The sequence below is a fragment of the Plecotus auritus genome (genome assembly GCF_963455305.1).
Source record: "Plecotus auritus genome assembly, chromosome: 7".
Lineage (NCBI taxonomy): Eukaryota > Metazoa > Chordata > Mammalia > Chiroptera > Vespertilionidae > Plecotus > Plecotus auritus.
Window position 1 is genome coordinate 55,313,655 of NC_137774.1, and position 140,845 is coordinate 55,454,499.

At 52.7% G+C, this 140,845-nt stretch overlaps 3 protein-coding genes and 1 pseudogene across 20 annotated transcripts; 3 read left to right on the forward strand and 1 right to left on the reverse strand.

Moving 5' to 3' along the window:
- Nucleotides 1-23,110: 23,110 nt before the first annotated feature.
- Nucleotides 23,111-83,832, forward strand: PEMT (phosphatidylethanolamine N-methyltransferase). 16 transcript variants are annotated; one of them, XM_080678482.1, is made up of 9 exons: nt 23,111-23,356; nt 23,940-23,996; nt 33,543-33,608; nt 35,421-35,528; nt 73,598-73,713; nt 80,142-80,287; nt 81,815-81,926; nt 82,947-83,021; nt 83,383-83,832. In XM_080678482.1, the coding sequence occupies exons 4-9, from the start codon at nt 35,436-35,438 to the stop codon at nt 83,438-83,440; spliced, it is 600 nt and encodes a 199-aa protein (XP_080534608.1). In that variant the 5' UTR covers nt 23,111-23,356; nt 23,940-23,996; nt 33,543-33,608; nt 35,421-35,435; the 3' UTR covers nt 83,441-83,832. The 16 variants fall into 16 exon arrangements, with proteins under 16 accessions (XP_080534608.1, XP_080534619.1, XP_080534613.1 ...); XM_080678487.1 differs by having other exon boundaries at nt 23,131-23,280; XM_080678493.1 differs by lacking the exon at nt 33,543-33,608 and having other exon boundaries at nt 23,113-23,356.
- A 4,599-nt stretch (nt 83,833-88,431) lies between these two features.
- Nucleotides 88,432-90,630, forward strand: RASD1 (ras related dexamethasone induced 1). 2 transcript variants are annotated; one of them, XM_080678478.1, is made up of 3 exons: nt 88,432-88,514; nt 88,944-89,241; nt 89,499-90,630. In XM_080678478.1, exons 2-3 carry the CDS (start codon nt 88,956-88,958, stop codon nt 90,029-90,031), a joined length of 819 nt encoding a protein of 272 aa, XP_080534604.1. In that variant the 5' UTR covers nt 88,432-88,514; nt 88,944-88,955; the 3' UTR covers nt 90,032-90,630. The 2 variants fall into 2 exon arrangements, with proteins under 2 accessions (XP_080534604.1, XP_080534605.1); XM_080678479.1 differs by lacking the exon at nt 88,432-88,514 and having other exon boundaries at nt 88,815-89,241; nt 89,573-90,624.
- Nucleotides 90,631-91,943: 1,313 nt separating this feature from the next.
- Nucleotides 91,944-113,258, reverse strand: MED9 (mediator complex subunit 9). The gene is made up of 2 exons (XM_080678496.1): nt 112,983-113,258; nt 91,944-93,701 (listed from the first exon to the last, which is right to left on the reverse strand). The coding sequence occupies exons 1-2, from the start codon at nt 113,183-113,185 to the stop codon at nt 93,485-93,487; spliced, it is 420 nt and encodes a 139-aa protein (XP_080534622.1). The 5' UTR covers nt 113,186-113,258; the 3' UTR covers nt 91,944-93,484.
- Nucleotides 113,259-121,132: 7,874 nt separating this feature from the next.
- LOC308254145 (nocturnin-like) lies at nt 121,133-122,427 on the forward strand (annotated as a pseudogene). The gene has a single exon. The product of its transcript is annotated as a nocturnin-like (transcript).
- Nucleotides 122,428-140,845: the final 18,418 nt, after the last annotated feature.

Genomic DNA, 140,845 nt, shown 5'->3' on the forward strand with positions numbered 1-140,845 from the left:
AAACCCCTTTTTTTGACCAAAAGAAATGAGGGTGAGATAGTGATTGAGAGTAATTACTTTTAAATAGGGCCCTATGAGGTAGAGGACTTCCCAATTTACTGTGAAATAACCACATCAGCTTGCTACCTCAAACATTTCAACTCTGTCAGCTGGATGAGCTACAGATTCTTAAAGATTGACCAGCAGTGGGGTGTCCTGGTCCCCTGTAGGCAGTTCCCACACCCTTTGCTCTTCCTGCCAACAGAGGGGAGCAGAAACAGTAGGATTCTGTCCTCTTGAGTGGCACTGGTCCCAGAACTTCCCCCACCCTCCTGGCTCCCTGATGCCAACCCAGGTCCAAACCTCAGACTCACCACAAAGACCCTGTGTAGTTGGTTCCGGAGAAGACTCCCCAGAGGCTGCCTGGAACAACTGGCCCATTTTACAGATGGGGAGACCAAGGCCCAGATGGGCAACCAGGGTGTGAGGGTCAATGCCATGGTCTCATTTGGCCCTTTATACCCAAACTAGAGGCCCAGTGCACGAATTCTTGCATGGGTGGAGTCCCTCGGGGTGGCCTGCAGAGATCGGGCTCCAGCTCACGCCCCCAGTCTTGCAGCCCCGCAGCCCCGCCTGGCACCCCGCCTTGGCCTGGTGCCACCCCCTCACCTGCTCCACCAGGGTGATCAAACGGGGCTGGGCTCCCTGCCCAGCTCCCTCAGCTCCCCCACCCCCCACTGCCACTGCTAATTGCTGTCTGCGGGGCTTTCGGCAGGGCAATTGGGCCCCCGCTCACACCCACCTTGACCTGGTGCTGCCCGCTCACCTGCTTCACCATCCCACCACGGTCCCACTCTCCTCAGGGCCTATCGGGTAGGCAGCACCTCCACTGCCGCCCCCTGGTGGTCAGCTCACATCATAGTGAGCCATCGACCTCCCAGTCCAACGACCACCTGAGGGGACAATTTTCATATTAGGCTTTTATTGTATAGGATAGCTACAGATATCCCAGCTCCAGGGTCCCCGGGTCCCCAGTCCCACATCACAGCCCACCCCCCAGGAGTGCAGTGTGTTGGCTAGGTCCCGCGTGCCCTCCCCACGCTCAGAGGAGAGTGCAGACTCCAGGCGCTGCCATGCCTGGCAGCAGTGGGCGTGCTCGCTGGTCCAGGGAAGATGCCGGACTCCAGGAGGCGTTCAGGCCCAGGTCAAGGCCACCTGTGGGCCGGTCGGTGGGCAGCCTTCCAATCATGGCAGTGGGCGCTTGGTGAAAGGGGGTGGTGGTGGTGTGAGGACACAGGGGACTCCCCTTGGCACCCCTGGGAGCCTGTGCTCCCATCCTTCTGTCCGAGGTCACTCCTCCTTCCACCTCCTGCCACCCACAGACCCCTGAAGCCTCACTCGGGCCAGAGGCACCCACAGGAGCTGGAGAGAGCAGCGGGCGGGCAGGTGTGTCGCCTCCATCTCCACGGCTGCCCCTGACAGCTGGGCTCCTCTGGTGATGGAAATACGCTGTTCGTTCTTCTCTCCATTTCTCTGTATTTGAGGTCTTTTTCTTAAAAGGAAGAACAAAAGGAGTTGGCAAGACTTGCTGGCTTAGGATGGGTGCTGAGAGGAGCGCTGGGAGCCGGCAAGGTCGGTGTGTGTGTGTGTGTGTGTGTGTGTGTGTGTGTGTGTGAGAGAGAGAGAGAGAGAGAGAGAGAGAGAGTGGATGCAGTGCTTCCCTCCTCTCCCCAGGATGGGAGCAGGGTCCTGAGAGGCTGTCACAGCCCAGCCCAGCCAGGCAGGCCTCACCAACACCCCTTCCCTGCCAGCAGCCTCACCAGATCAGTCCCTTAGTCTCACTCTGCAGGCTCAGAGAGGTGACATGATTGGCCTAAGCTCCCACAGCCAGCCACAGCACAGCTGGGATTTGAACCCAAGTCTGGGACTCTCCTGACTGCACTGTGACGCTGCTGGAGGGCAGGTTGTGTTTGCACGGATTCCAGGAGGAGCTGTGCCCACCTCAGATCCCTGACCTGCAGGACACAGCCTGCCTGGCCCGGCATGGCAGCCCAGAGGCTCTCTCCAACTCCAGGGAGGGTGCCAGGCATGTCCAAGTCTGTGTGGATGTGCCTGCTGGGTGCCCCAGTGCCCAACTGTGCCCTGTGTATGCCAGCTGGGTGCCCAGTGCCCAACTGTGCCCTGTGTATGCCAGCTGGGTCCCCCAGTGCCCAACGGTGCCCTGTGTGTGCCAGCTGGGTCCTCCAGTGACCAACTGTGCCCTGTGTGCACCAGCTGGGTGCCCAGTGCCCAACTATGCCCTGTGTGTGCCAGCTGGGTCCTCCAGTGACCAACTCTGCCCTGTGTGCACCAGCTGGGTGCCCAGTGCCCAACTGTGCCCTGTGTGTGCCGGCTGGGTGCCCCAGTGCCCAACTGTGCCCTGTGTGTGCCAGCTGGGTGCCCAGTGCCCAACTGTGCCCTGTGTGTGCCAGCTGGGTGCCCCAGTGCCCAACTGTGCCCTGTGTGCACCAGCTGGGTGCCCAGTGCCCAACTGTGCCCTGTGTGCACCAGCTGGGTGCCCAGTGCCCAACTGTGCCCTGTGTGCACCAGCTGGGTGCCCAGCGCCCAACTGTGCCCTGTGTGTGCCGGCTGGGTGCCCCAGTGCCCAACTGTGCCCTGTGTGTGCCAGTTGGGTCCTCCAGTGACCAACTGTGCCCTGTGTGTGCCAGCTGGGTGCCCAGTGCCCAACTCTGCCCTGTGTGCACCAGCTGGGTGCCCCAGTGCCCAACTGTGCCCTGTGTGCGCCTGCTGGGTGCCCCAGTGCCCAACTGTGCCCTGTGTGTGCCGGCTGGGTGCCCCAGTGCCCAACTGTGCCCTGTGTGCACCAGCTGGGTGCCCAGTGCCCAACTGTGCCCTGTGTGTGCCGGCTGGGTGCCCCAGTGCCCAACTGTGCTTTGTGTGACACATGATCCTTGGGCATTGGGGCCAGAAATAGAGAAGTCAGCCTAGATTTGGCAATTAACATTATGGGGATGGTTTGGAGGGTCAAAAGGAAGAGGAAGGCCACTGTGAGAGGGTGACAGCCTAAGCCAAGGCACAGAAGTGAGTGGGAGCCAGCAAGTCAGGGCTCATACAGCAGCGACTTACACAGCCTATCTCATCACAACCACTTACCACGTGAGGAAACCCAGGCTTAGAGTGATTGATCGGGTGATTGCTCCAGTCACATGGCTCACACGTGTTAGCGGCATAACTCAAACCCAGTTCTGGGTGATACTAAAGGTGATCCTCATAAAATAGTAATTGTAACTGGCAATTAGTGAGAGATTTGACTGTAGTTCTTAAACAAATCAGGGATTTATTTTCACATGAAGGATGGCGAGCGGTAGGGACTAAGGCTGGCAGCTCCACAGAATCATCCTCAGCGCATGGCTTCCATCCTCGCGCCACCTCCTGGGCAGATGGCACTGGAACTGCACTCTCTTATCTGTTTTACAGGCAAAAGGAAGAAGAAAGAAGTAGCAAACGACTTGACTCCCAGTTGAGCTGCCCCTTTAAAGAAGGTCTTTGTTAGTTCGACTCAAAGACTTCCAACTTCCAGATCATGGGCCACCCTGAGCAGGAGACCGAGAAACGTGATCCCTTTTAGTTGTGCATGGTGCTCCACGGGGGAGGACAAGGAGGACGTGTTACAGGGCCACCGGTGGGAATGACCTGAGGCCTTGAAAGTCACTTGGCCATTCTCTTCTGGATTGCTTTGTGGGACCACAGGCTCAGAGAGCCATGTTGTGGGACATGTGCCACACAATGAGTCCTTATGGTCCCGCCACCCCTTGTTGGCTCTGCCTGTGGTCTCCTAAGAGACTCTGCTGGGTTGCCTGGTGTGTTTTTTTTTTTTTTTTTAATATATTTTATTGATTTTCTACAGAGGAAGGGAGAGGGATAGAGAGTTAGAAACATCGATGAGAGAGAAACATCGATCAGCTGCCTCCTGCACACGCCCTACTGGGGACGTGCCCGCAACCAAGGTACATGCCCTTGACCGGAATCGAACCTGGGACCTTTCAGTCCGCAGGCCGACGCTCTATCCACTGAGCCAAACCGGTTTCGGCGCCTGGTGTGTTTATAACCTGTTCTCCTGTCTGTTATGCCAGTGGCTCATGCTCATTGGCACCAGGCTGACTGATGAGTGGCTTAAACTATGGGGCTGGGGTTGGAGACACCTGGCTTTGAGCCCTGGCTCCCCCTTTCACTGGCTGCATGACCATGGGCAAATGCAAAATTATTTGTAAATTCCTGTCCCCTCATCAATAAAATGGGCATCATAATACTTGCTCACATACATTAAGGGCTGATCTTGTGCCAGTCCTGCTCTGAGTACTTTATACATATTACTAGATGGAGTTTTCCCAATGCATCTTAGAGATAGGTACTACCATTATTCCTGTTTTATAGGTGAAGAAACTGAGGCACAAGGAGTTTAAGTACAGCTGGGGGATGACCATGCTGGGGAACAAGCCTGATCTGACCACAGAGCACATTCTGCACACTACTCTAGGTATTACCTTTGTGAGCCTCAGTTTTACTACCTGTAGGATGGGCGTACTTACAGTACTTCCTCAGGCTGACTTGAGGATCCAGGAAGACACGATGCCTGTGATGGGCTTGGCATGTGTTGGTGATTATTGCCCTGTTCCCAGTCCCTGAGCTTCTCCTGTTGTTTGCCACGTTTGGCTAAATGTTGTCTGCCTGGGAGTACATCCTCCTTCTTCTGGCTAATTTCAGTCCCAGTTCCTTAGAATTCTGGGCTCTATACGTGAGCCTGAGTGGTTGTTTGCTGTTCACCTGAGATGACCCGGGCTCTGGGGAGATGTGATAGCTTCTTAGGTGGAGGCCCTGTGAATGCTGTGCTTATTCTTCAGAACCCACTGAGCCAGACCTTAGCCGGGAGAGTGACGCTGCTTCCACCTCCTGGGGACAGAGCTCAGCGTTGCCAAGTGACCGAGGAAGACCAGGCCTGATGGGCCTCTTGGTCCTAGGAGGAGGGATTTCCTGGCAACAGCCCCAGAAATGAGGACTGAAAGTTGAGACAGACACCATAGCCCTATTTCCTAATACCTATTTGCTTTGTGCTAACAAAAACATAGGTTAGTTTTCGAATCAATGTTCTAAGCCTAGAATCTAAGGCAAGCATGTCAGACTCAAAGGCTAACACAGGCCAAATAAACAAGGTTTAAGTTTATGTGGCTGCAAAAAAACAAAAGCTTCAGTTTTCATAGAAACGTATATTTCGATAGAGACATGCTGAGTACAAAGGGCTGAAATAAATGAGTAATCCTATCTAATAAAAGAGTAATATGCAAATTAAACGCCACTCCCCTACACCCACAAAGCCACGCCCACCAGCCAATCAGGAGCGAGTATGCAAATTAACCCCAGCCAAAATGGCTGCGGCCACAGAGCGAGCAGGAGGGAGGCTTGGGTTTCCCTGGCAATGGAGGAAGTCAAGCTTTCTGCACACCCTGGTGGGCCCAGGCCTCCACTCAAGGCTACAAAGTTTCAATTGTAGAAGATAAATAAACCCCAGATACCAGGGCCTCTGCTTGGGTCGCTGGGGGCATGGCCAGCCTGCAAACCACCACAGACCCCTCGCCCAGGCCGCCCCACGCCCCAAGGGAACCCCCACCCTGATCCGGGACACCCTTCAGGGCAAACCAGCTGGCTCTCACCCGTGCACCAGGCCTCTATCCTATTAATAAAAGAGTAATATGCAGGTTGACCATCACTCCAACACACAAGATGGCTGCCCCCATGTGGTCAAAGATCCTGCCCCCATGTGGACACAAGATGGCCACCACAAGATGGCCAGCAGGGGAGGGCAGTTGGGAGGGACCAGGCCTGCAAGGGAGGGCAGTTGTGGGTGATCAAGCCTGCAGTGGAGGGCAGTTAGGGGTGACCAGGCCAGCAGAGGAAGGAAGTTGGCGGTGACCAGGCCTGCAGGGAAGGGCAGTTGGGGGGGGGATTCAGGTCTGCAGGGGAGAGCAGTTGTGGGGGAACCAGGTCTGCAGGGGAGGGCAGTTAGGGGTGACCAGGCCTTCAGGGGAGGGCAGTTAGGAGTGACCAGGCCTGCAGGGGAGGGCAGTTAGGGGCAAACAGGCTGGCAGGGGAGCAGTTAGGCATCAATCAGGCTGGCAGGCAGAAGCGGTTAGGGGCAATCAGGAAGGCAAGCAGGCGAGCAGTTGGGAACCAGCAGTCCTGGATTGTGAGAGGGATGTCCGACTGCCCATTTAGGCCCGATCCCACCGGGCAGTCAGACATCCCTCAAGGGGTCCCAGTCATTAAGGGGCCTCTAGTCATTAAGATAAAATAATAGAACATTTTAATTACAATTAATATTTTTCTTGAACATGAACTTACCGAACTTATCAGACACTGATAACTGCACAAATTAATAAGTGTAACGCAAAAAAACCCTATTTTTCTTGTTCTCTGAAAGTAAAATATTTCCTGTTGCGCACATCAAACAAGTCAGTCCAAGACTAATGATGTGGCCATCAGCTGCTAAAATACTCGCTGCTAGTATTAATGGAGAGAAATGGTGCGCCTGCATTTAAGGCGCATAAGGGAAATGAATGCAACACAATTATAGTCATCAGTCATTAGCGAACGTTGTAGTTCATTATTAATAACTAGAGGCCCGGTGCACAAAATTCGTACGGGGGGGGAGGGAGAGGGGTGTCCTGCAGCCCAGCCTGCACCTTCTCCAATCTGGGACCCCGCAGGGATCGGACCTAAACCGGCAGTCAGACATCCCTCTCATAATCCGGGACTGCTGGCTCCTAACCACTCACCTGCCTGCCTGCCTGATTGCCCCCTAACCGTTCCCCTGCTGGCCTGATTGATGCCTAACTGCTCCCCTGCCGACCTGATGGCCCCCCGCTGCCCTCCCCTGCCAGCCCGATGGCCCCCAACTCCCTCCTCTGCTGGCCTGATGGCCCCCAACTGCCCTCCCCTGCCGTGACATGCCTCCTCCGCCAGGACCCGCCTCCTCTGCGCCGCGCAGAGCCGTGAGACCCCCAGGCCTCACGATGCAGAGCGGCTGCCAGGCGCTGCCTCTGCTGTGTGCGTGGCCATCTTTGTGGTGGCCATCTTGTGGCAATGTCACACACGAGGGCGTGAGGACCACCTAGGCTTTTATTAGTATAGATTATGTATAACAGGATACTGTAAAAATTAAGTTATGAAATTTTTATTAAAATGTTTCTTACATACTGTTATATTGGCTGGGCCGCAAAAATACTCGTTGTGGGCCAACTGTGGCCTGTGGGCCGTGAGTTTGAAGTGCTTGTTCTAAGGCAGTCATGACCATTTTGTTACCAAATTTTGCAGCTTCTGATGCCTGTCATGTGACCCAGTTCTGGCCAATCAGTGCTAAAGTGGAAGTCTACTGGGGGCATTTCTGGGAAAGCTTTTGCTCTCCTGATGAAAAGAGACCTGCCTGGCCCGTGTGGCTCAGCGGTTGAGCCTTGACCTATGAACCAGGAGGTCATGGTTCAATTCCTGGTCAGGGCACATGCCTGGGTTTTGGGCTTGATTCCCACTAGGAGACATATAGGAGGCAGCTGATCAGTGATTCTCTTTCCCATCTCTCTCTCCCTCTTTCTTCCTCTCTGAAATCAATACAAAATATCTATAATAATAAAAGCATATAATAAAAAAAGACCGGACAGCCGAACGACTTTCCAGATGTACTTCTGGATGACCTTCTGGATGAAAATGGGGCTGCAAGGGCTGAGGCAAGCTGCCAAGGCAAGCCGCCAGGTCTTCAAGGGCCAAGCGCCTTGCACAAATTTCGTGCACTAGGCCTCTCAGGTCTCCTTTTATTTATATACTAGAGGCCCGGTGGACAAAATTCGTGCACGGGGTGTGTGTCCCTCAGTCCAGCCTGCACCCTCTCCAATCTGGGACTCCTAGAGGGATGTCCAACTGCCCTCTCACAATCCAGGACTGCTGGCTCCCAACTGCTCGCCTGCCTGCCTTCCTGATTGCCCCTAACCGCTTCTGCCTGCCAGCCTGATCACCCCCTAACCACTCCCTGCCAGCCTGATTGATGCCTAACTGCTCCCCTGCCAGCCTGTTTGCCCCTAACTGCCCTCTCCTGTAGGCCTGGTCACCCCTAACTGCCCTCCCCTGCAGCCTGGTCCCCCAAAACTGCTCTCCCCTACAGGCCTGGATCCCCCCCCAACTGCCCTCCCCTGCAGGCCTGGTCACCCCTAATTGCCCTCCCTTGCAGGCCTGGTCCCTCCCAAATGCCCTCCCCTGCTGGCCTGATCGCCCACAACTGCCCTCCCTTGCTGGCCATCTTATGGTGGCCATCTTGTGTCCACCTGGGGGCAGCCATCTTTGACCACATAGGGGCAGCCATCTTGTGTGTTGGAGTGATGGGAAATTTGCATATTACTCTTTTATTAGATAGGATAGAGGCCTGGTGCACGGGTGAGGGCCAGCTGGTTTGCCCTGAAGTGTGTCCCGGATCAGGGTGGGGGTTCCCTTGGGGCATGGGGCGGCCTGGGCAAAGGGCCTGTGGTGGTTTGCAGGCTGGCCACACCCCCTGGCGACTCAAGCGGAGGCCCTGGTATCTGGGATTTATTTATCTTCTATAATTGAAACTTTGTAGCCTTGAGCAGAGCCAAGCCTCCTGCTTGTTCCGTGGCCACAGCCATTTCTGTTGGGATTTATTTATCTTCTGTAATTGAAACTTTGTAGCCTTGAATGGAGGCCTAGGCCGGCCAGGGAGTGGAGAAAGCTTGGCATCCTCCATTACCGGGGAAACCCAAGCCTTCTGCTCTCTCCGTGGCCGTAGCCATCTTGGTTGGGTTAATTTGCATACTCACTCCTGATTGGCTGGTGGGCGTGACTTGTGGGTGTAGTGGAGTGGTGGTTAATTTGCAAATTACTCTTTTATTAGATAGGATATACATAAATAAAAGGAGACCTGAGACATGTGATGCTAGTGTGGCCCTTGACCTTTCCCTCACCTTTAGCCTTTCTTGAACCCAAGTGTGATGACTAGAGCTGCAGCAGCCACCTTGAGACCATGAAGCCACAGCGTGAGGCTAAAGGTCAATTGTTTCAGAGGTGGTGGCCTTGGGGTCTCTGTGTGAGCAGCTGCCTGCCCCGAGTTGTGTTGTGTGAAAGCGGAGCCTCCTGTCTACCTGCCTAATACCTGTGGGTTGGATTTTCTCTCTCACAGGAGACGTGAGGTAGAGGGTGGCTGGGCCATCCGGGAGTGATGCTGCGCCCTCAGAGACATCCACGCACGTCCCTCAGGACGCTGTGTGCCAGGGCCTCTGCTGGACCTCAGCGACACCCGGCAAGTCAGGCCCAGGCCCGCCCCTTAGGGGGTCACAGTCCATCAGGAAAGACGACACGGATTGTGTAACTGGTAAGAACTGTAGCACAACTCTCAGGGTACAAAAAACATCCACTGCTTTTAAAAATTGGAACCCTAATTGAGGGCCCATTTGCCAAGGTTGGCAAGACCTACAGAAGAGTGTAATGGGCAGGGGTGGGATTGCTCAGGGTCAGCCGGGGCCTCAGGGCTCAGTCAGCTCTGAGAAATGGAAGGGGCCTTGTCTCCCACCTTTGATATTTCTGCTGACCCTGTCTGGTTTTAGTTAAATACAATTAACTGCTATAACGAGTAAACCCCAAAATCCCAGGGTGCAACACAATGAAAATTCTTTCTTTTTAAATTGTAGTAGCTATTATATATATATATGTGTATATATATATATTATTGATTTCAGAGAGAAAGGGAGAGGGAGAGAGAGATAGAAACATCAATGATGAGAAAGAATCATTGATCAGCTGCCTCCTGTAGGCCCCACCACACTGGGGATCAAGCCCATAACCTGGGCATGTGCAATAACTGGGAATTGAACAGTGACTTCCTGGTTCATAGGTCAACACTCAACCACTGAGCCCAGCCAGTTCAACAAAAATTCATATCTTGTTCATGTCACAGTCTGATGTGGGTTATGGTGGCCAGTACTGGGGTCTGCTTTGTGCAGTCATTCAGGACCTAGGCCCCTTCCATCTTGTGGCTCTGCCTTACTTCAGGTCTTCAGGGTCCTCTTATTCAGTGGAGAGATGGGGAAGAGGAGGGAGGGTCTTGTGGGCCAGCCTTGAATGTGGTGACATCACTTCCTCACACATGGCCACACCTCACTTCAAGGGGTCTCGCTGTGTACCCAGAGAGAAAAAAGAGCATAGGTTTTGTGGACACCAGTTGGCCCTCAGAGGTGTTGACAGCATGCTCCCTTCCTTTTCTCTTCAAGACCCTATGTACAGCTGCCCCTCCTCATAGACCAGCTAGCCAATGGCCTCACAGCATAGAAACCTGGACTTGGGTCACATCCATGAAGCCCACATCCCTCAGGCAGTGCCCTTCTGCCTGAAATACAACCCGCCCCCCAACTCCGGTATTTCCACCCGGGGTTAGACAAGCTCTTTCAGCCTCAGCACTGTTGCATGTGGGGCTGGGTAATTCCTGGTTGTGGAGCATCCTGCACATTGCAGGGTGTTGAGCAGCATCCCTGGCCTCTGCCTCCAGCTGTGACAACCAAACATGCTAACAGACATGGCCCAAGGTTCCCGGAGGGCCTGCCTGTGGCAAAATCCCCTCTGGATTAACAGATGCCAGGACTTTATGTAGGAAAGACTGACTTCTGGGTTGGGGAGGCGGGGAGGCACTCATGGTGTCTTGGTGTGTCTATCACAGAAGAAAGGAAAACAAGATGGCAATTCATTTCTCAGAAAATCACAGTTAAAGTAACAGCTGGATGAGTTCAACATTGTAATGAGGTTTCTGTGGGCTTGCGAGTATCTCAAAGGCAGGAACAAGGGGTCAGCTCTACAAGGGAGGGGTGCTTCGCACAGAGGAGACACTGCAACCGGGTCGTGAGGCTGGAGAGTAGGCCTGAAGGGGAGGAGGGAGGGTCTTCAGCAGGTTTGCCGAGACATTTGATGTGGCTGCAGTGTGTGTGGGTAACGTGTAGCCTCTTCCAGGAGCCCCCCTCAGGCTGGGTTTGGTCCCTTCCTCTCTGTCCCCCTATTGGACCATTGGACCACTGGGCACCTGTATGGCTTGCTTCCCCTCAAATCCCTGCTTTTTGTCCTACTGTATCCCAGTCCCTGGCACATAGAAGCACTCAGAAAACTGAATGAATGAATCTGTACATGAAGGGACTGATTCATGGCTGGTCTCTCATGCCAGCTTGAGCAGATTGGATTTCGGTCTGGGCAATAGGGAGCCATGCAGTGTTGAGCAAGGGTGTCACCTGCTGTTGGACAGAGGATGCTTTGGGAAAGGGTGGGGGCTGGAAGACCAGCTCTGCAGATGGCCCAAGTGGGGTTCCACCATTAAGCTGACCCATCTGCCACAAGAGGGAATGTCTTTGCTGAGGCCCAACCCAACCCTTAACTCTAATCACAATTGCCTCCCGCCCGACCTGCGCATGACCCGCTGGGCACTTTCCCATCGTTTTCCACACCACGTGCTTATCCTCTAGGCACCTGTGGCTGTCGGGGCAGGCCAGCGTGTTATTGCACCTTTGCGCTGTCAGCCCCTGCAGCTCTCAGGCGCTCTTAACGCTCCATCCATTCCCGCCCCCCCACCCCACCCCCGCCCGCACTGAACAGTTAAGTGGTAAATGCCATCTTCTCCTAGCGTCTGCCCCTCCCCCCACTGTTGCTTGACTAGGATTGATCATCTGACCCACTGCGGCAGGCCTACACCCAGCCCTCAGCTACCCTTCTTGGTTTATGGTGGAACCAGCTGGGCCTTAGCTCTGGGGTGTGAACAGAACTGTATTGTCAGGCTGTTTCCTCGCTTCACCCCAGTATGAACAAACGATGGGGCCTCAAGCTCTTGAAAACTGCTGAGACTTGCTTCACGCCTCAGCACCCGATCCGAGCAAGTCGATACGACCTTGGAAAGAGCTGGGTCCTGCAGTTGGGAAGACAGTGCTGTGAAGATCCAGGGCTAGAGCTGGCTCATGTGTTGCTCAGATCTGTAGCCTGAGGGGGCTTCCTGACTTCCTCTCAGTTACCATATGGATATTTTAACTCCCACAAGGCATCTGTATTGTCACAGAATCTAACATTCATTTAGCCAGGCATCCTCAAACTACGGCCCACGGGCCACATGCGGCCCGCTGAGGACATTTATCCAGCCCGCAGGGTGCCTCTGCCTGTCCTGCTTAGCAGCCGACTCGTCCCAGGCCCGCAGTGCGCATAGGAATTTGTTCATAGTTTTTTTTTTAAACTATAGTCCGGCCCTCCAACGGTCTGAGGGACAGTGAACTGGCCCCCTGTTTAAAAAGTTTGAGGACCCCTGATTTAGACTCACCCGTTTCCTTGCCCTTCGTCCTCCCTGTGGCCTGGGCTTTGACTGGGGTTCTCCTAGCCTTCGTCTGGAAATATCTTTACTTTGTCTCCATTTCTGAGGGATAACTCCACTGGACTAAGCCCAGTTGGCCTGCATTGGTCCACGTATTCCTTTGGAAGATATTCTGGGAGTGCCTGCCGGTGCTGAGGGCACCAGTGCAGGAGAGACAGCGGTGGCCAGAGCAGGAGAGGTCCTTGCTCCCCGAGGGGAGAGAAGAGGGGCCTGGACACGGGAAAGGAGCTGCAGGCCCTGTGGCTGGGAGCCCCGAGAAGAGACTGCATGGCAGGGGCCCAGAAAGCAGGCAGGAGAGGCAGCCGCAGCGGGCCACTTGCTATGGTGAGGACCAGGCTGCCCAGGGATGAAGCTTGAACTGGATTCTGAAGGTGAATGTGATGGAGAAGCAGAGAAGGCCGCGGAGAAGGCAGGTTTTGAGAACTGGTTTCTGAGTGAGTGCTGGGCCTGCACTGGGGCCATGTCCTCAGACCTCGGAGGCAGGGCTGGGTGGTGGGGAAAGGTGGCTCGACTGGGGGCTGGCAGCCGTGTGACTCCAAGGGGGCGCTCCCTGCCACTGAGTTGGCTCCCGTCTGAGAAGTCAGACTAGCAGGCCTTCCCTCACAGGCTGTAGGAGACCTGAGGGAACTGCTGAGTGCTGAGGCTGCAGGTTTGTAAGAGCTCGCACATCCTGGCTTTCGTTTCTATGGTTAGGGTTTCCTCTTCTAATGAGAGTCAGAGAAGGTAAGTCACTTGTCTTAGGCCACACAGCCAAGAAGTGGGGGGAGACTTTAAGTCTCACTGGTTGGCTTGATTTCCTATCCACAGATCCAATCATCCTCTCCATTTCATAGACAGGATCACTGAGGCCCAGAGAAGTGTTTTGCCCATGGAACCCCCAAATTTGGGAATGATGGAGCTATTCATTCATTCATTCATTCATTCATTCATTCATTAATTCTTGAGCACCTGCTTTGTACCAGGCAGCCAGGCACAATCCAGGTGCCAGGGAGAGAGTTGCGTGTAAACAGATAAAATCCCTGCCCTCATGAAGCTTCATTCTACAGGAGACAGACACTGCTCGTAAGTGAGCTAAATTAATCTGTTAGCTGGCAACAAAGGCTGTAGGGAGAAGTCAAGTGGGGCAGTGGATGGAGTATAGGGGGATCCGGCATCTCAGCACAATGGAAAGGTGATTCTTTTTAAAAATATAGATTTTTATTGATTTCAGAGAGAGGAAGGGAGAGAGAGAGAGATGGAAGCATCAATGATGAGAGAGAGTCATCGATCAGCTGCCTCCTGCATTCCCCCTGACCAGGAATCAAACTGTGACCTCCTGGTTCATAGGTTGACCCTCAATCACTGAGCCACACCAGTCAGGCTTTGCTTCTAATTCTTTTTGTCCAATATATTTTTATTGATTTCAGAGAAGAAGGGAGAGGGAGAGAGAGAAACATCAATGAGAGAGAACCACTGATTACTGACCCTCCTGATGATGTGGCTTCTGATGACTCAGGGAGGCTGTCTGGAGATCAGCTCTGACTCCCCATCCTGGCTCCTCACCCCATGTCCTTCTGGAACTTGGCAGGACCCCTGAGCTGCTGCTCCCTGCCTTTCTCTGTTACCAAGATTAACATCTCAACTCCTACAAAGACATTTGTGTTGTCACAGATGTGTTGGGGAGGGCCCTCACCCACACCTGTGGGGGGAGTGGATTTCTTGTGTTAATATAAAAAACCATTGAAACCTGGTAAAGAATTTTTGTGAGTTTATTTGAGCCAAACTGTCGACATATGCCAGGAGGCAGAACCTCAATGAATTGAGATAATGCTCTGGAGAATGGCAGGTTACATCTGTATTTATACATTGCAATCAAAGGAAGGGACGTAGGTGTATTACATGAAATCCATGGGTGATAGACTAGAGGTAGGAGAAAGCAAAGCGGGGGGGCGGGGAGGGACCCCTAGGAATGGACAAAAAGCAAAATGATGGACACATACTTAGGTGGGTGCAGGAACAATTAACATAACAATGAAGGAATTTGTGGTATCTGGCCTGGCGCCCAGCACATTAGGTTGTGCCCCAAGGGGTCCAGAAAAAGGGAGGTTACAAGTTATCCAGACCCTTCAAGGGTATGTTATCTTAGATGCAAAAAGACAAATAGGCTCAGTTAAGGTAAAGGTTGACCTTGTCAGGGAAGTTACCAGCCTAGGACGTAACTGCCCACCATCACTGCTTTTAAAGTTTCATTCCAGACCATCCTTTGTGTGACTTTAGGTCTCTGAGTCTGCAAGACCGCCATGCAGGCCTCCCCTGAGCTGTCAGGTCAGCATGTGGCCCCTTCTGTCCACACTTGCAACATCCTGATAAGAGGAATTTTCTGACTCCCACAGGAGGATGAGGTCCTGTAGGAAGCGTTGTTTCTGTGGAATGAAACCCGTTTCCAAGGTCTCATTTCCCTCAGCCCCGCCAAGGAAGCAGTGTAGCTGGGCCTTCAGCAGAGCTGGAGCCAGAGCCAGTGCCCAGAGTTTCCGTTCCACATGGGAGCTGAGTCCAGTCCAGCTAACTTGGCCTACGTGTTCCCAGTTGTAGTCCACTAGTCCACTGTGTGTGGGTCCACATGGCCATGGGCTACACAGGCAAATGCAAGAGAGCCAAGAGCAGCAAGAGCAACAAGAGCAGCTAGAGCAACAAGAGAGGGAACTCTTGTTCAGGGGATTACGTATTCCCACATTTTGTGGGCTTGCCATGGCTACGCCTGTTCTAGCCAAAGACCTCTGTTCCCAGGTGTGACTGACAGGCACCTTCCCTAGTCACACCAACTTCACTGCCCATGTGCCCATCTCCCCTTTGGTGGGTTCCTTCCCCCAGCAATCTGCAGGGAATGGGCCCGTGGTTCCCTGAGGAGTGTTGTTATGCCCAGATTTTGTGATCCCCAAAGACCACCAGGGAGCCGAGTCCGATGCAAAAGCAAAGAGCCTTTAATCGAGCTAGCTCGAGCTCAGTCACACACACACACACACACACACACACACACACACACACACACACAGACACCGGTACAGCGGTGAGGTGGAGAGAGAGAGAGCCCCAGACCCCAAACGCGCTGATTTATAGGGGGCCTGGAAGAGGTAGGAGGTGTGAGGTAGTGTGGCCTCTGCTGATTGGTCGGGGTCAGGTTGCACATGGGGGCAGGGCGCGGCTTACTTTCCTCTTGCATTTCTACTGGCTAATTCAAAAGTGTGGGTTGGGCTCTTGGAGAGGTTCTAGGGCGGGAACCTGACTCCACGAGGTGGAGGACATGGAACAAAAGGAACATGGAGTCAGTCTCTCCCCGCCCTTTCATTCCCCCCTTGTCTTGAAACTTACAGGCCCAATCATGGGTCGGTTTGTATTTCTACTGAACAACATTCCTGGGTCACGAGGGTACACCATCCCAAATTCCCTGCACTGATAAAATCGGAGTCCCCAAGTCTTCCCAGATCACAGATGGGTTCACTGACTAGACGTGAGTGTGATGGACCCAGGTCGCGACGCTGTCTACCTTGAGAGCAATGGGGATCGTCAGCACCACGACGTAGGGACCCTTCTAACGTGGCTCAAGGGTCTCCCGGCGGTGTCTCTTGACGTAGACCCAGTCCCCGGGCTTATGCTGATGAGGAGTCGGGGCTGGGCCGGTCCATAGATAGCGTGGAGGCGGGGCCAAATGTCCTCGTGCGCCCTCTGGAGCCCTCTCAAGGAAAGAAACAGTTCTTGACTTTCAAATTCTGTAAGAAATTCAGCTTTAAGGTTAGGGATAATAGGGGGTGGCCGGCCGAACATGATCTCATAAGGAGTAAAACCCAGGGTGTAGGGGGAGTTCCTAACCCGGTAAAGGGCATATGGAAGGAGAGCCACCCAGTCCCTGCCAGTCTCCATGGTCAATTTGGTAAGGGTCTCTTTTAGAGTTCTAGTCATCCTCTCTACTTGCCCTGAGCTTTGGGGCCTATAAGCGCAATGCAATTTCCAATTTGCCCCAAAGCCTTGGCCACTGCCTGCGTTACCTGCGAGACAAAAGCTGGTCCATTGTCTGACCCTATCTCAGCGGGAAAACCGTACCTGGGCAAGATGTCTTCCAGCATATACCATCACCCCTTCTCCTCCTTTGCTTGGGGAAGCTTCCTAATGCTCTGTAACTCCTCCAGGGAATATCCTGGCTGAACTGGCGGAACTGGGTCTCCTGGGTCTGGGAGCTATAGGGCCATGGTGAGGATAGGAGAAAGGGCTACTGCCTTGGCCGCCTGGTCAGCCCTGCGGTTTCCTCTTGCCACTGGGTCGTCAGCCTTCTGGTGTCCTTGGCAGTGTATGATGGCCGATTTGGCAGGGAGCCATAAGGCTGAGAGTAAGTCGGGTATCTCCTGTTTATTCTTTATAGTCCGCCCCTCTGCTATTAGTAGCCCTCTCTCTTGGTAGATTGCCCCATGAACATGAGCGGTGGCGAACGCATACCGGCTGTCTGTGTAGATGTTGAGCCGCTTTCCAGCTCCCAGTGTCAGGGCCTTGGTGAGGGCCACAAGCTCTGCTCTCTGGGCTGACGTCTCGGAGGCAGGGGCAGAGCCTCTGCCCATACAGTGTTCGTTTCAGTGTCTATGGCTGCACCCGCATAACTGCTCCAGTCCCGTACGAAGCTGCTTCCATCCGTGAACCAGGTGACGTCTGCATCTGGAAGGGGCTGGTCGGTCAGGTTCTTCCGGAGCCCATTCACTTGCTCTAGCATTCCCAGGTCCTCGTGCAGGGCCTCGTCGAAGATGGTGGGCGAGTTCTTGAACCCGAGGCAACCGAGTCCACGTCAGTTGTCCACTGTAGCCCTCTATTGGAGAGGCTTTTTGGTGAAGCTGGTACTCATCCTCCAGCCTTATGGTCAGGACCTGAATGGGGTGGCCCTTGCCTTCAGTAACCTGAGGCCCCCCTTGTCTGAAAGTTATCTGAGCTCCGATCTTAGTGAGCAAGTCTCGTCCTAACAGTGGGTAGGGGCATTCCGGAATTACCATAAAAGAGTGGGATACCCAGCCCATCCCTAAATCCACCGTTCTTCGGGTAGTCCATGAATACTGTCTCATACCAGTTGCCCCTTGTACCCAAGACCTCTTATTTGCTAATTTTCCTTGAGGCGTACAGAGGACCGAGTGCTGCGCTTCGGTGTCAACAAGGAAGTCAATGGGGGTCCCCTCCACTCTAAGAGTTACCCTGGGCTCGGGGAGGGGGTCCAAACCCCGACTCCCCTAATCACTCAGTTCATCTAGCTCCAGGACCTTCACTCTATCCGCTTCGCCTCCCTTTTTGCTGGCCCTTTCCGGACACTCTTGTTCCAGTGCCCTATCTCCCTACAGTAAGGACACTGATCTTTCTGCAGCTTCCGCCTCCCGCCCCGGGCGGTCCCCTTACCGTCCTCCTGGTTGCCGGCGAGTTGGCGGAGACGGCGGTTCCGTTCCTCGGAAGAGTCCATGGTGGTGGCGAGCAGGATCTTAGCTAGGTCTCAGGTTTGTTTGCTGCTCGCAGCCGCCGCAGCGTGAGCCTGCCTTTCTTCCGGGGGCTCCCTGTTATTATACACCTTCTCGGCTACCTCCAGTAGATCCTTTAAACTCTTCTCCCCCAACCTATCTACTTTTTGCAGTTTCTTTTTAATATCCCCAGCCGATTGGTTTACAAAGCTTATGATCACAGCTGCCTTGTTTTCAGGAGCTTCTGGATTCATGGGGGTGTAGGTGCGGTATGCCTCCATGATCCGTTCTAAAAAGACAGCTGGAGACTCAGCCCTTTCCTGCTGAACATTCCCTACCTTGGCCAAATTAGTTGGCTTTCTAGCAGCCATTCGGAGACCCCCCATTAGAGTCTGGCGGTAGACCCGGAGCCTCTCCCTACCTTTTGCCGTGTTGAAATCCCATTCAGGCCTAGTTAAGGGAAAAGAGACATCTATCTGGACCGGGTTGGTGGTTGGGTTCCCGTCCACGCCTGGAACCACTTTCCGGGCCTCATTGAGGATTCTTTCCCTCTCCTCATTTGTGAACAGGACCTGTAAAAGCTGTTGGCAGTCGTCCCACGTGGGCTGGTGGGTGAAAAGGACAAAATCTAACAGATCAATAAGCCCTGCTGGCTTCTCAGAGAACTTAGGATTCTGAGACTTCCAGTTGTAAAGGTCACTAGTGGCGAAAGGCCAGTAGTGATGGGGTTGATTGCCATCTGCATCTGGGAGTCCACCGGAACCGTAGCCACTCCCGGAACTCTGCCCCCAGCCGCTCCCGGAACTCTGCTCCCCGTGGCGTCGGCTTCCCCTTGCGTGGGAGGATCGCCCCCCCTGTGGACTCCTAGGGGCTGATATGAGGGAGGAAAGATTAGTTCCTCTTCAGTTCCCCCCTGAAAGACAGGGTAGAGGGGAGCTGATGGCCGGGTGAGGTCCTTCTCCTTCACCTTCTCTGTTTCCTGCAAAGCAAGTATGGGTTTCGGCTCCAGGGGGCGCTGGGACAGAAAGGGCTTAAGCCAGGAGGGTGGCTCTTCCACGAGGTCCTGCCAAGTAATAATGTAAGGGAGTTGATCAGGATGTCCCTTCTTGGCCTGAGAGACGATGTCCCTCACCCGGCGGATGGTGGGGAGGTCGAAGGTCCCCTCCGGCGGCACTAAAAGTCGGCCACTCCCTAGAACAAAAAGTTTACCACCGGCCCTTCCGGACCTCTACACTGAGGTTGCTAGCTCTTCCCTTAACCTCTTTGTAATGATCAACCATAATGCTTAAAGGAGTGGTTTGAGTCTGTCCCATTATGTCCGTCAAGAGAGTCCACAAAACAAAACAGAAAAACACAGACACAGACAAACAAAGGGCCCTTGAGACAAGCTTTCCACCGCGAGTCCGTTGGAACAAAACTGACAAAACTGAAAGTGCGGACGACGGCCTCACGCCAATCGGTGGGAGCGACCCACCTCGTCCCAGAGGTTCGAGGGGAATACACGTCCCTCGTGAGGGGAATACGCATCCCTCCTGAAGGAGGTTCGGGACGTCTCCCGATTCCTCCCGCCCGTGGTCCTCCAGTGCGTCAACCTAGACCGCTTCGAGCACTGCCAGAGATCCAGAAATGAGCTCACATAAAAGAGACAAGGAACAGACAGACACCTACCGTGGCCAGTCAGATTCTCCGGATCGGGGGTCCCTTGAGGTTCTTGGGGATCCCGGGCGAGCCCCCAAATGTTATGCCCAGATTTCGTGATCCCCAAAGACCACCAGGGAGCCGAGTCCGATGCAAAAGCAAAGAGCCTTTAATCGAGCTGGCTTGAGCTCAGTCACACACACACACACACACACACACACACACACACACATACACACACACCCCGGCACAGCAGCGAGGTGGAGAGAGAGCGAGCCCCAGACCCCAAACGCGCTGATTTATAGGGGGCCTGGGAGAGGTAGGAGGTGTGAGGTAGTGTGGCCTCTGCTGATTGGTCGGGGTCAGGTTGCACATGGGGGCAGGGCGCGCTTACTTTCCTCTTGCATTTCTATTGGCTAATTCAAAAGTGTGGGTTGGGCTCTTGGAGAGGTTCTAGGGCGGGAACCTGACTCCACGAGGTGGAGGACATGGAACAAAAGGAACATGGAGTCAGTCTCTCCCCGCCCTTTCAGTGTGAAGTGGCAGCTTTCTGGGGAAGCTGCCCAGACTGAAAAGGAAAATTATGGGAATGGGGGGAGTGTGCAACCTAGTTCAGTATCTGGTTAAAACTGTAGTCTTACTGCCGAAACCGGTTTGGCTCAGTGGATAGAGCATCTGCCTGCGGACTGAAGGGTCCCAGGTTCGATTCCGGTCAAGGGCATGTACCTTGGTTGCAGGCACATCCCCAGTAGGGGGTGTGCAGGAGGCGGCTGATTGATGTTTCTCTCTCATCGATGTTTCTAACTCTCTATCCCTCTCCTTTCCTCTCTGTAAAAAATCAATAAAATATATTTAAAAACAAACAAAAAAAAACTGTAGTCTTACTTTCCCACTCTGACTGACTTGGGTGGAGCTGCAGATCATGCCCCCAAGGCCCCGCCAAGACTGACAGGGACCCTCAGGGGCCGCCACAGGAGGAGATATATAGGTCAGAGCCGCCCCACGAGTTCAGTTCAGGCTTTGGATCTCTCATTTGAAATTTTATATGGCAGGAACAGCTGTGCACCCTCACAAGCCTGGGGACCAGGTATGGGTTAAAGATTGGAAAAAAGAACCCCATAAGCCAACCTGGAAGGGACCTTATCCAGTCATACTAACCACCCCCTCAGCTCTCAAAGTTGCAGGACTGAACACCTGGATCCACCACTCCCATGTAAAAGTAGCTCACCAGCTGGACAATCAGCATCCAGAGTGGAAGGTGACCTCTGACCTGAACTACCCCCCCTCCCCTCCCCCCCCGTGGATCAACTTCAAGAAGACGCAGGTCCAGCTGAGTGACCTGACTCTCCTTATCCCCTCCTATCTAGACAATTATTGTTTTGTTTTTTTTTCTAACAATTTTATTCTGTCTTCATACAAGTGTCACCAGAACCCCAGACTGGTACTGGGAGAAGAACTTCTCTGCCTTTGCTACTCCGACGACCCCCTTGGGGAAGATGGGGAAGACTCAGGATACTGAACCCCCTTTTTTGTCGTCCCCCTTCAGCAGGAAGTAGCTAGAGTGGTCATCGACCTTATCCTTAATTCCTGAGTTTTTTGTAATCCCCAAGGCTTAAGAATAACTTGTGGAACAAGAGTGGGAATGAAAAGGAAAATGGGGCGGGGGCGCTTGCAACCTAGCTCAGTATCTGGTTAAAACGGTAGTCTTACTTCCCCACTCTGACTGACTTGGGTGGAGCTGCAGAGTCTAACTGCAGGGTCCTGCCACAGCTGACTTGGGCGGAGCTTCGGGGACCCTCAGGGGCCGCCACAGGAGGAGATATGTAGGTCACAGTCTCCCCATGAGTTTAGTTCAGGCTATGGATCTAGAATCCCCTTGACTAGCAGATCTGTGAAATAAAGGTTAAACTTTCCTCCCTCAGAGCGCTGGCTGATTGTTCTCCTATGCATTCTGCCACAAGATGCCTGTCTCCTTCCCCCTTTGCTCCTTTCCTGTTATTAATAAGTAGCTAATTACAACAGTGTCACTGTCACCCAGCTCTCCTGGGCCCCATGCTGGGCTGATCCTACACCCCAGTGTGTCCAGGAGTGTCATGCATGCAAACGCAGTTACACAGAAGGAAGACACATGGAGAACTCACTGTGTACTCCAAGTGCACATAAGTGCATGTTATTGCCTCTACTCCTCACCACGGCTGTGCTCAAGATATTATTATACCTATTTTATGAACAGAAAATAGATTCAGAGTCGGGAAAGGTTTAGGTTTTACTCAAAGCCACCCAATGAGCTAATGTTAATTTTAGTAATAAAAGCCCATTTTAGTGATTGCTGGGAGCCATGCAGCCAGATCCAGTGCCAAGGAGGGGAGGAGGAAAGCAATGAAGAAATGGCTGTTAGCTTGGATCCCCTCATAGCAAGGGTCAAACTCTGGGCCAGAGAGCCATCTGCAGATGTCTGCGTTGGATCGACTGTGAGTTATAACGGCCTTCCATATCTGAAGATTTATCAAGGGGCAAAGAGAGATAACTTTGAGGGTGTTAATGTAAAAAAAAAAAATTCAAACCTGTAAAGAATTTTTGTGTTTATTTGAGTCAAACTGTGGACAGTTTCCGGGAAGCAGAATGTCAACGTATTGAGATAGTGCCCTGGAGAATGGTGGTTTCTCACCTCCTCTTATACAGGACAAGCCAAGGAGATGTAGGTGGGTCACATGAAATCCATTGATGACAGATTAGGGAGGCCGGAGAAAACAAAGGGGAGGGGGGAGGAGGAGAACCTCTAGGTTGGATAAAAAGTAAAATGATAGACACATACTTTTTTTTTTAACAATGAAGGAATTTGTGATATCTGTCCTGGCACCCAAGGCATTTGGTTGTGCCCTGAGGGGTCTGGAAAAAAGGGAAGTTACAAGTTACCCTGACATTTCAATGATATGTTATCATAGATGCAAAAAGACAACAAGCTCAGTTAAGCTAAAGGTTGACCTTGTCAGGGGAGATACAGGCCTAGGACATGACTACCCACTATAGCTGCTTTTAGTTAAAGTTTAATTTCAGACATCCTTTGCAAGACTGCCATGCAGGCCTTCCCTGAGCTGGTCAGGTCAGCATGTGGCCCTTTCGTTCACAGGGTAGGAAGCCTCTGTTTGTTAAGTCTTCAGGGTCTGTGCCATGAATAAACAGTGGAGCAGGCCGCCTTAGAGGGGGTGAGCCTTCCACCACTTCAGGTGTGAGCACAAGTGACTTCCCTATTTGCCAGGGATGCCCCGAACAAAACAGTCTAGTGAGAGGCTGGCCTGGTTGGTTTCCCCACAAGCTCTCAGACCAGGGGACTTGCAGGCCAGGCAAAGGCTTCTGCCCGGAACTCTCTTCAGCAGGAGGCTTTTGATCTAACAACCCGTCACACTTGAAGCTGTAGTCTGGCTTCCACATGTCTGGGTGTTTCCTTTTCACAGACAGAGCGGCAGGGGACAGGCTGAGGTGGAGTGGGTTCCTCTAGTTGCATCAGCTTTGGTCTGACCTCTGATGTTTACTTTCTTTGTTCTCAGATAAACAAAACACACAAAAACTCATTTCCTGGCTTAAAAAAACAACAGGGGTGGCCAGGTAGGCCAGGGGAAACTGGGGCTTCTGTGAAGTAGACATGGAGATGGGGGGAGAGGGGCAAGCTCCATAAGAGCCCTCCCCCTTGGTGGGCTCCTCAGAATTGGCTCTGGTTCCAGCAGGCCACCCTAGGGGCATCTCCTGACCCTTGTAACAAAGGTCAGTAGGCAAACCAGCCCTGGAGCACCTATTGTGGACCCAGCCCTGTTAAGGCCAGTGGTTACATAGCTGTGTGGTGAGTTTAGACCTTGTGTTGAATTTTGCCATCTGTATTGTCCTTTTACTTTAGAAAAAACTGAAAGTCACAGAGCTAGTTAGTGCACGCTCTCAAGCCTGCCCAGCCTTGGTGTGGTGAAGGTGGGCCTATCTGCAAAGCAGTCAGCACAGGGGGAGTGACTTGTTCAGGACTGGTAGGTGCCTAGGGTCAGCAGGGAGAGCGGGGAGCAGCCTCCATCAGGAAGTAGCTTGTGTTCCTTAAGTCCCAATCCCCCAGGGACTGGGTGACTGGGCAAAATATGGGAGTCTCTTAAGTCTCTTTCCTCATATACATATGTAATGCCTGGCTACAAAAGAGGCTCTCCTGGGACCCAGTCATCTAAAATCCACTTTTCTCAACTCTTCCCTCTCACTGTCCCTCTTCTGCAGCCACCAGCTGTTTCTGGATTCCTGAAGTCCCCCCAATTCACTCTTGCTAGTCTGCCCTACACCACACTTCGCATGCCTGGCATCTATTCCTTGGTACTCTTAGCCCTGTTTTTTCATTAGTACTTATCCAAGTCATAATCCTTTGTTCATGTTTTGTCTCATATTTCCGTTAGGAGTCAGCGTGGGCCTGAACCTTGCGTTGTTGGCTACTGTATTGCAGCAAATACCTGGTGAGTGGATAAGAGAATGAGTGAAGGAACGAAGGAGTGGAGGAGGTCTCTGGCGGGGACAAAGATCGTGGAGGCCTCGGGGGCGGAGGCCCGTGGGCCGGAGCAGTAGCCTTGACCGCAGGCTACAGGGGGTGCGCCGCCTGCACCGCCTCTGGGCAAACGCAGATCTCAGAAGCGGGCGGGGGCCTGAGCCTGGGCCAGGGCGAGGGCCAAGGCCGCGGGGGCTGCGCGGGAAGCTACTTATACCTGCTACCCGCAGCCGCTGGCCTCTGGCCTCGCCGCCGCCAGCAAGGACAGGACCCCAGGTAGGCTGGCGGACCGGGAGCGGGAGCCGAGGACCAAAGGGGCGAGGCGGGAGACCGAACTCCAGAGGACACTGCCGCGATTCCGCCTCGGAACCGGCGGTCCCTGCAGCGTACAATCCTGGGACTTGTAGTTCTCGGTTCCCGAGAGGCCGGCTCTCGAGCTCCAGGAAAGTGGTGCGTCGCGGGGACGAGAAACTACATTTCCCAGGAACCCCGGAGAGGTTAGGGTCACCGGGAAAGCGCCCCGGCAGGCGGCGCTTCCCGGGCGCAATGGGGCCGGTCCTGGGGCAGGTGGTTGCGAGGCCCCCGCGTGGTCCCTCCAGAGGCGGTCCCCAGGGGAGAGGATCGGGGGCCGGGAGCAGAGCCTATGAGCAAGTCGGTGGCGGGGCCCGACTGCTGCGGAGGCCTGGGCAACATCGACTTCAGGCAGGTACTGTCCGGGTAGGCCAGCGGGGAACAGGGAGAGGGACCGAGACGGCCCGCGGAGCCTGCGGCCCGCGGGCGCCACCTCCAACGCCTGGTGGGCGGGCCCACCGTCACCAGGCAACGGGGGCGTGGCGTGGCGAGGCGAGTGGCTGGGCTAGGGCGTGTGTGCGTGTGTGGGAGGAGGGGCTCCTGAGGTTGAGCGTGCCTGCTCGTGAGCCTCAGGGCTGCGTGGCGAGGTTTGTAATTTGGGATGTGGTTGGGAGCCTCTGAGGTTGAGTCTCAGCGTGAGCGTGAAGGAGGCCTGTGCGTGGGGCCGCTAATGCGGGCACCCGGGCGGCGCGGGGCTGCAGACGGTGGTCCTCCATTGGCGGGCGGGGCCGCGCTTGCCCCCTGGGGCGGCGGCCGGTGTCTGCTCGCTGGACGGCGTCTTTTGCAACCATGGCGTCTCCCTAGGCTCCCAGTTCCAATGGCTTTTCCTCTCTCCTGCGTCCTCCCTTCTATCAAAGCTGCCTCTGAGATTTGTCACTTACTCTTTTCATCTCAATCAACCACTCTCCATGGAGCCACCAGCTATATCTCTGCCTGCAGCAGCTTTTAATCTAGTTCATTCATTCCCTTCACTCACCCATGGAGACACCTGATCTTGATTGAGAGCCTGGTGTTGGGGGACAGTTAAACGCCTGCTCTCACTGAGCTTTCGTTCTATTGAGGGAGACAGTAAACCTGGAAACAAAATTTTCTGAAGGAGATAAAACGGGTCAATGCCTTAGGGGAGGAGTGTTGAAACCCCAGGTAGCTGGTGTCCTGCCTGTGAGGAGCTGGCCCGATCTGCTGTAAGCCCTGGGCAGGTGCTGTTGGTGGAGGGAGCTGGCCCAGGCACAGAGACAGGGCTAGCTTGTGGGGGTCGGGGCTCTGCAGTGGGTGGTGGGAGTAAACTCTTCCTTAAGAATGACATGCAGCTTGAGGAGGTCACAGTTCGATTCCTGGTCAGGGCACATGCCTGGGTTGTGGGCTCGATTCTCAGTGTTGGGCCTGCAGGAGGCAGCCAATGATTCTCATTGATGTTTCTATCTCTGTCTCCCTCTCCCTTCCTTTCAGAAATCAATAAAATATATTTTTTAAAGAAAGGAGTAACATGCAGTTGGATGGACGATAGAGCATGTGGGTACAGCTCAGGCACTGTCCCAGAGTGAACATCCCCGTGGAAGGAGCACCAGATCAAGGGTATCAGCCCAGGGAGCCACCTGTGGAGGATGAGCCCACATATGGAATTCTTAGAATCTTACTTTGTCAATGGCCTTTGAGCGTCTCCGGACACACATGGTCAGTGGTGGGCCTGGGATTCATGTTTCCTACCACAACACATCGCAAATGGAAGGGTGCTTGGAATGCCAGAGAGGGACCTCTACAGTGCCTGGCCCAGGATGGGTGGCCCGTGTGCAAGAGTGGCTCACCACCAACTGCAGGCGGGGAAGCCTTCGAGCCATAGGGCAGAATGCAGGGGGTGGGCCCAGGGAGGCCTGCAGGAGGGCCAGGGTCCTGCCCTCAGGTGTCTGAGCAAGGCTTATAGTCTAGACTTAGAAGCAGGAGGTGGTCCTGGCCAGTGGCTCAGTGGGTAGAGCACCGCCCTGCACGTCGAAGGGTCATGAGTTCAATTCCCAGTCAAGGGTGTATACCTGGGGTGCAGATTGGATCCCTGGCCTGGTTGGGGGCCTGGTTGGGGTACATGTGGGAGGTAACTAATTGATGTGTCTCTCCTCCACTCCTGCCTCCTTTCCACCTCCGTCTCTCCCACTCTCTAAAAATCAATGGAAAAATATCTTTCGGTGAGGATTAAGAAAATACATACATACACACATACATTTTAAAAAAGAGCAGGAAGTGAGGATTAGCCCTGGGCGGGCCTTTTCCCCAGAACCTGGTGGCTCTGTGCAGCTGGCCAGAACTGGGACCAGCCACAGTGACCCTAGTTGACTAATGTTCAATTTTTTTCACTCCTACCCTTGTTGGTACAGTTAAGCTTCCTGTTGCCAAGAGATTTTCCTTCAAAAAAATAAACCAACAACACATAACATGTATTTTATGTGGTAGCTCTCCTCCCTCCTCAATCAAAATCTCTGGTTTTAAAAGTTGCCGGTCCCTGGCCCGAGGGAGCTTCAAGGCTCCTCCTCACCCAGGGCCGCTGGCTGCAGGGTTCGGAGCACTGGGGGAGCTGTCTAGAAGGAATACATGCCATATTTCCAATTTAAACTTCTCTAGTAGTCGCATTTTAACAAGTAAAAAGAAAGTGATGAGATTCCTTTTTAAAAAATACACGAATATCACAGCAACTTTATTCATAATAGCCCCAAACTGGGAACAACCAAAATGTCCTTCCATGGATTATTAAATAAAAATATGGTACATCCACCTGGCCAGTGTGGCTCAGTGGTTGAGCATCAACCTTGAACCAGGAGGTCACAGTTCGATTCCCAGTCAGGTCACATGCCTGGGTTGTGGGCCCAATCCCCAATGAGGGGCGTGCAGGAGGCAGCCAATCAATGATTCTCTCGATGAGATTACATTTTATTTGACCCGGGATGTCAAAAATATGACAATCATGTAGCACTGTAAGTGCTCAGTAACCACATGTGGCCTGTGGCTGAACAGCACGGCTGTTGGGTACAGTACCCTTAACCAGCTCTCTTCTGGGCTTATTCCAGTGGGTACACAGTCTTGGCACCTGCTGGGGTGTGGTGTGTACCTGCTGTAGCTTCATGGACCAAGGCTCCCTTTCCCTCCCCACCCTGGGATTGCAGAGCCTTGCTCCTCCGCTTGGCAGCAAGCTGACTGGTGGGTGGATGGGAGCAGGGACTGCCAACCTGCTGTCCTTAGGGTAGAGCACCCCCAGGACTCAGAAGATGGCTCCAGTGGGGTCTAGGGCTGCTGGCTTCTTGGAGGGCCCAGGCGGGGGAACCCTTTATGCACACGAATCAGGTCCCTTTTCCCTGGGAGTTCCCTTGCCCCTGAAAGCAGATGGGTGGTGCCACTCAGTGTAGGTGTCCCAGGTGCCCTTCAGTTTCTTGATCTGTAAAATGCGGATAGTAATGGGGCTCTGGCGAGGACCAAAGTGGGATCAGGATGCAGAGGAGCTTTATACAGTATGCCCCCCCCCACCCCCCACAGGCAATCTTCAGAAGGCAGAGCCCCTGGATTCAGGGAGCATTGAGGCTGCTTGTGATTGGGAGGCCGAGGAAAGTGCTGTGGCGGATTTGGAATATGTTGATTGTCTTTCGGTGCCAGATGCTTGCCTGCGATACAAAAGTGGTTTTTTTGTTTGTTTTGTTTTTTAATACATTTTATTGATTTTAGAGAGGAAGGGAGAGGGAGAGAGAGATAGAAACATCAATGATGAGAGAGAATCATGGATCGGCTGCCTCCTGCACGCCCCTTACTGGGGATCGAGCCCGCAACCCAGGCATGTGCCCTTGGCCGGAATCAAACCCGGGACCCTTCAGTCTGCAGGCCGACACTCTATCCATTGAGCCAAACCAACTAGGGCAATACAAAAGTGTTTTTAAAAATCTTTTGGTGTCATCACTTTACTAGTAGAATAAATGCCAGGCCTTTTATTGGAAGACTTAATTTGCGAGGTTCTCAGGACATCGTTTGTGTCGTAAGTATTCTTTGGATCAGAGTCAAAGCAGCCGGCCAGAGGCTCCTCGGCCTGATCTTTGGGAGTCACTTACACTTAGGGGGCCTGTTTCTTCTGCTTCTATGGAGTCGACCCAGCTTTTCCTTGTTCTTCTGCTGAGATGGTGAATTACATCGATGTTTCGATGGTCAGACCAGCTCTGCATTCCTGGGGTGACTCCCACGTGGTCCTGACACGCTGTCCTGTGTGTGTGCTGCTGGCTTTGATTTACCGTCATGGTGTCGAGGACTTTGGTGGGTATGTTCATGAGGAATATGGTTTGTAGTTTTCTTGTAGTGTCTTTGTCTGGCTTCCGTATTAAGGTAATGCTGGCCTCTTCATGTAAGTGGGCAGTGGCTCCATTCTGTATTCCGGGAGAGAGTCTGTGGATGTGTTGTTATTCCTTCCTTAAGTGTTAGGTAGGGTTCATCCAATGAAACCTTCAGGATCTGGAAGGTTTCAAACTGAGTTCAGTTCCTTTAATAGATGTGGGACTATGTCTTCTGCAATGGATGTCGGTGGCTGTGTCTTCCAGGATTGGCCGTTTCACCCGAGTTGTTGGATTGTGGTGTGAGCGTGTTCTCGGTGTCCCTGTTACCCTGTGATGTTCGAGGTCTGTGGGAGGCTCCATTTCCATTCCTGGTGTTGGTCATTTGGGCCTTTTTTCCCTTGGTCAGTATGGCTAGAGGTTTATTGATTTTATTTTTTCCCAAAGAACAAGTTTTGGGTTTGATTTTCCCCACCTCTATTTTCCTGTTTTCAATTTGATTGATTTTGGGTCTTTTACTTTTTTCTTTCTGCTTCCTTTGAGTTTAATTTACTCCTCTACCTCTAACTTTTTAAGGATAAAGCTTATGTTACTGACTTGAGACTTTTTTATTAATATCCTATATAATAAAAGGCTAATATGCAAATTGACTGAATGGCAGAATGACCAGTTGCTATGACATGCACTGACCACCAGGGGGCAGATGCTCAACGCAGGAGCTGCCCCCTGGTGGTCAGTGAGCTCCCACAGGGGGAGCACTACTCAGCCAGAAGCCCTGAGCTGGGCTCACAGCTGGTGAGCGTAGCCGTGGTGGTAGGAGCCTTTCCCGCCTCCACGGCAGCGCTAAGGATGTCCAACTGCCAGCTTAGGCCTGCTCCCGCCTAAGGTGTCAGTCGGACATCTCCCGAGGGCTCCCAGACTGTGAGAGGGTGCAGGCTGGGCTAAGGGACCGCCCCCCGAGTGCACAAATTTCGTGCACTGGGCCTCTAGTAAGTTATAAATTTCTGTCTTAGCCCTGTATCCCACAATTTTTGATATGTTGTATTTTGGTTCAGTTCAAAACACTTTAAATTTCCCCTTAACCCATGGATTATTATACTTTAACTAGTATCTTTCTGTTATTGATTTCTAGTGTAATTCTGTTACAGTTTAATAACATACTTTTATGCTTTCTTATTCTTTTAAGTTTAATATCTGTTGTATGGCCCAGAATGCGTGCTCGGTACGTGTTTCATGTGCCCCTGAGGGAATGTGCTGCTCCTGTCACGTGGGGGTTCTGTGGGCACCAGTGGTCCAGGTGCTGGTGGTAGTCTCATGGCAACCCCGCTCTGTGCCTCTTCACTCTGTCACTGAGAGGAGAGGTGAGGTCTCCAACTGTGATTGTGGATTTGTCTGTTTCACCTTTCAGTTCTGTCAGTTTGCGCTTCATGTGTTAGCCTCAGTTTTTTTTAAAAAATATATTTTTATTGATTTCAGAGAGGAAGGGAGAGGGAGAAAGATAGAAACACCAAAGATAGAGAATATCACTGATTTGGCTGCCTCCTACATGCCCTCTACTGGGGATCGAGCCTGCAACCTGGGCATGTGCCCTTGACTGGAATCGAACCTGGGACTCTTCAGTCCGCAGGCTGATGCTCTATCCACTGAGCTAAACCAGCTAGGGCTAACCTCAGTTTTTTAATCTGAAAAATGGGCGTGCCTCCCAGGGTTGTTGCATGGACTGAATGGCGTCGTCATAACAGCTAACGCCTGCCAAGCTTCGCTAGTGCCAGATGCTGCTGAGCCTTTCCTCGCACCACCTCCTGACAGCCCATGAAGGAGGAGCCGCGTGGGCCAGGGTCTACGGAGGGCATGAGGCATGCCTAAGCTTACAAAGAGTGTCCAGCTTGGCCAGTCTGGGGCACACCTTGTTTCAGGTCCATTCTCTGCCCTGCCTCATTAAAGCCTTTTGGCAGGGCTTGGCACCCAGTCACTGGCCAGAAGGTCAGCTGGCTTGTTATTATTATTGCCTTTAACACATAGTGTGTATCTGAATATGTGTACGCAGCAGCGCTGACCTAGTGGGCTTTGCTGGGGCCCTTGGTGCCTGTCAAGGCAAGGAGTCAGCAGTTCAGTCACGTGGAGGAGAAGGGAGAGGGAGCCCAGGGAAGGAGATGGGAATTGTGGGAAACACAGGCCCCTCCATAGACTCCACTCCCAGGAAGGGCTCCCTTTGGCCCAACTGACGGGGAGCATGGGAGCCATCAGAGCCTTGTGCCCAGAGCCCTAGACACAGCTGTTGAATGCAGAAGGAGGAGGAGACCTCCTTCCCTGTCCTGAGGGAGTTACGGATTCAGGGGACGGGCAGCTGCTGGCTGCCTCCTTTTATCATGGGATTTAGGGACACTTGAAAGCAGTGTTTTTTCCAGAAACTGTCCGCATCTGACCACTGTCACAGTGACATTTCAACGGGCCACCGCCTTCAGAGGGTCTCCAGGGCTTGCCTGACCTCCAGCTGGCGGGGCCCCTTCCTCGGCCAGGCTCCCGGCCTCTTTCCCTGGGGTTGCAGGTGTGTCCGGGGTGGGGGTTGGGGGCCCTCCGGAAAGACAGGCGAGGGGTCTGTGTTAGCATCAAGCAGAGAGGGAGGGGCAGAGCGTCTGGGCCCTAGAAGCGCCCTCGATCCTGTACTTCCACACCTCTTCCCCCTCTGTGCAGACTGTGACCTTGGGGGACAGTCTCATCACCCATTTCACCAAAGGGAACCCCAGGCTGAGACTGGTCTCGGAGCCCTGCTTTTTATTTGTGTGTATGTGTGGCGGAGGCGGATGGGGGGGGTGGTGGGAGCACCCTGATTCTAGCCTGTATTGTGGGCTGACCAGAGACCATCCGAGCCGGGTAGAGAGCAGGAAGTGAGGCCGCGATGCTACCTTGGTATAAAACCTCTACAAGGTGCAAGGGTGTAAAACATCTGTTCTTAGTCTGCGCCAGGCACAGGGCTTCTAACCAAAAGTTGGCCAGTACCTGTTGCCCGAATCCACTGAGAATGCCAGGGGCATGTGGGTTCCCCTGGGAGGGGCAGGAGGGGCTGTGGCTCCAAGGATACATTCTGCAGGGATGGAGGGCCCTGCTGGGGGCCCGTCCCCTGCCCCCGCCTACCCGTGCCGCCCGCCCTTGCTGTGTCGGCCGTGGATCTCACTGTGATCGTGTGACTTCGACTCTCTAGGCCCCGCTGTTTGTTTGGATGTCACAATGTGACCCTGCTGTGGCCTGTGGCGGGCCGTTCCCTGCAGTGTTCTCAACCCCTTGGCAGAGCCACCAGCCGGCTGGGGGCCCTTCCTTGCCAGACGCGGGGGGGTTGCAGGAGCCGAGCCCTCTCGCTGGCCCAGGGGAGCATTCTGGCTGCGGTAGGTAGTGCTCCTACATGAGTCACCGCATCCTCGTGAACTCTGCAGCCTGTGACTGCAGGGCGTCCCTTCTTAGAAGGCCAGGGCTTCTGTGGCTGTGATAAGGTTGGGGTGGGAGGGGTGAGGGGGGCACTTCCCTTAATCAAGGCAGCTCATGGGGGTGCAGGGGTAGCTGACAGACTTCTACTCTGCTCACTTCTGACCCTGTTTTGGTTATTTTCTGTCTGTCCAGTCAGAGGAGGGAGATCTGTCCTCTCAGGTGGGTTATTCTGGAGTGGGGACCCCGCAGGGTGCCCCTCTGCGGCTGGGAAGGCCACTGGGAGCCGCTGTTAATTCCTTCCCGCTGATCAGGCCCTTCTCCAGGCAACACAAATCCCCTGTCCTGCTCCAAGGTGCTGGGACCTGACACGTTCCTCCCGCCGAGACAGGCTGACCCAGGGCACTGGGACGCAGAGGGGGTCGAGTGTCCACTTTGAGCAATCCTTCCCTGCCCGGGAGGCCTGGCTGCCAGCTGCTCCGCTTCAGCCAGCGCCGGGTGAGCCTCAGTGCCGCAGCTGCCCTCCCTCCACTCCACAGACGATGAAAGCAGCTACTTCTTCCTTCTAGACCTGGCCGCCTGGCCGTTGTCCCTGCCCCCTGCAACGCCCCCTGACGGAGTTTGTCTATCAGGGATCTGGGGGCTGGCTGGCGAAGGCAGGCTCTCCTCTGGCGGCGCCTGGGGGCTTCTCCCGGCTTCTGGCTTCCTTGCCTGAAGAGTGGGTGGCACAATGGTGCCTCTCTGGGTGAGAGGGCTGCGGGCGCCGAGGGACGTGGCCGTGGGACTTGAGCTGTGAGCTCATGGACCTGGGGCCTGGCCTTTGAGGTTCCCAAGGCCTCGGCCTCAGCCTCGGGCTGTTTGTCTCAGTACCTCCCTCCCTCCCAGCAGGCCTTCTTAGCGTCTGGTGAGCAACATGGACTGAATTCTTAGAACTTTCTCAAGCATTTTAGAGGACATTTTACCCCAATGGCCCCGGTGGCAAAATAGGGACACATTCCCAGTTCCCAGTGCTGTGTTCTTTTCCCAAGTGGTATGTTCACATCCGGTGAGGCGGCATGTGACGCTCCCACCACCAGCTCCATCACCCAGGTGTCCCCTATGCCCTCGGAATAGGCGCCCCCTTAGACCCCTGCACTGTTGGCCCAGCTCCCTCCTTCCGCTTCTGACCCCAGGGCTGGGCTCCCGGCTGGCCTGGAGTCTCTTTCCTTGGCCAGGCTCACAGAGCTGAGCATACCAGGCTGGCCGGGAGGTGGTGCTTCGGATCCCAGAGCAAGTGTACATCCCTCAGCACGGCTCCCCTCAGGCCTGCACACAGCTGGTCGCAGGTTCAATTCCTGTCAGGCATCTACCTAGGTTATAGGTTCGACCCCCGCTTGGGGCGTGTAGGGGAAGGCAACCGATGGATGCTTCACTCTCACACCCAGGTCTCTCTGTCTCCCTTCCCCTCTCTCTAGAAGCAATAAGCAGTCCTGGGCTGAGGACTAAGAAAACAAAATCGGGGCGGAGTCTGCTGCCTTCAGGTGGGCGCTGTGGGGCATCCTCTCCTCCCCAGACACGGGAGACAAATACTTAAAAGAATGTTCTATATCCTCAAGCAACAAAACAAAACAAAACCACCATGAAAATAGACATTATGGGAAAGATCAGAACTCTGATGGACTTCTACTTCTTTTACAGTTTAGACGTATTTTTTATTTCAAATTGCATGTGGTGAGTCACCATAATGTGCAGTGCTCTGGGCCTCTAGCGCCCCTTCTAAAAAGAAAAAGAAGGCACAGATAGTGACGCAGGGACTCGGTGAACACTCACCACTCAGAACGTTGGTGGTGTCTCATCTTTTTTTAAAAAATATATATTTTTATTGATTTCAGAGAGGAAGGGAGAGAGAGATAGAAACATCAGTGATGAGAGAGAATCATCGATCAGCTGCCTCCTGCACACCCCCTACTGGGGATGTGCCCGCAGCCAAGGTACATGCCCTTGACCAGAATCGAACCTGGGACCCATCAGTCCTCAGGCCAACGCTCTATCCACTGAGCAAAACCGGCTAGGGCAGTGTCTCATCTTTTTTAGAAAGAAATCAATGTTGCCTGACAGGTGTGGCTCAGAGGTTGAGCTTCGACCCATGAAACAGGAGATCACAATTCGATCCTGGTCAGGGCACATACCCAGGTTGTGGACTCGATCCCCAGTAGGTGCAATGCAGGAGGCAGCTGATCAGTGATTCTCTCTCATCGTTGGTGTTTCTAAGGCTTCCTCTCCCTCTTCCTTCCTCTCTTAGATCAGTAAAAAATATATTTTTTAAAAAACCATGTTGAAAGTGTCCAGCTTGTGCCTAGAGACGGGATCTCAGCTGTGCACAGTTCTGTCCCTGGGCGACATTTGGGCATATCTGGAGGCATTTTTGGTTGTCACACTGGGGAGAGCTACCCGCATTTAGGGGTGGGAGCCAGGAGTGCTGCTGACACCCACTGTCAGGGATGGCCCTCCTCGAGTGACCGAGCAGCAAGGCGTATGGAGGCCGAGCTGCCTGCTGCAGGTGCCGCCGCCACTGGGCTCCGCGGCCGCTGGGCTCCGTGGCATGCCAGGCTGCAGGTAGCACACAGGCGCTCAGCAGGCTGGTCCTGTGTTCTGAAGGCGGTGAGTTTGCTCTGGAATCTGCAGCTCGCGGTGGCCAGTGGACATGCTTTTCAGAATATCACATGTTGACACACATGTCTATCTAGTTTATGCTAAATTCTGTAGCTGAGCTGTGTTAGGAATGGGCCACATTTTACTTACCCATTCTTCGGTAGATGGACACATTTTCATTGCAAGTGTGCGACCAGAAGATCTTGGCTCACACACTGGGCTCGCGCGTGCGAGTGTCTCTATGGCCACGTGGGAGCCCACCTTTGCAGCTCAGCCTCATCGACACGCAGGACTGTCTGTCACTCAGTCTGTTGAGAAGAGGCACATTGGGTTGTGGAGTGTGCGTTTACCTGACTGCCGGCGAGGCTCTGCATCTATCTCTTCACACAGCGGCCCCTCGGTCCCTCGGGTGCTCTGGGCTTCTGGGCCTCTGCAGGCCCAGCCCCAGCGGGGTCACTCCCCTCCCGGCCCAGCACCCTGCACACGCTCCCCTGTGGCTCTCCGGAGCCCGAAGTCCGGCACAGCTGATTGGGTTTCAGCTCTTTATCTCCAGTTTTATGAGATCACCCTGTAGCAACCTGTGGGACATGGTGTGCCGAGCCTCCCAGTATGTTCCCAGAGGGTGGCTTCTGTGTGGGGGCGGGCGGGGCTGGCGGGCGGCGGGCAGTGGGCCTCAGCTGATGCCGGCTCTGTCCCCGCAGGCAGACCTCTGCGTGATGACCCGACTGCTGGGCTACGTGGACCCCTGGGAGCCCTGCTTTGTGGCCGCCGTCCTTGCCATCGTTTTCAACCCACTCTTCTGGAATGTGGTAAGCGCTGCTCTGCCTGCCCTGGGTCTGGGCCCATGGGAATCAGTCTTCCTGCTTCCAATTAGGTGGCATCCAGTTAGGGGACGTGGACCAGGGAAGCCCCTCACCTTGGGCATCCCACCATGCCTTGGCATTGCCAGATGGCCCTGGGTGGCTGCTGGGAAAGGCTGGGCAGCAGGCTGCCCATGGCGCTGCCCACTCTGCCTGGTGGCGTCATGAGGTCCTCCAGTGGGTGGAGTGGACCGACTCGGTTTAGGGTTTCTTCCCTCTCTGCATCTCACACGTGCTCCGCACACATGGTTAGCTTTCCTAAATGAGGCTCCTGCAAAGTGGTTCGCACACTAATGGCTGGAGGTAGCCGGGTAGCAAGAATGAGCCTCTGAGGAGTGAGGAGGGAGACGGCACCACTCGTCTGAGGGGCAGGGAAATGGGGAGGGTGGGAGAGGTCTGGGCAGTGGTGTGGGAGGTGGCCCCAGCCTTGGAGGGAAGCCCTCCTGCCATAGCCTTTCCCTGGACCAAGGTGTGGGGGCAGCGCTTGGAACTTGGGGTCAGGCTCTCCCAGGGCACCATTCCCGGAGAAATGAAAAAGGGCAGCGTTTGGGGCTGGGAGCTGCGCTGGGGTCCCAGGGCTTCAGGGTCCCTAGGCTATGGGGTTCCTGGGCTGTGGGGTCCCAGGGCTGCGGGATCTCTGGGCTGCAGGGTCCCGGGGCTACAGGGTCGCTGGGCTGCGGGGTCCCGGGGCTGTGGGGTCCCTGGGCTGTGGGGTCCCGGGGCTGGGTCTGGGTTTGCTGACACAGAGCCCAAGCAGCTGTGTCTCCCTCGAGTTTAGCTCATTGTTAGCAACACCCTGTTCTCAATTGTTTTCATTTCAGGTGACCACCTGGTCCCAGGGGCAGAGCAGGACATGTTTCTCATCTGGTTTATGAGTTAGTCCTTTATCCATCGGGGACACCGGGGTGGGCGAGGCTGCTCACCTTGAAGAGGCTGCTTTGGGAATGCCCTGTTCCTCTGTCCTGAACATGCTGGGCCTGCCTGAGGGGCTGGGCCTGGCCTGCCTGAGGGTCGCTGCCCCAGCGGGAGAGCAGTTGAGGGGAGGGAGCTCTGTGGGCCAGAGCTTGCTGTAGACCTCCCAGGAGGCACCTCCCCCACCTGCCTGCCCTGGCCCTGACCTGCTGGGCTCCCTCATAGGAGCTGTCGCCAGTGGGCAGTGCCTGCGGCGCCCTAGGCCCCCTCCCTCTGCTCCCTGCGCTCCCTCGCCTCTCCACCTCACTCTTCAGCTCTGTGGCAGCAGATAGGGAGGGTAGGCGGGTGTGCGCGCTGATCAAGGCCCCCAGCTGTCCAGCCTCACCTTGGGAACCTATGACAGTTCTGTGTGCAGAAAGGTGGGGTGGCTCTGTGGGTGTGACTGAGTAAAGGTTCTTGAGATGGCAGAGTTCTAGACTTTGGGGTGGTCCTACCTGCAGTGAGGTGTACCCGGTGAGCGGAGACAGGGGCAATGCAGTGCTGGCCTTGAAGAGCAGGGGTGTGGCCAGCGCCCTCAGCGCTGGGGGAGGTAAGGGGTGGGCTCTCCCTGGGCGGGCCACCAACTGCAGATCCTTGAGAGAGTTCCTGTGCCGTGAGCCACCCACCTGTGGGGTTTGCTAGCAGCACAGGAAGCTAGCCGGGTGCTAAACGGCTGTGGCTCCTGGACGGGAACATCGTGGTCTTTCTGCCACCGGCCTTTCCCACAAGCCTGGCTTTGACCAGTAGTCATGCTGGTTCTCCCAGCACTCAGGGCTTGACCTGACCAGTCCCCAGCGCCCTGAGGACACGGCGTCATGCACAGGCCCCTCCAGGTCTTTCCTGCGGGCCCTTCCCACAGCGCGTGCTGGGAGGTCATTCTGAAGCCATGCGGTGCCGTGTGTCACGGTGCAAGAGGTCTGGGTGGGCGGGCAGGAGGCACTGGTCTGGGTAGGCGGACCAGCTCTGGGGGTGGGGCACGAGAATCCCAACCCTGAGCACGGAGAGGGCACTGTGAACCACTAGGTGGTCAGGGACTCGGTCCTCTGGCTAACCCAGCACCTGGCGGGACGGTGTGCCTGTGCTGAGTGCGTGTCATGTAGTATTTCAGGTGTCACAGTAAAGGCCTCGGAGACCTCCATCATCTCGTTCAGGCATTGTCCTGAAATCAGGAGCGCATGGCCTGGGCCTGAGGCCTGGGTTCATAGCAGCGAAGCGGGGAGATGGGAGGACTGGCAGGGGTGACCTTGGAGCAGGAACCTGCCCTCTGAGGGAGGGAGCCCTCGGGTATCTGGGGAAGAGGAATCAGCAAGTGGGAGAGTCCTGAACAGCCACGTTATCCCAGCAGGGGGACAACGGGGGGACAATGGTAGCAGACCAGGGGTGGCGTAGGTCTGATCAGCAGCCGCGGGATGAGCAGCTGGCCTGACTCAGGTCTTCAAGGCTTATGTGGGAGCTTCTGGGAGAGCAGATGAGGGGCAGGTGGAGCAGGGAGGCTGTTGCAGCAACTGAGGTGCAAACCAGAGTGGCACCAGCGGGATTGGGAGAAGCAGTTAGATTCTGGGCACAATTTGAGGAGTCACTTGGATTTACCATGGTTTGGAGACCTGAGTGACTTATTAGTAAGAAGTATACATGGGGTCTCCTAAGTGTGGAGTTCAATCAAACCCAAAAGGACTGCCTTTGGAGAGCATCTGGGTAGGTAAGCATGGGGGGGGGGCGCACCCAGAGATCACGGGGGAGGGGGCACACCCAGAGAGCGCAGAGGGGGGAGGGGGCACACCCAAAGAGCGCAGGAGGGGGGAGGGGCACACCCAGAGAGCGCAAGGCGGGGAGGGGGCGCCCTAGAGAGTGCTGAAGCTCTGGCCCTTCCCTGGGCCTGGGCCTGTGTGTGTCTCCCATCTGGCTGTGATTCATGCTCTGTAATATCCTTTGTGATAAACTAACAACCTAGTGAATAATCTGGTCTCCTGAGTTCTGTGAGCTGGGTAGGTGGTGTCAGGATTGAGTTGAACTGTAGAATACCAGCTGGTGACACAGAACTGCTCGAGGGTGAGGGGTAAGAGTGGGTGCAGCCCCGGCCGGGTGGCTCAGTTGATTGGAGCGCCGTCCTGTGCACCAAAAGGTTGCAGTTTTGATTCATGGTCAGGGTACATTCCTAGATTACAGGAAGCAACCGATCAATGTTTTTCTTTCACCTCTCTCTCTCTCTCTCTCTCTCTCTCTCTCTCTCTCTCTCTCTCAAATCAATAAACATATTCTCAGGCGAGGGTAAAAAAATCACACAAAAAACTGGGTGTGGAGGGCGTGGTATTTGCTGCGCGGGGCAGTGAGAGGCGAGGGTTGTGAAGGAGTAACGCTGTCTGGAGACTCCAGTGGAGAGGGAGCCTGGGATTCAGGGATTGTGCGGGCTGGAAGTGATGTCAAAGCCTGCCCAGTGCTGAATCTGACCTTGGACCCTGACCTCTGCTGCTCAGGGCCACAGTCTGCTTCCCTGAGCTCTTGGAGATGTTCCCAGGATGGTAGCTGGGCTGTCTGCCCACATGTTGCCACCCTGCCTGCCAGCACCCAGCCCATCTCTCTCCTCATCCCACCCCCATGCCCAGCAGCCAGTCTGTTAGCATCTCCATGTTAGCACCCTGTTTCCAAGGCCTCACCCCTGTGTGGCTCAGCCACGGAGGCTTTCTCCCTTCTCCTTTCGTTCTCAGGGGAAACGTTAGCATTGCTGCCCTGCCCTCCCTGCACCCCCTGCTTTCCTGCTCCCTGGCTGCTGCCATTCAGCCTCCAGCAGAGGTGTGGGGGCCCGCATGGAGCTCCAGGCTCAGTTCGCTCCTTGTCCGCCCCCCACATCGGCCCTCACAGGTCCGTCTGCTCCACCTGGGCCACCACCATCACCCTCTCGCCCAGCCACACATCGTGAACACGGGCAGTATCGGTCCCCGCCCGGTGCCGCTCAGAGGCCACCTTGTTTAGGGGAAGTGTATGCTCTGGCCTGCCTGAGAGGCCCCTCTGCGGAACCCCTGGGTGACCCACTCTCTCCCTCAGGGCTCCCTGAACTCCTGCGCTGCTTCTTCCAGGCTGCCATCCTGCTCCCACCCCTCCAGCCCTATCTCTGGTCAGGGCTGCCACGCTGGCGTTGACATGTTGGGCTCCAGACATTACCAGGTCCTGAGGGGCGCAGTCGCCCTGGTGGTGTGAGTGAGGCAGCCGTGTGCCCTCCATTCTTGGCCCTCCGTCCCCAGCCATGTGCGCAGCTCTGTGCATGGAGAGCCAGGCCCTGCTTCCCGTGGACTCGCACCCAGCACCTGGCGGGCCTGTGGGCAGTGTTTATGAGGCTCCCCTGTAGCGGTCGCTCTCACACCTGATGCAGAGGGAGGGGGCCATGGGCTGAAGCACCTGGCGCCCCTCACGCCTTCAGCAGAGATGAGTGGCGGCCCGTGCCCTGGGGTGCCCTCCCTACCTCCCCACCCGTGCCCTGGTGGTGCCCTGAAGCTCCCTCTGTCACATGCGAGCCAGCCCCAATGTGGACCATAGCCTGAGCTCTCCCATTGTTCACAAAAGAAACTGTGTTTGGTGTCTTAACTATCATCCCAGGCAAATTGCTTGTCATGGCATCCAGGCTGGTTGCAGCGTTCAGCATGTTTGGAGCCGGCTACACTTGAGGTTTATGACAGTGTTCCTATCATTACTCTTCCACATGGGACCCGGGGAGAGTGCAGGGGTTCTAGCAACCCCTCAGGACAGTGTAAGTGGGGGGACAGGCCTGGCAGCGGGTTCCTTGGCGCTGAGGGTGCTTCTGAGGCTGTTCTCTGGGCCCAGCCTGGCCGACTCTGTCCTTGCCCCCAGCGCGCCTGCTTGCCCATGCCTCTGCTCGCTCTTCTCCCTGAGACCCAGGGGCAGTGTGCAGCCCCATGACCCCCCTGCAGCCACCCTCAGGCCCCTCTCTGAGGGGGGTCCACAGCCGGGCTCAGGCAGCCCTCAATGTGCTCACCGAGGGCATGTGATTAATGAGTTGGTCTCCCCAACCAACCTCGGCAGTGCCCTCGCGGGCCCTGCAGCAGCCCGGAGGCCCTCAGGCTTGGCTTGTTTCCCTGGGGCCGTAGGCAAACTGTGGCTCGGGAGTCACATGCGGCTCTTTGGCCCCTTGAGTGTGGCTCTTCCACAAAATACCACGGCCTGGGCGAGTCTATTTTGAAGAAGTGGCGAAGAAGTTTAAGTTTAAAAAATTTGGCTCTCAAAAGAAATTTCAATCGTTGTACTGTTGATATTTGGCTCTGTTGACTAATGAGTTTGCCGACCACTGCCCTGGGGGATAACCAGGGGAATGAGGCCCCCCCGAGGGTGAGATTGGGAGGAGGTGGCTCTTTCTCTCCAGGAAGTGCCTGGCTGGGGGCAGGGGGCCCGAGGCAGAGTGAGCATTATCCTGCAGACACTTGTGGCCCAGGCTGTGGTCTGAGTTCCTGGCTGCAGGCTTTGCAAGGAGCCTGGCAGCAGGACAGTAGGTGGCGCTGTGGGTGAGGCGAGGCCTTCCCCTCCACTCCCAGGGCCCAGCCTGCCCTGCCAACACCTGCACTGGCCGCGCTGCCTCAGTTTCCGTTTTCAGGTGCCCAGCCAGCAATCCATGGGCCCGTTTAGGGGAGTACTGGGGGATCCCCACAGGTGCGGGGAAACTGGCCCTGCAGATGCTTCAAGCTGAAGCGAGGGAACCAGCCAGGTACCGGGAGGGAGGTCCACCCAAACCCTGAGTGCGTGTGCCCTCTGGCCCGGGTTTCTCCATCCACGAGTGAGGGCGTCAGTTGAGGTCCCGCCACGCCCTGAAGCGCTAGGACCCCCTCCCTCTCCAGGTCCCACTCGGGCCAGCAGGTGAGAGCTATGGGAAGTGCAGGCTGTGAGTTGGGACTTGATGAATAATAAGGCTCTCAATTAGAGGACATGTGCAGAGCACAGGCATTGAGGGGCACGAGCTTGGGGCTGCACGGTGTCCTAAGGGGACCGCTGGACTCTCCAGAGGGGTGGGAGGTTGGGGGCAGGAGTCCAGAAGACCACAGGAGGGGGACAGCAGGCCCAGGTCCCCTGAGGGAGGATCCCAAATGCTGGCCTGCAACCCTGACTCTGCTAGAGTTTGCCAGTGCGTGTGGGTGCCAGTGCGTGTGTGAGTGTGTGGGCGTGCACGGTGAGCGTGCATGTGTGTCCCATGCAGACAGGCAGGGAACTGGATGGGGGTGTGGACCAGGCGGTCTGAGGCCCTTGCTCCCATCTGGCTCTGAAGCCAGGCTCCCAGGGCCTGGCCACACACCACTGGGCCCTGGGCCGCAGTTTCTGGGTCAGGAAGGAGCTGCTCTGTCGGCGAGGCTTCTTTGGCAGGATGCTGTGCGGGCCTGCTGGTATAACCTGGAAGCAGGGCAGTGACGGAGGCCTTGGCCCTGATAGCACAGGCCCCTTCCCACCGGTTGGCACTTGTCCCTTCCCTGCTATCACCCAGGACACTGGCCTCCTGGAGTCTCCCGGCCCCAGCTCTGCTCGGGCTGGGTTCCTACAGAACTAGTGGTGTGTCTGGCCTTGGCTTCCTGGCTGGGATAGTCTGCTGCTTGTCATTAGGGACCATGGCCTTGAGGTTGGCTCTGTACGTGTGTTCTTTCTGAGCCAGGGTGCAGATGAATGTTTGAGCTGGAAGCAGCCTGGCTGCCCCGTCGGTCTGTCTGCCTCTGAGTGGAGAGCCACCGATAGCAGCTTGGCGTTGTGGGGCTGCTGGCAGTGCCTGGCAGGGAGCCTCGTGCCATTGGCCAGGACTAACCTCGGAGTCTTGGTGTCCGAGCGCGTGGTGCTCAGTGCCCGTGGCACCTCCATCCGGGTCAGCTTGGGGTGACACAGTTGTGGACAAAAGGGAGGGAAGCGGAAGAAGGCTCTCCCATCCACGCCCTGCCCAGGTGGCCCTGCCTCAGCCGCTCCTCCCTCCCCTGCTATCACCCAGCTGGGAGCAAGGGCCCGGTTTATGCTCTAGAGCTGGGATGTGAGCTTCCTTGGAAGGCCGCGCTGTGTGGTGGGGCCCGAGCACAGCTTCCCACAGGGGCTGAGCCCTGGTCCTGCCGCAGCGCCGAGGCCCAGCTGCCCTGGTGTGGGGTCCACGTTAAGTGCAGTGGGACGGCTCTTGGGGGCATGGTGTACTGTGGGTGGTCTCAGGATCCTTCCCCCATGGAGGGGCAGGGCAGATTCCCATTCCCTCACCTGTTCTCGGGGTCCCAGGAGTTAAGGGGCTCTGGAAGCTGGCAGCTTATGTCTTGGGTCCAGGAGAGAGTCTGTGGACCATTTCCAAGGCTTGGGTTTTGGTTTCAAACTTGCTCCGTGACCTGACAAAGCCCCTCCCCTGGGCCTCTATTGCCCCATCTCAGGTCTGCTGCCCAGAAGCCAGGCCATGGGGGCGGGGGGTGGGTAGAGAAGGGGGGCTGTGCGAAAGGGCTTGGAGCATGGAGTGCCCAGTGTCCTATCTGGCTCGAAGGAGCAGCACCGGACAGGGCTTGTGTCAGTGGAAACTTCTGCCCTAGTGACTGCCCCAGCTTTGGGCCCAGTGCTTTCACTTCTCCCAGAATCTCACAAAGAGGATGTCTTTGGCCATAGCAACGCATCTTGAAGAGTATTTCTGTAGCTGCGACCCCTTCCTTGGCCAGGAGTAGGGATTCGTTAGGGCGAAACCACGAGTCTCAGGGGATGGCTGCTGTGTGCACTGCTGGCCAGCGCTGGGCCGTACCTGGCTGGGAGCCCAGCCTGCGTGCTGGGGAGTCAGGCCTCGGAGTTCCAGTCTGCCGGTCGCCCAAGAGGCAGCCCATCCTTCCACCTCTATCACCAGTCCTAGTGTGGGGCAGGCCTGAAACTACCATTCTAGGAGTGTATATAGAAGAGGGGGTGCCGGTGGGGCCGGGAGCTCAGCTGGGATGCTGAGGTGTGTGCTGCGTAGGAGCAGAGGCCACGAAGGTTGCCTGGACCCAGAGCTGAGCAGCCCAGCCAAGATGATCCAGCACAGAGCGATGGGGAACCTGAAGGACAGTGGGTTAGGTGAGGACGACAGGCCGAGCCTGCAAGATTCTCAACCATAGTTAACTAACCAGGCGCCTCGAGGCTGGACCCTGCACCCAGACAAGGCTGTGTGCCCTTGCACAGTGTCCCCTGCCATTCACTTGCCTGTGCACTTTCTTGCTTTGTCCCTGCTACCCACCCCCCCCCACCCCCGCCGAAAAATTCTGAGGTGGGCCCACTTGTGCAGCAGGGAGGCAGCCCCCTTGGGGTGCGGGGGAGGGAGGAGGGCAGCATGACACTGGGACGGACCCTGGCTAGCTGCGAGGGGCACAAACAGCAGGTGTGGGTGGGGTGGCCCGCAAGGACGCGAGACCTCTAGTACTGCTGCCCAGGACTGGACGGGTTGTCCTTCCTCAGGGCTTCCCTCGGCTGAGAAAAGGAGCGCAGAGTGGAAGTGGGCGGCATCCTCCGGGCACAGGGCGGCATCAGCTCCTTGCCCATCCATCAGCCAGCACGGCAGGTGGAGCTGCCCAGGCAGCAGATGAACAATGGGCATGAAGGGGCTTGTGAGCAATAGAGCTCATTGCGAGTGTCCCAAAGCCCTACCGCCTGTGGTTTATAATGAAGGTGCATTTGGTCTTCCTCCTGGCTCCTGGCGCAGAGCTCCAAAGACCCTTCAAGTTCTGAAGTGCTGAGAGGTCGCAGTGTCTTCGGTAAGTCAGCCAGGCGACTGAATGCCTTGGAAAGCCTGTCACCCAGGGGTGGGGCTGTATGTAGTGGAGTCAACTGTGTGGTGCATGGGCTGGACTTGCGTCCCATCTGGGGCTCCCATCACGGGGTGGAGTGCTGGCGCTGAGTGCAGCACTGGAAAGTGAGTTAGTCACCTGCTGTGAGGAAGCCGTGCTGAAGTCTAGGAGGTGGAGTGGGGAGAGCCCCTGGGCTGGTGCCTGGGCTGGAAGGTGGTGCGTGGAGGCCACGCCTGAGTCCCACCCCCACGCATGGGGGTGCACACTCCCCCTCCTGCCCTGCGTGTCACCTCCAGGGGCTGCTCCTGAGTCACACCCTCCATCATAACCTGAGAGCTCGTTAGCGCCGAGTTCCTTCGGCTGCTGTGAGGCGCTCCAACAAATTAATTGAGCCTGCGGAGGGTTGGGGGACCTCCAGTGCATGCCTGTGGCTTAGAGCAAGGTGACTGCCTGGACTGACTGGCACCTGAGGTGGGAGTGGGGGGAGCAGTTTTGAGGGACTGAGCGTTAACCTGGGGGACCCAGTGCAGTTGCTAGGTAGATGGTGTCAGGATTACCTTAATTGCATGGTGGTGTTGGAAAATCACACACTCGGAGATACTATGACTCTTAATTTTATTTGCTCATGAACTTTTTTTTTTTTTAATATATTTTATTGATATTTCACAGAGAGGAAGGGAGAGGGATAGAGAGCCAGAAACATCGATGAGAGAGAAACATCGATCAGCTGCCTCCTGCACACCTCCCACTGGGGATGTGCCCGCAACCAAGGTACATGCCCTTGACCAGAATCGAACCCGGGACCTTTCAGTCCGCAGGCCGACGCTCTATCCACTGAGCCAAACCGGTTTCGGCTGCTCATGAACTTTGGATGGCCTTTTGGGCCAGGCCTCTGTTTGGGCCTAAACTTTCCCTTTTCCTGAGGGGTGCCCTGTGCCTTGCCCTCCAAAACTTTTTCTCATCCAGTTCTGGTGGTGCCCGCCTGACTATACCAGCAGCAATGCCCACGGTGCTACGGGGTCTGCCCCAAGCCTCCTGCTGTCCAGAGAGTCCCTGCTCACCCCTGCACCCCCCGCCCTCAGAGACGGGCCACCCATCTGCACACTGGCTCCGAGGCCCCAGCAGAATCCTGGGTGGTTGCCCGAGGCTGGAGGTGTTGTCCGACCTCGGTGGTGTCTCAGGGCGGATTTGTGAGGGCTGCTCCTCGGGCCCAGGGGCGTGCTGCCAGGGAAGGCACCTGCAGAGGTCTGGGCCTGAATTCTCCCCCAGTTGCACCCCCATGCTCCTCTGAAACATGCCCACCTGCAGGGAGAAGGGTGAGCTCCCTGTGGGGCACCGGCCGGAGGGGCTGAGTCAGCCTTGCTGCTGACTGTGGCCTGTCCTCCATGCCCCGCCCACTCACTTGGCTCTGAGACAGACCGCTATCCTCTCACCGGGTGTCACAGCACCCGCCCTGTGGCAGCCTCCGTCCCTCTGCGCTGGGCTCGGAGAGGCTGCTCTGAACGTTGCCCTCTGCAGACTCCCCTGTTCTGTCTGTAGACTCTGTCCCTGGTCCAGCAGGTCTCAGGCGGGGGCGGGGGGGGGGGGCGGGCATTGCCCTGTTCTCAGCCTGCCTCCCCACCAGCCTTTGAGGAAGGGCCAGGAGAGCCCTGGCAGGAGCAGAGCCTGCCGTGGAGTGAGCGTGATGTCACCACCACTGGATGGACTCAACCTGGAGGCCCTGCGGGGTCAACCCCAGATTTTTCAGAAGTAGCAGCTGGGGACCAGAGAGGCTGCTCGACCCAGTTCACAGCTCGGAGCTCACAGGTGGGCCTGGCACTGGGGCTCCCACTTGTGCATTACCCCCCCGCCCCATCGCCCCCTGGAGGGCTGGCCTGGTGCAAATACAGCCCTTACTGGCAGCATGGCCCGGCCAGGATGCAGGGCCTACTGGCAGGAGAGGCCCTTGGAGCACCTGTTGGGAATCTGGCCTTGTGGCCCTGCCCCCTGGCGCCTGGGGTGCGCGTGTGTGCCCGGCACTGACTTCTGACAGCCTGGCTTCCTGGCTGTGTTTGCCCTCCTGTGTCAATATTATGACTGCACTTGGACTTTCTGTGGGCAGGGCCTCATGTGGGGCTGCCACGAGGGCTGCCACCAGCAGGGATGCCTCTTCTGGGACAGAGCAGGTGCAGGTGTCCTCAGGTCTGTCCTTGGCCTCTTCAGCCCCAGGAGCCCAGCGTAGTTGGGCTGCCCTGCCCACCGTCCCCCCAATCCTCCCTGTCCAACTCGCTCAGCCAGGGGATGGGCACGGGCCCTGAGCCTGCGAGCGGTCCTGCCAGGATGCCTCCCAGCTGAGGTCCCTGGGGGAGCTCAGTGACTTTTCTGAGCCACTTTTCTCAGCTGCAACCTCAGTGCAGCAGTCGGGCCTGTGGTGCACAGGTTGGATGGGGCCAGAGTGGAGCCACCGGAGCCAGCTGGTCAGTGGGCACGCTCCCTCCACCTCCCCCTAGCGCACTGTCAGCTTCTGCCTGGCAGCTCCCTGAGGCCTGGCTGCCTTGGGGCTTTTGCTGGGAGCTGTCCTGTGGCTATAGTCCTTCCTGTGGGTATGGGCAGGGCCTGGCCTCCCAGCTTGGGGCTGACTGCCTGGGCCCACGTTGTGGGTAGCTACCGACCAAGCTCCACCTCAGCTCCATGCCTCATTCCCTCATCTGTGAGATACTGTGGGGTCCATCCCAGGGGGTGGCGAGGGTGATGAGGAAATGCGCATGCGCATGCGCACGGCTGAGCCTGCTCAGAGAGCCTTTTCTCCCTGGTCCTGCCTGGTTAGGGCCCAGGCTGCCTGCTGGCCCTGCTGATCATATGATTTGACCTTGTGGTTGGAGGAAGGGACAGGGAAGGTTGTAGAGAAAGGGAAGAGATGGGGGAGGGTGCCCCCATGTTCTGGCCTTCACATTGGCCTCTGGTTCCCTGGCATGTGCCCACTGGACCCAGGAGTCCTGACCCAGGAGTGGCCAGTTAGTTCGGGTGGTTCCCAAAGGTGGGGGCAGTGGGAGACTGCTCTGTGGGTCTTCTGAGGAGTTTGCACCTGCTGCTGGGCTGGCAGGGCCTCTGAGGGCACTGGGTCCTCGTGAGAATTCAGCAGCTTGGTCCCCAGACGGGATTGGTGCAGTGCCCGTCAGTGCGTGTGCACATGCTGCCGTGGCCACGCCTGAGTCCCACCCCCACGCATGGGGGTGCACACGCCAAACATTTGAATAAATGAGTGAGTAGATATTATGCCCCTTCTTTCACTTCTGTGCTGTGAGCTCGTCTTTAAAAATCGGCTGAAATGGTCCTGATGGTGCTGATGAGCGGCTGCCCTGGAAGGACCGTTTGCTGAGGCCCAGCGCCCTCACCTGTGCAGAGGTCGCACCAGCCGGTGTGCACCTGCACGGCAACCAGCTCCAGGGCCAGCCCATCCTGATACAGATTGGGATGCTTGCACCTTCCAGCCTCTTTACTGGCTGCAAGCACGTGGCCAGTCACTGGGGGCAGAGGCCCCGGTGACCTTGGCTGCTGGTGGAGGCGGAGGGTGCAGGTCTCCTGTGCTGTCTGCATGAGCTGTGTTTGCAAGAAGAGTGACAGGAGGAGGTGGGGCAGGTGCCTGCAGCTGCTCTGGGCCTCAGCCTGCCTCTCAGCCCCACAGGAGACCCCAACTCCCAGGCTGGAGCAGCCGACCCCTGGCAGGGCCTGTAGGGCCTCTGGAGAGAGGAAGAATCAACTCTCCCCAATGCAGCCCATCTCCTGCTGTGACTGGAATATGGCACCTCTCAAGACAGGCAAAGAAAATAAAGGGAGTCATACGAGAATTTGCTAGACTCCCGAGTAGAGTTGCAGAGTTGGAAGGCGCTGCGAGCCTGGCTGTGCTGGTTGCTGATTGGGAAGGGCGCTGGGGGGGCCGAGGCGGCACTTCCAGGAGGCCCCGTGAGGGTGAGAAGGCAGGAGGCTTTTCCTGGGCTCCCAGGACACAGGGTCAGGCGCTCCAGAGGGTGAGGAAGCCAGGAGCAGAGCTCCAGCGGGCCTGAAGCAGAGCCTGGCGGCAGGCAGGAGAGCCGCTCCAGCGTGTGGGGCACATGGCCCTCCCCTCCCTCTGGGTCTCCCAGCAGCCTCCCTGGAAACAAGGACAGTTAGTTAGAGGAGACATCGGAAGGTCAGAGCTAAGCCCTGGGCAGCACTCTGGCTCCCACAGCAAGGGGGGTCCCCCACCAACTCCTAGGGCTGAGCAGAGGGAGTTCCAGGGCGCGCTTCTTGGGGGGCTGTTGGCAGCCTGACCCCTTGTTGGCCCCGGTGTGACCTATGGCTTTCATGGAGGTAGCTACTGGGACCCTGAGAGCTCGATCCCCAGAACACAGCCTTTCTAACCCTCAGTCCCCAAATGTCCTTACACCTGAACGGAGCCTGGGCACTGGTTTCTATGAGAACAGGCTCAGACTGTGGTTTCTGGAAGTGGTGAGGGGGGCTGGGCCCGGCCTCCAGGTGAGAGCCTTGGTGCCCCAGCCCCACGGGCAGGACAGGTGCTCCAGTGGCTGGAGCAGCGTGTTCAGAAGCCCTTGTTCCCTGGACATGGACTTGACACCTTCCACGGTCGGGGCTGAGACATCCTCCCTGGGAGTTTGGAAAGTCAGGTGTGAGATCCAGTGGCCTAATTTTATTTTTAAAGATATCTCTTATTTATTTATTTATTTATTTATTTATTTATTTATTTATTTATTTATTTTTATTCTTTATTTTCATAGATTTAGGTACCAAGCACGGATTGCAGGTTTTCCTTTTTCCAGAAATTTTTTCAATTACAGTTGACATTCAATATCATTTTGTATTGGTTTCAGGTGTACTGCATAGTGTTAGACAATCATGTACTTTACATAGTGTCCCCCAACACTCCCAGTGCCACCTGCCCTAATTGCAGAGCTCGGGTGTCCATGTCCAGCAGCAGCAGGGTGATTAGGAAGAGGGGAGGAGCGGCGGCAGCCTGGCCTCGACCCTGCTGAGCTGTGAGCGAGAACACTTCCCCGTTCTAATTGACCCGTCAGTAGTGCCAGTGGCTGGGGAGGTCTTTTGCTTCTGCAGGCAGAGGTCCCGTTCGTTCCTTCAGCCGCTGCGTCCTATCTGTGGCATGACCGGCCTGTCACTAACCCACCGTCTTCCCACGGATGCATGTCTAGTTTATTTCAGACTTATACTCCGTGAATAGCGCTACAGTAAACATCCTTGGGTCTGCCCAGGACCTGGGCTTGCCCGGTCAGAGAACCGGTGGGTGTGACTGATGGAAATTGGCAGGGAGGCCCAAGACCCCATGTCCTGAATGGAACTGCCCATGTGGCTTGTGCATGAGACTCGGTCCCCGAGTGCCACAGGGAACCTTAACCCTGTCCCAGACTGCAAAGCCAGCAGGGGCTCCTTTCAGACCCGGCGAGAGACAGGGAGACTGTGCAGGCTCCTCCCAGGAGCCCCGCGGCAGGCAGGGGCTGTGCTGTTCTGCTTTGCCTGTTCCTGGGGGACAGAGGACCGCAAGTGTCCCTGTCCTCGGAGGCCATGAGGGTGTTCTGGCAGACGGGGATTAGCACAGAGCACAGTATTTGAACCCAGGCTGTACCCAGGGAGGAGAGTCCCCGTGCCAGGCACTGTCTCCTCTATCGGAGCCTTAGGACAGTCGCACTGGTCTGTGAAGGGCTGGGTTTCAGCCAGGACACCACCTTGTCTCTTCCTGCTGCTGGGCAGGTCCCTGCCTCCCCACACTGGCTCTGCCCTGCTGCCCTCTGCACAGGCACCATGTGGCCGCATGGGGCACCGTGTGGCACCGTGTGGCTGTGCGGGCACATGCCTCCCTCCATCAGCTGGGCTGGAGCTGACGAGTCCTCAGACCAGCAGAAAAGCACTGCTTTTGCCCAAGGAATGGACGAACATTCACCTGCTTTTGCAGCAAATGGACTGCAGGTCCTGGGGGCGTCACCCTCAGGGGAGGTGGCCGGAGGCACATGAGGACTCCTGTGTTGTCTTTACATCTTTCCTGGAGCCCTAAAAGCATGCCATAATCAAGATTTATTTTTAAACGGCCACGGCTGCTTGTCACTCAGAGGCGTGTCCCAGGGCCTGGGCAGTGAGTCTGTCCAGAAATGCCACCGAGTTAGGCATGTGTATGGCCCGTGCCACCCCTGAACCCCTGTCTGACAGGCCTCCCTCCCACCTTCACAGCCTGTGTCCAAGGAGGCCTCCTGGACTCTGGGGCAGATTTGACCACCGACTGTAGATCCTTTGGGTCCCTTGAGGGCTCGGCGAGATAATCCCCAGTCCTGCTCAGTGCTCGACATCACCTCCCTTCCTCACCACTCCGGCCTGTGGGCGCCCCTCCGCCCTGCTCCTGCCTTCCTGCCTGCACCCCCAGGCGTGCGCAGCCCTTGTGGAAGGTCTGGTGTGCAGCGCAGTGTCATGAGCTGCTGCCTGGGGCCTTCAGGTCCTGAGCTGCCTCAGGGGTCTCGTGAGGATGGGGGTGGCTCCCTCCCCTAGGGAGGTCGGTGCCCGGGCTCGGGGCTCATGACGGTGGTGCCTGCTCCCACTGGGCTTCTTTGGTTAGGCCCGGGTTAGTGTTTCTGATCTGATAGCTGGGAGTTTCAGATTTCCTTAGTGCTCTTAGCTCTTTGGTTCTGCTTCTCCATCCCCATCTCCCATTTCCCTTGTCATGGAGTTTGGGATTATTCCCCTCAGAGCTCACTGCCACCTGCCGTGTGGTTTAGGTTCTCTGTGTCCCTGGTGCCTCTGGCTTCCATCCTGGGAAAGCACCCTACCCTGCTAACAACCGAGTCTGGGATGAAAAATAACCTTCAGGCCTGCTCAGTCCCCTTCCTTTCCAAACCCCTGGCATTGGGGTCCTGGGGACCCAGGCCCTCGTGCTGCCTAGGATCTGATGAGAGGTAGAGCCTCGCCCCGCACAGGCACACCAGCAGGTGGGGACCATGTGGGCAGCGGGCCGGGCTGCCAGGAGACTGACTTTGGCAGGACCTGGTGTTCCGCCAGAGGACCCTTCTTTCTGTGCTTGCTGTGGTGTCCCCTTTTCTTCCCTCAGGCCTTAGAGAAGCCTCCCTGACACCCCACCCCAAGTTATTCTTTCTCCAAGCTCTGGTTCTTTCCATCACATCTCTGGCATGTCTACCCCATCCAGGCGGCCTCCTGAGGCAGAGGCTGTGTCTTGCCTGTTCTCAACGTCCAGTGCCTGGCATTCGGCAGATGCCCCATAGCTGCTCAGAGACAGACCTGCAGCCTCGGAAGCTAGGATGGCCTTTGTTTGCATTGAGTTTGAGCATGTTTGTAAATATTCACTCATTCACTCGGCCTCTGCAACTGTGACACAGCTCCTTCTCCCCTCCTCCTGCTCTTGCTCCTCCTCCTGCTCCTCCTCCTGATCCTGCTTCTCCACCTCCTCCTCCTCCTCCTCCTCCTCCTCCCGATCCTGCTTTTCCTGCTCCTCCTCCTTCCACTCCTTCTCCTCCTGATCCTCCTCCTGGGGCTGGAGCATCTCTGTGTTGCCCTTGGGAAGGAGAGGCCTGGCGGGGTGGCGGGGGGCGGTGCATGAGGCCTCCTCATGCTGCTCACAGCCCTGCAGACACCTCTCCTCGTCTTTCTGTGCTCTTAGCAGATTTAGCAAATGTCACAAATGCTCCCAGTTGTTTACACCCCATCATGCCCCCCCCCCACACACCTGGCCCCCAGCCTGCTCCTGCCCGTGTCCCAGACACGACGCCTAGCTGCTTCCTGGGGGGAGCCCAGGCTGTGCCTCGTGGTCTCAGGATTGCTGAGCCAGCCCTGGACCAGGCAGAGTGTGGGTTGGCTAGGCAGGGCGGCCGTGGGCCCAGCAGGCTCTGGCCTACACGGTGGCACATGCTGTTCTCCCTGATGCTGTATTTCCTTTCTTCCCCGTGGCTTTGCCTGGGCCACTGCGAATGCAGAAGTGACACTGGGCATGCTCACTTAGCATGTTGATGGTTGAGCCAGTGTGCCTGAGTGCAGGGCCCCTGGGAGGTGCAGAGGCTGCATGAGGAGGACGGTGGGTACCGAGCTTGTCTTGCTGTGAGCACGGCATGGGCAAGGTGGCCCGGGCTTAGAGAGGGGACGGAGCAGAGGAGGCTTAAGGCACGCATCCCCGGAGGAGACAGGCTTTAGCAGGAGACTGGCCCGAGAGGAATGGGTTTCTCAGGCAGAGGAACTTGTTTTAATTGACAAATTTCAAGCATACAGAAAAGCAGAAAATGAACCCCCACACTGTCAAATAGGTTCTGGAACATCTTGCCATATTTGCTGGAGTCACAAATGCCATTACATGTACCCCTTCAACCCTTTACCGTAGCAGTTCTAGCACTAAGGACACTTCCTGTCTCGGCACAACTTCATTATTACAAGAGGAACATTTTGAGCAAAAGTTGGGAAGCAGCCCTAACCAGTTTGGCTCAGTGGATGGAGTGTCGGCCTGCAGACTGAAGGGTCCCAGGTTTGATTCTGGTCAAGGGCATGTACCTTGGTTGTGGGCACATCCCCAGCGTGGGGCATCCACCGTCGCCTGGATTGGCCTCTGCTTCCCCCAGGAGGCAGCTGATCAATGTTTCTAACTCTCTATCCCTCTACCTTCCTCTCTATAAAAAATCAATAAAATGTATTTTTAAAAAAAGTTGGGAAGCAGGCAGAGCAGGACTTGTTCTGAGATGGAGTGAATGAGTCATCGGAGGTGTGCAGCCCTGGGAGGGGCAACAGGCAGATGGTCCGTGTACTGTTGAGAGGAGTGTGGTTGGAGAGGTGAGGCCAAGACCTAGGATGCAGGATGAATGAGGCTGCTGCTTCAGCCCGTGGACATGGCTCGGGGCCGGGCCCTGGGGGTGGGCGCCCACGAGGAGGGTCCGCAGGCGGCCTGCCGGCACAGTGTGATGCAGGCAGACAGAAGGCAGGGGCAGCTTCTCCAGGTGGCAGGCATGGTATAAAGAGTCGAGGAACAAATGTGCTGGGGGTGGGAGGGGCCGTGCCTCTCGGGGTGATGCCTGGGCAGACCGGGGTGAGGTGAGGCTTGGTGGTGGTGGCCTGCATGTGCTGGACCTCTCGGGGTCACTGCTGTAGGTGAGCCACTCAGAGTGCCCCAGAAAGATGGCAGCTCTGTGGCCTGCACTGCGACATCACAGGATGGCTCTCGGAGGGTTCCGCCAACCCACCCCCTCCCCCAGAGAGGTTGGGCTTTAAAGGGGTGTGTCCTGGCGAGGAACGGGGTCTCGCAGGCTGATGGTCCCACTGTGGCTCTCTGTGGGGGTTGAGGATGCCGGGTGGCCTGGGAATGGGATGTGCCCTGTGACGTTGGTGAGGGCCTCGCCAAGGCAGTGCGCTCAAGAGGAAGCGTGGGGCATCCACCGTCGCCTGGATCGGCCTCTGCTTCCCCCCAAAGCTCAGGTCTAGATCCCTGGTGGGAGCCTGGGGCTACAGTGGTGGCACACTGCCTGTGCTTCTGCCCGGGGTCACCTGGGAAAGTCCGAGTCTGGTGAGAAAGGGCCCTAGGCCCAGGTCTGGCCCGGGCGTGGGGACAGGCACCATTTACTGTTGTCCTGGCACTGCAGGATGCTGGAGGGGGGATGTTTGAGAGCATTCCCTCTGCGCCCTGTGTCTGTCCCAGCCAATCAGCCAGTGGGAGGGTGGGCCCCAGTGCTGAGTGGTTAGAAACAGGCTGACTTTCCTACTTCTCAGCTGTGTGGCTTTGGGCAAGCCACTCAACCTCTCTGTGCCCTCATGTGTGAAACGAAGTATCTCTCTCCTGGGTGGGAGTGAGGACTCGACAGTCCCCGCCGGTCCAGGTCTCCCCACCTGCCACACTGGCCTCTGGCCGGGCCGGGCGGGGCCTTCTCCTGGTGGCTGGCACTGAGATGCCCCGGGGCAGGGCTCCAGCTCCCAGCTCTCTCCTCCTGGTGACAAAGCTTCATGTTATGAGTAACGGACAGTCAAGGGTCACGTCTATCAAATCACTGCATGGTCACGCCTTTTAGGAGAAGGCACGGCTGGGTCTGCCTCCTGCAGCTTGTTCTGAGCAGGGCCCGGGCGACTGAGCGGGGGCTGCCCTCCATGACTGTTTCAAGGGCGGCAGAGTCTGCAGAGCCACGGCCTGGCGGGGCCACGGGCCACAGGTGGTCCTGGCCCTGACCCATGTGACTTGATCCCGACCCCGGCACGCCCCAGGAAAGCTAGGAAGGGAGAGTGATGGTGGGGGATGCGGGACACATGGGAAAGCCGCCCGGTGCCGCTTGGGGAGAGCTTCCTGCAGGGGTTGCGTTGGTGACTGACCAGGGTGAGGGTTGGACAGCTCCTGGGAGCTGCCTTTTTAGGTCTGCGCAGGCTGAGCCTGCCCTTCCCACACCAGGGAGTTTGGGCCACTCTGGGGAGAAGAGCAGAATTGTGCCCCAAGCCCCTCTGGCAGCCGGATGTCCAGACAGGGCACGTCTCTGAGGGTGGAAGCGTGGCCCCTGTTGTCCTACAGAGGGCTCCAGTGGCCGTGGGCCCTGCGCCTTGTGCCCCATCGACTCCACGCAGGCCTGGCCCTGGCTCAGCTCTGGCCCTGCCACCCCTGGCCACCTCACAGGGCGGACAGAGGCTGGCACAGATGTGGATGTGAAAGAGCCTCAGAAACGCAAGGGATGATGTGAATGCTGAAAGGGGTGCTGCCCTGGCTCAGAAGGTCAGAAGGCTCTCTCCTTTAGGAGCACAGCCCTCTGAGCTGGACCCTGCCGCCCACTGGCTCTGCAGGCCAGCCAGGGCTGGGGGAGGGGCGCTGGGGGAGGCTGAGGCCCTGAGGGCCCAGGTGAGGTGAGTGCTCATCTGGGGAAACCTGAGCAGGTCTCTGTCCCCAGCTAGGATCCCACTGGCTGGTTCACACCCGTCCACAGAGACCATCCTCCTTTCCTGGATTAGCTGAGGGAGCTCAGGTCCACAGCACAACCCGCGCCTTAAAGAACAAGCCTGGCCCGGCCGGCATGGCTCAATGGTTAAACGTCGACTTATGAACCAGGAGGTCAGGGTCTGATTCCCGATCAGGACACCTGCCTGGGTTGTGGCCTCGATCCCCAGTGTGGGGAGTGTAGGAGGCAGTCGATCAATGATTCTCTCTCATCATGGATGTTTCTCTCTCTCTCTCCCTCTCCCTCGGGGCTCACTGGCCCTGGAACTCCTGCTGGGGCAGGCCAGCGTGGAGGGCTGAGTGCTGTGCCCAGCCGGCAGCCATTCTTTCTGGGGCAGGGCTCAGAGGAAACGTGTCCGCAGTTGAAGATGGAGCTGGAGGCCCTGGCACAGTCCCAGCCCTGCATGGTGTGCTCTGGGGCAGGTCAAGTTCCCTCTCTGAGCCTGAGCCTGGGAACCCAGCATGGAAGTATTTGCTTCTGGACCCTTCAGAAACGGGGCTCGCTTCTGCTTCTGAAGGCTCCCGACTGCTTCCTGGCAGATGCCACAGCCGCGACCAGGCCCCTCACTGCCCGGTGGAGGGAGCATGGTCCCACGCCCCGAGAGCTCTGTGCTGTCCCTGCTTCCAGGCAGCGGGCAGCCTGGCCAGGGTGGGGCGTGGCACTGGGGGTGGAAAGGCATCTTGGGGGGCGCTAAGGCCCACCTCTGTCCTCCCCACCCCTGTGAGCCCCTTCCCCGGGGCCCTCCCCACCTCCCCCAGGCCCCTCAGCATCCTCACTGCCCTCCGCTGCCCTGGCCCCTGCACTGGACGCCTCTGTGCTTTCCAGCCTCAGCTCAGATTCCCTTTCCCAGGAAGGGGTGTATCTGCCTTCACCCCAGCTCCCTGTCCTCCTTGGCTGGTGGCTCAGCACAAGGCGTGCCCTCCTTGCCCCGGGCCCGTGGCCCCGGCCCCGGCTGCCTGGTCAGCCTCTCTTCCCCGCTCCCCTCCCACCCCCCCCCCACCCCGTCTGGGACTCACACGGTGGGGCAGGGGCAGGGAGCTCTGGTCGGAAGTGTCACCAGAGGATCCTTGGGAGCCAGTAGGCCAGTGTGTAGGCCTGAGGCCTCTGAGACAGTGGCATAGACTGTGGGCAGCTGTCCACAGTGGCCACACTCACAATACAGTCTTGGGACAGCCAGTGGCCCTCGGCTGGGAGAGGATAGACCACGGTCATCCACCCACACCTCAGACTCTTCCCTCAGCCATGGGAAGGGGCAACCCGCATTGCTGGTGCCCACAGCCTGGAGAGGTTGCACAGGCCCCGGGCAAGGGAGGCTGCAGACCACACTTCCACCCCAGGCATGCTGGGAGAGCTCGCAGGCAGGACATGGGTCAGGGGCGGCGGGGCGGGTCGGGACGGGGCCTGGCTGCCAAGGGCATGGTGCTTTTCAGGGAAATGGAGATGTCTTCCGTCTGGATAAATCTGATCCAGAAGGTATTGTAAGTCTCCCCTTCTAAAACAAACCTTTCTCAGAGAAACGGGAAAGAGCTGTCTGGCCACAGTGCTGATGCTGCGACGTGCTGATGCTGGCGCTGCACCTGGCACCTGGCCGCGCTGATGCACAGTTGCTTACGAGCCCTGTGTATCCAGACAGCCACCCCACCGAGAGGCCCTTGTAGGTTTGTAAACCTCGGCCAGAGCAGGAACCTGGGTTTGCACTGTCTTTGGTTAGGAGTCGCAGAGCCATGCACTCTGCTGCTCCCCCAGCGGCTTGGCCAGGTGGGCCCTCTTCATTAAAGAAGCTCTGGGAAAGCTGTGCTAGGCCAAACAGCCAAAGTGCAGCAGGAGCTGCGCACTGTGCTCCGTGAGGCTCAGCGCTTCCCCGTGCCCGTCGGTGTATTAAGTAAAATTTAAAAGTAGATGCACCACATCTTCTGCATCCACCCGTCTACTGGTGGGCACCTGGGCTGCTTCCAAATTGTGGCTGTTGTAAATAGTCCTTCATTGAACATAGGTGTGCATAAATCTTCTTGCATTAGTGTTTTGCGTTTCCTTGGATAAACATCCAGAAGTGGAATCTCTGGGTCATAAGGTAGTTCTATTTTTTTTTTTAATCTTTATTGATTAAGGTATTACAATAAGAGTCCTTATTCCCCATTGCCCCCCCACTCCTACCCCCACTCACCCCCCCCCCCGAGTTGTCTGTGTCCATTGATTAGGCTTATATGCATGCATAGAAGTCTTTTGATTGATCTCTCCCCCTTACCCCCACCCTCCCTTACCTTCCCTCTGAGGTTTGACGGTCTGATTGATGCTTCTCTCTCTCTGGATCTGTTTTTGTTCATCAGTTTATGTTGTTCATTATATTCCATAAATGAGTGAGATCATGTGATATTTATCTTTCTCTTACTGGCTTATTTCACTTAGCATAATGCTCTCCAGTTCCATCCATGCTGTTGCAAATGGTAAGAATTCCTTCTTTTTTATAGCAGTGTAATATTCCATTGTGTAGATGTACCACAGTTTTATAATCCACTCATATGCTGATGGGCACTTAGGCTGTTTCCAAATCTTAGCTATGGTGAGTTGTGCTGCTATGAACATAGGGGTGCATATATCCTTTCTGATAGGTGTTTCGGGTTTCTTGGGATATAGTCCTAGAAGTGGGATTATTGGGTCAAATGGGAGTTCCATTTTTAGTTTTTTGAGGAAACTCCATACTGTTCTCCACAGTGGCTGCACCAGTCTGCATTCCCACCAGCAGTGCACGAGGGTTCCTTTTTCTCCACATCCTCAACAGCACTTGTCGTTTGTTGATTTGTTGATGATAGCCATTCTGACAGGTGTGAGATAGTACCACCCTGTTGTTTTGATTTGCATCACTCGGAAGGGTAGTTCTATTTTTAGTTTTTTGAGGAAGCTCCATACTGTTTTCCACAGTGGCTGCACCAGTCTGCATTCCCACCAGCAGTTCACCAGGGTTCCCTGTCTCCCCACCCCCAAGTGGTACATATATACAATGGAATATTGCTCGGCCATAAAAATGAAATCTTACCATTAGCTAAGTGAAGTAAGACAGAGAAAGGCAGATACCACAGGATTTCACTTATATCTGGAATCTAAAGAACAAAATAAACAAACAGAAACACTCATAGGCACAGCGAACAAACTGGTTCATGGGCCAACGCTCAACTACTGAGCCACACCAGCCGGGCTAGTTTTAACTTTTGTTTCCATAGTGGCTGCACCGCTTTACCGACCCACCAACAGGGCACAGCTCCCGTTTCTTTACATCCTCCAGCACTTGTTTCTTCCTGGAGTTTTTAACAATTACCATCCTAATGGGTGTGAGGCAGAATCCTGTTGTGTTTCCCTAATGATTAGTGACGCTGACACCTTTCAGGTCCACGCTGCTGTTCTGTATCCGCTCTGGTCTGTATCTGTATCTGCTCTGGTTCTGATCTGTATCTGCTCTGTATCTGCTCTGGTCTGTAGCTGTATCTCCTCTGCTTTGTTCTGTATCTGTATCTGCTCTGGTTCTGATCTGTATCTGCTCTGATCCTGTATCTGTATTTGCTCTGGTTCTGATCTGTATCTGCTGTGGTCCTGTATCTGCCCTGGTCCTGTATCTGTATCTGCTCTGGTCCTGTATCTGTATCTGCTCTGGTCTGTTCTGTATCTGGCTGGTCACCGACTCAAATGGGCAAGGACCTAGAGCCACTCCTTGCCCATTTGAGTCGGTTGCTGGTTTTGTTACTGTTCCTTCCTTCTTCCCCGGGCAGAGTTGGCCCAGCACGCAGACATGGCCGTCTTCGTACAGAATACGCGAGCAAGGTTTGAATCTCAGGTGGATATAGAGAAAGGAGTCAAAGGTGTGGGCGTTGTCCAGCCTGAACCTCTTCCAGTCCACTGTGGTCTGCCTTGGCCTGCGGGCCCCTGGCTCTGGCTATGGGCAGATTCCCCACGGGTTGGGGTGTGGGCCTGTGCCTCCTGCGCAGGCCCAGATGGACCATCAGCACCCAGGGTCAGAACAGCTTGGAAGAGCTGCTCCTGCCTGATGGGCCCCGTCTCCCACTTGGCAGACCCCTTTGTGCTGCCCTGCCTGGGGAATGGGGTGGCGGCAGCCTACCAGACGCCCGTGTGAGGGGCCCTTGTCCGGGCAGGGCTGCTCCAGGCCAGGCCCTGCCTAAGCCCCCAGGAGCCACGCTGCGGTAGACTCGCCTTCCCAGCCTGTTCCCCGCCTCCCCACCCACCACTTCCCACCTTGAGCAGGAGCGCCAGCAGAGTGCAAGCTCCAGGCTCCTGCCCCCGGAGGGGACGGTCCGGGGTCTGCCTGGTGGCTTTGGCACTGAAGACACGGATCCTCTCCAGCCACCCCCAGGCGGGTGGAGGAGGCCTTTGGACTTGGCTTAGGTCAGTGGTCGGCAAACTGCGGCTCGCAAGCCACATGCGACTCTTTGGCCCCTTGAGTGTGGCTCTTCCACAAAATACCACAGCCTGGGCGAGTCTATTTTGAAGAAGTGGCATTAGAAGAAGTTTAAGTTTAAAAAATTTGGCTCTCAAAAGAAATTTCAATCGTTGTACTGTTGATATTTGGCTCTGTTGACTAATGAGTTTGCCGACCACTGGCTTAGGAGGTTGGGTGGAGCCAAGGACAGGGTCTGGGTAGGGGAGAGGGTGTGGGAAGGTGAGTCGGGTTTGCCATCCTCGCTCAGCCTCCCAGCTCCTGAGATGGACCCCCACTGGCCAGTGAAGCCATGGCAAGGTGTGGCTGATATGGGCTGCCCACCGCCAGGCCCCTTGTTGGGGAGTCTGTGGGTGCAGAGAGGTCGGGAAGGCACTCCTGGGTCAGGTGAGGGGGTCGGTGTAGCGCCTCCACGGGGGAGACGCATGCTTACTCACTGTGTCCCCTGTAAGTCATCTGTGTAGCGGGCACACACTGCTCTCCCCAGAGGGTGCTGACTCAATGGCAGGGACGGAAACAGGAGCAGTGGTGGCTGCTCCCCACAAAAGCCCTCCCTCCGGGTGTGGTGCCTGTGTCCAGAGGCTGCAGGCATCTGCGGGAGGGAATTGCAGGGCCCACAGCCACTCCAGCGATCCAGCAAGGACCCATGGGGGGGCGTGACCAACCAGGACCCATGGGAGGGTGGGGCAGCATGAGCCTCACATGAGCAACCCAACTCTCAGGGTGCAACTTTTCAGTTGTTTCCTGGTGTGAATCGTGCTTTTTGTGCTACATCTACGAAATCATTGTATAACTTAAGGTCATAAAGGTTTTCTAGTATGTTCCCCTCTAAGAGTTTTATAGCTTTAGGTTTTAAATTTATAACCCATTTGAGTTCATTTTCTGAGTTATGGATTGAAATTCACTTTTTTTGCATATGATATCCAGTGACATTTGTTTAAAAACTCTCTTTTCTCCACTGATTGCCTTTGTAGTTTGTCACAAATCAGTTGACTTATGACCCGGGTGTGCTTCTGGGCTGGCTCTGTTCCAATGACCCGTCTATCGGTCCCACACCAGCTCTGCACTGCCTGGACTACTGCCGCCTTAGAGCACAGTGGAGTCTGGTTGTATTAGCCCCAATTTTCATTCTCAGAGAGGTTTTATTCTAAGTTCTTTGCGTTTCCACATGGATTTTGGAATCAGGTTGTCATTTGCAACCAAAAGCCCGTTGGGATTTCATTGGATTGTATTAGATCTGTAGGCGACCAGGGAGACTTGACATCTTCGTAAAACAGATGCTCCTTGACCTATGATTGGGTTACATTTCAGTGACCCCACCACAGGCTGAAAGCACCCTAAGTTGGAGATGAATGTGTTACTGCACTGCAGGGTTTGCGTGTTGACGGAGCTGCGGCCCAGCGCCACGTGGCATCAAGGTATCGAAGCACAGCGCCAGCCCAGAATCAGACCAAAATGCAAAATTCCAAGCACAGTTTCGACTGAATGCAGCCACCTTCTCGCCACCGTGAAGTTGGAAACTCAGAAGCTGCACCATTGCTAGTTGAGGACTGTCTGCATGTAGCCTTCAGAACCGTGGCACACATCCGGGCCTCCATTGTCTCAGCAATGCCGAGCTCCTGTGGACCAGCCTCACGTGTGCCTATAGATGGCATCAGGTTTTCTACATGGGAGAACATGAGTCTGTGCTCAGAGACATTTTACTTCTTCTGCTGTGACCTCTCCACCTCTGTTCCTCACTTAATGAGCTCGCTGGGGCCTCAGTGGCAGGAGCAGGGGAGGTGTGGCGTGGAGGGAGCTGGGCTTCCACAGGCACCTCGGGGAGGGTTTCCCCGTGGTGGGGAGGGTTTCCCGTCGGGGAAGGGTCCCTTGTGTTCCTGATGTGCTGTGTTTTTGTCAGGAATGTATGTTGGATTTTGTCAATTGTTCTTCTGTGTCTATTCAGGTGATAGCAATGTTTTTCTTCAGTTTATTTATATGGTGAATTACCTTGATTGGTTTTTAAAAGTTAAACCATCTTTTCACTCCTGGGATAAAACACACTTGGTCGTGATATACTGTGTCACCTTTTTAAAATACTAGAGGCCCGGTGCACGGATTCATGCACGGGTGGGATCCAGCTGGCCCACCCCGGGGGGAGGGGACATAGGTGGTTGGCCAGCAGGCCCCGCTCCCTGGTCAAACTCCTGGTTGAACTGCCTGTCAAGGGGACAATTTGCATATTAGCCTTTTATTATATAGGGTTGTTGGATTCCATTATCTATTTTGCTAATGTTTTGTCTAGAATTTTGGCGTTTATGTTCAGAAGGAATATTTGTCTCTAGTTTTCATGTGAGGCCTTTGGTTTTGGTATCAGTTAATCTGGCTTCATTGGATGTGTTGGTAGTATTCCCTCAGCTCAGCTTTTGGGCGAAGTGGTCCCCAATTGGTATTGTTTCTCCCTGATGTGCTGGGTGAGGGCCAGCGAGCTCCGGCCAGACCGCATGCCGGGCTCACACATGTGCCCTGGTTACGCTTAGGCCTCCAGACCTTGTAGTGGCGTCTGTCATTCTTGTACTGAGAATTTGTGCTTTTTTCTTGATCAGTATTTTTAGAGATTTTATTCATCTTCTCAGAGAAATAGTTCTTGGTTTCATTGATTTTTGCCCTATTGTTTTTATATTTTCTGTTTCATTGATTCCACTCCCAACTTTATTGTACTTACATGGGTTTCATTTCTCTTCTTTAGTCTAAGGTGGGGACTGAGGCAGATCTGAGACCTTCCTTACTTTCCTAACACAGTGAGTGTGCAGTGATGGCCGTGCCACCTCAGCACTGGTTAGCGACTGATGTGTCCTGTTATCATTTGTTCCATCTCCTCGGGGATGACGTGGGGTCACAGGTTGTGCAGTGCCAGGGCCTCCCGATGGTCGGGATGGGCAGCTGGTGCAGGGCTCCAGGAGGCTTGGGGCCCTGGCTTCCATCTGGGGACCCACTCCCAGGCAGTCAAGTCCAGCTGTGAGTTCACTGCAGGGGCGGCCTGGGGCGTACCTCTAAACTGATCATCTGCTTGCCCAGCAGTGGGAGGTGTCAAGGAGTGGCCCGACAGGATGCTGTGGCCATGGCAAGGGCTCAGCTGTGGGGCTGCTGGTGCTGCCTGGCGCAGTGGGGTCTGTGCTCTTGGAAGGATGCCAAGCGCATCATAGGCCCTGAGGACTGAGCAGGCTCTCTAGCCAGAGTGGGGCAGCCCCAGAAAGGATGCAGAGGCAGGGGCTGTGTGCGGGGAAAGGCAGCAGTGTGTTGGCCTGCCTGTCTCCCTGGCCTGGTCGGGCAGCCCTGGCCCTGCCTCACACCATGCCTTTCCTAGAGGCCTGCCGGCCCCTCCCCACTTCCTGGAGTTCCCACCTCTGCTGGTCCCTCTGAGCCTTTGCACATTTTTTTTTAATCCTCACCCGTGGCTATTTTGCCATTGACTTTTAGAGAGTGGAAGGGAGGGGGAGAGGCACAGAGAAACATCCACGTGAGAGAGACCCATCAATTGGTTGCCTCCCCCAATTGGGGCCAGGGATCAAGCCTGCCACTGGGGTATATGCCCTTGACCAGAATCAAACCTGAGACCCTTCAGGCCTTGGGCCAATGCTCTATCCACTGAGCCACACTGGCCAGGGCCCTTGCACACCTTTAAATGTAACCACCTTCCAGGGGTGGACGCAGCAGAGGCCAGAGCTCCTCGGCAGCCCTTTTCCTGGCCCCATTCATGCACCCAGCCGGGTGAGCAACAGGCGTCCTCTGTCTGGTGGGCGTGGCGACCATGTCACCTGAGTGGGAAGGGCTGCATCTGTGGCTCTCACCTTTGCTCCCAAGGCTCCAGTGAGAGTGCATGGACAGTCTAGCTCCTCTTTAGCGAAGTTACAACACAAAGCACTTTGCCCTTTGCTTCAGTTCTGGGGTGTTTGCTGAGCCCCGAGACTAGATGTGGAAGGACGATTGGCTGATGAATTCAGAGATGCAGCTGGGCTGAATGGGGTGAACATGGGAGTGAGAGGGCTGCCAGGGCGAGGCTGGCAGTGCAGCCAGTGGGTACTGCATAACCCAGGTGTCTGTCCTCTCCTGGGACGCTGGTCCACACCAGACCTTCTCTCCCTGCACTGCAGCGGCCTCTTGGGCCAGCAGCCAGGGCTGCTTTATGCCTCTCAACTCCCACCCGCTTGTCTACACCAGAGAGGAAGCACACAGCGCCCAGCACCCGAGTGCCGCTCCGGACGGGCTCTGAGCCCTTTCCCTGCGTTAACTCACCAATCCTCCCAGCAACACGGGGAGGGGCATCGTTAGCTCCAGTTTACAGGTCAGGAAACTGAGGCACAGAGAGAGGAAGTGATCCACTCAGGGTCACAGAACTGGTAGGTAGAGGAGCTGGTGCTGAGCCGAGGACCTGCGGTGCCAGGGCAGATGCCCGACAATTAGTCATGCAATAAAATGAGAGGAAGCAGCCGCTGTCCACCTCCACGTGGGATATTAAAAAGCCTGCCCTGCCAAAGCCGGTTTGGCTCAGTGGATAGAGCGTCAGCCTGCGGACTGGGGGGTCCCAGGTTCGATTCCGGTCAAGGGCATGTGACTTGGTTGCGGGCACATCCGCAGTGGGAGGTGTGCAGGAGGCAGCTGATCGATGTTTCTCTCTCATCGATATTTCTGACTGTCTATCCCTCTTCCTTCCTCTCTGTGGAAAATCAATAAAATATATTTAAAAAAAAAAAAAAAAAAAGCCTGCCCTTGCAGCCCTCACTTCCAGTATATATTGGAGATTTGAGTGGCAAAGAGGAAGATGTTTCCAGAATAGAGCCTCACAGCTTGGAGAGGTGCTTCCAGGCTGTTGTCCTGTGGATACCCAGAGGGAGGAGGGCGTCCTGGGCTTTAACTAGCACCAGGAAACTGCATGTTTTACATAAAAACAAGCACCACTGTCATGAATGACTTTCCATGGCTTCTGTCCTCCTCCATTTTCTTTTCAAAATATTCTACTGTCTAGCACAATATCTGGCCTGTGTAGATCCCTCAGTAAATGTTGGGTGAATGAGTGGTTGGTTGGGTGGGTGTGAGGATGGATGGATGGATGGATGGATGGATGGATGGATGGATGGATGGGTGGGTGTGAGGATGGATGGATAGATGGGTGTGTGTGTGTGTGTGTGTGTGTGTGTGTGTGTGTGTGTGTGAGGATGGATGGGTGGGTGGGTGTGAGGATGATGGATGGATGGATGGATGGATAGGTGTGAGGATGGCTTGCTGGCTGGGTGGGTGTAAGGATGGGTGGGTGGATGGGGGTAAGCATGGGTAGATGGGTGGGTGGATGGATGGATGGATGGGTGGGTGGGTATGAAGATGGATGGATGGATGGGTGTGAGGATGGCTTGCTGGCTGGGTGGGTGTAAGGATGGGTGGGTGGATGGGGGTAAGCATGGGTAGATGGGTGGGTGGATGGATGGATGGATGGGTGGGTGGGTATGAAGATGGATGGATGGATGGGTGTGAGGATGGATGGATGGATGGATGTGAGGATGGATGGGTGGGTGGGTGTAAGGATGGATGGGTGGATGGGTGTAAGCATGGGTGGATGGGTGGGTGGATGGATGGATGGATGGATGGGTGGGTGGGTGTGGGGATGGATGGTTGGATGGGTGGGTGAGTGTGAGGATGATGGATGGATGGATGGATGGGTGTGAGGATGGCTGGCTGGCTGGGTGGGTGTAAGGATGGGTGGGTGGGTGTGAGGATGGATGGATGGATGGATGGATGGATGGATGTGAGGATGGGTGGATGGATGGGTGTAAGGATGGATGAATGGGTGGGTGTGAGGATGGATGGATGGATGGATACATGGGTGTGTGTGTGTGTGTGTGTGTGAGGATGGATGGGTGGGTGGGTGTGAGGATGGCTGACTGGCTGGGTGGGTATAAGGATGGGTGGGTGGGTGTGAGGGTGGATGGATGGATGGATGGATGGATGGATGTGAGGATGGATGGATAGATAGGTGCGTATGAGGATGGGTGGATGGATGGATGGGTGGGTGTGTGGATGGATGGATATGTAGGTGGGTGTAAGGATGAATGGGTGGGTGTGAGGATGGATGGATGGATGGATGGATGGATGGATGGATGTGAGGATGGATGGATGGATGGGTGTAAGGATGGATGAATGGGTGGGTGTGAGGATGAATGGATGGATGGATAGATGGGTGTGTGTGTGTGTGAGGATGGATGGGTAGGTGGGTGTGAGGATGATGGATGGATGGATGGATGGGTGTGAGGATGGCTGGCTGGCTGGGTGGGTATAAGGATGAATGGGTGGATGGGGTAAGCATGGGTGGGTGGATGGGTGGATGGATGGATGGGTGGGTGGGTGTGAGGATGGATGGATGGATGGATGGATGGGTGGGTGGGTGTGAGGATGGATGGATGGATGGGTGGGTGGGTGTGGGGATGGATGGGTGGATGGGTAGGTGGGTGTGAGGATGATGGATGGATGGATGGATGGGTGTGAGGATGGATACCATGTTTCCCCGAAAATAAAACATCCTCCAAAAATAAGACCTACTTACAGGTTTTCTTCTGAGTGAAATATAAGGCATCCCTCGAAAATAAGGCCCCCAGGCTCTGTCTCAGAATGAAAATTAATTTACCATAAACTGGTCGCTAGGGCCGCCCCGACTGGCGTCTAGCAACCAGTGACGTTATGCAGAGTCCTGACGTCACTGCTGTGTGGAGGCGGAGCGGAGGTCAGAGTGAGCGGTGAGCACGGGGCAGGAGAGAGGAGGAGACTTTCGCAGATGCGTGTAGAAGAACAGGAGGATTATAGCGGATGGGATGCGGCGAAGGTGGTGAGTGCTGGTCTGTCTCTAGTGACACTACCTGATGCTCGTGGCCGCCTTCATGATGACTGAAGGTTCTCAGTCAGTGGCAGACCCTGCTCCAGCCCAGATCCAGGCCCCAGCAAGCCCAGTGACAGTCCCCAGGCAGGCCCCAGGGGGTAAATGTCTGATAAAGGGGTAGGAGGGATGTCTGGTGAAGGTGTTCAATGGCACAGGGGTTGGGGGAGGGGGAATCACTTAAAATGACACAGGAGGGTCAGAGGGGCAATCAAAATGACACAGGAGGATCAGAGGGGGCAATCAAAATGACACAGGAGGATCAAAAGGGGTTACTAAAATGGTAATCCCCCCTCTGATTCTCCTGTGCCATTTTGATTCCCCCCTCTGATCCCCCCTGTGTCATTTTGAGTGATCCCCCTCCCCCCACCTTGATACCCCAATTCCTTTTTTTTACCCCTAGAAATGAGCGCAAAAAGAAAAAGCTACTCCGTGGAGTACAAGAAAGGAATCGTGGAAGACTCTTGGGGCCAAAACCTTACTGCTTTCTGCAAAGAGAAGATGTTGAGTATCCGATTGGTCCGAAAATGGCGAGCAGAGTATGGTAACCTCATTGAACAAGTGGACAAGGGAAATGCTAAAAAGCGCAAGTGTGGATCAGGTCGGCAACCATTATTTTCCGAGCTGGAAGGCCTGATCTGTGAATGGGTTGTTGACAGGAGAGCAAAGGCTTTGGTTGTGAATAGGGCTCAGATTCAAGAATTTGCCCTTGCAATGGCACCACAGTTTGACATAGCCCCCAAAGACTTCAAAGCATCACAACACTGGCTGGATAATTTCCTTCAGCGAAGTGAACTGTCTTTAAGAAGATCTACAACATTGTTTAGGTTGGAACATACTCAAGTTATTAAGCGAGCACTTGCATTCAAGTCCTTTATTGATGATGCTGACTTCTCTAAATACAATCTTTCCAACATGATTGCTATGGATGAAACTGCAGTGTTTATGGGCCAATCATCTCAAACAACGATTGAACAGCGGGGTGCCTCCTTAGCGTACATTCCCTCCACTGCTTACGAAAGTGCACGTGTTTCCTGTATTTTGGCAATTCGTCTGGATGGCACTAAAATCCCACCTTTAATCATTTCTAAGGGCAAGAAGGAAAAGATTGAACGTGTTTGGGGCGTTTTTATTCTTGAAACTGAAAAAGCCTGGGCCACACAAGCAGTTATAAGGAAGTGGGTCGATTTAATGCTGCCGCTTGTTATGCGAGGGAGCCAAAGAGGTCTGCTAGTCTGGGATGCAGCCAGCACTCACCACGCTAAAGACATGAAGACATTTCTTCACGAAAGAAAAATAGATCAGATAATGATTCCCGCAGGAATGACGGCCTATCTCCAGACTCTTGATATTGCAATAAACAAGCCATTCAAAGACAATTTGCGCATGGAAATTAATGACTACATTGAAAATAGAATGGAGAGAAATCAGCGTGGAAACTTTGTGAAACCTAAACTGCAAGAAGTTGTGACTTGGGTGAAGAATTCATGGGAGAAAATCACTGACAGTTGCATTGCAAATGCACTGCAAGCAGGCTACCTTGACAAGAAGTACTCATTTAAAGACAGTGCTATTGCTAAACATGAGAGATTTGGTCCACTGATTCTGAAAGAAATGGAGTCACAAGAAATTCACCAGGAAATTCAGGAATTGGATTGTTATGATGATGTTCCAGAAGATGATGACATGATTGTCATTGAATAAATGAGTAAATTCTTGATACTGTAGGATTCACAGTTTGTCTGGTTTGTGTTGACAACTACCGTACTACCGTACCGTATACAGATAATAAATTTCCTTTATTTTCATTTAACAATAAATGTGTACCGTATTCTTCTTCATGGAAAAATAAGATATCCCCTGAAAATAAGACCTAGCATGTCTTTGGGGGCAAAAATTAATATAAGACACTGTCTTATTTTCGGGGAAACACGGTAGATAGATAGGTGCGTATGAGGATGGATGGATGGATGGGTGGGTGTGAGGATGGATGGATGGATGGATGGATGGATGGATGGATGGGTGTAAGGATGGATGAGTGGGTGGGTGTGAGGATGGATGGATGGATGGATAGATGGGTGTGTGTTTGTGAGGATGGATGGGTGGGTGGGTGTGAGGATGATGGATGGATGGATGGATGGGTGTGAGGATGGCTGGCTGGCTGGGTGGGTGTAAGGATGGGTGGGTGGGTGTGAGGATGGATGGATAGATAGGTGGGTATGAGGATGGATGGATGGATGGATGGATGGGTGTAAGGATGGATGAGTGGGTGGGTGTGAGGATGGATGGATGGATAGATGGGTGTGTGTTTGTGAGGATGGATGGGTGGGTGGGTGTGTGGATGATGGATGGATGGATGGGTGTGAGGATGGCTGGCTGGCTGGGTGGGTGGGTGTGAGGATGGATGGATAGATGGATGGATGGGTGTGAGGATGGATGGATAGATAGGTGGGTATGAGGATGGATGGATGGATGGGTGGGTGTGAGGGTGGATGGATGGATGGATTGATGTGAAGATGGATGGATAGATGTTAGGATGGATGGATGGATGGGTGTAAGGATGGATGAATCGGTGGGTGTGAGGGTGGATGGATGGATGGATGGATGGATGGATGGATGGATGTGAGGATGGATGGATGGATGGATGGATGGATGGATGGATGGGTGGGTGTGAGGATGGATGGATAGATAGGTGGGTGTAAGGATGGATGGGTGGGTGTGAGGATGGATGGATGGATGGATGGATGGATGGATGTGAGGATGGATGGATGGATGGATGGATGGGTGTAAGGATGGATGAATGGGTGGGTGTGAGGATGGATGGATGGATGGATGGATGGATGGATGGATGGGTGTGAGGATGGCTTGCTGGCTGGGTGGGTGTAAGGATGGGTGGGTGGGTGTGAGGATGGATGGATGGATGGATGTGAGGATGGATGGATAGATAGGTGTGTATGAGGATGGATGGATGGATGGGTGGGTATAAGGATGGATGGGTGGGTGTGAGGATGGATGGATGGGTATAAGGATGGATGAATGGGTGGGTGTGAGGATGGATGAATGGGTGGGTGTGAGGATGGATGGATGGATGGATGGATGGATGGATGGATGGATGGATGTGAGGATGGATGGATAGATAGGTGCATATGAGGATGGATGGGTGGGTGTGAGGATGGATGGATGGATGGATGGATGGATGGATGGATGGATAGATGTTAGGATGGATGGATGGATGGGTGTAAGGATGGATGAATCGGTGGGTGTGAGGGTGGATGGATGGATGGATGGATGGATGTGAGGATGGATGGATGGATGGATGGATGGATGGATGGATGGATGGGTGGGTGTGAGGATGGATGGATAGATAGGTGGGTGTAAGGATGGATGGGTGGGTGTGAGGATGGATGGATGGATGGATGGATGGATGGATGTGAGGATGGATGGATGGATGGGTGTAAGGATGGATGAATGGGTGGGTGTGAGGATGGATGGATGGATGGATGGATGGATGGATGGATGGATGGGTGTGAGGATGGATGGATGGCTGAGGGATAAGGGCTGGATGGGTGAATGTGCCTCGACCAGGAATAGAGCTGGGGATCCCCTGGTGCACAGGCCTGCACTCGCCTGCTGAGCCACACTTGCTGGGCCCTATGTAACTAAGCATATCAAATAGGTCTAATTCGTTTAAAATTTCTTAGGGAACAAATCCTCTGACGTATTCCAGGGGCCCATTGGAACAACCCAAAGCCATTCCCAGGTTTTAAAAAAGTCTTTTTTTTTTTAAAGTTGTCAAACATACTTGTTCCAAAAGATTATATATCATTATGAAACAATATTAAATTTATTTTTGCTGTGACCTTTGTTATTTCCTTTCTTCTACTAACTTTGGACTTTATTTGTTCTTCTTTTTCTAGTTCCTTGAGGTAAAAGTTAGGTTGTTTATTTCAGATTTTTCTTCTTTCTTAAGGTAGGTCTATATTGCTATGAACTTCCCTCTTTTTTATTTTCTTTTTATTAATCCTCACCTGAGGATATTTTTTCCATTGATTTTTAGAGAACGTGAAAGGGAAGGAGAGGGAGAGAGAGAGAAACATCTGTGTGAGAGAGACATATATGCATTGGTTGCCTCCAGCACACACCCCAACCAGGGCGGGAAATGAACCTGCAACCCAAGCACGTGCCTTGACTGGGAATAAAACCTGAGACCCTTCGGTGTGCGGGCCTGAGCCACACTGGCCAGGGCTGAACTTCCCTCTTATAACTGCTTTTGCTGCATCCCATAAATTTTGGTATGTGTTATTCCCATTGTCCTTTGTCTCAAAGTATTATTTTATTTCTTCTTTGACCCATTGGTGTACTTGCTTGTCTTTTCTGATGCACAGTCGCTCTGAAAGGGCTTCCACTTCTTGGGCCAGCACCCTGGAGGGTGGCTGTCTTCCAGGGACCTTCAGAGGAACCTGCAGAGGCCGCACAAACTGTCTTGCATTTGACCACCCCAGATACCTCCTGATCTAATGCAAATCCACTTGTGTGTCACAGGGACAGGCACACAAGTGGAAACTCCGCTCCATGTGTTATCCTGGTGGACTCTGGGTCCCTGAAGGCAGACCTGGCAGTGTACTCATTGTGAAGCCTAGGTAGACTAGAGGTGGGAGGGGTGGAGAATGGTGGCAGTGGCATGGAGTTTCTATGCAGGCTGATGGGAATGTTCTTAGCCACAGTGCCTAGCACACACCAGCAGGCCTGGAGGAAGACGGGCTGAGTTGGGTGGAACAAACTGGCCCATCAAAATAAAAAGAAAAGGCAAAGACTCCCACAGAATGGGAGGGAATATTTGTGAGCGATACGTGGATCTGATAAAGATCTACTATCTGTTTCAGTAACTTGTACAGCTCAAGAACAAAAAGACAATCAACCCAATTTTAAAAACAGGCAAAGGACCTGAATAGACTTTTCTTCAAAGATTTATAAATGGCCAATAGGTGTATGAAAAGATGTTCAATGTCATCTTAGCAGGGAAATGCAAAGCAAAGCCACCGTGATTGCCACTTTATACCCACTAGAATGGTTCCAATTAAAAATGGAAATAACAAGTGTTGGCAAGGACATGGGGAAATTGGAATGCTTACACACTGCTGATGAGAGTGTAAAATGGTGCGTCCGATGTAGGAATCGGCTTGGCAGTTCTGCAATAAGTTAGAAATAGATTTACCATGTCACCAGCAATCCACTCTGAGATGTGCACCCAAGAGAAATTAAAACACATCCGCACAAAACGTTGCACCTGGGTGTTGATGGCAGCACTACTGTTTCAGCCGGAAGGAGGACACACCCAATGCCAAGCCGGGTGGGTCACGACCAGAAGGCAGTATTTAACACGATGGAGTAGGACTCCATCATCAAAAGGAATGGTGTGCTGACACATGCTGCAGTGTGGATGAACCTAAACCAAAATGGCTCGTAAAAGAAACCAGAGTTGAAAGTTACATCTTGTGTGATTCTGTTTAAATGAAACTTCCAGAATAGGCAGAAGGAGAAGAGAGGCGGGAGGTGCAGGGTGACTGCTAACGGCCTGAGTGTCTATGTGGGCTGATGGAACTGTCTGAAACTAGACCGTAGTGATGCTTGCACAACTAAACACCACTTTGAAATGTTATTTCAAAAAAATTTTAAAAGCCGTAATATGAAGTCTGTGGTCCGGGACCCCGTGGTCCACGTGCAGGGCCGGGGCTGGGGCGGAGCAGAGGCTGGTCCGCAGGGGAACTGGGCAGCAGTGTCAACAGCAGAGGCATGCTGAGGGGAAGCCAGGAGCCCCTCACCCACTTCTTCCTGGAAACTGCAGCCTGCAGGCCCCTTTGCACTTGCTACTCCTCAGGAAGTCTGAGAACAGGCCTGGGAGCCGCCTCTGGGGCCAAATCACTGTGGGCCTGGAGCTGCCAGTCACTCTCCCCACTGATTAGTTGCCCAGAAGGGTAGGTCCATATGGGCAGCCCAGCCCGGAGCAGGCAGCAGGCAGAATCGTTGCTGAGGCCACAGTGGAGAGCGAGCCCGGGGTCTGGTCCTCCTGCAGCATCCAAGGAACCAGGAGCCCTGGCGGCCTTCAAGACTCTCCGTGTGTGACCATGTTCACAGAAGCTCCAGGCGATTGTCCCCCCTGCCCCCCAACCCATAATCAGAGTGCGGCCTTGTCTCCCTGTCCTCTCTCAGCCAGTCCTCCTGCAGTTCCCGCTGGCATTGCCTGCCACTCCCTGCTCGAGCCCAGTGTGCTTCTGGGCGTGGCGGTGCTGGATGCGGGTGCAGGGGCCTGGCAACTATGGAGGCAGCATGGCGTCTGTAGAGCTGCCCGCTCCCTCTGTTTCCCTGCTTGCTGTTGAAGGTTGACCCTGATGTGATTGGTTTAAAAAATAAAATGGTGGCTCAGTGGTTAGAGTGCCAGTCACGCACCAAAGGGTCTTGGGTTCAATTCCTTGTCAAGGGCATGTACTTGGGTTGCAGGTTCGATCCCCAGCTACATTCGGGCAAGTTTGGGAGGTAACAATGGATGTGTCTCTCTCACATCGATGTTTCTCTTTCTCCTCCTTCTCCCATTCCTTCCACTCTCTCTAAAACAAAATCAATGGGAAAAATATCCTTGGTTGAGGATTAACCAAAAAAAAATGAAAGCTTGAAAGTCTGTGCTTGGAGGTGCTGGGGAAGCAGGGGTGAGGGTTTGGGTCGCCCCTTCTCAGCCCTGCGGGGGCTGGGCCTGCTTCCTTTGGGGGACCCTCATCTGTTCTCAGCAGCTCCCGCCTCACCGACGCAGCGTCGGGAGCTGGGCCTGGAGGAGGCCTGCTCGGCCGCTGGGCTGCCAGGTCCCTCTGCTTCTTGAGGAGCCTGGCGTGTTGGTGGCAGAGGCTGCTTCCAGCAGACTGTGTGGTCCCCCAGACAGGACTAAGGACGTGCGGGCATCCCTGGCCCGGAGCAGAAGCTGCTGCCTCCTCCCGCACCCGGGTCCCTCCCAGCACCTCTCACGCTTCTCTTTCCCCATTCAGGTTGCGAGATGGGAACAGAGAACCCGGAAGCTGAGCGGAGCCCTGGGCTCTCCCTATGTGGCCTGCTATGTGCTGGGCGGGGTCATCCTGGTCCTGAACGCCCTGCGCTCGATCTGGTAAGCCCCACAGGGCCTGTGGGTGCAGGGGCCACCGCTGCGGGCGGGGGGGGGGGGGGTTGGGGGGGGATGTGTCTGAGTGCATAGGGACGCTGCTCTCACACACCCAGCAGCCACCCCCAATCTGGGCCATTGGACTCCTGTCAGCTGGGGGGTCCTTGTGACCTTCCCAGGACTCAGGCTCGCACCCCTGGCCTCTGTGCACACAGAGCCGCTGTAGGAACTGGATGTGTTACCTCCGGCGTGAAGAGGCCAGGGCGGGTGAACTTGTTCTACGTGATGAGGCGCCGCCCGGGATGTGGGAGTGGACACTGCTGCCAGATGCACGGCGGGCGCCTGGGGGGGCAGGCCGTGGAGGGCCAGCGTGGGAGCAAGGGATCAGCTGTGGCCACGGCCAGCAGGCCTGTCCTTGAGCCTGGTCCTCACTTCCTGGGTTCGCGAGTGGAACGTGTATCAGAGCATCCATCCCGTGGTGCACCTACCCTCAGTCGCAGAGCAGTGACAGCTCAGCAAAGCTGGGGAAAATAAACTAAGAGCACTTGGAAAAGTATTAAAAATAGAACTTGCCTCCTTTTTAAGGCCAAATAAGATTCCACTGTGTGTGGAGCCACGTGCTGTTTGCCTGTCCGCCTGTGTGGGCACTGGGCTGCTGCCACCTTCCTGCTGATTGAGTCCTGCTGCTGTGAGCAAGGGGGGGGGGGGCTGCTGTGAAGGGGGGCGCCCTCACCTCCGCACCCGCAGTTCCTGTTGTTGCTGTGGAAATGGGTCTGCAAGTATGGGGCGGGGGACCAGGGCAGGCAGCTCCCATGCTGTGGGCTGTAAGCACCATTCAGGAGGAGTGGGGATGTGGGGGTTGGGAAGCAGCCCTGCACCCCTCTGTGTGCAGGGGCTTGGGAACACGTGCCTGTGCCTAGGCTGGCTGGCTCTTGGGGGTCTGAGAGCAGTCACTGCCTCACGAGGGCTGGGCTGACGTGCTTGCGGGAGGTGGTCACCAGGGAGCCAGCTGGCGGAGGGCACTGTTCCCTGCAGGAGTGAGCGTGCCCAGAGCATGGGCTGTGGGGCTGTCCTTGTGGCTAAGCCCTGAGCCTCCCTCCGTCTGCCTGCCACTCCCCGATGCCCGCGGGGACATTGGACTTCTCTCTCTGACCTGCAGACGCTCTGAGAGCGGCCCCCTCCCCCACGTATTCTCCCTTTCAATGTACTTGGGTCAGCTGAGGGGAACTTCATGGCGTCTGAACCGCCCGGGCCCTGCCCACGTCTGCCCACTCTCTCGGGGATTGCACAGGGCTGGCTCCGGCCTGAGCCAGGGGAGCTTAGGCCTTGGGCCTGCGTGGAAGGAGCTCTGGGCCGAGGGCACAGGAGGCCTGGGTGGGCTCAGTCAGCCCGCAGGCGGGGGCCCTTGGGAGTTTGCCATGCGAGAGGCCTGGGTCAGTGGGGTCTGGAGGGTGCGTTGGCAGCGGGAAGGGAGGTGCTGTAGAGGGAGGCTGGAGCCGGCCAGGACTCAGCAGGCAGTACCCCTCTTTCTGCCTCCACCCTGGTTCCGGGATCTCAGGGGCGCAGAGCGCAGACAGCCCGAAGTCACATTGGTGATCAAAGCTCAATTTCAGTTTTAAGAATGGAACCCGAGACAAATGAATGAGACTGCACGCGCCCCCTGGAGGACATTCTAGAGGAAAGCGCCGCCCGTGTGAGTCCATGTCCTGCGGCCGGCGCCCAGCCTGGCCCTTTGCTCATTCTTGTGCCGTGTCGGAGGAGCCGGTGGCCCGGGCCTCGAGGGCCTGGCCCAGCTTCTCGCTGCGAAGCCGAGTGAGCCTGGGACACTGGGTGGCGGCTGTGCCCATGTGCTGAGGGAGGGGCAGAGGGCTCCGGACCCACTGGCCATGGATGGAGCGGCGCGCAGGTGGTCCGAGGCCCTGGGCCACGTCTGGGGCAGCGCTGCGGCTGCTTTGGGACCACCTGCCCCCTCACGGCGGCCGGACCTGCCCTTGGTCAGGCACCTCCATCTACTGCCAGCGGTGGCTTTCCCCCAGGTCGGCTGCTTCAGTGCAGTGCCCGAGAGGCCCCCTCGCCGGCCCGCTGCCCGCACTGGCAGGAAGTGTGCCCGCTGCCCGCACTGGCAGGAGTACTCGCTGCCTGCACTGGCAGGAAGTGTGCCCGCTGCCTGGTGGTGCAGATGAGCTCTGGTAGAGGGGCAGGAGCAGGAGCAGGCTGTGCCCTGGGCCCGGATCTGGTCCACGCTGGACTGTAGCTGGCCTCCCACTCTCCCCTGCCACGCAGGAGGCTTCCCCACTGGCCTGACTGGGTTTTTTTCTGGAATGTTCTCTCCACCCATCCCTCCCCCTGGCAAATTTCTTCTGTCACATCTCAGCTAAGCCTCACTGTGGCCTCTGGACCCTGTCTGGTGCCAGTCCTGCACCAGCGTGGCATCCATCCCACTGTGTCACCTTGGCTCACCCACTGTCCACAGCCCCGTGCTCACCAGCATGTGCGCAGCTGCCTGGCAGCAGCTTTGCATGGGGACATGGGAGGGGTTGCTCGTCATACAGAGGCAAGCACTGAGGCCCAGGGTGCCCACCTCTGTCTGGAACCCCATCCTGCCGTGTGCCAGGAGCCCTCAGCCCTGTATCAGGTGGCTGTGGGTGCCCCGAGAACTCGAGGCTGATGGCTGTGCTGGGCTGCTGACCCAGCAGGCCTCATTGCCCTAGATTGGCAGCCTTGGAGTCAGCCCAGGCAGGGAGGAGTAGGTGCCAGTGGGGGCTGGCGGCAGAGGAGTGAGGGGGGTTAACCCTGGCCCTTGAGATCTTGGAGGTGAATGTTGCCTCTCTCTTTCTCTCTCTTGCTCTCACTCTTTCTGTGGCGCGGTCCTTCATGCAGGGCTAGCCAAGGATCCAGGGGTGGGTAGATGAGCCAGCCCTGAGTCGGGCAGTCAGCCTTGCCCACACCCTCTCCATGCCCCCACTCCACATGTGCAGACAGGAGAGGCAGGGAGGTTGCTGAGGCTAGTGCACAAGCTGCCTGCTCCATGGCCTCAGCTGCTGTCTGCAGGGGAGAAGGTGTGCTTGGCTGCAGGTTTACCAGAAAGCCAAGTGAGGGCACAGAGGGGCGGGGCAGGCGTGGTGACCTGGTACAACATGGGTGTGTGTGACCCTGAGCAGTCGCAGAGTATCAACCTGTCACTGTGGGGTGACCCTGAGCCCTGACAGCTGGAGCTGAACGAGAGCAGTGGTGGGCAGAGATCTGGGGGTGTGGGCAGCGTGACCAGTGGCCAGGTGTGCCCTGACATGTGTGCCTCTGTTTGACAGGTCATCATGCAGGCTTCTGCGCATGGTGTCCTGTTTGCTGTTTGTTCACAGACCTTTCTCCGCTCTAGGGGGAGTGGGAGGAGAAGGTGAGGGTGTTGCTTGTCCTCCTGTCCAGGCAGGTCCCCTAAGCCCTCTGCCTGGAGTGTGCCAGGTGCCAGGAGATGCTCAGGGAAGGACAAGCAGCCTCTGCTCTGTAAGCTGAGAGTAGTTGGAGGGAAGAGTTCCAGGAAGGCAGTTTTTAGTTTAGCATAAGGATGACAGAACTGACAAGTGGGATGAATGAAAATGATGAGTTTGTTCTGCTTGCAAAAGCCTGGCAAACAGAGGGACTTTGTGATGGATGGATAGATGGATGGATGGATAGAGGATAGATGGGTGGATGGATGGATGGATGGATGGAGGATAGATGGATAGATGGATGGATGGACGCATGGATAGAGGATAGATGGATGGATAGATGAAGGATAGATGGATGGATGGGTGGATGGATGCATGGATAGAGGATAGATGGGTGGATGGATGGATGGATGGATGGAGGATAGATGGATGGATGGATAGAGGATAGATGGATGGATGGATGCATGGATAGAGGATAGATGGATGGATGGATGGAGGATAGATGGATGGATGGGTGGATGGATGCATGGATAGAGGATAGATGGATGGATGGATGGAGGATAGATGGATAGATGGATAGAGGATAGATGGATGGATGGATAGAGGATATGGATGGATAGATGGATGCATGGATAGATGGATGGATGGATGGAGGATAGATGGGTGGATGAATGGATGGATAGAGGATAGATGGATGTGGATGGATGCATGGATAGAGGATGGATGGATGGATGGATGGATGCATGGATGGATGGATGGAAAGAGGATAGATAAATGGATGGGTGGATGGATGGATGGATAGAGGATAGGTAGATGGATGGGTGGATGGGAGATAGATGGATGGATGGATGGATGGATGGATGCATGGATAGAGGATAGATGGGTGGGTGAATGGATGGATGGATAGAGAATAGATGGGTGGATGGATGGAGGATAGATGGATGGATGGATAGAGGATAGATGGATGGATGAATAGATGGAGGATAGATGGATGGATGGATGGATGGATGGATGGATAGAGGATAGATGGATGGATGGAGGATAGATGGATGGATGGATACATGGATAGAGAATAGATGGATAGATGGATGGATGGATGCATGGATAGAGGATAGATGGATGGATGGATAGATGGAGGATAGATGGATGGATGGATAGAGGATAGATGGATGTATGGATGGAGGATAGATGGATGGATGGATACATGGATAGAGGATAGATGGATAGATGGATGGATGCATGGATAGAGGATAGATGGATGGATGGATCGAGGATAGATGGATGGATAGAGGATAGATGGATGGATGGATGGATGGATGGAGGATAGATGGGTGGATGAATGGATGGATGAATGGATGGATAGAGGATAGATAGATGGATGTGGATGGATGCATGGATAGAGGATAGATGGATAGATGGATGGATGCATGGATAGAGGATGGATGGATGGATGGATGGATGGAGGATGGATGGAGGATAGATGGGTGGATGAATGGATGGATAGATAGATGGATGGATGCATGGATAGAGGATGGATGGATGGATGGATGGAGGATGGATGGAGGATAGATGGGTGGATGAATGGATGGATAGATAGATGGATGTGGATGGATGCATGGACAGAGGATGGATGGATGGATGGATGGATGGATGGATGGATGGATGGAAAGAGGATAGATAAATGGATGGGTGGATGGATGGATAGAGGATAGGTAGATGGATGAGTGGAAAGAGGATAGATGGATAGATGGATGGATGGATGGAGGATGGATGGATGGATGGATGGATAGAGGATAGGTAGATGGATGAGTGGAAAGAGGATAGATGGATAGATGGATGGATGGATGGAGGATGGATGGATGGATGGATGGAGGATGGATGAAGGATAGATGGGTGGATGAATGGTTGGATAGAGGATAGATGGTTGTGGATGGATGGATTGATGGATGGATAGAGGATAGATGGATGGATGGAGGATAGATGGGTGGATGGATGGATAGAGGATAGATGGATGGATGGATGGATGGAGGATAGATGGATGGATGGATGGATAGAGGATAGATGGATGGATGGATGCATGGATGGGTGGGTAGGTGGTGATAGAAGATACACAGATGGGTAGATGGGTGAGTGGATAGTGAACTGCCCTGCCAGGAGTACCTGGTACAAAGTGGGTGCAAGCAGCTGCCTCCTGTGAGGTGGAGGTCTTGTTTCTTGTGACTGAGGGGCAGCGGGAAGGAGATGTGTGTGGCACGTGCATGCTCTTGCTCCCACACATATCCTTTCTGTGGGAAGTGTCCCTCTCCCTGAGGAGGCAGACCCGGAGCCTTGCTTCTGTGCGTGACCATGAGCCCAGGCCCTTCCAGCTTCAGGAGCCAGTCGGAGAACCCGAGTCTCAGAATTCACTAGCACAGTCACCCCTTCTGCTCAGCCCACTTGCCTTTTGCAAGGCCTCCCACGGCTTGGCCCCGGAGGGAACCTGCTGGGGTGCTTCAGGTGTAGAAGGAAGGTGCACAGGGGCTGAGGCTGGGGCGCCAAGCCCATCAGGGGAGTGGATGCCCCACACACAGCCTGGGGCGCGCATCTTTAATTTCCTGGTACACTCTCCTCCACAGCACCGTTGCTAGCTGGACAAGATCAGTCTTCGGGCTGAATCTGGCCTGCTGAGACGCACAGAATCCAAAATAGTTTTCATTAATTGCCTGTTTTTAAATTTTTTTAAATGAGGATACTTCATATCCAGTCAGGATTTCTGACTCCCGGAAAACCAAAAACTCCCGCAGGTCTGGGCCCCACCCGCACTGCTTCCCTCAAGGCAGCCGGGAGATGGTGCTTCAGGATGGCCCCCCATCCCCCTGCCCCGTCCCCAGTGCCCGCACCCCACCAGCAGCACTGAGTCTGAGACCCTTGGACTGACTACTCTGGGGGCCACTTGGGGGACCGGGTGGGAAGGAGTGGCAGCCTCGTCTTCACGCAGTTACCCCTTATCTCCCTGCCCCATACCCTCAGGTTCACTCAGGCCATGCGGAACCAGCCCCGGATGGACAGCCTGGACACCCCCATGGCCTACCAGGCCGGCCTTGTGCTGCTGGGCGCCGGCAGCATCCTGGTGCTCTCCAGCTTCTCTGCCCTGGGCTTCACCGGGACCTTCCTGGGTAAGGCCCCATTCAGGGCCCAGGGGAGGAGCTGGGGCAGACACCTTCCCCCTCCAGGAGCTGGGCCCTCAGGTCTCGTCCAGCTGCGTGGCTGCCAGGCCAGGCAGGGTGTTGGCCTGCTGAGCTGGACCAGGAGCCGGGCTGGAGTGCGAAGGGCTCTGGGGACGGGACTCGGGGCAGGAAGGCCTCATGACGTCAGTGATTCCCAGGAAGGAAAGCCGCAGGGGAGGGCTGCCAGGGCAAGGGTGACCTTGGGGTCAGGGAAAGACGGAGAAGCAGCTGCTGCCCTCAGAGGGAGCCCTCCCAGCAAGCACGTGGCACCCAGAGGTGCCTGGCACCCTGATGGGCTGGGTCAGAGGTTCTTGGGCCCTCCCCTGCCCCAGCCCCTGGCCAGCTGGGACTAGGCCTGTGTCGTCCAGGGCCAGGTGGATCCGGTGTCCCTCGCTGTCTGGGCATCTCTGTGCGGTGCTTTGGCCTGGTCTCTGCAGGGTGCAGCAGGGCCCCAGCGCTCAGGGGCGTGTGTTCTCGGCCCACATGGAGTAGCCGTCCTTCTGCCTGTGGAAAGGCCTGTGGAAAGGCCTGGCTGGGACTGTGGCCAGGCAGTGCCTCCTGCCCAGGCAGGAGCTGTAGGGACTAGAAGAGGGTGTGCAGCAGGGAGCCCAGGGGAAGGGAGTCAGGATCCTGGTCTGGCAGGTGCGGGTGGGAAGGCAGGCAGGTGGCTCGTATGCGGGGGCCAGTGTGGCCAGGGCTAGAGGTTGGGCGGGGCCACATCTCTCCATCCACAAATGCCACACAGGCACTGAGCTTCACTCCCAGGGGGCAGGAGATGTGGGAGGGGCTGGGAAGGTCCTCTCTCAGAAATGAGAAGGTTGGACTGGTGGGGCCGAGACCCAGGGCCAGGGAGGAGGCGGCGACTGAGGTGTGGCCCCAGCAGGGCCAGGGCAAGGCCGCAGGGGGGCGGAGGGCACTGTGCTGGCTGGCTCATCCTCTAGACCATCCCTAGCCTCCGTGGTGCTGCGGGGAGTAGGCTCTGACAGAAAGCGGCTGGGGTGGCCCCTCTGATTCAGGGCCACATGGTGAGACTGGCTGGAGGGGCGTCAGGGTGGGAGGGGGACCCAGTGGCTGCGTGACCCCAGGAGGAACGGCCTGGAATTGCTTGGAAAGTGGGGCACGCACTCCCTGAGTCAGCCCCAGCACCCGATGCTGTGCCACTGCCTCAGGCCGCTTCCTGCTCCTGGAAAGAAAGGCCCCCAGCCCTCCCTGCCCACTCCTTTGTCCCCAGACAACGGGGGATCCACTCCTGCTGGTTCCTCCTGCCAGTTCCTCCCGGGGCTGTCCTGCTTCTGCCTTGATGAAAGGCCAAGGGATTCTGTGGGGAGGAGGCCATGGCTCCGGGGCGGTGCCCGTGCCCTCGGAGGGTCTCATGGCTGGCCTGAGCAGCCTCCCCGCCAGCCTGGGACTCCCGGCCCCTCTTAGTGATGGTCTGGTCAGGAGGTGACCCTTTGTCCTGCCCCACCTTTTCCACAGGTGATTACTTTGGGATCCTCAAGGAGGCCAGAGTGACCAAGTTCCCGTTTAACATCCTGGACAACCCCATGTACTGGGGCAGCACAGCCAACTACCTGGGCTGGGCCGTCATGTGAGTGGGTTCCTGCCGCCCTCCCTGCCGGCTGTCTCCACGGGAAGGCCAGGCACCAGGCAGATTTGTGTGCCTTGGGATTACTTACCTATGACACAAACAGCACCTAGAATAGGGCTGGCAAACTTCCCGAATCAGGTCGCAGAGTGAGGCTTGCGGACCCCAAGCCTGAGAGGGGGTCTGCCCGTAGAGAGCGCAGCCCTAAGACCATGAGGGAACAGTGACGGTGTCAGCATGGACGCTGACATTTGAATTTCATACACTATCCAGGTGTCACAAAATATTATTCTTTTGATTCTTTTTTTAACCACTTAACGATGTACAAGCCAGTCTTGCCCATGGACTACACCCTCCAGCCCCTTGCAGTGCGAGGCCACCCGGGCAGGCGGCAGGGCTTCCCGGGGCCCGGGACAGACCAGCAGTAGCCTCTGGCTCTGGGAGCTGGTCTGTGCATGTGCCCAGCACGCAGAACTCTTCCCCCAGGAGGGAGGCCCATGCCCAGGGGAGGGAGTGTGCCCCAGGACTCTGCCCCCTGCCTCAGCCAGCCAAGGTCAAGGCCAAAGCTGCGCAGGGACGCCCCCGGAGTAGTTCTTGTCTGTCCATTGTCTGTAGAAAGTGTCTGCTTTTATTTAACCATTGAAGACCGCTTGCCTTGTGCTCCCAGAGACACAAAGGGTGAAATGTCAGGATTGAGATGTTCCTTCCTATGCCCCACCCCATGAGCACTGGGCTTTGAGTGACAAGGAGCTAGGGGGCTTCTGGCTGTCCCCACGCACACCCCAGCTCTACTTCCAGACCAGACAGACCCGGCCCCTCTTGCCCGACTTGGACCCGAGCCAGCCTGGACGGCAGCACTCTGGCCAACGGGTCAGGACCTGGACGGCGGGTGCCCTGGTCCAAGGGAGAAAGCCAGACACTGGAAAGAGGCCATGGCTCCATACATTGGCTGCAGGACCCAGCCTGGCAGGGAGGGGCACCCAGTGCCAGGCTGCCCACTGACTGCCTGCATCTTGTCCACAGGCACGCCAGCCCTGCCGGCCTGCTGCTGACTGGGGTGGTGGCCCTCGTCTACGCGGCCGCCACCCTATACGAGGAGTGAGTAGGCGCCGCCAGGGTCTGTGGGACGGGCTACTGTCTGCCATCACTGTGAGGGACGAGGTGGCCTTGCCTCCCCTTCAGGGCCATTCCCATGGCCACTGTTCCCATGGCCACTGTTCCCATGCCCAGGACAGGCCAGGTTAGCTGGGCCACAGCTGGCACTGACACAGCAGCAGACAGGAAGCTCAGAGAAGTCACCGTAGGGGCTGAGGGCCCAGACAAGCAGTGACAGGCAGCCGCTGGCCCTCCTGGTCCCACAGGGGCACCTTCACTCTGTCCGTGCTCTAGGGGGGCAGGGCCGGGTGTCGGCAACAGCCCCAAGACCAGCTGACCAGAGGCTGTCCTCCTGCCCCTGCAGGCCCTTCACCGCTGAGATCTACCGGCAGAAAGCCTCCCAGTCCCGCAAGAGCCACTGACGGGCTGCCTGGCATCTTACCTCCCGCCGGCCTCCCTGGGGCCATGTCAAGGTGGCGAACGTGCCCACTGCTGCTCGTGCCTGCTGGCGTGGGCCCCTCCAGTGCCTTGGAAACCTCTGCCGTGGGACCTCAGACCTGCTACCATGTGGCCACTGAGCCCTCCCTACTGCCCACCATGTTTTAACTCCCCAATAAAGGCCCCTGACCCCAGCTCCCCCTCTTCTACTCCTTCCCTTCAGGGAGCCAGTCCAGCCTTGGGGTGGAGGTGTGATCAAACTGGCCAGCCGCCCGACCACCGCCCCTCCGCCACCCCATTCCCCTGTGAGCTGCCATCCAGGGGAAATGATCAGAGTAAAACATGCAGAAATAAAAAGTGCCAAGAAAGCATCGGTGGAAGTGGGAGCCCATGTCAGCCGTGATGGTTAGGGGCCAGGCCTAAGGTGTGTTGGAGTGGAGATGCGAATTGGAGGAAGGATGCTGTAAGCAGTGGGTGTGGCGAGTGCCAGGGCCCTGAGATGAGGAAAAGCTCAGGTGCCCGAAGCATCAGGCTCCAAGGACCAGCTAGTGAGGGCCTCAGCTCAGACCCCTGGCCCCTCAGGGTCAGGCCAGGGGTTGGCTGGGCTGTGATGCTGGGTTTCTCTGTACCCCAGGCTGCCAGACCCAGTCGGACCAGCTGGCCCTAGAGACAGATCACCCTCGTGGGATGATCTGAAGGTTATCAGGAAAGTTCAAATGTGTGGCCACCTCCCCCACCTGCCGGGCACCTGATCCCTCTCGCTGGAGGACTGCCTGCAACCCATGGCCCAGCAGTGACTGTCTCTGGATGGAAATGCGCATGCACCTGGAGGGTGGCAGGTAGCAGGCCAGGGGAAGGCACTGGCCAATTTCTGTCAGGGCTAACTTCTCTGAATGTGCAGGCAATGCTGGAGGGTGCGCCTGCTCTGGCCTGCCCTGCACGGGCTGTGTCTGGTGAGGCCCACACAGGCTAGGGCAGCCTTGGGCAAACTACGGCCCACGGGCCAGATCTGGCTGTTCTATCTGGTTCTCTTGCTCTCCCCTCCACTCCTTCACTTTGAATTTATATTAGTTCACACAAACACTCCATCCATGCTTTTGTTCCGGCCCTCCGGTCCAGTTTAAGAACCCATTGTGGCCCTCGAGTCAAAAAGTTTGCCCACCCCTGGGCTAGGTTCACCCCATTTAGCAGCAGGGATACGAGGCTCAGAGAGGCTGGGTGACTTGTCCCTGGGGACACATGAGTGTTAGCATGTGAACCGGCTGGAACCCAGGTCTGTCCCAGCCTGAGCCCAGGCCTCCCTCTCCCTCTGAGGTGAGGAGTGGGAGAGAAATGGGAGCTCCCGGTGGTATCAGGGAGGACTTCCAGCAGTTACCCTCTCGCCCCCGACTCCTCCAGCAGGAGTAGGCATCTCCAGTTACTGCTAACACTTCTAGTCCCTCTCGGACCTCGTGTAGCCACAAGGGGTGGCCACGTGATCACCTGGGGCTTGTGGAGGGAGCCTGGCACAGCCCGTAGATTGGCAGCCCCTCTAAGGCCAGGACCGGTCTTGCCCCCTCCCATTGGAGCCTACGTGTGAAAGGACACCAGCCGTGCGGCTTGCTCCAGCGGGTGCTCAGCAGTGCTGGGGCCTCCGTCCCCCTCGGCACTCTCCAGGCTTCCTCTCTGGTTTCTCTCAGGGCCTGAGAGGCCACAGAGGCATCTGGTTTGACCCCCCAGTGCTTCCATCCCTGCCTGTGTGCACCGCTCCGAACAGGGAGCTCACCCCTCCACAAGCCACTCTGCACTCACAGCCTTTGAGGAGGACCTGGCCCTGACGACCTGAGCCCTTCCTTTGCCAGGGCAGGAGCAGCTCCAGGTAGCCTGACCCTTGGGCCCAGGCCGGGGCAGGGGGTCGGGGGGGGGGATGACTCTGCTGGAAGGTCCACGGACAGGGACAAGCTGGGGGCTAAGGAGGAAACTGCCGGACTGCTGGACAGAGGGAGCCCGTCAGAAGGGAAAGCCAGACCTGTTTTGTCAACAAAAGGTCAGGGAGACCAATCCATTGCTAACCGGAGTCCCCAGTTTGGGGTGCGGTGAAGGGAGAAACTTTATTCGAGTTAAACGGCCCAAATGAAACAGTGAACCACAGCAATCCCCGTCCTCCTGCTGGGTCTAATTTCATGCAAATTACTAAAGTCATCTCTGGAAGCTCAGCGAGGTCTGAGTTAAAACATGGCAGGCACCTGAGCTTTTCCTCATCTCAGGGCATGTTCGTCCCGCCCAGGATCCAAAGTCACACAGTCTGAAGGGTCCAAATTGCACTGTTATGATTGGTTGCCACGGAGCTGGTCTGGTTGGTCACTAAAGAAGCAAATGAGGCTGCGCAGCTTCCATCATAGGGAAGGTGTCACCCGGTCCACTGGAAAGGGTGGCGTGCAGGAACACCGTGCGGGCTGGCAGCCAGACCCGCCTTTCCCCCAGAGGTGAGTCCCTGGGAGGCCTCTGCGAGCCATGCTGCCAGGTGCCGGTCATGAGTTCAGGTCCTCAGCTTGTTTTCCTCAGGGCTGCCAGTTTGGTCCTTTTCCTCTTCAGGCAGCTCAGATTCCTCTGTGAGGCTGCTGAGAATGGGCTCAGGCCAGCACTGACGGTGCGTGGACATAGGGTGCTTGCCGGAGGTCTCTGCACGCCGCTCCTTCCCCCTGGGGCCCTGCCTGACAGGCTCTTCACACAGCTTTCAAGAACCTTCTACAACCTCTAGGCCTCCCACAAGCTGTGGCAGACATGGCCTGCCTTGGAGGCCAGCTGTGCCCCACGCCCGCCCCCCCCCCGCCCCAACATTTGGTCAAATATTTTTATTTTTCAAAATATATTTTTATTTATTTCAGAGAAGGAGAGAGAGAGAGAGAGAAATAGAAACATCAATAATGACAGAGAATCACCAATTGGCTGCCTCCTGCATGCCCCTACTGGGGATCAAGCCCACAACCCGGGCATGTGCCCTTGACTGGAATCAAACCTTGGGACCCTTCAGTCCACTGGTCAACGCTCTATCCACTGAGCCAAACCAGCTAGGGCTGGTCAAATATTTTAAAAAGTTCCCATTCCACTCTTAGCAGGAAAATTGCTAGACTGCAAGTAAATTACATTTACAGGCAGGTTCAGCCTCAAATGCTGTTTGTTGCCACACAGAAAACAAAACCGCCTGTAACCATTACAAACCTGACAACGTAACCCAGTGTTCTGCCGCAGGATGTGGGGCGGGGCTGGGCAGTGGCCAGGCAGCAGAGCCCTGTAGGCAGTCAGCGGACCCCGGCTGGGCTGACCGTGGAGCTCAGTGAGACTCATCCGCCCAGGGCACTGCTTCCCTTAGCAGCTGTGAGGTGGGCAGCCTCAAGGGAGTTCGCCTCACTCCCGATGGGGTGGGGCAGGAGGGCTCTTGCTTCCAATTCCTTTCACTGCATTCCTTTCTGAAACTTTAGATATTTAAAAGACATGAGCAGGTATTACTTTTAAAATAAAGAGATGTCTTTAAAAAGAGAGGTAGGGCCCTAGCTGGTGTGGCTCAGTGGATAGAGCGTCAGCCTGTGGACTGAAAGGTCCGGGGTTCGATTCCGGTCAAGGGCACATGCCTGGGTTGCGGGCTTGATCCCCAGTGTGGGGCATGCGGTAGGCAGCCGATCAATGATTCTCTCTCATCATTGATGTTTCTATTTCTCTCTCCCTCTCCCTTCTTCCCTGAAATCAATAAAAATATATTTTAAAAAAATAAAAATAAAAATAAAAACAGAGGTAGGAATGAAGCAGCCCAAGCTAACAAGTGTCCCCTCTGCTTGCTCCCTGCGGGCATGAGGGCCCCGGCTGGACACGCAGGTGGTCAGGCTCACGGGCTCTGGGGCATTAACAGGGCTTAATGAACTCGGCAGCCTTGGGAGAACAAGCCTTACAGCCTGGCATCTGGGGCAGGGTGACATGCCCAGAAGGGACCAGGAGTCCTCACCTGAGAAGTCCAGCTGGGTCCCAGCCCACTGCATCTCCGAGGGAGAGCTGGGCTCAAACCCTGGGCCCGCCACCCTGGGCCTCGGCTCATTGAAGTGGCCCTCCCAGGAATGGCACCCCCGTGGAGGGTGGGATTTTGCTCCCAGGACTGGCATCCCCCATGGAGGGTGGGATTTTGCCGGGACCCTTGTCAAAAGGTCTGGAAGAGATGACCATTGAGCACCCCTTCCCAGGCAGCTGAGGTTCGCCAGGCTTGCAAACAGCTGAGGGGTGTGGGCTGGCACCCCCAGGACTGCCCATGGCACCCTGACCCACGTGGATGGGGTGGCACCAGCTAATGGCTCCCTCCTTGGATTCCTCCAAATCCGGCAAGGTCAAAGCAAAACAGCACAGCCTCCCCAGGCGCCGGAGTAGTGCTGGCTTTGCCCAGCGCTCTCAGCTGAGCACACCGCAGCCAGCCTGCTCTAGGCCTGTGAAAGCATCAGCCACTCCTGGTTACTGATCAATCTGCTTCCCCTCATCTGCTCCTCACCCCACCCCCGCCCAGCCGCAGCCTCATGGGTCACTTAGCACTGCTGTAAGGACCAGTCCTGTCTTCTAAGCTGTTTCCACAACCAGAACGACCATCTTCCTGACGAGGAAACGCAGGCCCAGAGAAAGCCAGAGGCTGTGCTGTGAGCTAGGACCTTCCTTGGCTCACTCTGTGGCTTGGAGACCCCGCTCCCAACTATAAAATGGAAATGTTCACCCAGGGGACTGGAAAGGCACAAGATGCTGCAGAGGAGGGAGAGGGTGTTGACCAAGGACCGGCAAGTTCCTGGGCCTTTTGGGTTGTAGACAGGAGGATGGGGGCAGCCCAGCTGAAAACGCCAGGCCCCAGAGATCTCTCATCCATCCCCAGGGCAGTGACCAACTCCCCAGACCCCAATCTTGCAGCTCCGGCCGTGTGATGCCCTCTAGTGGCCAAGGCGAGGGCCCCGGAACAAGCACCGGTCCAGGGCCGGCAAGGGGCAGGCGCTGTGGCTGCTTTCAAGTCTGAGAGGTGAGGTACGCAGAGCCTGGCACGGAGCCTGGCACCTGGTAAGTACCTGTCATTGCGCTGCTGCGATTACGGAAGCGCTATTGTTCTCTGGGAAAACTGAGGCCCAAAGAACGTGTGTGCGTGTTGTGGATGGGTCCCTTCCCGAAGTCACAGGGGGTTAGAGCACAGCCGGCGTTAAACCTGATAAAGCCTGTCCGTAGCCGAGCAGGGTTCTGGGCTGAGGCGGAGGAGGTCACGGGAGGAAGCTTTGGGCGGGGTGGGGGTGGGGGGTGCGGGGCGTGACGCACGGAGGCTGGGCGGGGCGGCCGCCGGGCTGCACATAAAGGCGGGGTGGAGCGCGTAAAGCCAGAGCGACTCTGCCGGAGAGGCTAAGGTGCTGCCAGCGGAGCCCAGCCCGGACTCAGCCGCAGCCCAAGCAGAACCCCCAGTCACTCTGCGCTACTCTCGGCCCCTGGTCCGCCCTTCAGCCCCTCCGCCCAATGAAACTGACCGCCATGATCAAGAAGATGTGCCCGACCAACTCGGAGCTGAGTATACCGGCCAGGAATTGCTCCCGCCTGGTCATACTCGGCTCGTCCAAGGTGGGCAAGACGGCCATCGTGTCGCGATTCCTCACGGGCCGCTTCGAGGACGCCTACACGCCCACCGTCGAGGACTTCCACCGCAAGTTCTACTCCATCCGCGGCGAGCTCTACCAGCTCGACATCCTCGACACATCCGGCAACCACCGGTTCCCTGCCATGCGGCGCCTCTCCATCCTCACCGGTGAGCGGGGGGCCGGGCCGGGCCGGGCAGCGGGGGGTGAGGGGGTGTTGATGCAGCTGTGCCCCCGGGAGGGGGGGGGTTGGAGACCCCTGGTCCGAGAGCACTGGCGAGGGCGCGGGTGCCAAGTTTGCAAGTTTGCGTGTGGAGAAGTCTGAGCGCCTGGCGCCCGGCTCCTGGCGGCCGGGCGACCCCATAGCCAAGCCCACTTTAAGGTCCTAGGCAGCCCCGTCACCTCCTCTCCTGCTCTGCCCCCGCAGGAGACTTTTTCATTCTCGTGTTCAGCCTGGACAACCGCGAATCCTTCGAGGAGGTGCAGAGGCTCAAGCAGCAGATCCTGGACACCAAGTCCTGCCTCAAGAACAAATCCAAGGGGAGGGTGGACGTGCCCCTGGTACTTTGCGGCAACAAGGGCGACCGGGACCTCCACCGCGAGGTGGAGTCGGCCGAGGTCCGGCAGCTGCTGGGCGACGGCCCCCAGCGCTGCGCCTACTTCGAGGTCTCCGCCAAAAAGAACAGCAGCCTGGACCCCATGTTCCGGGCGCTCTTCGCCATGGCCGGGCTGCCCGGGGAGATGAGCCCGGGCCTGCACCGCAAGGTGTCCGCGCAGCACTGCGAGGCGCTGCACCAGGCGCTGCGGGGCAGGAAGCAGCTGCGCGCCGGAGGCCCGGGGGGTGCCCTGGGCATCGTGGCGCCATTCGCGCGCCGGCCCAGTGTGCACAGCGACCTCCTCTGCGTGCGGGAGAAGGCGGGCGGCCAGGCCAAGGACAGGGAGCGCTGCGTGATCAGCTAGGGCTCCCCGCTCCCCCACGCCGACCGCAGTACCTAAGGAAGACCCTGTCGTTTAAAAGTCCAATCCACGTCCTGGCGTCTTCCCTCCCCAGAATCGGGCCCACCAACTGGGAGGTGAAAACGGAGGAGGGCTGGTCATCTGCTTTGGAAGGAAAGCGAACTGAGTCATTGGGTCCCCTACGTCTGAGTGCCCACTGGCACCCGCCACCACCCCAACCCCCCGCGCCCTGACTTGGTGGGCACAGGTCCAAGAGAGGGTGAACTTGCCCAGTTTCTCACATAGACTGAATAATTGGGACGGGTGTGTGTGGAAGTGAATCAGCCACCGCTGGGCTCCCAGAAGCCTGTCCTGCCCGCCACAGGGTAAAGGGAGACCACGGCATTAAATTGTCTGTGATTCTGGGTTGCCATGGCAGCTGGCAAAAGCTTTTGCCCTCCTGAAACAAAGGGGTCAGATCAGCCAAGTGTCTTGTTTACATGTGTGTGTGAAACTGCACAAAGGAAAAACTTGGTGAACATGAACAAAACCTTATCCAGTGTTTATACTGTGTGTAAGACCGTCTCAGTTATTGTACTGGTTATTTTACTATAAAATAATTTAAAATGAAAACCATGCTTTCTTTGCTTTTAGAAATGGCCGGAGGGGCAGGGTTAGAGCGAGGGGTGGGTTTCTACGTCGTGGCTTAGGCTCCCCTTCCCAGACCTGGAAAATGCACCAGCGTTCTGAGCACAGCTTCAGCTCTCCTGAGGGAAGAGGCTCCAAGAAAGCTCCGGAAGGCTGGGCGGAAGCCCTTCTATTTGGGGAATGGGTCCTTTGAAATCGAGGCCAAAAAGAAAGGATTTCAGAGTCCTCTCTCGAGATGCATCTTTCTAGCCATTTACCTGCTTAGCTTCCCCTCCACCCAGCCACAAAGGGCCCCTGGGACTGTGCCTAACTGTTCTGTCCAATACTCAGTGCAGGCCCAGGGTGACAGAGGTCAGCACATCTGAAACTCTCCAAGGTCTGGAGGTGTCACTTGGCCCGGCTTTCACAAGTAAGGAAGTAGAGCCTGGCCCATGGCTCCTCTCCGACTCCCAGGTGGCTGTCTGGAGACAGCTGGATCACCCAGCCTCCGGGCCCTCCAACTCCAGGAAGCACTTTCTGCCCTGGGTAGAGGTCCAGCGCACTTCTCTGCTGCCTTGAAGCTGCCTTTTCTTGGGAGTGGAGGGCAGCCACTCCCAGCTCAGGACCACTCGTAATTGTGCCTGGGGCAGCGACACCTGCCAAGCCCCGAATTCTTTGCCAGGAAAATACAGACAACACCCTTTGTGTGGAGTTGCTGTGAGAATTAAGTATGTTTAAGCCGCTGTGGCAGCTGGCTGGGTGTTGTCCCATCCTGTGCACCAAAAAGTTCCTGCTTCAATCTGTGGTCAGGGCACATACCCAGGTTTCGGGCTTGATCCCGGGGGGGGGGGGGGGGGGGGGGAGAAGCAGGAGGCCAATCCATGTGAGAGCTGAGAGCTGAACATCGATGTTTCTCCCTCTAATTAATTTTTAAAAATCTTTAAAGAAATAAAAAGTGCCTGCCACCCAATAATCCAAATAATTGGCTTCAAGGGGGTGCTCAGGCCTGTAAGGGGCGTTCAATATTGTCCCGGGGGAGGGACTGCAACCTCGCTCTGGTGAGGGCTGCTCCCTACCAGGACTGAACCCACTTATGGAATGAGGGATGGCTTTGGGGCCCATCATGGGTGGGCAGGATGACCCTCCAGGCCAATGAAGCCTGGACAGACGCTGGCTCCCCAGGAAATGCTGCTGCCACACTCACTAGTTAACCAGGTGTGTGCTGGGGGAGGGTGCAGAGTGGAGGTTGAACATACCAGTACCCAGGAGACATCCTGTTAGGAACTTCTCAGCACAAAAACCAAGATGTCCGAGAACAGAGCAAGTCCTTTTAATGACGCTCCTGAAGACCACGATGCGCCAGGATGCTGACATCCCAGCCTGGCAGGAAGCCCAGGCCCTGCTTCCCAGGTGCTTCATGTTTCATGGTATTTGGTCATAGCCTTAAAACTGGCCCCCACACTACTCTGAAAGTTCAAGAAAATAACTGATTCAGTTAAATAACAATCCCAAGGTAGAAGTCTAACAGGTACTACCCACTTCAATGCAGAGCCTGCTCCTCTGTCCAAAGCCACAGAAAACGGATACCCACCCACAGACCCGAGCTCCCAGACCCCCGCCCTCTTGTGACAGGTGGCTGCAGGTCCACTGAATGAACCCCTGCTAAAAATATCTCCACCGTCAGCACCTGCCAGCCAGGTCAGCAGCAGGCAGCTGGTAAGCCCCAGAACAGGTCAGCATAGGTTACGCACTCATTTCTAGATTTAAATATTTGGTTACTAGTCTCACCTTATCCTTTCAGAGGCCAGGGACAAGCATGAAAATAAAACGTCCCACCTGCAGGAAATTAGGGGTGTTTGTAAACATTTTATGAACCAGAACTTGGCCGCTTAACTTTGGGTGTAGCTCACCCCCCCCCCCACCCGCCCCCTTCAGAACTGTACCTGGCCCAGGGACAGTCACAACTGTCACCTAGAGCCACCCTTCTGAACAAAAAGTACATCATAAACCTGTCCGCAGAGCAGTGATGTTCGTGGCTGGCTCTTTAGCGAGGCCAGAGAGAGAAATACACTTTTCACCAAGACCACAGAATCTGAGATGCTGGAAGAGGCCGGCTGTGGACCGGAAGCCCACCTGCGTCTGTGCAGAAATGACACTCCCCCAGCCCCAGGAAGTCTGGTGGCTTGGCCACTCTTGGGCACTAAATGGCTAAATGAGATGCCTGCAGGTGACAGGAGACACAGGGAGCAAGAGCTGAAAGTGAAAAGAGCATGGAGATGGCAGAGAACCTGGACAAGGGGCCACCCAGCAGGGGGCTGACCCCCCACGGACAGTTACACTCACTAGCTCAAACATAAAGGAAACAGTTTCAGGAGAATAAGTCTTTCAAAACTGCTTTCTCCCAGGCTTCCTTCACCATGTGAAGCCCACGCCGCACGAGCCCAGGCCTCATCTCTCCAGTGAGCTTCGTGCAAAGGCTTCACAGCACTGTTGCTAACAGAACGATGTGTCCCTGGCACACATTGCTCATGTCAGGGGGAGGAGAGGGAGGCAGGAAGCAAAGCGGAGATGGCCCCTCCCCAGAGGCAGGGTAGGCACATCCCTGTTGCAGCACTCTTCTTCCCACCAGCAGGCACTCCAGCGACTGTGCATCGTGACACGTGGACATAGAGAAGGAAGCCCCAGCCACACCGCCCCGCCACAGTCAACGACAAGTTCAGCTGAGGAAGCACAACAGTCTCCACCCTAGTCGGCTATAAAGTTCAGAGCTGGGGTCCAAAGGACCACACTTCACAAGGAGCCACGCTTGCTCTTCCGTGCTTTCTCGGGCATCCTGAAAGCCGGCCTCATCTACTCCTTGGGGATCTCAAACATGCAGAGACTCTTGTACTTCTGCAGAAGTTCGTTCTTGGTCCTGACTTGCTCCCGAAGGCTGTGCAGCTGTTGCTGCTGCTGCTCAGGGCTCAGGTGGATGCCAGGCATGGTGCTGATGACCTTGCGCGTCTCCTGGAACTTGGTCTTGAGGGCGTTGAGGTCATGGTGGGTGTCCGGGCTGTCCTTGTCCATGCTGCAGGGTCAGAGGGTAGGCATTAGCACTCGCAGCTAAGGCTGAGACACCCCGGCTCCCCTCCTCTGTGCCCCACAGGCCTGCTGTCTTCCTACATCACCTTTTGGAATGCCTGGTTTCTGCCTGTCCCCTTACTGGGCTGTGACCAGAGGGCAGGGCCTGTGACGCTGCTCAGGAAAAGCCCCGGTGCCAGCAGCACCTGTGCAGCCCCTCCCACAGCACGTGCGCAAAATTAGATGCTTAATGTCTGTTAGCTAAGAGGGCAGGACTGTCCGCCTCATTCCAGCTGCATCCCGTGCCAGGGCCAGTCCCTGAGCACTTGGGCACTTAAGTAGCATCTGTTGAAAGAACAACTGCTTGCCAAATAAGTTCGTGTCTGCTGAACAAATGAACAAACCATTACCAATATCAGGTGACACACTGCAAGCAAAATTTGCTGAAATACTACATTTCTTCTCATTTCAGCCATTTCCAGGCCAATCAGGAGACTGTCAGCCACGGTTGGATGCTTAAATCTATTAACATAAAGACTAATCCCACAGGTCTATTAATAGCATTTAAATTAGTTAGAAACTCTTGGAAATGTTTCAGAAGGTACAGCTCTCTACCAGTTATGTAAACTCCGTGTTTTCAGGTCAAGCTCATTTTAAAGGCAGGAGCCTCTACTTCATCTCACAGCTATTAGCAGCTGCCCAGAAATCCAGGCTCCCCTGTCTCCACTAACTTAAAAACAAAACAGGAACAAAAACCTTTACCTAAGATAAAAGAAACAGCCTAACAGTTGCTCCTATACATTATATATACATCTATATCTATATCTGTATCTATATTTTTTTTGCCCTAGCCGGTTTGGCTCAGTGGATACAGTGTCAGCATGCAGACTAAAGGGTCCTGTTTTCAATTCTGGTCAAGGGCACATGCCCAGGTTGTGGGCTCGATCCCCAGTGTGGGGCATGCAGGAGGCAGCCAATCAATGATTCTCTCTCATCACTGATGTCTCTATCTCTCTCTCCCTCTCTGTGCCCTGAATGGGAAGACCTCCTGGCTCATAGGTCAGTGCTCAACCACTGAGCCATACCAGCCAGGCTTTATTATTATTTTCTTAGTGTTTTTTTATTATTATTATTATTATTGATTTGAGAGAGAAAGGGAGAGGGAGGGGGGGGAGGGAAGGAGGGAGGGGGGGGAGGGAGGGAGAGAGAGAGAGAGAGAGAGAAACATCAATCAGCTGCCTCTGTACACATCCTGACCAAGGATCAAACCCGCAACCTGGGACTGTGCTCTAAGAACTGAACCAGTGACCTTTTAGTGCACTGGATAAGCTTTTGAAAACAAGCAGTTAAAACTAAAAACTAAAAGCCAATTCAGTAGGTGGTTTTAAACAACATCCTCCATTGAGGCATAAGAGGGGAAAACTGTCAATGATTTTTTAAAAATATTTTTATTGATTTCAGAGCGGAAGGGAGAGGAAGAGGGGTAGAAACATCAATGATGAGAGAGAATCATTGATCAGCTGCCTCCTACACATCCCCTATTGGGGATTGAGCCTGCAACCTGGGTATGTGCCCTGATTAGGAATCGAACCGTGACCTCCTGATTCATAGGTCGATGCTCAACCACTGAGGCACATCTTAAAAAAAAAAAAAAAAGTTTTGTGTTTTTTTTTAAAGCTGAGCCAAGCCCTAACCGGTTTGGCTCAGTGGATAGGTCGGCCTGCGGACTCAAGGGTCCCAGGCTTGATTCTGGTCAAGGGCATGTACCTTGGTTGTGGGCACATACCCAGTGGGGAGTGTGCAGGAGGCAGCTGATCGATGTTTCTCTTTCATCGATGTTTCTAACTCTCTATCCCTCTCCCTTCCTCTCTGTAAAAAAATCAATAAAATATATTTTAAAAATAAAAAGCTGAGCCAATGATCTTGTTTAAAAATAAAAATAAATGTTCAACCCTAATGGGAAATTTCAACCCAGATGGTGCTAATTCATATTTATTACTCATTTCTCTGCTTATACAGACAGAATATCCACCTTTCTGGTGATCCATCAGGTACAGCTCATACCTGGCAAACGAGACGGCCACCAGGGCCAGCTCACTATCTATCAATAGCTCTAACTCAGAAACAAGATGTGGAGAATCAATCATTTATTCTAAGAAATAAAGGGCCAAACCTTTCTTGTTGTCGTTTGAGGCCCTCAATTGAGCTATGCTCGCAATTAGCGGTGTGCCTTCTTTCTCTCGGTTTCTAGGGAGGGTATTCTTAGAGCTGTAATTCATCTGGGAAGAAACACCTAGCATGCTTTATTTTCATTCTGATAGGTCTCAGCTCAGATCCACAATTCTGGGCTTCTGAACTCATGATACTTGAATGGCACATGTGTTAACACATTGTTATGGATTTAAGTTCAAGTGAGTTTTGAAATTACAGTTTTAAGAAAACTGATTAACCTCACATGAATCTGAAAGGACATAGTAAAAACAAACAAAAATACAAAAAATAAAAATTTGGAAGGAAGTTATGACAATCCAGTTCTGAAGCAAACATTACCTGGCCCCAAAGAATTTTTAATTCTGAAAATAAAAAGTAGACCAAGATGCTCATTTTTGGGAAAAAAAAAAATCTCCAGGGTTGCCCATTCTTTACTTGGTGAACTTTCTTTTTTTTTTTAATTTAATAAATCTTTATTGTTCAGATTATTACAATTGTTCCTCTTTTTCCCCCATAGCTCCCCTCCACCCGGTTCCCACCCCACCCTCTGCCCTTACCCCCCTCCACTGTCCTCATCCATAGGTGTACGATTTTTGTCCACTCTCTTCCCGCACCCCCCACACCCCTTTCCCCCCCGGAGAATTGTCAGTCCACTCCCTTTCTATGCCCCTGATTCTATTATATTCACCAGTTTATTCTGTTCGTCAGATTTTTTTATTCACTTGATTTTTAGATTCACTTGTTGATAGGTATGTATTTGTTGTTCATAATTTTTATCTTTACCTTTTTCTTCTTCTTCCTCTTCTTAAAGAGTACCTTTCAGCATACTATCTAATAAAAGAGTAATATGAAAATTAACCATCTCTGCCACACCCACCAGCCACGCCCACCAGCCAATCAGGAGCAAGTATGCAAATCAACCCAACCAAGATGGCGGTTAATTTGCATATCCAGGAGCAGAGCTAAGACTGAAGACAACGTAGAAGAAGGAAGCCAAGCGTTGCAGAAGGGAGCGAAGTTGCAGAGAAGCAAGCAAGCAGGGCCACAGAGAAGGGAGGGAAGAAGGCAGGGTGGGGGAGAACGGAGGGGAAGCAGGTGGGACGGGGCGGGGGAGAAGGGAGGGAAGCAGACCGCCGCAGGAAGCCCTATTGCAGGAATCTTCCTGCAACAGGCCTCTAGTTTCATATAATACTGGTTTGGTGGTGATGAACTCCTTTAGCTTTTTCTTATCTGTGAAGCTCTTTATCTGCCCTTCAAATATGAATGATAGCTTTGCTAGGTAGAGTATTCTTGGTTGTAGGTTCTTGCTATTCATCACTTTGAATATTTCTTGCCACTCCCTTCTGGCCTGCATAGTTTCTGTTGAGAAATCAGCTGACAGTCGTATGGGTGCTCCCTTGTAGGTAATTAACTGTTTTTCTCTTGCTGCTTTTAATATTCTCTGTCTTTTGCTCTTGGCATTTTAATTATGATGTGTCTTGGTGTGGTCCTCTTTGGATTCCTTTTGTTTGGGGTTCTGTGGGCTTCCTGGACTTGTAAGTCTATTTCTTTCACCAGGTGGGGGAAGTTTTCTGTCATTATTTCTTCCAACAGGTTTTCAGTATCTTGCTCTCTCTCTTCTTCTGGCACCCCCATAATTCTGATGTTGGTATGCTTAAAGTTGTCCCAGAGGCTCCTTACACTATCTTCATATTTTTGGATTCTTTTTGCTTTTTGCTTTTCCGGTTGAGTGTTTTTTGCTTCTTTGTATTTCAAATCGTTGACTTGATTCTTGAGGTCCTCTAGTCTGCTGTTAGATCTATGTAGAGTATTTTTTATTTCAGTCAGTGTATGCTTAATTTCTAGTTGGTCCTTTTTCATATCCTCAAGGGTCTCACTAAATTTATCGGCCTCTTCTAGAAAATTCTTGAAAAACCTTATAACCGTGGTTTTGAACTCTATATCCAGTCATTTGCTTTCTTCCATTTCTTTCATTTGTGATCTGTTTCTTTGTCTCTGCATTTTGGCTGCTTCCCTGAGTTCTTAGAGTGGCTTTGTGTGCTAGGTGTCCTATAGGGCCCAGTGGCTCAGCCTCCCGTTACCTGAGGTGGACACTCTTGGTGCACCCCTATGTGGGCTGTGTGCACAGTCTTGTTGTAGTTAAGCCTTGATTGTTGTTGGTATCATTGGGAGGAATTGACCTCCAGGCCAATTGGCTGTCAGGATCAGCTGTGTCTATGCTGGGAGAACTTCTGTGCTGGAGACACCCTTATGAGACAAGACTTGCAAAAGCCTCTGTGCTCAGCTTGGATGGGGCGGAGTCTCAGGACAGAGCAGACAGCATTGGTTTCCCGTCAGCCCTGCCCTATGAGGCCCTTGTGTCTCAGTGTCCCATGGTAATCGCTGCAAGCATCTCTGAGAGAAAGCCTCCCTCAAGTTCCGCCCGCTGCCAGACAGTCCAGTTTCTCCCCGAATGGGTCTGGGTTCCCAGAGTCTCACCCGGAACTGGAATTCAGTGCAGTTGGGAGCTTTTGTCTCCCTCCCGCTTGAGAAAGCCAGCTGCGTACTCAGTTGCCCGCCCTCTCCACGCGCGCACCTCAGTACCTCTGCCTTCCGCAGTTCCTCTGAGCCTCAGTGTGCTTTTCTCTTTCCTGACAGTCCAGTTTCACTCCGTATGAGTCTGGGTCCCCAGAGTCTCACCCGGAACTGGAGTTCAGCACCGTCAGGAGCTTTTGTCTTCCTCCCGGTTGAGAAAGCCAGTCGCGCACTCAGTTGCCAGTCCTTTCCGCACCCGCGCGCGCGCCTCAGTACCTCTGCCTCCTGCAGTTCCTCCGAGTCTCAGTGTGCTTTTCTCTTTCCTTCTAGTTGTAGAATTTCCACTCAGCCAGCCTTCCTGTGGTTCTGAATGATGTCCGTTTTGTCTTTTAGTTGTAGTTTTGAAATTGTTGTGCAAGGCAGGAGTTTAGGTGTTTACCTATGCCGCCATCTTGGTTTCTCCTACTTGGTGAACTTTCAGTAAAGGAGACATCCTTTAGATCAGCGGTCACCAACCTTTTGGACCTCTGGACCACCGGCTGGCGACCACTGCTTTAGATAGTAAAGGAGCCACATGAAAAGCCACCTAGACACACAGAGGAAAGACCACGTGAGGACAGGGAGAAGACAGGCATCTGCAAGCCAAGCACAGAGGCCTCAGAAGAAAGCAACCACCCTACCGACACCTCGACTTCAGATTCCTGGCCTCCACAAATGTGAGACATTTCTGCTGTTTAAGTCAACAACAACAAAAGCCCACCTGGGAGCAGAGCTGAGGGCCACGCTGACCACAGCAAGGCCTCCCCTCTGCGAGCTCCTCGGCCTGCCCTAGTTGTGGAGGTAAACAGCATGGAACCCTCGGGGAGAAAAGCACTCTATTCAGGAACTGGCTCAAACCAAGAGGGAGCCTGTGAGGCCAGGGTGACGGTGAAAGACTCAAGCTGAAAGAAAAGCATCAGGCCCCACACTGCAAGAACAGAAGCAGAAAGCTCCGAATGGGCCTGCCTTTGTGTACAGCGTTAGTCATCATCTAACTTTAGGGAGGAAAAAGGAGACTAGGCCAGGTTGAGAAACACAAAAATCATACAAAGAGCAAGGTTAGGGCACTTTGGTCCCACCCACTGTAGTTTTAAGGTGGACAAATGCCCTGGATGGTGTGGCTCAGTTGGTTGAGTGTCATTCCATGCACCAAGAGGTCACGGTTCAATTCCCAGTCAGGACACATGCCTGGGTTGCAGGCTAGATCCCCGGTAGGGGACGTGCAGGAGGCAGCTGATCAATGTTTCTCCCTCTCTCAAAAATATTTTTAAAATGGACAAAAATGTTACTGCTATACCTTGATTGACAGGCCACTTCCTGAGAGTCTTTTGTGCACATCTGGATGATACTTAGCATGATTCCAGCAGTAGACACAGACATTGTGTTTGTGTCACCAGACATAGGGGCAAGCACCACAGGAGCAGGTGCTGAGTTAGGCATGATGGATGGTTAGTACAGGTGCTAGTAAGTAGGGCACAGCTTTGGTTTTTAGCAGAGGTGCTTTGGGGCTTGAAAATACAAACTGACAACTGAGCAAAAGTGTGCCCACTGGTAGCTTAGAAGTTCAAGGAGCCCAGATCACTAAAGTAACCTCCTCCCAAACCTAGTGCCACTTCTTGTGACCTCTAGGTGGCATCTGACTGCTTCCCATTTCTTTCTCCTCAAAACTTCATCCCCTTCAGCCTCGTGCCCCAGTGGCCTAGCTGCCCCATCCTGGGACCAGTCCTTCTCACCCTCTCCTCCTCCCACACTAACTTCAGTGCTGGCATCTTTCTAAACCAGTGTTTGCTTTTGTTGTTGTTGTTTATGACAGTAATAGGTGTTTGAAGGGGAAAGTTAAAACGACAGACACCCAGGCTTAGAAAAGTCCCTCTAATGCCATGTTCCAGAGATCACCTCTGTTAGTCGTGGCATATGCTATTCCAGATTGCTTCAAAATATATAGCCACATACAAATACACACTTAATTTTTTATTTGTTTTGACCATACTACACACATGGTCTTATTCTTTTTTAAAAATATATTTTTCTGGATTTCAGAGAGGAAGGGAGAAGAGAGAGATAGAAACATCAATGATGAGAGAGAATCACTGACTGGCTGCCTCCTGCACGCCCTCTACTGGGGATCGAGCCTGCAACCCAGGCATGTGCCCTGACCGGGAATCAAACTATGGCCTTCTGGTTCATAGGTCAACGCTCAACCTCTGAGCCACACCAGCAGAGCACATAGTCTTATTCTTGCTTTTCCCCCTGAACAATGCATCCTGGATGTCTTTTCATGTTGACACATATACAATTAGACAGCTAAATGATTTGGCTGTTGATGGGTGTTTGGATGTTTGCAATCAGAGTGACAACGAACATTTTATACCTATTATGTGTATGTACTTGTGCAAGTACTTTGATAAGTTCCCAGAAGTGTGGTTTCTGGGTCAAAGGTTATATATATTAAAAATTTTGACAGGTTACCAAATGCCCTCCAGAAAGATGGCACACTCCTGGAGTCCACGGGCACCACACTGGCTCCGCACACCTGGACAGCAGCTATCACTTCCTCGTGGCCAGTTGTATTTCTCAACTCCAGTTCTGCTAGCACTTAAGGGGACCTCACTCATACCCTTGCTTTTATCTACTCACTGACTTACATGTGAAAAACATACTTTTAAGGAGGAATAATAAGAGGCTCTGCTGTTAAAAGAAGTTTGGAAAAAACATTGCTTTAAACAAAACAGCAGAGGTCCATCTGCTCCCACCGCTCAGCTGCTGAGCTCCCACCCCCACCCCCCCACCTCCTGCCTGGTGGCCCCGCCCTCCTTCCTGAAGGTCAGTTTCCTTTCTCCTTGGAGACCTGCAAAGGTCCAAAGTGAACTCAGGGCCTCCTTAGCATGCCCCAACTCTGATAAAGGGAGCCCCCTCCACATGCTATGGTGAAGCTTTGTGTGCCCGATGTTCACCCAGCGCCAGTCCTGCCAACTCCACTACCCCCTGCCTCCTCCTCATACTGTCACTCAGGTCTTCTCCTCCTCCTGACACCCTCTGCCCCACCAACCTTTACAAACCTAAGTCTGTGCTAACAACTTCCCCCTTCCGGACAATACCTGCCAGACAGGTTCACCTCGATGGGAGCTACCCAGGTCCACCACAAGGAGCCTCCACCTCGGAACACCCCTGTTCCCAAGACACAGGGTAAACAGTCTGCCGTGGCATCAGCTGCTGCACTAGCGACTAACTCATGGAGCCTGTGTTCCAGCAGGTGCTACTAGGTCAGGCTGTAGGGGCTGGCGAGGTGACAGAGAAGAGCATAAGCTTATGAGCAGGCCCAGAAATAATCCCCCAGACAGTCTAGGAATGTCCCCTCTTCGGTGCTCATCCTTTTCACTCGGACTCAGTGGAAGGAGGAGAAAGTGAAGGGCAGAGAGGGAGGGTGAAGTAAAATGAGCAGAAACAAGCCCTGGGAGCCAGTGGGTCATTTCGTAGACGTCTTCACTCGCCAATGTGGAGGCTGCTTCCTGCGCAAACCAGACAGGGCTCCGCTGGCACAGAAGGCTGGTCAGATCAAAGTAGACACTTGTGTGGGAAGAAGCAGGCCGGTAATACCCCACTCCCAGACAGAAGTCTCCCAGGGCTCTGAGGTCCTCCTGCTGACCTGCCTCCACAGCAAATGAATTTGTTTTAAGCAACATAGCTCCACCCCAAGGTTAAAGGACGAAGCAGTGTGGTCATCACTTGAACTACCTCTGCAGCATCAAAGATGATGGCTCCCCTCTACTTACCCAGCAACCTAAAAACATCTATATATATGCCTAATATGCTAAGTGTCTGACCGTCCAACCGGTCACTATGATGCGCAATGACCACCAGGGGGCAGACACTCAACCCAGGAGCTGCCGTGATGTGCACTGGCCATTTACAGAGAAATTGCACTGTGACCTGACGCCCACAAAGCAACACTCGGCTTCTCCCAAGTGGGACACAGGCCCCGCCACCACCCCAGAGCGACACCCCACCAATGCTGCCAAAGCCCCATGGCGCAAAATGCAGCCCACAGCCCAGCCCAGCCCAGAAATGGTGGCTGTGGATGCCGGGTAATGACATCATGTAGCAATGCCCAGCTTCCTCTCCCTAGCAACTAGCCTCCTTGGAGTTTCTTCAGCCCAGGAACATGACTTGCTTTATAGCCAGGTACAAACATTTCACACTGTAACCAAATGTCTGTGAAGTGTTTTCCTGTGCCTCATCTCATTTGATCCTCACAGAAGTCCTGGAGTAGGTAGATAGGAGACTCAAGTGGAATCCTATTTTCTTTTCATTAGCTGGAAAACGGAGATTTAGAAAGCTTAAAAACTTGACCCGACTGAAAAGGAGTAAGAAATGGTGGACCTTGAAAATGACTTCAGGTTTTCTCACTGTGCAAAATATAGTCAAACACTGCTGCAGTTAAATATTTTACCCTTTGTTCTCCATGCGTGATCTACAATAATAATCTGCTTCGTGTTGATATTTACTGCTGTGTTGCTGACAATTACCTGAAAGAGAAGTTGGGGTGCTGGAAAACGTTTAGCTAAATCAGAAAGCAGGTCTAGCCCTAGCTGGTTTGGTTCAATGAATAGAGCATCGGCCTGCGGACTGAAGGGTCCCAGGTTCGATACCGGCCAAGGGCACATGTCTGGGTTGCAGGTTCGATCCCCAGTAGGGAGCGCGCAGGAGGCAGCCGATCAATGATTCTCTCTCATCATTGATGTTTCTACCTCTCTCTCCCTTCCTCTCTAAAACCAATAAAATATATTAAAAAAGAGAGAGAGAGAGAGAGAGAGAGAGAGAGAGAGAGAGAGAGAGCAGGTCTAATGAAGCAAGTTTGTTCTATATCTATAAAAGGCTAAGTTGACTCGCGCATGCGTGATACATATAAAGTTCTCACTGGTGCCAATCGCATGCATATGTTTTGATCTGTCATTGTCAATCATGAATTTGGTTAACACTTCTATTATAGAGAAAGGGCAAGTAGCGATATTAAAATATTTCTTCTAATTAATTTTCTTTCAATGTGCATGAATTCGTTCACCAGGCTACAGCAACCTAAAAACATTCAACAACTAAAAACTCAAATTAAAAATGTTTAAGGACCCGCGTTGACAGAATACATTTATTAGGTGACCAAAACCATCATGCAAGGCAGTGACAACTGCAATTCAGAATTCCTAGGCAGGGACACTTCATTCCAGACTAGATTAGATTTGGCAAGTTTGAAGGAAACAAGTTATAACTTTCCCTGGTCCAACAGACTTCTTTCATTCCTCCTTTATTATATACTAGAGGCCCGGTGCACTAATTCATGCACCGGTGGTGTCCCTCAGCCTGGCCTGCGCCCTCTTGCAAACCGGGACCCCTCAGGGGATGTAGTAGTGCGAAGCAAGCAGGCAGCCAGGAAGTAGCCCCGGCCCAGGCCAGGCACTGCACTGCTCCCGCTCATCCCAGCCCCACTGCACCTGCCGCTGCCACCACCACTTGGTAGCACCGCCGTGGAGGCAGGAGAAGCTCTCGCCACTGCAGCTGCGCTTGCCAGCTGTGAGCCCAGCGGCATCTGTCGCCCGGTGGTCAGCTGAGCAGCGCTCCTGCTGTGGGGAGCGCACTGACCACCAGGGGGCAGCTCCTGCGTTCAGAGTCTGCCCCCTGGTGGTCAGTGTGCATCATAGCAACCAGTTTTTTAGTCGCTCGGTCGCGTAGGCTTTTATATATATAGACTAGTGGCTCGGTGCACGAAATTTGTGCACAGGGGAGGGGGGGAGTTCCCTCAGCCCAGCCTGAACCCTCTCCAATTGGGGACCCCTCGCAATCTGGGACCTCTGGCTCCTAACCACTCACCTGCCTGCCTGATCGCCCCTAACTGCCTCTGCCTGCCTGTCTGATTGCCCCTAACCTCTCTGCCTGCCTGTCTGATTGCCCCTAACCTCTCTGCCTGCCTGATCACCCCTAACTGCCTCTGCCTGCCTGCCTGATCACCCCTAACTGCCCTCCCCTGCCAGCCTGATAACGGCCCTCCCCTGCTGGCCTGGTTGCTCCCAACTGCCTTCCCCTGCCAGCCTGATCGCCCCTAATGGCCTCTGCCTCAGCCCCCACCACCATGGCTTTGTCCAGAAGGAAGTCGGACGTCCAGAAGATGGCCGGTCAACCTGGTCTAATTAGCATATTACCCTTTTAGTAGTATAGATTATATAGGATAGGATTGCTTAAATGGTGGGAGGAGCCTTTTTCATCAGGAGGAGATGCTCTTGGCAGACAAAAATACATAATCCCTATAACTGGACTGATAGCCAGCCATATACACTACACTGCCACACCAGTCATTAAAAAATTGAACTGCTTTCTTACAACTTAGACCAAACAGATGTTGCCCTTAAAACCCCTCCTCAGCCCCCACCTTAGGTTCTGCCTTCACAGGTCAGCCAGATTAGGTTCTGATTGGTCGGTTTCTATGCCAGTCAAGTCAGCGTCAAAAGCTCCGCCTCCTAGGCAGCCATTGGCTCCTCACACTTCACCCAGATTGGTTCTGATTGGTCAGTTTCTATGCCAGTCAGCATCTCTGGGCCTATCAACTGGCCTGATCAGAGAGGCGGGGCAACCCCGCACTGACTTTCAGTCAGTCGAGCCTTCAGTTGTTTTGGACCCTGGGTTTTGATATATTAGGATGTACTTGTGCAGTGTGGTTTCTATGCATACCAGAAAAAGTCTCAAATAGCTGGGACCTATAAAATTTCTTACAGGCATAAAAATGAGATTTTTCCTTTTCCCTTTGCTCAATCTTTGAAAATAACACAAATGCGTAGTTTTAGCTGCTCATTTAACAAGATGCTAGGAAGGATGGAAGCTATGGCGGTGGGACTGCTAACACCAGGCAGGGTGCACCTCCACCAGGAGCATGAGGAGCCAGGAGCTTATGCAGCAGGAAGAGGTAGCCTCTGAGCCAGTCCTTGACAATATGTGGTATTTCTCTGGTCACACAGAGGATAGGAAGGCACACCCACGGAGGGTCTGGAGTACGCACAAGCCAGGAAGACTCCACCCACACAAATCTGGGCTTTGTTGCAGAGTTCAGGCAGAAGATTTGAAGATGGTGTGCAGAGATCTCTGGATGGAGGGCTAAAAGTTGGCAAAAACAATTTGGAAAGAGCCCTAGTTCCTCCTGTTAACACACACAGGATGAACTGGAAAGAAGAGAGGATAAAGGCAAAGAGACTAATTAAGAAGTGATTATAGATCCGAAACTAAGGTTAGAAGACCTAGACCAAAACTCAGAAGCCATAAAGGAAATTCTTAACAAACCTGCCCTATATAAATTGAGAAGCTTCAGAACAACAAACAAACCCCAAGTCAGAAGAAAAGATTTAAACTACTTGACAAAGGGCATACTTTCCTTAATATACAAAAAGTCCATAAAAAGAGAAATGACCTAATAGAAAAATGGGAAGTTTATAGGAAAAAAATGAGAAATGACATATAAAGTTGCATATGAAAAGATGCTTTACCTCATATCATAAAAGACATAGGCCTGGAGGTCAATATAATGTATCATTTCTGACCAATCAGAAATTGGCCTGGAGGTCAATATAATGTATCATTTCTGACCAATCAGATTAGCCAAGATTAAAATGTAATGGTGAGGGAGGATCCAAGATGGCGGCGTAGGTAAACACCTAAACTGCTGCCTCGCACAACAATTTCAAAACTACAACTAAAAGACAAAACGTCTATCACCCAGAACCATGGGAAAGCTGGCTGAGTGGAAGTTCTACAACTAGAAGGAAAGAGAAAAGAGCATTGAGACGTTCACAAGCACTGAAAAGCTGAGGTACGGAGGCGCGTGATCCGGGCTGGCGGCAGGCGACTGGGAGTGCTGCTTTTTTCAACCCGAAGGGAGACAAGCTCCCGATTACTCTGAACTCCAGTTTCTGGGGAGACGCGGGGGACCCAAACTCCTACGGGGAGAAGCTGGACTGTCTGCCATCGGGTCAGAAAGGGAGGGTGGCTTGCTTGCAGGGCTGCGCACAGGAATAATTGTTTACTGTGCTGGGGCGCGGGACGTGGGGACGTGGGGACGCGGTTGGAGACGCAGAGCCGGCTAACTGGCAGCCATTGCTGTTTGCCACGCCCTAGCCTAGTGACACCCTGAGACCCCGCCCTGCACAATCTACAAACCCACCCAAGCTCCAAGCAGCGGCTTTAGCATATGAATGGCCTGCCCTATCGCAGCTTAACCTAGCAAACTTGCAGCCCGGGTCAGACAGCTCCAAAACCTCCAAACCCCAAGCAAAGAGGAGAAAACTGTAGTTCTCGCTGTAGCTCCTGCTGGGTGGCCTCAGACAGTAGCTGACCTGCACCCCATTGGAGATCCAGAAGCCAGTGTACCTAGTGGTCAGTGTGAGACACCAGATTTCAACTCCTCACATACATAAGTGACACATTCAAGAGGCAGACTCAGTGAGCACCAAAGCCCAACTGAAACAAGTCCTGCACCATAAGCATGTCTCCAGCGCAGCAGTTCTTCCATTATAGACACAGCGGGTCCTCACAACCAATTGGCCTGGAGGTCAATTCCTCCCAGTGTACCAACAGCAATCAAGGCTTAACTACACCAAGACTTTGCACTCAACCCACAAAGGGGTGTACCAAGAGCGTCCACCTCAGGTGATTGGAGAGGCTGAGCTACTGGCCCCTTAGGTCACCTACCACACAAAGCCACTCCATCAACACAGGGAAGCAGCAAAATGCAAGACAAAGAAACATGTCACGAATGAAAGAAATGGAGGAAAGCAAACTACTGGATGACATAGAGTTCAGAACCACATTTATAAGGTTACTCAAGAATCTTCTAAAAACCGCCGAGAAACTTGATGAGACCTCCGAGGAGCTAAGTGAGACCTTCAAGGACCTTAATGAGAATGCCAAAAAAATGGAAAAGGACCAGTCAGAAATTAAGCATACACTGTCTAAAATAAAGAATATACAGAAACTCAACTGTAGATCAACGTACCCCAAGAATCAAACCAAAGATCTGAAATATGAGAAAATAAAAAACACCCAACCAGAAAAACAAAAAGAAAAAAGAATCCAAAAATATGAAGATAATGTAAGGAGCCTCTGGGACAACTTTAAGCATACCAACATCCGAATTTTTGGGGTGCCAGAAGAAGAGAGCGAGCAAAATATTGAAAACCTATTAGAAGAAATAATGACAGAAAACTTCCCCTACCTGGTGAAAGAAATAGACTTACAAGTCCAGGAAGCGCACAGAACCCCATACAAGAGGAATCCAAAGAGGACCACACCAAGACACATCATAATTAAAATGCCAAGGGCAAAAGACAAAGAGAGAATCTTGAAAGCAGCAAGAGAAAAACGGTTAGTTACCTACAAGGGAGCACCCATACGAATGTCAGCTGATTTCTCGGCAGAAACTATGCAGGCCAGAAGGGAGTGGCAAGAAATATTCAAAGTGATGAACAGCAAGAACCTACAACCAAGATTACCCAGCAAAGCTATCATTCAGAGTTGAAGGTCAGATAAAGAGCTTCACAGACAAGAAAAAGCTAAAGGAGTTCATCACCACCAAACCAGGATTACATGAAATGCTGAAGGGTATTCTTTAAGAAGAGGAAGAAGAAAAGGGTAAAGATAAAAATTATGAACAACAAAATGACATTAAATACATACCTACCAACAAGTGAATCTAAAAATCAAGTGAATAAAAAATCTGAAGGACAGAATGGACTGGTGAATATAATAGAATCAGGGACATAGAAAGGGAGTGGACTGACAATTCTCAGGGGGAAGGGGGTGTGAGGGGTGCGGGAAGAGATTGGACAAAAATCTTACACCTATGGATGAAGACAGTGGCGGGGGGTAAGGGCATGGGGTGGGGTGGGGAATCAGGTGGAGGGGAGCTATGGGGGGGAAAAAAAGGAACACCTGTAATAATCTGAACAATAAAGATTTATTTTAAAATAAATAAATAAATAAATAAATAAATAAATAAATAAATAATAAATAAATAATAAATAAATAATAAATAAAATAAAATAAAATAAAATAAAAAATAAAATAAAATAAAATGTAATGGTATGGCTCAGTGGTTGAGCATGGACCTATGAACTAGGAGGTCACAGTTCAATTCCCGGTCAGGGCACATGCCCGGGTTGCAGGCTCGATCTCTGGTGAGGGGTGTGCAGGAGGCAACCGATCAATGATTCTCTCTCATCATTGATGCTTCTATCTCTCTCTCCCTCTTCCTTCCTCTTTGAAATCAATAAAAATAGCCCTAACCGATTTGGCTCAGTGGATAGAGTGTCGGCCTGTGGACTCAAGGGTCCCAGGTTCGATTCCGGTCAAGGGCAGGTACCTTGGTTGCAGGCACATCCCCAGTAGGGGGTGCGCAGGAGGCAGCTGATCGATGTTTCTCTCTCATCAATGTTTCTAACTCTCTCTCTCCCTTCCTCTCTGTAAAAAAAAAAATCAATAAAATACATATTTTTTTAAATAAAGCAATAAAAAAATACTAAAAGTTAATGGTGATAGCCCTGGCCAGTGGCTCAGTGGTCAGAGCGTGGCCCTCCCACCAAAGGATTGCGAGTTCGATTCCTGGTCAAGGGCATGAACATGAATTACAGGTTGGATCCTGCCCCCTCCCCTCCATGTCAGGGCACATGTGGGAGGCAACTAATAGATGTCTCTCTCACATTGATGTATCTCTCTCTCTAAAAAGTCAATGGGAAAAATATCCTCAGGTGAGGATTAACAACAGAAAGTCCACAAACAGAAGACATTACATAATTTATGATATGGCCACCTTATTGAGGAAGATTTGCATGTATGAGTACAGAAGTGTCCAAAACAGACTAATAAGTGAAAAAAGCAAAGTACAATATGATCTTACTTTGCAAACATTTCTGAAAAGACAAGCATATATAATTCCTGGAAGGATACTTACTGCATTAACACAGCAGTTAATAGTGGTGAGGAAACTTAGGGGAAGGGATCCTTTTTCATTTTAGATGTTTCTGAATTTGCAATTTTAACTTTTAAAAAATGAAATGTTTTTAAAAACCTAATGATGCAGTACTCTGGATTCTTCCGAGAACAAGGAAGGTTAAATTTACTTCAGCTTTTACTTCCTTATTCACCCCCTAGGCAAGGAGTAAACAAGTAATAAAAGGGCCATCTGAGAGGCTAGAGACGAGGAAGAGAGCAAGGGCCTGTGACTGAGCTGGTCCTGGTCCTGCCCTCGCCAGGCCTGCCAGGCGTCGTCCTCCTTCCTGGCTTCCCCGCTGTCAGCCGAGACGCCACATCCACCCCGAGCACCCATCTGACCAGACTGCTGGTTCGAATGCTTCCTTGGCTCCCTCAGGCTTCCCCACCTTCCCAGCTCTCCCTTCCCACCCTGGATCTGTGTTCCAGCCCATCAAACTGCGCGGACCCTCCTGAGTTTATGCTGTTTCTTTTTTAATATATTTTTATTGATTTCAGAGAGGAAGGGGGAGTGATAGAAACATCAATGATGAGAATCACTGATTGGCTGCCTCCTACACGCCCCCTACTGGGGATGAGCCTGCAACCTGGGCATGTGCCCTTTACCGGAATCGAACCCGGGACCCTTCAGTCTGCAGGCGACGCTTTATGCTATTTCTTGGTGCCCCATCCTCACACGTGCTTTTCCTATAGCCCCCTCCCTCCCGCCTCCCTTTCATAATTGAAGACTCATCGTTGGCATCACCCCTTATCAAGCTGTGACTCCTCCAGGCTTCATGAGTCTCCTCTCCCACCATGTCTTGACCAGTCTGCCTCCTTCCCTTATTAACCTATAAACTCAAATACATACTTAGACATAGTGTAAAATCGTATCCTAACTTTTTTTTTTTTTAATTCTCACCAGAGGATATTTTTTAATTGATTTTTAGAGAGTGGAAGGGAGGGAGGAAGAGGAGAGAGAGACACATCGAATTGGTTGCCTCTACACACAATCCGGATGGGACCGGGGCTGAGGCTCGAACCTGCAACAGAGGTACATGCCCTTGACTGGGAACGGAACCCGAGACCCTTCAGTCTGTGGGCCGACACTCTAAACATTGAGCCAAACCGGTCAGGGCTGCATCCTAACCTTTTCTCATGATTAGAGTACCTCTCCTTCTCTCTGGGCTTATTGTTTCGTCCAAGTGGCTTTTTTTGTTCTTCTGTTCTGTGCTTCCTTACTAGGGGTTTCTTCACATGCCTAGCGACACTGGTGATCCAGTCATATGAATGAGCTAGGTTCTTTCTTGGGGAGCCTCCAAAGACTTTCCTCTTGGGCTGGTCAGACACTCAGAAGGTATTTTCTTCAGCTGCCAGTCAAGAAGCCAGGTGGGAAGGTGAGGTGGGGCCTTAGTATTATTCAGTGTGTGAACTTGCTCTCAAACTGTTTTGTGTCGTCCCTCCCTCAAACTCCAGACACTCTCTGGGAAAGAGCAACGCTTTGTCTTCCAACATGGAAGAAGGGTAAGTTACCTGTCTGCATGGACTTGGGAGGTGGGGTGGAGAACTATGGGGATCTCCTTCTTAAATAGACTTTGAAGTACTCCTCCTGTTCTCAGTCCCCCTTCACCTTTATTTCCAAAGGTCCCTGGCACTGCCAATTCCTGAGATTTGGGGGAGGCAATGGTTAGCTGCTTCTTGGGGCTGGCAGGTGGCTTGGCCCTTGGCCATCTGCTTTGTGTCAATTATCTCCTCTCATGTTCTTTATGGTTTTGTGTTTTATTTATTTATTTATTTTTAATATATTTTTATTGAGTTCAGAGAAGAAGGGAGAGGGAGAAAGAGATAGAAACATCAATGATGAGAGGGAATCATTGACTGGCTGCCTCCTGCACGCCCCCTACTGGGGATGGAGCCCGCAACCTGGGCTCGTGCCCTTGACTAAAATCGAACCCTGGACCCTTCAGTCCGCAGACCGACGCTCTATCCACTGAGACAAACCAGTTAGGGCCTCACTGTCGTTTTAGAGGAAACAAACACATGTAATCAACCCACTATCTTTCACCAGACATGACTCTTGAGTACACCTCACACAATCTTATGATTTAAATATTATTAGTCCTATTTCACAGGAGAAAGAGAGGCCCAGAGAAGCTAAGCTGCTTGACCAAGGTCATCCAGTCTGTACACTACAGAGCTATAGTTTAACTCCATTGTCTGAGGCCCATTACTATTATTCACATATTAGAGATTTTAAAAATTAAGGCCTGGAAGAGTTATGTGTTCACCAAGATTGCAAGGCAAGTAGGCAGCATGAGACTTGAATCCCAGACTATGTGACTTCAAAGCCCATTTCTCTCTAGTGCACCTCACTGCCCACCTTAAGTACAGCCCAACGCAACCTCTCTACCAGGGCTTAGGAACATACACCAGGGGTCCAAGAACTGCCTCTGAGAATGTATACATTTTGTGCTTCCATTTTTCCATATTTTTCTTAAAACCAGCGTATTTGTAATGCAGCACTACCCTGGGACTAGATGCATTTGTGTTTGCGAGCTCTCTGCTGCCGAGACGTGCTGCTTGATGAGCAGAGGCTACTGAGAATGGAGAAGCGGGCTGCCTTGCATTGTAGGCAGCATGGTCACACCATGGGGAGCCAAGTGAAGTCAGGCTCTAATGTGAAAACATCCAGGAAGCATCAGGTCACCCCACAGCAAGTGAATCTAGTCTAGCCACCCTCAAAGGGAGCTGGGCCAGTAACAACCAATACTTCATTTTTAGAGTAGCAATCCCACGTCAGCAAAACCTCCAAGAGCACATGAACGCTCACTGGAATGTTACTGCAACAGCAGTTTGTTTTAACTTCTTCGTTTGGGTTTTTGCTGGTTAAATAAGAGCTATAAGCTGAGGGCTTTCGTCTTGTCTCGTGTGGGTATAAATAACAACAGTAAAAATAACTCGGCAAACATGGGACCGGGAGACTTTTAGGCTGTGGATTTTAGCTTCCTTTCAGGCTACCCTACAGACGGGCCAACAGGACGGCAAGCACCTGCTCTGACACGTGCTAGAACAGGTGCTACCTGTTTCCTTGTCTCCCATCATCACCCTCGAACTTTGTGAACTATGGTTTTTCCTTCGTAACTGGCAAGTAGTGGGGGGTGAGAGCCGGCCGGCCCTCTGTACTGTGCGCATCCAGCGCCGGGCGATGTGCACCCGGGGAAGATGAGCCACCCCTGCTGGATCTGTAGGAAAAGGACAGCGAGGTGAGTGCACCCCTATCTCACAGGCGAAACACCCAGGCTCGGGAAGCCGCCTCGCGCCAGGTCTCTGGGGCGCAAACCTGAGCGTCTTGCCCCGCGGCAGCTGCTTCCTTCCTGATGTACCGCCTGGCCCATCGCACGATGGCAACTCTTGGCTCAAAGCATTTGCTAAACTCAAGGAAAGGCCGCCTCTCCCCTTGGGTCTGTATCCCCATTTATAAACGGGGCGTCACCGAGAGCGCCGCGGCCGGTCCTCCGGGCCTTACCATTTGATGATGTTGTGAACCAAAGGCAAGAACGAGTAGCTGTCCTCCTTCGCGCACGCCGGGGACGGGGGCCTGGGCGCCGGCTGCTGGGGCGCAGCGACGAGCGGCGGCGGCGGCGGCTTCGGCTCGGCCAGCGGCGGCTCGGCCGGCGGCTGTATCGCATCTTCGGCCGGTCGCCCGGCCGCCAAGCCAGCGGAGGCCATGGCGCTCGGAACCCGCAAGCAGCCGCCCAGTCAGGAAATGGGACCGCGCGGCCGCCCAGCGCGTCACTTCCGCTCGGCCGCGGGGCGGAGGCTCTGCGCGTGCGCACTGGGGCGCGGGGCGGGGCAAAGTCGCGGCCGTTACTAGGCAACAGGCGGTTGGCGGATTGTAGATTGTGAAGACAGCTAATTTATGGAACTGTCAGAAGTAGGAGATCTCAGAAAAACGTCTTATTCGTCTTCAGTTGACGAAGAGAGTCCACAAGAAGCGAGTAGAAGGAGCCCTGGATGGATGGTCAGCACGGCCCGGCCTCGGGGGGCTCCCGCAGGGCCGGCTGCACTGCGAGCAGGAGGGGACACAGCTTACCTGGGGTTGAGGCCGGGCCCTACAGCCCTGAGAATTCATATGGAAGAGCAGCCCGCACCCCGCAGAGGCCTCCAGGCGGAGAGGCAGCGACCCCAACCGAGAAGACGGAGCTGACCCTGCGCAGCCGCAGGACGCGGGCGCAGAGGCCGCCACGCCCGCCCGCTGGAGGGGAAGAACTGAGAATTCGACACTTGATACGCCTCTCCAGGATGCTGTGCGCGATGTGAGGGCGGGTGGGAAGGCATCCTACAGAAGGGATTAGAGTCAGGAATAAGCATGAGATCCTAGAAGCCAATCCTCCGTACCTGTGGGCTAGTTGTCTTAAGCCCCCAAGCCCCATTTCCTCTCCTCTGAAATTTAGTTCAGGGTCATAGCAGAGCCTACGCTGCTTTCTAACTTCTGCAGATACATGGTTAACCTCCAAAGGTTTGGTTTAAGGACATCATAGGGCCCTAGGCCAAAGTGGGGGACTTCTGGTGGGTTTGGGGTTATGTTCCTCAAAACAAGTATAATTTCTGGGCAATGGGTCAGCCATCCTAAGCCTAGACCATGAGGGGAAGAAGATAGGAGCCAGGCAGCCTGTCCTTCCTCAGGTGGCCATCCTGGGCCCTAAAGAGAGGCCAGGAGTCCACCTTCAGGTACCAACACGAGCAGTGACATTCCAGAGCCAGCGGCCGACCGCAAGGCAAGCAGTAATGCTAACATTTTCGGGCGCATCAGGAGCAGTTGATGGAAGGAACTAGAAATGCTGGAGCGTGTGCTGTAGGCTCTCCAGTAATGCCCCTCAGCTCAGCTCTCAGCCTCCACTGCTCAGGCGCCAGCAAGAGCACACGAGGGTGAGGCTGAGGGCTTTCTCCCTGCTAACCAGGGACCTCTCCACTAAGTGAAGAGTTCAAGAGTCTGGTCCAGAATGGAGGAGAACATGCTGCTGGGTAGGACCAGGTTGCTTGAAGAGACTATACCCTCCGAGTCATCTGGGGAAGCAATGGCAGTACAATAGTAATAATCATAATAGTAATTACCACAACTACCATGGAATAAAAGTAGGTATAAGGAACAGAGTCACAATCATCGCATTTAATCCACAAAAGAGCTCTGGAAGGTAGATAAAAGTTTCCCCATTTTATAGGTGAGGAAAGGGAGGTTTACAATGGTTAAGATATTGGCCCAGAGTCATACAGCTTGCCTGACACCAAGCTTATGGTCTTAACCAACACATAGGAGATTTTAGATCCCCACCAGTTCTGTAACTTTATGATTTGAAATGTTAAAGTGAAAGTTTTATTTAGAGTTCCAAAAGCAATCTAACATCTATACTAATAAAAAGGTAATATGCTAATTAGACTGGGAGCCCTTCCAGATGTCCTTCTGGACAAAGCCATGGTGGTGTGGCCGAGGCAGAGGCGGTTAGGGGCGATCAGGCCATGAGGGGAGGGCAGTTGGGGGTAAGCAGGCTGGCAGGGGGGGGTAGTTGGGGGTGAGCAGACCGGCAGGCAGAGTGGTTAGGGGCGAGCAGGCAGGCAGGCAGATGAGTGGTTAGGAGCCAGCAGTCCTGGATTGTGAGAGGGATGTCCGACTGACACAGGGATCGGGCCTAAATCGGCAGTTGGACATCCCCTGAGGGGTCCCAGATTGGAGAAGGTGTAGGCCGGGCTGAGGGACACCGCCCCCCCTCCCCCGTACACGAATTTCATGCACTGGGCCACTAGTCTATAATAATAAAAGTGTAATATGCTAATTAGACCAGACAACTGAATGACCTTCTGGACCACACTATGATACCCACTGGCACCAGGCCAGCCAAGGGTGTGATGCAATTGGTTGGGGGCCTGGCCATTGCCCCATGATCACCCTTCAGAGGGAGGCTCAGGCCACCAGCCAGCGGGGCAATCGATCAATCAGGGGGCCCCATGATATCCCCAAAGAGGGAGGCCCAGGCCACCAACTGGCAGGCTGTGGCAGGTGGGCGGGGCCTCTGCGGGGCACGATCGATCGCATGATCGCCCTGCAGAGGGAGGCCCAGGCCACCGGCTGGCAGGGAAATCGATCAGTCAGGGGGGGCTCCATGATTGCTCCAAAGAGGGAGGCCCAGACTACTGGTGGTGGCACTGCAGCGGGTGGGTGGGGCCTCCCTCTGCGGGGGCGATCCATCATGGAGCCCCAGCTGGGTGGGCAGGACCTACCTCTTTGGGGTGTTCAATCACGGGGCTCCTAGACTGTGAGAGGGCACAGGCTGGGCTGATGGACCTGCCCCCCATGCACAAATTTTGTGCACCAGGCCTCTAGTTCATCAATAATATCCCCATGGCAATCGAGCACCATCTTTTCTCTCCTCATGTGTATGTGTGTGTTTATCTTTATTGTTGAAAGTATTATAGATGTCCTCTCTTTTTAACCCCACTAACCTCCTTCACCTCGCTCCTGCCCCCCACACTAGGCCTTCACCACACTATTTTCTATGTCCATGGATTATGCATATCTCTATATATAAAAGCTTAAGCAACCATTCAACCAGTAGCTATGACACACACTGATCACCAGGGGGCAGATGCTCAACGCAGGAGCTGCCGAGCTGGGGTGACTTGGCAGCTGCGGTTCTTGGGTGACGCACCAGAACCAGAGAGGATGGAGCCAGATTCCAGGGTGCATCACCTGAGAACCGCCCTCTTGCAATTCAGGACCCCTCAGGGAATGTTGAGAGCTGGTTTCGGCCTGATCCCCGTAGGCCAGGCTGAGGGACAAATCCATGCACCGGGCCTCTAGCCCATTGGCTCCCCACTTTGGGTCTGGCTCCCCACCGGGCCTCTAGCCCATTGCAGAGGTCGTGGGTCTGGCCCTTAGAGAAACTTCAATTTGGTTAGCTAAATGACGTGCAGGACCTATTGGCTGCGGCCTCGATGTCTGGCGCCCACGCCGGCCTATCCACTTAATATCGATTTCCAGGTTTCCAGTGGAGGCAGTGAATTTCCTCACCACTCTCAGCTGGGAAACTGGCAGCCAGGTGGACAGTAGTGCCAGCAGGCAACCTCCAGGGAGGGAAGGAGGCGAAGGAGCAGCTCAGGTGGGAAGAAGAAGGCTCCCACTGCCACAGGACTCCACCTAGGCGGAAGGGCCCAGGTGGGAGCCTGACACTGAGCAGGGTCCTGCCCTAGGCCCACTAGATTCCAGACTAAGTAAATCCTGTTTGCTAAATAATTGCATTTTGCAGCTAAATGCCCACAAGTCGTCAGTTACTGCCAAACTTAGGGTAAAGTGAGATGAAAGAAGCGAGGCAGATACAGAGAGAAAGTGACATAATATTGGGAAAAGAGAGGAGGGAGCCTGATTCTGGTGTGTGTCACCCGAGAACGGCCCTCTCCGCAATCCAGGACCCCTCGGGGGATGTCGGAGACGAGACTCGGTTTTGGCCAGATCCCCGCAAGCCAGGCCAAGGGACCCCAGTGCACTGGGCCTCTCCTATGCATATAAGTTCTTTGGTTAATCTCCTCCTACCCCCACCCCCACCTCCATTGTGTGTGTTTTTTAATCCTCACCTGAGGATATGTTTGATTTTTATTTTTATTTTTTATTTTTTTGAGCGAGAGAGAAACATTGACATGAGAGAGAAACATCAATCTGGGGATTGAACCACAACCCAGGTATATGTCCTGACTGAGAATCTAACTGGAAACCTTTTTGGTGCATGGGACATGCTCCAACCACCTGAGCTACCTGGTCAGGGCCCAGCGTGCTTTATAACTTAATTACAAGTCTCAATTTTAATGTTGGCAGAATAATAAAGACCTCTCTTTTATATAAAAGAAAAAAATGATTTTGGTATAAATAAACACAGCTAAAGAAAACAAATTGAAAACATAGGAAACATGAAAGAGTATGTTGCATTGACAATTTGCCCTAAAAGTAGTTAATATAATTGGTGGCAAAGAGTAAAGCTGACTTCATAACATTGTAAGTGGGTGTCAAAAAAAACCTACTGGTTTCATTAAAGCTAAACTTGCCACAACAAATGTGTCTGTTCATAACTGTTCCATTGGAAGTTAAGAAAACAGATGCTCTATTGACACGGAGGGGCTGTACGTCGCTAGAGATGCCACCACATTAAGCTGTTTGGCCACTGCTGTCTGAGGCAGATTCTCAAAGCACCCTTCCAGTCCAGCTGGCAGTTCCAAGGTCAGGCCGTGGAGCCAGCCCCTGGCTGGGTCCCAGCTCAGCCTGCTGGAAGGAGCACGACCTTGCACAGCCTCACTTTGTGCAGCCCCGCAACCGCCCGGAGGCTGAACGGGTTGTTCCACATAAATCCCTTAGAAAGGATCTGTGAGCAGTAAATGTTAGTTCTGGCTTTTCAGATTTAGGGCTTGCTCCTTCATCAGTTAACAAACCCAGGCCGCCAGCAGTTAAAAGGAAGGGTCTAGATCAGAGCTCTCTGACGGAAAGATCGTGGAAGCCATACATCACCACATATATTGGTCTCGATTTTCTAGTAGCTACATTAAAAACACAGGCGCAATTGATTTTAATATATATTTTATTTAATCCGCTACAACCTAATCAATATAAAAATTATTAGAGGCGTTTTACTGTTTTTCATACTGTCTTAGAAGTCCAGCATGTATTTTATACTTACAGCACATATTGATTCAAACAGCTCTATTTCTAGTGTTCAGTACCAAACGTGGCCAACGGACACAGGACTGGGGTGCAGCCCCGGAGGTCACAGGTACCCACACAGAGCTCAGTCATAGTGAAGAGGGAAATGCTTTGCACAAAGAAAAATTGTTACTACTTATAAAAATGTTTGAAACATGACAATAAGACTATATATCGATCATAGATGTAAACATATTTTTTAAAGGAATTGAAGGGTCTACCTTACTGTGCAGTGTAAGTGCCTGACATTAAGCTTTTACTTGCCATGGCATCCATTTCAAAGTCTCTATCTGGAGTGCCCTGGGGCCAGCCTCACACGCACAGCCTGTGGAGAGCCCCTGAGGCTCCCTCAGAAAGCCCTGGGCAGCCTGGATCCACTGACTCTGACCACACGTGCTTCCCTTCCTGTGCTTTAACTCCTGCTCTCATGTGTTAAATTTTCAAAAAAAAGAGTGAACCTGTGAAAATCTAGGCACCCACTCATGACCCCAATAAAGACAGATCCCTAGGTATCTCTCTCTCTCTCTCTCTCTCTCTCTCTCTCTCTCTCTCTCTCTCTCTCTCTTCTCTCCCCTGTTAACATAAAAAAAAAATTGAAACCTGTAAAGAATTTTTGTGAGTTTATTTGAGCCAAACTGTCGACATATGCCGGGAAGCAGAACCTCAATGAATTGAGATAATGCTCCGGAGAATAGAGGGTTACTTCTGTCTTTATACATTGCAATCAAAGGAAAGGGAAGTAGGTGAGTTACATGAAATCCATTGGTGATAGATTAAGGAGGTGGGATAAAGCAAAGGGGGGCGGGGAACCTCTGGGATAGGGTAAAAAGTGAAATGATGGACATGTGCTTCTTTTACAGAGATGGATACAGGATACTTTAACGTAATTAACAGTTGACAATTAACTTGATAACAATAACAATGAGGGGATGTCCCGGTGCCATTTGTTGTGCCCTGAGGGGTCCAGGGTAAAAAGGAAGTTACAAGTTACCCAGACATCTCACAGATATGTTATCTTAGAGGCAAAAAGGCAAATGGGCTCAGTAAAGATCTTGTTATGCCCAGATTTCGTGATCCCCAAAGACCACCAGGGAGCCGAGTCCGATGCAAAAGCAAAGAGCCTTTATTCGAGCTAGCTCGAGCTCAGTCCCACACACACTGGCGCAGCGGCGAGGTGGAGAGAGAGAGAGAGCTTCAACAGGACAAAGGTTTTATAGGGGTCTGGGGTAGGGGGAGGGTCCCCTGAGTTGCCTGACCCCGATTGGTCAGTTCCAGGTCACCTGAAGGGACTAGCAAGGCTGTCCCCTACCCACACAGTTTTCCCAGGCTTGTTTGGATGGTGGTTATCAGTAGAATGAGAGCAACCTTTCATAGCCTACCAAGAAGTCTGTAACTATTTACTGAGATTTGCTGTACTGAGAATTTGTCCTTCTGCTCTGTCTCTCAGAGATTAAGAGGAACAAAGAATACATTCCTCTTGACAGACCTCCTATTCAGTGTTTTGTGCACAAAAGGCATTACGCAGTTAATAAACTTGCTGCAGTCTCTCGATGATCTGTAGTCATCCCGATCCCGCTCTCTGTCTTTCTTTCTTTTCTCAATTCCCACCTTCCTACCTCAGCCTGGTTCAACCTGTCAGGCTGGCCCTGGCACCTGATGGGTGAAGGAGCATGCTACAGTATAGCCCAATTTGGGCCTAGCTGCTTTCTTGTAGTTTTTCTCGGAAGGGAGGTTATTCTGGAGACAGGAGGAAGGGCCTAGCACAAAAATGGAGTCTCTGCCCTTTCAATCTAAGTTGATCTTTGTCAGGGAAAATATCGGCCTAGGACATGACTACCTACTATAACCTGTTTATAGTTAAATATTTAATTTTCAAACCATCTTTTGTGGTTATTTTAGGTCTCTGAGTTTGCAAGACTGCCACGCAGGCCTCCCCTGAGCCTGTCAGGTTAGCATGTGGCTCCTTTCGTCCCCCCTCATCTTCCCCCTCTTTCTCCCTCTGACCCTGGGAGTGCCACGTACCCTCCAGGACTTGTAATAAACTTTGTTTTTGCAAAGTTCTCTGATGGTTATTGCTAATGTGTGTCTTGCAATTAATGTTACCAGGACACCAATATTTGAGTCTGTCAGCCTGCACACACTGGCTCAAAAGAAATGTACGTGTAGGATTTTGCAGTATAGAAATAAGGGTTATTAGAGAACTGGCCATTCCTGAGTATGGACAGCTAATGCTCTAAAGACCCTCGTCCCCCGATGGTGCGTAGGTTACAGATTATATAGGGCAGGGCAAAACTCATAAGACACTGTGGGCGTGGGGCTTCGGGATCGTGCTGGGAGCTGATTGGTCAGCTGTGAGAGAGGATAACACATCATTTCTTCAGGTCTTGAGGTCTGCCCTGGTGTCCCTCTGTCTGGTCTCTTGGGAAAGTAGCCAGGAGATCATTGCAGAGGCTCAGAGCTGAAACGTAATTTAGGTCTAGATGTCATCTTCAGCCTGTCAGAGGCCCAGGCTGCCTCAGTGGTCGCTGATTATTGGGGGGAAAGCTAGGTCTATGAGGGAAATACATATATTTCTAGAGCTAGGATTTAAAACTAAATTTAATCAACATCATAAAGACCCTTGGTTTCCAGAATTACAAGGGAAGTCCAGCCACATTGGTTCTGTGGAGACTACCCCAGAGGTATGGGCCCAGGCGAGTGCCCCAGGCATTCACTATCGAAGCTGGGACAGATCCAAAACACATTCCTGACAGTCGACAGTGCCACCGCCGCCGTCGCCGCCGCGGCTGCAGCCGCGCTCCAGCCTCTCCCTTGGGCTCGCCTGTCCGGGACTTTCCCCGGCTCTGAGCGTCCCTTCCCAAAGACGATCCGAGAGTCTGTTCACCCGCAACTCGGGCGTGCGAGGGGCCGCGGCAGTGGTGGCAGCGGCGCCCGGCATGTATCAGAGCCCGCGGCGGCTCTGCTTCGCCCTGCTGCACAGGGACGCGACCGGCCTGCGCTGCCGGCCCGGCCCCAGTCCCGGCCCGCGCGGGCAGCCGTCCCCGCGGGCGGCCGCCCCCCGACCCGCGAGCCCCCGGCTCCTGGTGGCTGCCTTGGGCGCGGCGACGCTGTGTCCGCGAACAGCCTGTTCCATGGGAAACTGCACGAGCAGACTCTATAGTGCTCTTGCCAAGACACTGAACAGCAGCGCTGCCTCCTAGCACCCAGAATATTTGGAGTCACCTGACCCAGAACATCTGGAGCCCATTGATCCTAAAGAGGTCCTCGAGGAATGCAGGGCAGTCCTGCACAGTCGACCTCCCAGGTTCCAGAGTGACTTTGTGGATCTGAAGACAGATTGCCCCGTAGCCAGCCACCTATAAGGGTCATGCAGTGGAACATCCTCGCTCAAGCTCTTGGGGAAGGCAAAGACAACTTCGTACAGTGACCCGTTGAAGCACTCAAGTGGGAAGAGCAGAAGTGTCTCATTCTAGAAGAAATCCTAGCCTACCAGCTGGCCTGACATCTTGTGTCTCCAAGAGGTGGACCACTATTTTGACACCTTCCAACCACTCCTCAGCAGACTGGGCTATCAAGGCACATTTTTCCCCAAGCCCTGGTCACCTTGTCTAGATGTGGAACATAGCAATGGACCAGATGGCTGTGCCTTGTTTTTCCTCCAGAACAGATTCAAGTTAGCCCACAGTACCAACATCAGGCTGACGGCCATGGCATTGAAAACCAACCAGGTGGCCATTGTACAGACCCTAGAGTGCAAGGAGTCCAGTCGACAGTTCTGTATCGCTGTCACCCACTTAAAAGCACGATCTGGCTGGGACAGTTTCGATCAGCTCAAGGCTGTGATCTTCTCCGGAACCTGCAGAACATCACCCAAGGAGCCAAGATTCCCCTTATTGTTTGTGGGGACTTCAATGCAGAGCCAACAGAGGATGTCTACAAACATTTTGCTTCCTCCAGTCTCAACATGAGTAGCGCTTACAAGCTGCTGAGTCCAGATGGGCAGTTAGAACCTCCGTATACTTCCTGGAAGATCCAGACCTCAGGGGAGTACCGGCACACCCTGGACTATATCTGGTATTCTAAACACTCTCTGAGTGTGAGGTCAGCTCTGGATTTGCTCACTTAAGAACAGATTCGAGCCAGCCGGCTCCCATCCTTCAATTATCCTTCGGACCACCTGTCTCTAGTGTGTGACTTCAGCTTTAATAAGGAACCTGATGGACTTTCATAAACACTTTGTAATCACAAGTCTTAACCAGAGATGTTTCAGGAAAACTGAAATAGGATAAGTTGCCTGAGGAAGGATTCCCAGTTTCTCTCTCTTCACTTTCCATGTTTCCAGCATGCCTCAGGGAAGGAATCCCACTAGTTCACAAATGTTTTCCATTAAACCCTTCAGCGAAAAAGGTGTTTGCACTCCAGTTTTGGATTTTTTTTTTCTTTCCCCTAGCATTAAATTTAGATCAATTAAGGGCATTCAATTAGTCTTGTGTTGAAGCTTTCAGTGTGATGACACTATATAAAAATACTTTTGAGTCTTCCATAATTAACAAGTATGCAGGAACAATTTCTCTAGACAGTATTTCAAGTTATTTATTTGTGGTTTTAAATGTCAACAGATATGCATGGCAGTATTTATATTTTATATCTTCATGTGAAAATAATAGCATTACAAACATTTAAAAACCATGCAAATGTAAGTTATAGAGTAATTTATAGTAATTTTCTTAAGGCTTTAAGATGTTTTTATTTGGGGTCTAACAAAATAGTGTACAAAGGAACTATTTAGTCTGGAGACTCCAGGGTTTGTTTTTGTTTGTTTGTTTGTTTGTTTGTTTGTTTGTTTGTTTTTAAGTGGAAATAGCTGGTCTTGATAAGTTCTTCATAACAATTCTTGCTGTGCCTCCATGTTCCCCATTATTGTATTTCTTGAAGAGATTCCATGACCAGTTGGTCTTTGTTATTTAATCAGTTACACATTTACAGTTTTCTGTTGGAATGCTATTGGTATACATTTGTGGCCACTCAGTGTCACAGTGATTTGTATTGGAATGTGCTTTTCACGATAGGTTATTTAAGAGCTGTTATGTGGCAATGGCTAGTAAAGTCAGTGGGACCTTCTTTTCAGAGATGGGTAACTAGAAAGCCTGTTCACAATGCTGTCATTGCAATTTCTTAACATAGCCAGGTGACTGGTTCAAAGTGTCTAGAAAGATTGTAAAAGGAAAGATAACCTGGAATTCTTTCATTGGGAAAAAAAAAAGTGGTCAAGATAACAGGCGAAGCCTCTTCCAAACAAAATCCCAGCAAATAACCTATTGGTAATAAATTAAATATTTTAATCCATGAATTGTATGTATTTAAAATTAAAAAATGGTCTTTAAAAAAAAACACAACAAAAAACAAAACAAAACACATTCCTGGGACAAGCGATGGGAATATAACAGACTTGCTGTGTAGTGCTATATTTTAAAATATATTTTTATATATTATAGGTAAGTGGACTTAAAAACCAAATAGAAAAAATATGAACAATTGCCAGTAAATAAGTACATGAGAGTTGGGTTCCTCAGAATCCAGTCTCTGCTCCTTTCTGGCCATGTAACCTTGGACAAGTCATTTAACCTTCCTCTGCCTCAGTTTCCTCATCTGCAAGGTAGAACCTACTAAGGAAGCTGTAAGGGTTACACGAGTTCATGGCTTCAAACCATGTGTGCATAGAGTAAGCACTATTTGAACTTCTGCTCCTACTGCTGGATTTTAATTTCTCAAAAACCCCTCATGATTGTTCCTTATGAAGGAAACCATTACAAGAAGAACAAATACAAAACCCAGACCTCATCCAAGAGTTGAACTTTCAGAGACTCTGAGTGGGGCTGCTGCAAAGACCTGTGCATATGCTTGTGACACGTTTCTGCTACGTGGAGTCCAAACAGTCCTTTCTGTTGCAGTCATCATGAGAATTGTTCCTGATCATGTCATTGGATGATCCGGGACTTTTTTCATCAAAGCTATAGTTTTACTATGATTCATCCTTTTCTTTCATTGCCTGGAGCTTCGGGCAGGATGAAAAAGCTACATGCTTCTTTGATCCTTCTGAGCTAAAAATATCGTAGGCAGCAATCTCTGTTGAGGCCAAATGCAGTCTCACATCTAGCAGGAGTGGGCTCACTCAAGCTGCGAGTCATTGTTACACCTCAAGACAAAGCCTTCTCTCAGCCCCACCTTGTGCATTGCCCTCCCTCTCTGAACTTTGATTTTTTTCTTTTTATTCCTTTCAACTATGCTCTCCTTACTCTAAGATATCCCATTATGCCAAATTTCTCAACTGCTTTTGGTGGTTTCATTTCTCAAAGCACTCATTTTGCAGCATTTCAGCATACAGATTGGCCTATATTTCTTTCAGACTCAGAATTTTCCCCTTAAGTTCTTCCAATCTTTTTTTTTTTTTAACCAGACCTCCATCAGCTTTTGATACAATGGAAGCACTACATTCCAGGACCTAGTTTTTGTCTAAAATGGGTTCATTATTGTTCTGATACCATATTCTTTCGGATCTCTTACTGAGTCATTTTCATTCAAATTATATTTTAGCCAGGATTTTTTTTTTCTGTCTAGTAGCCTGAACCTTCTGCTAATCCTTAAAAAAAATCAAACAAAAAACACCTTTTTTTCATGATGGCCTTTTTGGTTTCCTCATATTTCATTCCTCCCCTTCCCAGAAGTTACTCTGTTTCCCTTGTCGGATTTATTGTAAATCTTGACTCTTGACTACTAACTCCAGTTGTGAAGTTATAGTTAGAAATGACTGTACAGCTGGAGTGCTAAGGAGGGCAGGGCACAGGCTGTCTGTGAACGCTGTGCTCGGTCTGGAAGCTGGGTGTTCAGACCTCTTGGGAGGGGAGGAGACAACCTGTAGCCATGGACAGCCCACATTTCCAAAGTTGTGGAAGCCAGCAAGTTCCCAGCTGAAGAGTGGAAGAGGCATTGAGAGGACAGTGGCATCTATCCCATGTCCTGCACCTTCTCCTTATAGCCTGGTTTTGAACATGTGGTTCTGTGAGCTTTAACGTTTCCTGGCAATCCTTTGGCTCAAACAAACTATGTGATCCTAAGAGCTGTCAGGAAATTCCCTGGCCTGTCCACACACCATGCTTTGGGCACCAGCTTTGTGTCTCGAACTGTCCCAGGATGTGCTGGCAGAGGGGAAGAGAAGGGGAGTTCTAGGCCAAACCACAGGAGAATAGAGTTGTTGTTTGAGAACCGGAGGGTCCTGGTGCTTGTCTCTTATTGTAATCCAACAAAAAACAGAGGTGAAGCAGGTGCTGGTGCCAAAGGAAAGAAGTTTTATTCAGGTGCCACATGACCTAAAAGAATAGTGGACTCCCATCTCAAAGATAATCTCTCTTCCTGCTCAAGTCCAACTTTCTTATAGGGATAGGGAGGAGAGGACTTTTTTTCTATTCCATTACCTGGCTCTCTTTTGTCATGCTCAGAGCCCTATCCATTCACCTTTCTAACTTTTGGTGTGCTCAATGTAAGAACCTCCCCTGCATCAGCTTGGTCTATGGGAGAGACTCCTCAGTGCTCCAACTGTCTGTCTAAGGTAATAATTCCCCTCTTGAAAACTCTGGACCCTTGTAATCTTACAAGAGTAAATGGATGAAGGTCTCATCTTCTGTAGTTTCTTCCTGCTATCAAAGGGTGTAGTCTGACTATCCCCTTGTCCAAAGATTCTTACTATCTACTAAAGGAAGAGAGAGGTCAGGGATGGAGGGAAGCCTTTACATGAGGGAGGAGGATTGCAGTCTGAAGACAGCTTATGTGGTTTCTAGAGGATGGCACTGTGAACAAGCGAAACTGGTATTCTGCTTTATATTTCAAGAGCCAGTGTGGCCGATGGGCTACCAAAGTGAAAGCTACTGGGCAGAAAAAACGATCAAGTGCTGAGTAAGGGGCATGCCTAGTCGTGCAGGGGAATTGTAGTGAAATCAGAGACTGGAGAGACTAAGAGATCTGCATGATCTAATCTTGAATAGGGCTTTGGGTGGCATACCCAACAGCAGGATACGTTTGCCAAGGAAGCCACTTTCTGGGAAATGCAGACAAAGGCGTTATCAGTCTAAGCCTGGGCATAGAGTGGAGCAATTGTAAAAAAAATAATAAAAGGAGAAGTAATATTGTCACTTAGCTGTGGGAGGCGCTACTCCTTCCCGAAAGAGGAATTTTAAATCTCTTTCAGGATTGCAGGTCCAGTTTTCTCTTGCAGTATGAATAGCAGCAGCAAGATCTGAGTCCTCCTCAGGCAGCACCTGCTTTACCTGTGAGGGTGGATCCAAGGCTTGATTCCCGTGAGCTTTAGGAAAGAGGGTGTTGTCAGCAGGTCATCATAGGGACTGGCCCATTGCTCAGCTAACTGCTGTTCAGAACCTTGAATCTTTCAGGTTTTTAGTAAGACTCAGTATCCTGGCTGGAATGGGTGTAAGGACTTGTCAGACATGTAGATAGACCTGCAATGAGCAAACTTGTGCAAAATTGTTAGTGTTTGCCCTGGCTGTTGTACAAATGTGGCCCAGTGAGGTCCACTAAAGCATCTTTTCCATAGTGGGTCCCTTCATGCTGGTGTCTGAGGATGGGATATCCTGGAGCTTCAGAGAGTAAGATCATACCCCGAGGGCTGATCTTCCGTATGGAATATGGTCAGTGTTAGAGAATCCACACTCATGGGCCGTTCCTCATCTCATTCTGCGTAATGGGGTTTAAGTTCCAACAAGCCCAGGAGGGGAATTAAAGCCAAGAAGTGGCGGCCCCTGGGCAGCTTGTCCTGCTGCTTTATTGGCATTTGGTTCCCAGAACTGCCCTCTGGTGTCCTGGGCAGGGCATATGCAATCTGGTTTGGTAGATTCACTGCCTCTAGCAATTTTAAAATCTCTTTTGCATGTTTGATAGCAGGAGGTGTCTAGGGGAGCCCCTGGGCCTCCAGATTCATCATTCCTTTCTAATATTTCTTCGTGAGGGTTTCTATCCTTTTTCTTTTTCTTTTTGAGTTCTGGGCAGTCCTTTCTCCAATGGCCTTCCTCTTTGCAATAGGCACATTGATTGGCACCCATGGGTCTTTCCCTTTTCCTTTCATATTTCATCTTACCTGTGGGGGGTTCCCCTGGGAAGTCTGGGGTCTAAAGCCCAAGCCAGGCTCCTAGTCCAGAGCACCAGAACTGGGAAAGGTGCCCACATAACATCTGGCTGTGAAAAGCAGTATGGTTTCTGTCCACTCGGGAGAAACACAGGCACCCTCTTAAAGGGCCAATGCACAATATTTCATTTGTGGCCACTCACCTTGGGCTCTGGCAGAGGGAAGGCAGAGTGGACTAAAGTTGCATGGGATTGGTGGCTCTGGGGAGAGAACTGAGTGGGTAGCTGCCAGGATCCTGTGCTGAGTCATGTAACTAGCTGCTATTCATCTGCTGTTAGCAGTATGTCAAGGAGAACCTGTACATCTGTCCAGGTCGGATGGTGAGTGACAAAAATGGAGGTGGTAAGATCTGCCATTTTCTGAGAATTTGAAACCAGACACGATGGGGCCGAGGCCGCCTGTCACTACTTGAGCCAAACTCAGCAAAGACAGGGTTGGATCCCATCTGAGCGTTTATCCCAATCCTGCCGGCAGCAGGGGGAGCAGGCGGTCTCCCTGGAAGTTCTGCTCTGACCCCCTCACAGCTGGCTGGTTACACACACGAGGGAGAGACAGCCACGTGCAGCTGTGAGTGTAACGGGGAAAGGGGAGGGAGGGTCTGCGGTCGGCCTTCAGGGGCTCAGAGTCCCCCACAAGGGGGCTAATCTGTGATGTGACACACAGCTCAGCCGCACCTGGGCCCGGAGAATGGGCAGCGTCCCTGAGAGAAACTCCGGAGGGGGTCAGGGTCCGGCACAGCCACCAAGTCCAAGCGTGCCCTGCCCCTGGTCTGTTCTCAACATGCATTTCTTTCCTGAGTCCTGGACCCAGCGAGGCATCTTCTCTGTGACAGCCTTTCACCCGCCAGGGCCCCAGGGTCTGTAGGGAAGCTCCTCATCTGTAGTTAGTGAGGAGCGTACTTACTAAAGACCTGGGACTCTATTCTTATTACATGCCCTTCCTCTCTATCAGATCCTCCCTGTATGAGGAGTTGGAATTCTCCCAATTCAGCAAATCTGAAGTAGAAATGGAGTTTGGGTCCAACAGTAGCCAGCAGACTGGCCTTTCTGGTTTATTCTACTTATAGGGTATTGCTCCAGGTATAGTTCCCTGGCCAAATTGGGTGCCCTGCCGGGTCATTGAGGGGGAGACCATTCCTTCAGCTGCCGCCCCTCTGGCCCTATCTCAAGGGCATCAGCAGCGGAAGTGGGGGGCGGGTGGGGCAGGGGAAATCCTCCTGCTGCTTAACCCTGGGTCCCTCAGTTGCTGGGCATTAAAGAGACTCATTTCCTCATTCTCCTTTTCTTCTTATGTCTTTCTATTGGAGGGAGTTTTGGAGCCAGTTCCTTCTCTGGATCATTAACTTGTTCCCCTTCTTTGCCGAATCCTTATCCTACAAAAACATGAACATCTGGACATAAGGGATTTCATTCCATTTCCCTGAACATTGGCAAAACAATTCCAATTGTGTGATGGAGTAGTAATTTAGGGAACCTATTTTTCCCGAGTAGTATAAAGTATACATAGGCCAAGCAGTGTTACAGTAGAAAACCAATTCCTTCTTAGTCATTAACCATAGCTGTACAAGGACCAATCTTCTAAAATTAGGCTCAGTGGGCTCCCTTCAGGAGTCGAAAAAGAGCACCCCGATGACACAAAAGTACAAACCCAAAACCATAGCCATAGCAAGACCCCAGACAAAGTGGGAACATATGAACAAAAATTGGACCCATATTTCCATTATTCCAAATGGGTACTCACAAGCAACTCTTACTGTCTTATCTCCTGGCAGCCGATACCACAGCAGTGCTAGCAGGACCCAAGTGGCATGAAGCCTGAGCGGCAGGGAGAGAGGACCCCTGGTGTGCAGTCTTGGATTTCCTCTCCCCAAAACCCGTTGTTTCCTTTCACCAGCCAAGCATTTCAGGTGGCTCACACCTAGAGAAGGAGTGCAGGCAAATTCCCCAAGAAAAGCTCTTGGCAGCTGCTGGGAAGTCCCCACAGTCCCACTGTCCCTGGGCCAGCCTGCCACAGGCCGCTGGGACCCCACCCGAGCCCTCCAGGACTTGCTGAGGTCCATGCTGTCCTGGTGGAATTGCCAAAAACTGTAACCGGCCTGGCCAGTGTGGGTCAGTGGTTGAGCATCGACCTATGAATCAGGAGGTCATGGTTTGATTACCGGTCAGGGCACATGTCCAGGTTGCTGGCTCAATCCACAGTAGGGAGTATTCCAGGAGACAGCCAGTCAATGATTCTCTCATCATTGATATTTCTATCTCTCTCTCCCTTCCTCTCTGAAATCAATATATATATATATATATATATATATATATATATATATATATATATATATATATTTTATTATTATTATTTTTTTTTTTTGAAAACACACACACACAAAATCCAACCAACCAAACAAAAAACCTGTAACCGAACAAAAAACTGAGATTCAGCTGCCTGCTGTGATGAAAGCCAAACTCGTGAGGCAGGTGCTGGTGCAAAAGGAAAGAGGTTTGATTTAGGAGCCACACAACCTGGGAGACCGAGAATGGCAGAGTCCAATGTCAAAGACCATCTCTCTTCCTGCTTCAGCCCGCCATTCCTATAAGGATAGGGAGGGGAGGGCTTTTTCTCTATTCACTCATCTTCCTAGCTTTTGGCCCTTCAGTGTAAGAACCTCTCTGGCCCCATCTTGGCCAGGAAGGAGACGCCCTGGTGCTCCAACTGCCTGCCTGCTTATGACTCCCTCATTTTGCAGATGAGATGCTGGTGCCCAGGGAGGCTGAGTGACTTGCTTAAGGTCATGCACCATTGGGAGAACTGGGCCTTGGAAAAAGGAGTATGTGAAATTGACATCAGGAAGAAATCAAGAACCAAAGAGGACAGCTAGCTTTCAGTGATAAAGGAGTTTCCAGCTCATTTTGTTTTTCCTGCTTTGGAAATAGTCAGGGCTGGTAATAAGGAGAGGGTTTGAGCCCAGCTCCAGAGTAGACAGTAATGAGCACAGGAGGGTATTGTGCTTCTGGCAACCATTGTTGGTTTGCCTGGAGAATGTAGCCATATTGAGATAATGAGGCCTTAATGTGAAAAAATGGCAGAACACAAACAGAGAAAGAGCTTGGGTCTCTGATGGTTTTATTAAACAGTTGCACTGGCCAACCTCCAGGCTTCTTATTAGGTGGGAAAAAGAAGTTCTGTTCCTAGTCCTCAAGTACATCCTTAATGATAATTTCCATACATAGTTTTTAACATAAAAACAATATTAATTCATTTCAAATATATTAACAAAAACACATATTTTATTAAAAAATAGTTTTTACTGATTTTAGGGAGGAAGGGAGAGGGAGAGAGAGCTAGAAACATCGATGAGAGCAGAACATTAATCGGCTGCCTCCTGCACGGTTCCCATACTGGGGATCAAGCGTGCCCTGACCGGGAATCAAACGGTGACTTCTTGGTGCATGGGATGATGCTCAACTAACTGAGCCACACACCTGCCAGGGCCAAAAACACATATTTAATTGAGAAATTTTTTTTTTTTGAGTATGATTCACTTTTGTTTTTTTGTTAATCTTCACCTGAGAATATTTTTTGCACTGATTTTTAGAGGGAGTGGAAGGGAGAGAGAGAGAGAGAGAAATCAATATGAGAGATACATCAATTGATTGCCTCCCACATATCCGACCAAGACCAGGGAACCAAACCTGTAACCCAGAATCACAATTTTGAGTTTTTATCAGGAAGCCTGGATAGGAGTCCTCAATCCTTTTTCACTGACCTTGACTTGTGAGAATGAGGGATTAAAAACCACATGTTGAAAAAATGGCGGCAGGAGGAGAAACCAAGATGGTAGCATAGGTAAACACCTAAACTGCTGCCTCGCACAACAATTTCGAAACTACAACTAAAAGACAAAACGGACACCATCCAGAACCACTGAAAAGCTGGCTGAGTGGAAATTCTACAACTAGAAGGAAAGAGAAAAGCACATTAAGACTCAGAGGAGCTGCAAAAGGCTGAGGTATGGAGACGCGCACGAGTGGAGAGGACTGGTGGCTGAGTGCGTGGCTGGCTTTCTCAAGCGGGAGGGAGACGGAAGCTCCCGACTGCACTGAACTCCAGTTCTGGGTGAGACTCTGGGAACCCAGACTCATTCGGGGGGAATCTGGACTGTCAGGAAAAGAGAAAAGCACACTGAGACTCAGGGGAGCTGTGGAAGGCAGAGGTCCGGAGGTGCATGCGCGCAGAGGGACTGACTGCTGAGTGCGCAGCTGGCTTTCTCAAGCGGGAAGGAGACAGAAGCTCCTGACTGCTCTGAACTCCAGTTCCAGGCGAGACTCTGGGGACCCAGATTCATTGGGGGAGAAACTGGACTGTCTGGCAGCAGGCAAAACTCGAGGGTGGCTATCTCACAGAGGTGCTTGCAGCGATTACCGATGGGACACTGAGACACAAGGGACTCATAGCGCAGGGCTGACAGGAAACCAAGGCTGTCTGCTACGCCCCGAGACTCCACCCCATCCAAGCTGAGCACAGAGGCTTTTGCAATTTTGCAAGTCTTGTCTCATAAGGGTGTCTCCAGCACAGAAGTTCTCCCAGCATAGACACAGCTGATCCTCACAGCCAATTGGCCTGGAGGTCAATTCCTCCCAGTGATACCAACAACAATCAAGACTTAACTACAACAAGGCTGTGCACACAGTCCACAAAGAGGTGCACCAAGAGTGTCCACCTCAGGTAACTGGGGAGGCCGAGCCACTGGGCCCTTAAGACACCTAGCACACAAAGCCACTCTAAGAACTCAGGGAAGCAGCCAAAATGCAGAGACAAAGAAACAGATCACAAATGAAAGAAATGGAGGAAAGCAAATGACTGGATATAGAGTTCAAAACCACAGTTATAAGGTTTTTCAAGAATTTTCTAGAAAAGGCTGATAAATTTAGCGAGACCCTCGAGAATATGAAAAAGGACCAACTAGAAATTAAACATACACTGACTGAAATAAAAAAATATTATACAGAGACCTAACAGCAGACTAGAGGACCTCAAGAATCAAGTCAAAGATTTGAAATACAAAGAAGCAAAAACCACTCAACTGGAAAAGCAAAAAGCAAAAAGAATCCCAAAATTTGAAGATAGTGTAAGGAGCCTCTGGGACAACTTCAAGCGTACCAACATCAGAATTATGGGGGTGCCAGAAGAAGAGAGAGAGCGATATACTGAAAACCTATTTGAAGAAATAATGACAGAAAACTTCCCCCACCTGGTGAAAGAAATAGACTTACAAGTCCAGGAAGCCCACAGAACCCCAAACAAAAGGAATCCAAAGAGGACCACACCAAGACACATCATAATTAAAATGCCAAGAGCAAAAGACAGAGAATATTAAAAGCAGCAAGAGAAAAACAGTTAGTTACCTATAAGGGAGCACCCATACAACTGTCAGCTGATTTCTCAACAGAAACTATGCAGGCCAGAAGGGAGTGGCAAGAAATTTTCAATGTGATGAATAGCAAGAACCTACAACCAAGATTACTCTACCCAGCAAAGCTATCATTCAGAATTGAAGGGCAGATAAAGAGTTTCACAGACAAGAAAAAGCTAAAGGAGTTCATCACCACCAAACCAGTATTATATGAAATGCTGAAAGGTATTCTTAAAGAAGAGGAAGAAGAAAAAAGTAAAGATAAAAATTATGAACAACAAATACATATCTATCAACAAATGAATCTAAAAATCAAGTGAATAAAATACCTGATGAACAGAATAAACTGGTGAATATAATAGAATCAGGGGCATAGAAAGGGAGTGGACTGACAATTCTTGCGGGGAAAGGGGTGTGGGGGGTGGGGAAGAGACTGGACAAAAATCGTACACCTATGGATGAGGACAGTGCGGGGAGGTAAGGGCAGAGGGTGGGGTGAGAACCGGGTGGAGGGGAGTTATGGGGGAAAAAAGAGGAACAACTGTAATAATCTGAACAATAAAGATTTAATAAATTTTAAAAAAATAATAAAAGAAAAAATGGTGGCAGAATAAGTGGAGGCTACTCTGACATTCTCCAAGGACCAAACCGGAAATACAAAAAACCCAACCCCAAAAAACCAATTGGAGACTAGCTGGAGAGACCCTGATAACCAAGGACAGAAAGTGGAGACTGCATAGAGACTGGTAGGAAGTGTGGAGGTGCAAAAGGAGTGGCCAGGCTCCTACAAACAGCAGCTGAAGGTCTGAGGGTTCCCACTGAGAAATCTGGGGTCTAAACTGCAAGCTGGGCTCCCAGCCCAGAGCACCAGAACTGAGAAAGGAGCACACATAGCACCTGGCTATGAAAAGCAGCAGGGTTGCTGTCTGCCAGCAAGAGACAGCTGGAAATGCAGGCACCCTCTTAAAGGGCCAATGCACAAAAGGTCATGTGCAGCCACTACCCTGGAGCTCTGGCAGAGCGAGGGCAGAGTGAACTGGAGCTGTGTGAAGAGACTCAAGGGTTGGGGGCTCTGGGGTTGGAGCTCAGAGGGCTGACACCCCGGTTTCCTGTGCTGAGTTATTCTTTCATGTTGTGGAAGATACCTTTCTCCAACAAACCTTTGCTATCCAGGCAGTTTGGCCTGGGGAAAAAACAGATGCCACCCCCTGTTGGAAGACCTCTTGCCCCACTCTGTGGTAGATAGCTTGAGGCCAATCAAAGCTGATAACAATCATAGACTGTGGGCAGAGGAGGGTCTCTGGAAGCTTTGAGTCTTTCCCTGATCTTCTTTGAGGGCCAGGGCTAGGAAAAGCAGACCCTTTTTGGTCCATTTCAAAGGCACCCAGCCCCAGGAGGGGGAACCACAAGCTGTAGATTGCTGTTAGCCCCAAACAAGGTACTCAGGGTCAGTCAGAAACAGCATCTGACATTGTCCTGAACTAGAGATTGGGAGTCATAGCAGATCTACCTAATACATAGGCACAAACCCAAACAGGCAGCCAAAATGGGAAGATAAAAAACCAACAATCCCCAAATGAAAGAACAAGAGAATTCTCCAGAAGAAGAGATAAATGAAATGGAGGTAAGAAATTTATCTAATATAGAATTCAGAATAATGATGGTAAAGATGCTCAACAGGATGTGAAAAGGTATAGTAACTATGAAAAAGACCAGTTGGAAATAAAGAATGACATAGCACAAATAAAGACCACATTATAAAGAATACACAGCAAATTAGGGAAAGCTGAGGATCAGATCAGTGAATTAGAAGACAGGGTAGATAAAGTCACTCAATCAGAGAACCAAAAAGAAAAAAAAACAATTAAAAAACAGGAGGACAACTTAAGGGAGCTGCGGGACAACCAGAAATGTAACAATATTCACATAATTGGAGTGCCAGAAGGAGAAGAACGTGAGCAACGGATAGAGAATGTGTTTGAAGAAATAATGGTAGAAAACTTCCCTAACCTGGTGAAGGGAAAAGTCACACAAGTTCAGGAAGTATAGAGAGTCCCAAGAAAGAAGAACCCAAACAGGCCCACACCCAGACACATCATAATTAAAATGCCAAAAATTAAAGACAATGAGAGAATCTTAAAGGCAGCAAGAGAAAAGCAATTTGTTACCTACAAAGGAGCTCCATAAGGCTGTCACTGATTTTTCGGGCCAGAAGGGAATGGCATGAAATATTTAAAGTACTAAAAAGCAAGAATCTGAAACCAAGATTACTATATCAAGCAAGCCCAAGAGCTTCCCAGACAGAAAAAGGCTAAAGGGATTTATCATCACCAAACCAGCATTATGAGAAATGCTAAAGAGACAGCTGTAATGAGAAGAAGAAATAGAGATAGAAAACTAGACATACAGAATTAAAATGGCAATAAATAAGTACCTATCAATAATAACCTTAAATGTTAATGGATTAAATGCTCTAAACAAAAGACATAGGGTAGCTTAATGGATTAAAAAACATGACCCAACTATATACTTTCTAAAAGAGACCCACCTCAGAACAATATGTTGAATGAATGATCACCGGGGAGTCCAGTTGGGAAGCAAGAAAGAAAATGATTGGCTGAAGAAACTTTCCCAAGAGAGAGTTGAAGATGGCTGCTGATGGGAAGGCAGACTGCAAGATAGTGCATGAGAGAACGAAAGGAGAGAGTGTGGTCGCACGGGGAGTGTTTGTGAGTTGAGGGACAGCTATACTCCAAGGGACTGTAGGGGATTGCCAGACAGGTTTCCCCTGACTGGGCAGCCTCCACTGCTGCTGAAATCCCTCCCGGAGCAACCGGCTATGATGCAGAGACCGCGCCATCTTGAAGGGGAGAGTGGATGTTATCAGAAGCCTAAAAATCCCAGGAATCTACAACAACAACACCCAGCGAACAGATGTGAACCCAGGAACACTGGTCCCCAAGGAGCGCGAACACACAGATTCAGAGGAGCTCTACACCTCTTCACAGAAAGGTCAGATTTCGCCTAGGATAAGGTGAGGTTTATGATCCAAGCAGGAAAGAGAAACACGCACAACGGGAGCTAGAGGATCCGGGGAAGTCTGCGCCCCCCCCCCAAAAAAAAAACCACAGCCATTGGGGCTAGCGTGATCCGCAAATGTGGAAGGGGATCCGCACGGCTGCTAACAGAAGGGAACTCTAAAAAGCAACCCATAGCTGAACTGGGTGCAAAAGGGCAGCCTAAAAATTTTAACAGTGTGCCGGTGGCTTAGAGCCAGGGGGGAAAAGACTGCACAGATTTGTGCCGCAGAGCCGGAGTTCGCACACTTACTCTGGCTTTTCCCTTCCTTCCTTCCTTCCTTCCTTCCTTCCTTCCTTCCTTCCTTCCTTTCTTTCTTTCTTTCTTTCTTTCTTTCTTTTTCTTTTTCCCTCTCTTTAAATCCTTGCTTTTGATTACTAAGCCCAATACATAGGATCACCCAATTGGGGACCCTCTAATAGACTGCAGGGGAAAGTTGTTTTTGTGGAACCTGGGGATCAGAGCAGGGAATAACGATCAGAGAACCAGCTCTGAGGCAGCCCATTCCCCCAAACCAGTATTAAGTGCCACAAGGAAAACAAAATCTAAACACTAGCTAGAGAGGACCTATAGACCCGGAGGTCAATCCAGAAACACTGCCACCCAGGGGTTGAAACACAAATAAAGAGTATAAGAAACAAAGAAGTACTGCCTGCTTGAAAATCAGGACTGTGGCTTACAACACTGAGGAGCAGTGGAATGAAGGGAACTTCAATACTGTCCTGACTGGGAAACAGGCAGGCATTCCACACAGAACAGTAGAGGACATGAATGACCTTCACTACTGCACATTTTAATTTTTTTTCATCTTTTACTTAAGAAATTAAATTTTTTTCTTTTTTCCTCAATAGATTTTACCTTTTTAATTATTACATTTTTATTTTTAATCAGTATTATTACTACTACTATTTTACCTTTTTTAAAAAGTGTCATTTTATTTTCTCTTTATTTTATTTTGGGATTAGTGTTCTACATTCTATTTTCATCTTTCCTTTAGCATCATTTTACTCTATCTCAACTTTACCTTTATGCCAACACTCTCTTCCTCACTTTTCCCCTTTTGTCATCCTGTTTCTCTTACTCTATTCCTGCTTTAGATTTTCCCTATTCCTTCTTTTTACCCCCTGTTAAAATTTCATCCTACTTATATATCTAATTTCTAATCCCCTGCTCTAAGTCCATACACACCTCTCTCTTCTCTTTCTTCACTATCCAAATTGGTTTTTTTCTCTCTGTTCTTTTGTTGTTGTTTGCTTGATTGTTGATTATATTGGGTTTTTTTATGCTTGTTTGTGAGATTGTTTCACTTTTTCTTTTTTTGGTTTGTTTGTTTTGTTTTTTGCTTCTGTTTTCCCTCGCCTCGCTTGATATTAGTTGTTGTTTGTAGTTTGCATTCATCTCTAGGTATTTGTTGCTTGCATTTGTTGGGATTAGTGGCTGTTCTATTGGAGTTTTCACCCCATATAAATAGTTTTTCCCCCTCTTCTTTTTTATTCTCTTTCTTTTCTCTCTTACTTTATTTCCCTTTTCCCAATTTCATTTTTGCACTCCTTGTTGTTTTTTTTTTTCGTTTTTTTCTTTTCTTCTTTCTTTCTTGTCCCCTAATTCTCTTTTCTCTGGTGGTCACCTTTATTTGGGATTATTTGTATCGTGAATACATTTGTCTTCAGTGCCTTGTGCATTGTGCCTTGTGTTGTATTTTGTACCTTTAAATCAATGCAGAAGAGAGAGAACTACATAACCAGACTGACAGAGAAGAGAGATCATGGGGAGACAAAGAAACAGCCCACATATGAAAGAAAAGCAGGCATCACCAGAAAAGGAAGTAAACGAAATGGAGGCAAGCAACATGTCAGAGAAAGAATTCAGAGAAATGGTCATAAGGTGGATGAAAAGAATGGAAGACAAATTCAACAATATGTGTAAAAACCAAGAGGAAATGAAGAAGAACCAAGAAGAAATGAAAAATGACATCACTGCTATAAAGAACTCAATAGAAAGCATCCACAGTAGACTAGAAGAAGCAGAGGACCACATCAGTGAGCTAGAAGACAAGGTAGGAAAAAACACCCAAGTAGAGCAGCTTCTAGAAAAAAAAAAATTAAAAAGCAGAAGGAGAGCCTGAGGGAACTTTGGGACAACATGAAATGAAACAACATCGGCATAATAGGGGTGCCAGAAGGAGAGGAAACTGATGAAGGAATATAAAACCTGTTTGAAGAAATAATGACAGAAAAATTCCCTGATATAGGGAAGAAAAAAAACTCACACAAATCCAAGAAGCTCACAGAGTCCCAAATAAAATGAACCCCAAAAGACCGACACAAAGGCACATTTTAATTAAATTCGCAAACACCAACAACAAAGTAAAAATCTTAAAAGCAGCCAGAGAGAGACAGAAAGTTACCTACAAAGGATCCCCCATCAGACTAGCGACTGATTTCTCAACAGAAACACATCAGGCAAGAAGGGAATTGAATGAAATATACAGAGTCCTGCAAAGGAAGGGTCTGAATCCAAGAATACTGTACCCAGCAAGGCTATCAATCAAAATTGAAGGTGAAATCAGGAGCTTCACAGACAAGAAAGGACTAAGGGAGTTTATTACCACCAAACCAGCAATGCAAGAAATGCTAAAGGGTCTGCTGTAAAAAGAAGAAATAGGAAGCGAAGAAGGAACACAGGGGTAAAGAATAAAAATGGTAACAAACAAGTACCCATCAATAACAACTTTATTTTTATTTTTTTTAAATAAATCTTTATTCAGATTATTACAATTATTTCTCCTTTTTCCCCCCATAGCTCCCCTCCACCCATTTCCCACCCCACCTTCTGCCCTTACCTCCCCCCCACTGTCCTCATCCATAGGTGTATGATTTTTGTCCAGTCTCTTCATGAACCCCCCATACCTCTTTCCCCCTGAGAATTATCAGTCCACTCCCTTTCTATGCCCCTGATTCTATTATATTCACCAGATTATTCTGTCCCTCAGGTTTTTAATTCACTTTATTTTTAGGTTCACTTGTTGATAGATATGTATTTGTTGTTCATAATTTTTATCTTTACTTTTTTCTTCTTCCTCTTCTTTAAAAATACCTTTCAGCATTTCATATAATACTGGTTTGGTGGTGATGAACTCCTTTAGCTTTTTCTTGTCTGTGAAACTCTTTATCTGCCCTTCAATTCTGAATGATAGCTTTGCTGGGTAGAGTAATCTTGGTTGTAGGTTCTTGCTATTCATCACATTGAAAATTTCTTGCCACTCCCGTCTGGCCTGCATAGTTTCTGTTGAAAAGTCAGCTGACAGTCGTATGGGTGCTCCCTTGTAGGTAACTAACTGTTTTTCTCTTGCTGCTTTTAATATTCTCTCTTTGTCTTTTGCTCTTGGCATTTTAATTATGATGTGTCTTGGTGTGGTCCTCTTTGGATTCCTTTTGTTTGGGGTTCTGTGGGCTTCCTGGACTTGTAAGTCTATTTCTTTCACCAGGTGGGGGAAGTTTTCGGTCATTATTTCTTCAAATAGGTTTTCAGTATCTTGCTCTCTCTCTTCTTCTGGCACCCCCATAATTCTGATGTTGGTACGCTTGAAGTTGTCCCAGAGTCTTCTTACATTATCTTCAACTTTTTGGATTTTTTTTTTTTGCTTTTTGCTTTTTCGGTTGAGTGTTTTTTGCTTCTTTGTAATTCAATTCTTTGACTTGATTTTTGTGTTCCTCTTGTCTGTTTTTGGGTCTCTGTATAATATTTTTTATTTCAGTCAGTGTATGTTTAATTTCTAGTTGGTCCTTTTTCATATCTTCCAGGGTCTCGTTATATTTATCGGCCTTTTCTAGGATATTCTTAAAAAGCTTTATAACCGTGGTTTTGAATTCTATTTCCAGTCGTTTGTTTTCCTCCATTTCTTTCGTTTGTGATCTGATTCTTTGACGCTGCATTTTCATTGCTTCCCTGAGTTGGTAAGGTAGATTTGTGTGCTAGGTTTCCAATATGGCCCAGTGGGTCTGCCTCCCCAGTTAACCTGAGGTGGACACTCTTGGTGCACCCCTTTGTGGACTGTGTGTACAGCCTTGTTGTAATTAAGTCTTTATTGTTGTTGGTATCACTGGGAAGAATTGACCTCCAGGCCAGTTGGCTGTAAGGATCAGCTGTGTCTATGCTGAAAGAAGTTCGGTGCTGAAGACAGCCTTATAGGATTAGACTTGCCAAATTGCAATAGCCTCTGTGCTCAGCTTGGATGGGGTGGAGTCTCAGTCTTGGCTTCCCGTCAGCCTTGCCCTTGTGCGCACGTGCGTGCCTTCAGACCTCTGCCTTCCCGGCTCCCGAGTCTGCGCCCGAGAGTCCAGACTCCCCCCACAAGAGCGTGGGTCCCCAGGGGCTCGCCTGGAACTGGGGTTCACTGCAGTCAGAACTGGGGCTCAGTGCATTCAGGAGCCTCTGACTCCCTTCCACTAGGGAAAGCCTGTGGCAACCTCTGCAGCCTTTCTGCGCACTGGCGCGTGTGCGCTTTCAGTCCTCCGCCTTCCCCGGCTCCCGAGTCTTTGCCCGAGAGTCCAGACTCCCCCCGTAAGAGTGTGGGTCCCCAGGGGCTCGCCCGGAACTGGGGTTCAGTGCAGTCAGAACTGGGGTTCAGTGCAGTCGGGGGCTTCTTTCCCCCTTCCGCCAGAGAAAGTCAGCCAGGCTCTCAGCCGCCCTTCCTCTCTGCGCACACAAAGACCCTTTGCCGTACCTCCAATTCTATGTGAGCTTTTCTATTTCCTTCTAGTTGTAGAATTTTCACTCAGCCAGCTTTCCTGTGGTTCTGGATGGTGTCCATTCTGTCTTTTAGTTGTAGTTTTGAAATTGTTGTGCGAGGCAGCAGTTTAGGTGTTTACCTATGCCACCATCTTGGTTTCTCCCCAATAACAACTTTAAATGTAAATGGATTAAATGCCCCAATCAAAAGACATAGGGTAACTGAGTGGATAAGAAAACAAG

Excerpts from the sequence above, each read along its gene's own strand:
- PEMT (XM_080678480.1), top strand. The coding sequence starts at position 24,572 with ATGGGGCCGGTCCTGGGGCAGGTGGTTGCGAGGCCCCCGCGTGGTCCC. Across the intron at positions 35,529-73,597 it reads ACCCACTCTTCTGGAATGTG|GTTGCGAGATGGGAACAGAG; the intron begins GTAAGCGCTGCT and ends TTCCCCATTCAG. Across the intron at positions 80,288-81,814 it reads CTTCACCGGGACCTTCCTGG|GTGATTACTTTGGGATCCTC; the intron begins GTAAGGCCCCAT and ends CCTTTTCCACAG.
- RASD1 (XM_080678479.1), top strand. The coding sequence starts at position 88,956 with ATGAAACTGACCGCCATGATCAAGAAGATGTGCCCGACCAACTCGGAG. Across the intron at positions 89,242-89,572 it reads GCGCCTCTCCATCCTCACCG|ATCCTGGACACCAAGTCCTG; the intron begins GTGAGCGGGGGG and ends CTCAAGCAGCAG.
- MED9 (XM_080678496.1), bottom strand. The coding sequence starts at position 113,185 with ATGGCCTCCGCTGGCTTGGCGGCCGGGCGACCGGCCGAAGATGCGATA. Across the intron at positions 93,702-112,982 it reads GTTCACAACATCATCAAATG|CATGGACAAGGACAGCCCGG; the intron begins GTAAGGCCCGGA and ends CTGACCCTGCAG.